This window comes from Rhamphochromis longiceps, linkage group LG3, assembly GCF_057381845.1.
Source record: "Rhamphochromis longiceps isolate RC_006_pf linkage group LG3, R_longiceps_female_GT1.1, whole genome shotgun sequence".
Lineage (NCBI taxonomy): Eukaryota > Metazoa > Chordata > Actinopteri > Cichliformes > Cichlidae > Rhamphochromis > Rhamphochromis longiceps.
In genome coordinates this window covers 39,985,779-40,087,595 of record NC_140559.1, presented here as the reverse complement: position 1 = coordinate 40,087,595, position 101,817 = coordinate 39,985,779, and the positions used below count along the sequence as shown (strand labels likewise).

At 40.6% G+C, this 101,817-nt stretch overlaps 2 protein-coding genes across 2 annotated transcripts; both read left to right on the top strand.

Moving 5' to 3' along the window:
- Positions 1-4,770: 4,770 nt before the first annotated feature.
- LOC146674649 (Fc receptor-like protein 5) lies at positions 4,771-79,694 on the top strand. The gene is made up of 24 exons (XM_085401104.1): positions 4,771-4,786; positions 4,888-5,127; positions 6,203-6,475; positions 11,111-11,377; positions 13,932-14,210; positions 14,319-14,579; positions 15,362-15,634; positions 18,354-18,620; positions 19,104-19,382; positions 19,498-19,773; positions 19,976-20,275; positions 20,677-20,934; positions 56,166-56,465; positions 56,966-57,226; positions 57,447-57,695; positions 57,872-57,979; positions 62,212-62,274; positions 62,373-62,432; positions 69,209-69,268; positions 75,243-75,305; positions 75,940-76,005; positions 76,349-76,377; positions 79,352-79,391; positions 79,642-79,694. Exons 1-24 carry the CDS (start codon positions 4,771-4,773, stop codon positions 79,692-79,694), a joined length of 4,341 nt encoding a protein of 1,446 aa, XP_085257230.1.
- Positions 79,695-81,670: 1,976 nt separating this feature from the next.
- Positions 81,671-91,865, top strand: LOC146674648 (basement membrane-specific heparan sulfate proteoglycan core protein-like). The gene is made up of 11 exons (XM_085401102.1): positions 81,671-81,770; positions 83,452-83,724; positions 83,862-84,054; positions 84,266-84,333; positions 86,877-87,149; positions 88,792-89,043; positions 90,703-90,819; positions 90,915-90,930; positions 91,010-91,101; positions 91,227-91,277; positions 91,738-91,865. The coding sequence occupies exons 1-11, from the start codon at positions 81,671-81,673 to the stop codon at positions 91,863-91,865; spliced, it is 1,563 nt and encodes a 520-aa protein (XP_085257228.1).
- Positions 91,866-101,817: the final 9,952 nt, after the last annotated feature.

Genomic DNA, 101,817 nt, shown 5'->3' with positions numbered 1-101,817 from the left:
GTGTCCTGGTCATGACTGGCAGGATAACTGAAAACTAGCATGTGTGGCCAAAGAGGGGTCACCAGGATCAACTCCTCGGTCTGGACCTGGTGAAGGAATAACTGGAGGAGGGGTATGGAGGGAAGGCACAGAGAAGAGCCTGTGGTGAGGAGTGCACCAAGTTGTCTGCAGGGAGAAGAACAGATGACAATGTGTCGATTCTCTGGGGGAAAAAACTTCTGCCCCTCTGAAGCGACTCCAGATCTGGTGGACCACCTCTGGATGGAGTCTCCACTCCTCTTGGATCGGGCTCCCCCTCAACATATTGTAATGTCCACTGTCACGTTCAATGGTCCTGGCACATAAACTGCTTTCAGTGAGTAGAACGGGGTGAGCCCACTGCCACAGTCTGGTAGCTATCGTGCAGAGGAGGGGAGACCCTCGGCCCCCTTACCTGTTGATGTAGGCTACTGTGACCATGATTTCTGTCTTGATGATAACTTGGTACCCTAACAGTCACGACAGAAACTGCTTGAGTGCCAGGATGACAGCTTGCAGCTCCAGCATATTTATGTCAGAGACGCCCAATGACTGATATAAGAGCTGTAGACTGTAGAGCCCTCAGCCTCAGGAGCTGACCCCACGAGTGAAGCCCAAATGGGTCTAGGCACACCCCGAAGGTCTGCTGTCGATTCGGGGTGAGGGACATGGAGGCTCTGATGGACTCCACAGTCATGCCCAGAAATTATGTGATGTGGGAAGGCTGCACATGACATGAGCAGAGCTACATGGCTGCAAAACTGTCCTTTAGTGCAGCAGAAGGATACGGCCCAATGCAGTGGGAGAAACTCTCACTCACTGGGTTAACAGCCAGTCAGCCACAGAGAGGACCCACTAGCCACGTGAACGCACTGACAGAGGTGCTCTTGGCTTCTTGGTCTTATGGGGTGCAGATACTCTCTCAGCACAATTTACCACACTGCTGGGTGTTATATACACTAGTGTATTCAGCTTTGCTGTAATGTTTTGATTCTGGGTCTCATCATGATGCACTTTGCTGGTGTTTTTGATTATTGATTTTGATGTTATGAAGATTAAGGGCACAACTTCACAAATCTGAATACAAACACACACACAAAGAAGAAAAAAGGAGGGTGATGATGTTTCAGATTAATATTAATTGACAGATGCCTCAGCGTGTAGACAAGAGTACATATGACATGTGAGTCTAGTGGTTCAGGTCACCCTTTAATTATTTTCTGACCCCCCTTTGTTCTTCTGTGCAGACTGTGATGACTGCATGTGTGGAAAAGACTGTTGTTGGTTTATTTTTATCTGCTGAAAATCTGATACCACAAAATTTCTGTCTGGGCCTCCAAGAAAAGAGGAAATGCAGCCTGTGGTTTCAGCCTGAAGTCTAACGTTTGTCTTCTTTAAAGTCAACACAGCACAGTGGAAATGTGCAGGTATGACAATGTGTGAAAACAGGTTAAAAGTAGCTTTATTGTGGTGATGACACATGCTGGACTAAAGGATAAATAAAGCATGTGGGCATCAAGAGAAACGGTGAAAAGCTTGTTTCTCACGCTCATGTCTTTAAGAGTCTCTGCATGGACGTGCTGTAAATGTTCATTTATCTCTGAGATAAATAAAATCATCCATCACTCTCTCTGTCCACAACATCATATACAGACATGTTTTTCTTCTTACTGCAACTTCCAAACAGGCCAGTTCCTCACAGTATAACACAAAACTCCAAAGTATAATCACTGCTTTGTAACCAGCAGAGGAGCCAGTAAATCATCTAAACCTACTGATACTAATGTGTCTGTTTGGCTGCTGTTACAGAAATGGTTCCTACACCTGTGATGATGACGTCAGTGTTTGACTCCAAACTGTCTGCTGGACTCTGCAGTATCACAGAGACTTCCTGTCTTCAAGCCTCATGACATATTGATATGTACTGAAACTTTTGCACTTATGTTAACATATAAACTGCAAATAACATAAAAACATGAAGTAACATCTTAATGTATTTTTCCTTTCCCACAGAAAAGTGGAGGGAAGGCGAAACACACCTGCTGTAAAACAATCTAAAACACTTCGATATCAACATGTTTGCGAGTGTGTGTAGATGATACTGCAACAAACCTTAATCAAAGGTTATCTTTGTAAGAAAGTGTTTGACAGAATAAGGATAGATGCTGTGTGTGCAGGCTTTAACTATTACTAATATTATAGACTGTATATTGAGAATGAGAAGTGAGAAACTGAGGTACACCTTATGCTCATATGGAGGGGACTACCCAATCACAAAGTTACCACACCTTAAAGCATTCACTGCTGTGTTGTCCTTTTGGACTCTAATGTGGGCGGAGCCTATAGTAGCTTTCATAGTGTGACAGATGAGGTCCAACTAGACAGGTTATGGAGAGACAGACAACCATTCATGTTCACATTCACACCTGCAGGCAATCACCTGAATCACCAGTTAACATAATAATATATGACTTTGGACTCTGGGGAGAAGTCAGATAGGTAGAGGGAGAAGATGCAAACTTCACACAAACAGCCCAGCTGGTGGATTCCAACAGGAAACTTTCTTGCTGTGAGGCAACAGTATGAACTACTGTATCTATGTGCCACCTTTCTATTTCTGGTTTAATGTCTGTGTAGGTTCTCAGTCATACAGCTCATGGTGGTCTAAGAAGTTTGGAAGGAAAGTGACTAAACTTCTTTACATTTCTGGAAGATGTGTCACCTCTCATCTAAGAGGCTCTTTGACTTCTAAAAATAAAACAGTAAAGAGTCTCAGGTATTTTAACCTCAGTGAGGGTTTTACTTCAAGTGGGTCAAAGACCCACAATTAATCACTACATCACTTGAGCCAAGCTGTGAAAAAAGGTGTGGGTCATTATAGACCTATAAGTTTTTGGAGTTAAAAAACACATTCATGAATCAAACCTAATCAGTGCTCTGTGTTTGGCTTATTTAGTGATTCAAAAATACAAAAGAGTGGCAGCACAAATAAAAGTTTACAGTTTGACTGTTGTTTTAGGTTCAGTGCTGCCATCTTGGATTGTTAACTCAGTCTGTGTGTCTGCTCAGACTTTCCAAGCGGTAAATGTGAGTTGTGTTGCACAAAAAAACTTTTCGACTGGTAACTCAGAATTTCCAACTTCTGTCTTATTCAAAAACTATCACCAGAGATTTGGGGTAAGAACACTTTGAGACCTTGCCTCCCCCCATCATGTAACCTACTGAGGTCACCTGAGGAAAGTACCATGGAGGGGTTGTGGCACAAGGAAGGGATCTCAAAACTACATTGTAGGTGACTGACAGCTGATGCCATAAGGCTCCACCTCTGGTCATTCACAGTGGACATAGATGTACTTTTTCACTCCTCTTTCAAACCGTCAGTATTTTCTGTTCAAAATGTGAACACTGGCACCTTCGTATGAGTGATATTTGATATGATATTGGAAGCAGATGAAACCAAATAAATATTTTGAGATCATTGTCTGTCCATAATCACGGAGAGTGAGTGAGTGTGGTGGCCAGAAACTGAAAACAACACACTTTGGGAATACAGCATTCATGTATGGCACAACAAAAGTCTGTGGATGTTCAGAAACATTTGCTGATAAGATGACTCGAGATAAAATATTTCAGCTTTATGATGACCACACAGGACACTGCACAAATCATATAAAAGAATAAAAATAAATAATAATAAAACATGACTATGAGCTGGTAAAATATGTCACCTGACCTGAAACAACAGAAGGTAAGAAGCAAACACAAGAAGCGAGCCTGCATGTTTGCAGTGGACAGGAAATGTGAATACGTCACATGACTGCTGTGGTCAAAGCTACAGGAGCTGTTTGAGGTTTGTATAAAAGGAAAGGAAGCACAGAGAGGCCACAGTCAGAAGAAACACTCTGCTCTTATCTGTATTAAATGCAGCTTCTCTTTTTATTATTGATGTAAAGTCAAAGTGTTTGAGATCAGCTGAGGATCAGAGTGCAGCAGGGCTGGATGTGAGGATGGGGCACTCTTTGCTCTGCATGACGGGGTTATTGTGTAAGTACATTTGTGACATTGTTTGAATGGCACTGATTAATGAAAGTGTTTCTCATGTGTGAGAATTAGAGTGTATCACTGGTTTGAAGTGTTTATGTGAGAGTTTGAACAAAGCATATTTGTGATGTTTATGAAAGTTACAGACAAATGTTGGCTGGTTCCTTGGTTCAGTTTAGTCTGGAGTATCGTGTTGGATACATCGCTGCTTGTTGCACTTGACTCATTGTTGTGTACAAGTTCATATATTCATGTTTTTTTAAACTTGTTACTAGATTATAGTTAATTTGCATAGAAATATTTTGATGAGCAGTAACTGCGTCATGTGAAAATTAATCTTTAAAAAATTACTTTAGTTGATCTTGATTTTGATTTTCTGTCAGTTTGATCCTGATGATGTTTAATCTTTACTTTAGTGCTCGGTTCTCTCTTCTACGTTAATGCTGAAGGTGAGAAATGGTTCTTTGTTTTCTTCACATTCATATAATATGTATAATTTTAATCTGATATTTTGTATTTCATGCACCATTTTAAATCACATTCTGTTTCTCTGTTTGTGCATCGTTTTATTTAAGATACTAAATGGGTTTATAAACAGTGAGTGAGTTAAATCCTGCAGCTCTGTGCAGTCACTCTGTGGTTTTACTCAGAATATTAATTAACTGCTTTAATTTGTTTCATAAAAACACATCTTATTATTTTCAAGTCCAAATGTCACCAGGATGCAGTAAATCTTTTGACTCTTAACAGCAGCAATAAAAATCAGTTCAGCTTCAAAATGACTTTATGCTTCCATCAATCTCTAACTTGATGTGTTTATGTGAACAGTTCCCAATAAGCCCACCGTGATCCTCGAACCATCCTGGCCTCAGATACACAGCAGTGAGACAGTCACTGTCAGATGTGAAGGAAGTCAGTCGCTGTTTGTATGGAGAGATGGCACATTAATCAGACCTCGAACATCTGAATACAGAATCAGCAGAGCTACTGAGTCTGACAGTGGAGGATACAGCTGCTGCACCATGACTCTTTCAGCCTGCAGTGACACCATCACACTGACTGTATCATGTAAGTTGGACACATTTCATTGAGTCATATTGTTCTTTGTTTTAGTTTAGTAACAAAATCAGAGAAAATCGTAACAAACATTAAACACAGATGTGATGATCTCAGTTTCTTCAGTACCTGCACATGTGTAGTTTCCACCACTGCAGCTCAGAATTATGACACAATTATTTTGTTTTTATAATTTATTTGAAGTTGTGGATCAAACATGATCAATAAATACAGAATGAGCAGAGCTGCTGTCTGACGATGGAAAATACAGATGCTGAAAAAAGAAAAGGCTGATCATCAACAGAGAAGAGTTCTGTTATCACATCACAGCCCTGGTTGGGGTCGGGGATAGCATACAGTATGAAAAACATCTGTGTGAATTATGAATGATAAATGCTGCTGACTGTGCACTGGTTATGCATCTTTATGCATATATATTTATGTGATCATGATCCTTAAAACAAACATTTACCGGTAAATAAAAAACAGATTAAAAAATCTGATAATAAGAGTGACCACAATCAACTGGCCTCAGATCAGCTAACAGTGTATAGTTCACCTGTCTCTGCATTTAGGAGTACAGTTTGGTGGCAGAGCATAAAAACAGTCTCACCTGATTCTTGATTCACTCTGATAAAGTTTTCATCATGTTATATACATCCAGCGTTAGCTCCTGGCTCTCTAGCTGGCTAACAGTTAGCTGAGATACCTGTGCTGTCCTCATGTGTGCTGCTGCCAGTTGTTGATTCTCATCAAATTTGCTTTGAAGTCACTTTTTTTTCTTGTGCTGTTTGTGCCTGTTTGCATCAAGTGTGATGATCACACTGAGATCAGGGACCGACCTACCTGAGAAACCTGAGATCTATTATTGAATTCCATCCATCTTCTTAACCCATCATCCAGGGTTGTGACCTATTAAGCACTTACTGAATTAAAAAAATACATAAATTGTAAATTAATAAAAAAAAATTGGATTTTTTTAAAATTACTATTGAGTTTTTATGTTGAAATCTTTATTTGTTATATAACAAAGTTTTTCCTGAAGCAACTGACAGTCTGATGTTTGTCTTTCCTGTAACATCAACAGCAAGTAAACCCAGAGCCACACTGACAGCACAAAGTTCAGTCATACCAGCAGGGGGCAGTGTGACACTGAGCTGCTCTGTGGAGGGCTCTGCTGGCTGGAAGTTTGACTGGTTCAGACGTGATTCAGAGTTTTCTGGATCTCAGAAAATAGGAGCTGGAACATCAGAGCACACGATCAGTATTTCAGAAGGAGGCATCTATTACTGCAGAGGAGGGAGAGGAGATCCAGTTTACTACACAGAGGACAGCAGTGACGTCACAGTTGTGGAGACTTGTGAGTTTTAAACTTTCTATTATTTAAGTTTGTCATGTGTTTCATACAAATGTAGATTTAAACATTGTGGCATCAACTCCAAAAAAAACCTGCATATTTATAGCTCATTAGCTGCTGTTAGTCTTTAAATTGTGTTTAATATTTGTATTAAATATTTTTGGCCTCTCTCTTTAAATGCTTCTTTATCCTAAACTGACTTTAAGTGGACATGAAAGACTGTGTATTAAGCCATAGAGCCATAAAAACAAACAAACAAACAAAAAAAATAAAGGTTAATCCTGAACATGTTGTCATCCGAGGTCATCAACAGCTCAGCTAACATCAAGTCAGATCAGGGTCGGTAACCCGCGGCTCTTCCGCCCCTCAGCTGTGGCTCCCGCAAACTTTGGGTGAAAAAATGAAAAATAAAAGTCCCACACAACATCCCCAACATCTGCAGGAGGAAGTTTACAGAGTGAGAAAAAGAAAAGTGTGTTTATAGCAGCAGCTACTGCAGCCAGAGAGAGTCTGACAGGCCCAGCTGTGAGCCACATGTTAGTATCCAGCTGTTCACTGTGTTCACCGCCTCCAGAGGAAGAAAGTGAGCTGCTGTAACCTTCCCACGCCTCTCTCCATCTCTGCACTTTGCCGTAAGTTGACCCAGAGCAGAAAGCTAGTTAGCAGCTACGAGCCAAACTCAGAACACTGAGCATCAGCCAGAGGTCTCCGTGGGTCAGAGCCGTGGATCTGGAGATAAACCTGCCATTCTGACACTCATGTCAACATGACAAAGTCTGCTTTCCATAAGGAGACAAATTTGTGTTGAAAGTGTTACAAATGTGCACGATATGATCAACAAGCAATGATTTGTGACTTGAAAGCAGCTCACATTTGTGGATCTGTGTGAAGCTGGCAGTTAAATTAGACTCAAAACCCCACGTGGGCACGAGACGTGATCTGTGCGTGTCAGGTGATTCGTCCACATGTATTTAAGCTGTTGTGAGCTGTGTATTATCACCAGATATGCTGTTATTGTGCAATAAATATCTTTATGTTTTCGACCCTGAGCTGATGTATTTTATACTCAGGGCTGCCCGTGGCTGCATGAAAACAACAGAAGATGATCGCTCATTGAAATGGACTGAAGACATAATTATATACAAAGAGTTTTCATGATTATTCTTCTTATTTTACAATTATTTGACCACAGCTACTTAGACCCCCGGAGAGCAGCCATTTTGGGTTTCTACCTTAGACCCCTGCGGAGTCATCATTTTGCGTTTCTACCTTTAAAAGCCGGAGAGCAGTCAAATGCTGGAAGTGGAAGCTAAATTGGCTAGTCATTCATATGTATATTAGGTTGTTACCTAGGAATTCTGGAGGGAGGGGAGTGGGGGTGAGTGATTGAGGGGATGGGGGAGTGGAGTGTTTCAGTTTGCCATCTTAGGGAGAAATCAACACACATGGGTGTAGGTCCTTTGTTGCTGACATTTATTGATAAAAACAGTACAAAAAACCAACCATTTGTACACATATGTACAAATAATAATAAAAAGTGAGTGAGTACATTTCAACATTTTCAGCAATCACTCACAATCCTGGCACTGCCATGGTATCTGTCGTCTGCATTTACCACATGTGTATCTGTAGCAGTGAACACATCGCACAGTGGCCTGATTTTTCTTGCATTTGTGTTTGACCTGACACGTGGCTCTTTTTCCAGGGCCAGGTGTGGAGGGTTGTGTCCGAAGCAACTGTTCTTTTCTTGCCTTCTTCGCAGCTACATGAGAGCGAGCCAACTCTGTTGCAAGCGCCACCAGGAAGTCCACCCGTCTTTCCTTCGTCCCGGTGCATGCTTGATACAGCACATGTGCATTCAGTGCTGCCATGTCAATCATGTTATAAAACACGGCAACTGGCCAGCGCCGTGTTCCTTTGCGGACAGTGTACTCCCGAACCATCTGGTCCATCACATCCACGCCACACTTTGTTTTGTTGTAAAGGGTGACAGTGTTTGGCTTTCTTTTGGTGGTGTTATCAGTCTGAACCACGCTGTGCATGCTGCTAAGAATATAGACTGTCTTCTTCCGTTTGGCCGCATACGCCGTCAGCGTGGCAGCAGAGGTTGAAAACACCTAAGAAATAAGATAAATTGTTATTTCCATAGCCCTTTTACACACAATGAAACACATAAACATAGAACCACAAAAGACCTGCAACATACCTGAGTGGTGAATTCATTGCGATCTGTCTGTCTAGTGGATTGAGGAATTTCCCTGCGAATCTTGTTGACTGTGCCGAGGATGGTGGTTTTCCGTCTAAGAAGTTTTTGTGCCAGTGAAAGCGATGTGAAAAAATTGTCCGTGGTAACATTTCTGCCCTTGTCTAGGAATGGTTCCATCAGCCTCATTACTACATTTTCAGAAAGTCTCTCCCCAGTGGGACGATTGGGGTCCTTGCCAAGATATGGGAAGACATTGCAAATGTACTTGGATTTTAGGTCGCAAGCCACCCAAAACTTGATCCCAAACTTGTCCGGTTTACTTGCAATATACTGCAGGAAACAGCACCGAGTCTTTGATGGGAAAAGCTGTTCATCAACGGTGATATGTAGACCAGGGTTGTAGCACGTGATGCAGTTGGTGACAAATGATCCCCACACACTGGAAATTGCAGCGAACTTATCAGTCTTTGCTCGATCACTGCGGGTGGACTTGTCATAAAAGCATAATCGCTTGCAGTGGCGCTAAGCGGGGTGTGACGGGTTGCAGTGTTATTTGTTATTTGTGGCATCAATCAGAGTACAAATGGTTGGTTTTTTGTACTGTTTTTGTACTGTTTTTATCAATATAAATTTTATCTGTTGCAAGCGCCACCAGGAAGTCCACCCGTCTTTCCTTCGTCCCGGTGCATGCTTGATACAGCACATGTGCATTCAGTGCTGCCATGTCAATCATGTTATAAAACACGGCAACTGGTCAGCGCCGTTGAGTGAGTGAGTGAGTGAATACATTTCAACATTTTCAGCATATGGCCGCATACGCCGTCAGCGTGGCAGCAGAGGTTGAAAACACCTAAGAAATAAGATAAATTGTTATTTCCAACAAATTCAAATTGTGAGCAATGGGAAGGTCAAACAAAATCACAAATGCATGCATAGATACTAATTATAATTCCAGTATCGCCTCCTCTGTATCAGAATAATGTCTGATCAATTGTGATCAAGGGTATATATATGATACAATCTCACTGCACTTAGCCTAATCCTTCATTGCCCTGAAGAATTCTGTGGTGTACGGACCTCCTCTCCAAGGAAAGAAAATGCAGAGGATACAGAGGAGGAGATACTGGAATTATAATTAGTATCTATGCATGCATTTGTGATTTTGTTTGACCTTCCCATTGCTCACAATTTGAATTTGTTCACACTGCAGATGAGGAGACTGCTTCTCCACCGAAAAAGAGAGCTTGTTTGGGGACTGAGACGGCACAGTGTGGCGTGAAGAACATGTGGGGACCTGTCTCCCTTTCACCCCAATAGAAGCGTACGCTGCAGATGGAGAGCCAACGGCTAAGGCCAAGGTCAGGTCAAACACAAATGCAAGAAAAATCAGGCCACTGTGCGATGTGTTCACTGCTACAGATACACATGTGGTAAATGCAGATGACAGATACCATGGCAGTGCCAGGATTGTGAGTGATTGCTGAAAATGTTGAAATGTACTCACTCACTTTTTATTATTATTTGTACATATGTGTACAAATGGTTGGTTTTTTGTACTGTTTTTATCAATAAATGTCAGCAACAAAGGACCTACACCCATGTGTGTTGATTTCTCCCTAAGATGGCAAACTGAAACACTCCACTCCCCCACCCCCTCAATCACTCACCCCCACTCCCCTCCCTCCAGAATTCCTAGGTAACAACCTAATATACATATGAATGACTAGCCAATTTAGCTTCCACTTCCAGCATTTGACTGCTCTCCGGCTTTTAAAGGTAGAACGGTAGAAGCCTGGCAATCCCAGTGTTTTAAGACATCTTGTATTGTATTAAGTATATTTATTATAATCTCTGAATTATGGACGATGAATTTTAAAGAAAGAAATCTGAAAAACAATCTGGACGTTAAAATTTGTCCCTCAATGATCAGCAGTTACTCAGGTTTGTGTCGACACATTTGTACAATAGTTTGTGTGAACTGGAGACCTGAAAAGTTTCACACAAATCACTGCACACATCTGTAAATCTTACTTTACGCTTGTGAATCATATTATACACAGTTGCACCACTTTCAAGGTAAATTTCTTGCCATAAAAACAAGGATATACTGTCCACCTTCACTCCCTGTCTCTGTAGCTGTAAGTGGTTCTTCAAAGGGAAAATGCAGCTGTTAGCTGTAATGTTAGGATTTGTAGATCACTTTATAAATGTGGAGTGTGTGGAGAAAAGGCTGTGTGAGTCAGATACACCGGTGGGCCACCACACATTAAATAAATGTAAACACTGATTTTTAAATCCAACTTCATTTAAAGTCAAAATGTCACCAGGATGCAGTAAATCTTTCTCCTCTGAACAACAGCAAAAAGAAAACCAGGCTTCAAAATGACTTCATGTTTCTATTTGTGTCTAACTGGATATTTTTCTGTGAACAGTTCCCAGTAAGCCCACTGTGACCCTGCAGCCATCCTGGACTCAGATATACAGCGGTGAGACAGTCACTGTCAGATGTGAGATTCAGGGAGGTGAAGGAGCTCAGTGGACGTATGAATGGAGAGCAGCCAAGTTAAACACACCTCCAACATCCAGTGAATACAGAATCATCAGAGCTACTGAGTCTGACAGTGGAGGATACAGCTGCCGGGGCAGAAGGGACTATTTCTTCTCAGAGTGGAGTGATATCATCACACTGACTGTATCATGTAAGATCTTTCATCCAGATTATTTCAAATTACTTATTGTGTTAATCTAACCTTTAATTGGGAAAATGAGTCATCTGCCTATTAAATAAAATCACAAATCAGATGTTAATTTATTTATTTTTTATTCTAGTAAACTTTCAAACATGATAACAGACAGTTTGTGTTTATATTACAAAACTGATCATTTAACCATTTGTGGACAGGCTGCAGTCTTCAGTGTCCATGAACAGCATCAACATGCTGGTTCAGACGTTTCTTCTCAGGGTAGAAATTCTTTCTTTTCTTCTTGTATAAAAATATTTTTAATGTTAGTTTTAATTCAAAATTAATGGTTAAAAACATGTAACACATGTGAACATCATAGAAAAAGCAAGTGAATGTTTCAGTTCAACAAGCGCTCCAGTCAGACATTAAACTTCAGTAACACTGTGCAGTCATGAAACTTTAATCTGAGTCAAACTGATTTAATCAGCATTAAATAAATCAATGAAATAAACATCACCCCACAGATACAACCTCAGTGAATTATGTCCAGTGTTCACTCAGTGTGGGTGTTAAACTGTGTGACTGGAGTCGTGCTTTGTGGCATCGAGAGCTCAAAACACTCCGTCAGCAACAAACTGAGTATGGATTAAAAAGGTACACTTAGTGACAGACAAACAGGGTATTTTAAAACTTTACTTATACTCGATACCACTATAATTACTGCTTGTGAATTGAAATGCATTCTGGGATACCTGGCTGCCTCACGTCCACAGTACCACCAGTTCATCGCAGTCGATTTTCTAGTATTGATCTGTGCTGACTTACTCTACATGGTAACCAATCAGATGTTAGACGAGCTGCAGTGGCAGCGTTAAACAAGACCCTCCACAGGTTGATCACATTTTGGCAAGTTTGGTCTCACGAGGAACACAAACTCCATCTTTAGCTGAATTAAACTCAAAGGACTCCTGTGTGGTTTTATTTTATTGGAGACTTCATTGGAGTCTGTCAGCCTCTCTGATTGTTCAGTTTTTCTCTGTAAATAAGGTGTTTACATTATTCAAAATTAAATTTAAGATCATAGAAAACTACCTGAACTTGATGTTGGAACCATGTCAGCGATGGTCACGGTGCTCGAACAATAACAGACACCATTCAGTGTAGTGTGACTTTAGACTATTATTAAAGGGAAAAGTAGAGGGGACACAAACAAACTGACCATGGATTAAACATGGATAAAGTACTTTGTATTTGTAACATTTGTCTTTGAATAGATGAAGAATAAATCAGAGGGAATCTGTTGTGTAGTTGTGCATGAAGACAGTCTAATGTGTCACATGCAGGTAAATGTTTTCTGTTTGGTGCTAGAAGCTAAATGACTGAGTGAATTGGGCTCGTTATTGGGCTCATCTCGGACGGGGATGAGTCTGCCTACAGGAGGGAGGTTGAACGTCTGGTGTCCTGGTGCAGCCACAACAACCTGGTGCTGAATGCCCAGAAGACAGTGGAGATTATTGTGGACTTCAGGAAGCACACAGCCCCACTCCCCCCCATCATCCTGACTGACACCCCCATCACCTCTGTGGACTCATTCCGCTTCCTGGGTACCACCATCACCCAGGACCTGAAGTGGGAGCCCACCATCACCTCCGTCATCAAGAAAGCCCAGCAGAGGATGTACTTCCTGAGGCAGCTGAAGAAATTCAACCTGCCAACACGGACGATGATGCAGTTCTACACTGCAATCATCGAGTCCATCCTCACCTCCTCCATCACCGTGTGGTACGCTGGAGCCACTATCAGGGACAAACAGAGACTGCAGCGTGTTGTGCGCTCTGCTGAGAAGGTGATTGGCTGCAGACTCCCATCTCTGCAGGACCTGTACACCTCCAGGACATTGCGGCGTGCAGCTCGGATCACAGCTGACCCTTCTCACCCTGGACACAGTCTGTTTGACCTGCTCCCCTCAGGCAGGAGGCTCCGGTCCATTCGCACCAGAACCTCTCGCCATAAGAACAGTTTCTTCCCCTCTGCTGTCGGACACATGAACAATAACCGTATGACTGTTCCCACCACTAACACATGACCCTACGCTGTGTCACTGCATCATTCCATGTTTGGCACTGATCACCACCTGCACTCATGTATATATCTTTCTACGTAGCACTTTTAATTCTTATTCTCATGTATATATCTCATGTATATCTCATGCACATATCTTTCTACGTAGCACTTTTAATTCTTATTCTTACTTTTATTTTTTCATGTCTATTTAAGCGCAATTTATGACAGTATGTTTGCACTGAAGCACCGCAGCAATTTCCTAATGTTGTAAACCTGCTCAACATTTGGCAATAAACCCCTTTCTGATTCTGATTCTGATTCTGATTCTGAATGTGTGAAGTTTGATCATTACTATTAAGCACTTACTGAAAAAAACAACAAATTGCATATTTCTAAAATGATTCTTGAATTTTTTACTTTCTCTTTAAAATCTTTATTTATTGTAACAAAGTTTTTCCTGAAACAACTGACAGTCTGATGTTTGTCTTTCCTGTAACTACAACAGCAAGTAAACCCAGAGCCACACTGACAGCACACAGTTCAGTCATACCAGCAGGGGGCAGTGTGACACTGAGCTGCTCTGTGGAGGGCTCTGCTGGCTGGAAGTTTGACTGGTTCAGACGTGATTCAGAGTTTTCTGGAGCTCAGAAAATAGGAGCTGGAACATCAGAGCACACGATCAGTATTTCAGAAGGAGGCATCTATTACTGCAGAGGAGGGAGAGGAGATCCAGTTTTCTCCACAGAGGACAGTGCTGCAGTTACAATTCAGAAACAAGGTGAGGGTGAAATTTTGTTGTGAAATAAAAAAAAAACAATGACTACATTAAAGTAACCATTTATAAATATAATTTTTTCAGTTTAATATTTGTTTTTATTTGTTTGTTGAACAGTTATGGCTGCTGTGAATCTGCAGCACAGCTGGTCTCAGATATTCACTGGTGAGACAATCACTCTCAGATGTGAGATTCAGGGAGGTGAAGGAAAGGTGTGGAAATATGAATGGACAGCACCCAACACAAACAGCCCTCCAACATCCAGTGAATACAGGATCAGCAGAGTTTCAGTGTCCCACAGTGGATACTACAGATGTCGGGGTAGCAGTGACTATCTCTTAACAGGATGGAGTGATGCCTTCAGACTGACAGTTTCATGTGAGTTGGACCATGATTCATGCTGACATTTAATGTTTTCATGTTTACATCTGTCTTAACAGGAAAACTCCAACAATGATCCAGCTGTCTGCAGGCAGCTCAGGACAACAGTTTTTCTCACTGTGCAAACAGAAAGGAGAGACACCATGGAGGCTCTTAAAATATCAGCAATGTAAAGAGGAATGTACAGAGATGACAGTTTGATAAGAGAATGATAAATCAGTGAAATCTTTAGTTTGTTAGACAGTCTAATGTGTCACATGCAGGTAGGGATGGGAATGGATAAGAATTTATTGATTCTCATTGGCTCCACTTTGAGAGTCGCCACCATCTCTAAGCAGAATATCAAAGACATTCATGCAGATTAGAGGCTGTGAGGTCAAATGTTTGTGCATGTTGGAGGTATTTCCCCTCTTTGTTGGGATCAGTGTTGGGATCATTTCTCAAAAATGTAAAGCAAAAAAGTTCTTACACAAAATCAGCACAAAGAGACCTTAAATCAGTTGTCATGGTGATTCTACAGTAGAAACATGAACAGGTAGAAATGGAGCTGCAGCCTGACTGCTCATCAGTTTGTTACGATGAAGTTCATCACTCTTGGTTATTGGCTAGCTTAGCATTAGCATGCTGTCCTTGCAGGTGCTTTAAAGAGCTCCAACAAAAACTACTTTGTTTCTGTTTGTAGATAAATTAATCAGTGAATGTTTAAAGTTTGATCAGTGCTGTAACAAGTTTATTCTTGAGGGTGATTTAATGTTTTACTTATTTTGTTTCTTCAACAGCAAGTAAACCCAGAGCCACACTGACAGCACAAAGTTCAGTCATACCAGCAGGGGGCAGTGTGACACTGAGCTGCTCTGTGGAGGGCTCTGCTGGCTGGAAGTTTGACTGGTTCAGACGTGATTCAGTCTCTTCTAAAGCTCAGCTCATGAGAGGAAATGAAGCAAACAGAGTTATTAGTGTCTCACAAGGAGGTCTGTACCACTGCAGAGGAGGGAGAGGAGATCCAGTTTACTACACAGAGGACAGCAGTGACGTCACTGTTACAGAAACTTGTGAGTTTAATTATTTTATTTCTACCACACTAAGAGGTCATTATGTAATGTGTGCTAACAACTTTATCTAATAGCTGTGAGTTTATTAACCCTCAGATAAGTTTTCTGCTCATTAAGATTACTTGGAGAGGTGGGAAAATAGAAACATTTATTCAACTTTGTTTTTGATTTAAGTCCACAATTGTGAGACTAAGGACTCACCCTCACAGAGAATGTGCTCTCCAAAAAACATCAACAAAACAATTCAGACCTTTAAAAAATGTGTTTCAGCTACAAAAGTTCAAATTCCAAAGAAAAATGAGATCTTGCAGTGAAAAGTTTCAGATTTTGTTTTAATAACAAACAACAAAACAATTGTTTCTTTGTTACAGTGTTGATGTAAATACCAGCCGTACCTGCAGGTGTAAACATGAGACTGTGCTGTAACTATGTAAACACTAGGGGTGCAACGATACACAAAATTCACGGTTCGGTTCGGTTCGATACTTTGGTGTCACGGTTCGATATTTTTTCGATACAAAAAAAAATGTTCATGCCTTTTTAATTTGTCATTTATTAAAATTATAAATATATATTTTAACTCAAAAGTAGAGTTTTTAAATTTAACCCTAACCCTTGTGCGTGTTTTTTATTTTGACAGCAAATGCGCACCTGTGGACCACTTATGTGCAGCCCTGGTTATTTAGCTCGTCATGTTGCAGCCACAGAAATTCTTTTGTCCATGAAACCATAAAGCTGCACTTTCTTTTTGCCTTATAGTCTGATTTGTCATAACTTCTCCGTTTTGTGGTAAGCTTTTCTTTGGCTGTCACTTCTTCACCCTGACCTGTCTTATTTGGCTCAGCAGAACTGAAATATATATCCTGCTGCTTATACACACGCACTCACATAAGCTCAGCGATGCTCTGCGCGATCAACCTTTCACATGTTTAAGCTTGCTGCGGGAGATTTCACTTGTCATGTTTGCATAGTAAGCTAACGATTGATAAGACGATGTCAGAGGAATTGGTGCGCAAATTATCATCACTCACCAATCAGTGCTGTCGCTCTCTATACACAGTTCGCGCGATTGCAAAGTGAAAGCAAAAAACAAGCGCAAATTCAAACGCGATTTCAATATGTCACATATTGACAGTGGCTCACCGATGCCAATGACATAATTACCCAGCTACATTTCCGAAAGAATGCAAAAGCATTGACATATATTTTTCCTTTCTACAATAGCCCGAGCCCTGTATCTGATTGAGGAATCACTCATCTTTGGAAAAGAGAGTTTATTACAGAGAAATGGCTCTTTCCAAAATAAAAGCTATACTATACGCTTCTTCTGGGCTATATTCTCAGCAGCATATTAAACATATCAGGTCCCCATAAGGAAAATCATGTGCTAACGGCTGTCTAAATGACTCGGGTAAAGTTTGTAGCATGCTTGTTGTTTTTGTCTGCTTCCACTTGTCTTTGCACTAGGATGATGTCGGCGTAAATGTGCAGTCATATTCGTTGTGTTCCCACTAGTGCTTTCAGGTTAATCTCGTTGAAATGACCTTAACGCCACAACACTGCAAATCTCCGTTAACGAGCTACCCCTGATCGCCCGTGCATGGGGCTGGACAGCGTCAACATGTTAACGAGCTAACTGCGCTAACACACTAGTTCCCACCCATGTAATTAAGCATTGCGTGGCACATCCAACATACTGTTTTACTTTAGTCCATGATGCGCTTACCTTCAGGGTCATACGTCACATGAAAACCAAAATAGTTCCAAACGCCAGATCTGAATGAGGGTGGGGGAGGTTCAATTTGCCATGTTGCAAGGAGAGCTTAACTTCTGTCTCGCTAGCTTGCCCTACGCTCTTCCTTTTGACGATGCTGTCTGTGTTGAGCGCTCAGTGGATCTGCGCTCGACAGTGCAGCCTAGGCGGAGTAGTCGAACACAGATTCACTGAGCGCTCAACACAGACAGCATCGTCAGAAGGAAAGTTGATAAAATAAATTACAAATTTTGTATTGTTCGATACATATGCGTACTGAACCGAAAGCACTGTATCGAACGGTTCAATATCGATACGAATATCGTTGCACCCCTAGTAAACACTGTATATGAGAGTTGTGTTGGATCTGATTGTTCAGTGGTCAGCATGGTGATGGCTGAGGGATCAAAGCTGTTCCTTAGTTTGTTAGTTCTTGTCTTTATGGCTCTGAAATGTCTGCCTGAAGGTAGACGTTCACACAGTGCATGACGTGGGTGAGATGGATCCTGAAGGATTTTCTTCGTGTTCCTGAGACTGCGGGAGCTGTGCAGTTCTTCAAGTGAGGGCAAAGGATGGCCGACTATCCTCTGGGTGACCTGTATAACCCTGTGGAGCTATTTCCTCTGTGCTACTGTGCAGCTGTGCTATACAGTTCTTCATGTAGCACAGTATGCTATCAAAAACCAGCTACAGGTCAGGGTGTTTGAGAATATCTCAGTGCATCCTGATGAAACAATCCTGCCTCTGGCCTGGTTTTGACTGTCTTTGTGCTGATTGTAGCAATTTTACTAAGTGGGATGTGGCCGTGATCAAAACAGTTATCAGTGGTCAGACTGGCCCGAGGTGTGGTTTAAACCTGTAGCCTGTTTGAGGTTGATTTTTTTTCACTCACGTTACTCTCATGTTTTAAACAGCAGAATTTTTATGTTTCTATTTGTCTCTAACTGGATATTTTTCTGTGAACAGTTCCCAGTAAGCCCACTGTGACCCTGCAGCCATCCTGGACTCAGATATACAGCGGTGAGACAGTCACTGTCAGATGTGAGATTCAGGGAGGTGAAGGAGCTCAGTGGACGTATGAATGGAGAGCAGCCAAGTTAAACACACCTCCAACATCCAATGAATACAGAATCATCAGAGCTACTGAGTCTGACAGTGGAGGATACAGCTGCCGGGGCAGAAGGGACTATTTCTTCTCAGAGTGGAGTGATATCATCACACTGACTGTATCATGTAAGATCTTTCATCCAGAGTATCTAAATAAGGAAAAAGCACTTCTTCTTTCTTACAGCTTTATAACTGTCTTTCATGTTGGTCAGTAAAATGTTTCGTTTTTATTCCAACAACAAAAACCTGAACAGCAGCTTTTTATTCACAGTGAAGAGAACAAAACATATGAGAGTAACTTCTCTGCTGTGCAGCTCTAATACATGAAAGATGAAATGCAGAACAAATGCTGAATCTGTCTCAGCTGCTCCACCACATCCACTAAGAAACATTAAATCCACTGATTGTTCCGCATGTGTGTTTTTAACTTAGAAATGCAGCAAATTAAATATGAAAGATTAGTGTTGTGTTTGTGTGATAGTTGTACAGTTTGTTGCAGCTTCACCATTAAAGTTATGTGATATTTATTATTTCCATATTTCCACCAAGTTATTTCAACTGGTTTGATTCAGTCATTGACTTTTGTTCTTTTTCTAAACTGAACTGCAGATAAACCAAAGGCCAAACTGAGAGCTGATAACACAGCTGTTCCAGTAGGGGGCAGTGTGACCCTGACCTGCTCTGTGAACCCATCATCATCATCTGGATGGAAATACTACTGGTACAGAGATGAGAAATCCTCTGAAGCCCTGACCACACAAGATGCAGTTTTCCACTCAAATGGACAAATCAGTGTCTCACAGGAAGGACTCTACAGGTGCAGAGGAGGAAGAGGAAACCCAGTTTACTACACAGAGGACAGCCAGTCAGTCAGGATTGGGAAAACTGGTCAGTTTAACATGAAGTCAGATAAATTCCTGATTAAGGAGGAAGATGAAGAACAAAAGGCATTAACATTTTTGACATTCATGTGTTTTTATTGTACTTTCTTGAACAGTAACAGCCTCAAACAGGCCTGTTGTGACTCTGTATCCAAACTGGTCTGAGATATACAGAGGAGAGACGATCACTGTCAGATGTGAGATCCATGGAGGAGACACTGAGTGGGATTATGAGTGGGAAACAAACAGCAGGATAAAAGCTCCAAATCAAAATGAACACAGGATTAGATCTGCTTCATCATCCAACAGTGGAAACTATCGCTGTAAGGGCCGAATGAAAAGTTCACAGCATGAAACAACAGAGTGGAGTGATTCAGTCACACTGACAGTTTCTGACAGTAAGTAGAGTCATAGTTCATTTAACCTGGAAATAGAAACAGTTTGTAAAAATGTGTTTTTATTAGTACATGTTGAGATATTTGACATGTTTAGATAGTCTCACTCTGAAAGTTCATCATAAATATTTGTGAGTCAACATTTTAGTGACATTGAATTCAGAGTTAAGAGACGAAAGATTGAGAGCAAATCTTTGTTGAACAGATGAACCCCGTCCTGTCCTCACTGTGTCTCCATCATGGCTGAGTCCTGGAGCCTCAGTAACTCTGAACTGTGAGGTTGAACATCCGTCTGCAGGATGGAGCTTCTACTGGTATAAAGCTGTTCCTGATCTATCAGAGGAATCCTCCAGTTATGAGCTGCTACCTGATGGCAGTGGGACTGCACAGGACTCCTACATCATTCATGGACAGACACACACAGCAGGATATGTGTGCAGAGCTGGAAGAGGAGACCCAGAGTATCACACTGATCACAGTCAACCAAAGTTTGTCTGGTCTGCAGGTCAGTTTGATTCTGTTTATCCTCTCAATAATCCAATTTTATTTCTTAACTTTTGTTCACCAATTTTTCACCAAAATTCAGCTCATTAAAATTCAATAATGACAATTAAATGTTTGTGTACATTGAATATTTCCAAATCTCTCTATGATCAAACTGAAATTCATTGTTTCTTTTTATTATTTTTGCACTTTCATAATGTGACAATATGAAAACAGCGCATATTACATTTTAAATGTTTTCTCTTTGCAATAAATATTTTTAATTTGGATGTTTAAACTCATTTTATTATTTATGCTTGTTATTTTTTTACATAAGATTTTGATAAACAAAGAATATTTTCACTGTGATATTTTGATCCCAACATCTGTGAGCTTTGTCTCTTCACTACATGTTGTTTCCAGATGTTCATTCAGCAGCGTCTCTCACAGTGAGTCCTGACAGAGTGCAACACTTCACCTCTGACTCTGTCTCACTGACCTGTGAGGGAAACTTCACTGAGTGGAGAGTGAGGAAGTTCTCTGAGGACGGCCGACTCTCTGACTGTAGGAGAATGACTGGATCCACATGTGACATCAACACATCAGAGTCAGATACTGCAGTGTACTGGTGTGAGTCTGGATCAGGAGAGTTCAGCAGTGCAGTCAACATCACTGTACAGAGTATGTTATTATACATTTACTTCTTGGATCTGAATGATTTAGATGTCACATGAACATTTGTCCCAGCTTTGCTGTATGTGAAGTCATTTCATGTGGGAAAAATAAAACACATACAGCAGTTTTTAAATATCCAAGATCAGATCTTCATGATGAACATTTGTACAATCTGTTCTTATAATTGTTTGTCAGCTTTTTCTCAAAGTGTGCACCAGCTGATGTGACTGAAACAATTGTGTGTGATTGTGTCACAGATGATGGTAATGGTCCTATCCTGGTGAGTCCTGTTCATCCTGTGACTGAGGGAGCTTCTGTTAGTCTGAGCTGCAGTTTGAGAACACAAAAAATACTTTCCAATGTGTTTTTCTATCACAATGACAAACTTCTTCAAAATGATCCCCGAGGGGAGCTGAAGATCTCTGCAGTGTCAAAGTCTGATGAAGGTTTCTACAAGTGTCAGTACTCAGGAAGAGAGTCAGCACAGAGCTGGATGTCAGTTAAAGGTGAGCAGGATCAAAACATCTGATGGATTTTGTAAATGAGTTTAATGACTGAGAAGGAACATTAGATTGTCTGATTTAAGTCTCAAAGTCACTTGGCTCTATTTTATAAATGCATTTATTTATAAGATTATAATTTATTAATAATTAATTTCTGTTTGTTGTTACAGTAACTGTGTCAGGAGCTGACAGCTCTTCATCTCCTGTGTGGTTGATTGTTGGACTGGTTTGTGGAGTCTCTCTCATTATTATTCTCCTGCTCTTGTTGTATCGCTGCAGACAGTCCAAGTGTAAGAGTCTCTTTTCTGTTATCTTTATTGTTGTTATTATTATTAGTAGTAGTATTAGTATTGATATTGACATTTCATTGAGTATCTGTCACGGTTAGTAAACTAAAACACAACTATCACAGAACCTAGAAAGTTATCCAAATAAAAAAAACTAGGAAACCAAATTTCTGCAAACCTTATTAAAACAAACTATGATGAAGGATTTGACAGTAAAGGAAGTTTGAGGCAGTCTATAAAACACAGGATAATGAGATGATGGGAAACAGGTGGGAACACAGTGATAACTAATGCCCCTTTTCCATTAGTACAGGGGTGGGCAACTCCAGGCCTCGAGGACCGGTGTCCCTGCAGGTTTTAGATGTGTTTAGATGTGTCCTTGAACCAACACAGCTGATTTAAAAATTAGGTCCTCAACATGTCCTGAAGTTCTCCAGAGGTAACGAACTAATAATGTGATTCAGATGTGTTGACCCAAGGTGAGATCTAAAACCTGCAGGACAACGGCCCTCGGGGCCTGGAATTGCCCACCCCTGCATTAGTACCTACTTGGATCAACTCACAACTATTCGAATCGTATTGATTGGTTTTCTATTACAATCAAGTACCACCTAATGTGTGTGGTCATCCTAATAGCAATGTGGCTGAGCATCCTGTGACGTAATTAGTATGCGTCACACACACTACAATGAAGGTGGATGTTGAGGCGATGATAAACCTGCTGCTCAATCTGTGAATTTTCGTCAGACTCTGGGACCACGATGTTGCTTTTGTAGCTGTTTTCCTCATTGCTGGGTTTCAAAAATGGCTGTTTTTATTTTCATCAACGTAATACTCTCATAAGTCATTGAGTGATGCCACTGAGCAGTCAATCAGTGGGTTGCAGGCTGTTGACGTCACATTTTGGGATCGCCTCGGATCGCCTGGAACTCTGGCTGAGTAAATACTGAAAAAGTACCTGGTAACAGGAACTATGACCAGGGCCCTGTTTCAGGAAGCCGGTTTAGTGGAAAAACTGAGTAAGTATACCCTGAGTTAACGAAAACTCTGGGTTTTCGGTTTCACAAAGCGAGTTCAGCTGCAGCCTGAGTGAGTCACTATGACGACACACTCCGTGAAGCTAACCTGCCCCCTAGCAGGTTTACTACAACTAACCCTGACTGTCTCCGCCCCTTTGTCGGAAACCTGACAGTAGGAAGTGTCGGACATGGCGTGCCACTTCCTTGAAGAGCCAGTAGATCGTGAAGCCCAAATTCTCCGCAGAGCTCTCCACCGGGAGAGAGTGATCAGAGCGCGTTTGGACATTTTATCATTTCCTGATGATTTTCTGTGCGAACGTTACCGTTTCTCAGCACAATCTATAATTTATTTGGATAACATCCTCAGGCCATATATTACGCATGTGACACATCGCGGACATGCTCTCAGTTCATTGCATATTATTTGTATTGCACTTCGGTTTCTTGCAAACGGGAGCTTTCTGTATAATATTGGTGACGCTGAGCACGTTTCCAAGGCTACCGTCTGTCGGGCAGTCAGGAATGTTACAGTTGCACTGAAACGTCTCCTGTACTCGTCTGTGGTGTTCCCCGGTCACAGACCCACAAGATTTATCAAAGAGGGATGCCACAAAATTGCAGGTATCAGGATGAACAAAACTTAATTTATGATGTGGTGATACTTGGACTACTACTTAAATTGCACATTTATTTTCAGGGTTACCAGGCGTGATTGGCTATACAGATGGCACTCACATTCCAATCATTGCTCCTTCAGTAAATGAAGGAGACTATGTGAACAGGAAGTCTTTCCACAGCATTAATGTACAGGTACATAGTTCCCTGTAGCATGTCAAACTAACAAATTATTTCATTATAGTAATGGATGCTAATTTGTGTTCTCTGCACTGTGAAGATCATATGTGATGCTGCCAACATTATCACAAATGTGGAAGCCAAGTGGCCAGGCTCTGTCCATGACTCACAAATATTCCGTGAATGTACACTGAGCACAAAATTTGGACATGGTGAGTTGAGAATACTGTAAAATATATAAAGACCAATTGCTTCAGGGACATTTGAACTGAAGTGTATCCTTCTGTCTTAGGAGAGTTCACTGGCTACTTGCTTGGTGATAGGGGGTATCCATGTTTACCCTATTTGCTTACCCCTTACCCTGACCCTGAACCGGGCCCACAGCAGCGATATAATCTGGCTAATTGCAGGACAAGAGCCAGAATTGAAATGACTATCGGAATGCTTAAGGCCCGGTTCCAGTGCCTGCAAAGACTCAGGGTCACCCCAGAAAGGGCATGTGACATTATTGTGGCATGTGTGATTCTTCACAACATTGCCACAATTAGAGGAGAACACTGTCCTTCTGAACCAAACATCAGCAGTGATCCAAACCATGAACATCCTGACCCTCCCACGGACATACAAGATGGAAGTGCAGTCAGAGACACCATATGTCACAATCATTTCTTTTGACCCATCACCTCAACATGTTGAAAGAAGAATAAACAGATTTTTTGTTCAACTGGCTTTATTGGTCGCCTGTGTTTCCTGTACACAAAGTATTAAAAGATGTAAACCTCATAAAGTGTCTCTGTTGCTTCCTCCTCTGTAACAGCTGTCAATGTTTCTTCATTATTTTCCTGTAGTAAAGAAATAAACAACATTGCTGTTCTACTGTAAACTCATATAATCTGTGGAGTATTACTCACAACTGCATGTTGGTCTGGCTCAACAGGAGGCTGCACCAGATGCAGTACACCATCACCATCAACTGATAGAATATGAGGTTTATACAGGTCACTTATAACTTACAAGGGACCAAATGGCAATTAACAAACATACCAAGCACCTTACACTTCATTGTCATTATGCTCTCAAAGACAACCAAGACTGAGGGAAGGCAAAATCAGTAGGAAAATAACTTCACTACAAAATAATTCATTATGGTAAAGAGTTTATCAAATGAATGAGTAGCACTGCAAAGGTGACTGTGAAGAAAGGATGTATGCACATCATGTATTATTTTGAATTTACCCCCTATGTAGGCACTTGTGTCTTGCGGGGTTATTGCCTCAGAGGATGTCCCCGCAGAGATGCCTTCGGCCACAGGGCGCCCACTGTTTTGGCTGAGGGCCAACTGCTCAGCCTCTGTGAGTGGTGGTGGTGGAGGACCCCCACCTGTTTTTCGGGCCTCCGCTTTTTTTCTGTTGGCTATAACGGGTCACATTTGAGCATACAGAGTAAGCAAATATGTACTTGTAATGTGCTCAGATAATTTCAATAAGTGCTTACAGAAAGAAAATTAATGTAGCCTCTAACTGCAATTAATTTACATGGGACAAACAGACCAAGCACTATGGCTCATAATACAATTACACCTTACCTGTTTGGACTATATTTTTATATTTCATTTTTACTTGCTGCCAGGCACGTTTGGGGCCTGTTGGGTTGCACCTGCGCTCACACCACATCACAAAATAAAATGTATAAAATAACAAATAAAATAACATATGATAAAATAACGTGTTAAATGGGTGGAAATCCCTCGATCAATGTTTAAATTAACACTCACGCATTGACTCTGTCGGCTATGTTTTGCCATGCATGCTTTTGCAGCTGTGGCTGTGTTACTTTTTTCCGCGGAATTTGCATGTTATCGGCATATGCTGCCATCAGAATTTCGGCCTCAAGCGCTGTGAAATACATTGACCGCGCCTTCTTTCCCTCCGTCTCCATGGTGACTCGCTTAATCTGTGCTCCGCTTATCAGGGCTTTATGTATCCTCGTCCGCGCGCTTCACTTGGGGTTAAAGCAACTCCGCGTTGACTGAACTAATTGTTATCAGCCTTTCTGAAACGGAATATTCCGAGTTGGACAGTTCGGGGTTACTCAACCGTGAGTGTCGTTTTTCACTCTGAGTTTTCCAAACCGGCTTCCTGAAACAGGGCCCAGGGCCCTATTTCAAGAAGCCGGTTTAGAAAACTCAGAGTGAAAAACGACACTCACGGTTGAGTAACCCCGAACTGTCCAACTCGGAATATTCCGTTTCAGAAAGGCTGATAACAATTAGTTCAGTCAACGCGGAGTTGCTTTAACCCCAAGTTAAGTGCGCGCACGAGGATACATAAAGCCCTGATTAGTGGAGCACAGATTAAGCGAGTCACCATGGAGACAGAGGGAAAGAAGGCGCGGTCAATGTATTTTACAGCGCTTGAGGCCGAAATTCTGATGGCAGCATATGCCGATAACATGCAAATTTTGCGGAAAAAAAGTAACACAGCCTCAGCTGCAAAAGAAAGGGAGCATGCATGGCAAAACATAGCCGACAGAGTCAATGCGTGAGTGTTAATTTAAACATTGATCTAGGGATTTCCACCCATTTAACACGTTATTTTATTATATTTTATTTTATTTTTTATTTTATACATTTCATTTTGTGATGTGAGCGCAGGTGCAACCCAACAGGCCCCAAACGTTCCTGGCAGCAAGTAAAAATGAAATATAAAAATATAGTCCAAACAGGTAAGGTGTAATTGTATTATGAGCCATAGTGCTTGCCTGTTTGTCCGATGTAAATCAATTGCAGTTAGAGGCTACATTAATTTTCTTTCTGTAAGCACTTATTGAAATTATCTGAGCACATTACAAGTACATATTTGCTTACTCTGTATGCTCAAATGTGACCCGTTATAGCCACTAGAAAAAAAGCGGAGGCCCGAAAAACAGGTGGGGGTCCTCCACCACCACCACTCACAGAGGCTGAGCAGTTGGCTTCCACATTTGTGATAATGTTGGCAGCATCACATATGATCTTCACAGTGCAGAGAACACAAATTAGCATCCATTACTATAATGAAATAATTTGTTAGTTTGAAATGCTACAGGGAACTATGTACCTGTACATTAATGCTGTGGAAAGACTTCCTGTTCACATAGTCTCCTTCATTTACTGAAGGAGCAATGATTGGAATGTGAGTGCCATCTATACAGCCAATCACGCCTGGGAACCCTGAAAATAAATGTAAAATTTAAGTAGTAGTTCAAATATCACCACATCATGAATTAAGTTTCGTTCATACTGATACCTGCAATTTTGTGGAATCCCTCTTTGATAAATCTTGTGGGTCTGTGACCGGGGAACACCACAAACGAGTACAGGAGACGTTTCAGTGCAACTGTAACATTCCTGACTGCCCGACAGACGGTAGCCTTGGAAACGTGCTCAGCGTCACCAATATTATACAGAAAGCTCCCGTTTGCAAAAAACGAAGTGCAATACAAATAATATGTACAGAACTGAGAGGATGTACGCGATGTGTCACATGAGCAATATTAGGCCTGAGGATGTTATTCAAATAAATTATAGATTGTGCTGAAAAACGGTAACGTTCGCACAGACAATCATCAGGAAATGATAAAATGTCCGAACGCGCTCTAATCACTCTCTCCCGGCGGAGAGCTCTGCGGAGAATTTGGGCTTCAACATCTACTGGCTCTTCAAGGAAGGGACACGCCATGTCTGACACTTCCTACAGTCAGGTTTCCGACACAGAGGCGGAGAACGTCAGGGTTAGTTGAAGTAAACCTGCTAGGGGGCAGGTTAGCTTCACGGAGTGTGTCGTCATAGTAACTCACTCAGAATTAATCTAAACTCGCTTTGTGAAACCGAAAACCCAGAGTTTTCGTTAACTCAGGGTATACTTACTCAGAGTTTGCACTAAACCGGCTTCCTGAAACAGGGCCCTGATGGAAAACCCTGAAAACCATGGTGAAAACAGGATTTTACAACCTGATTGTATCTTTAACTCAACTGAAAGAATCCACAAATGTTGTTGTTTATATCAGAACAACACAAACAGTAACACCATGATGGGTTCATGCTCTGAAAATATCTGATAGTCCTGTTGTTGACTTAAACACAACTAATGAAACTCTGTAAAAGGTTTTTCTGTTTTTTCATTTATCTTTGAAAAATGTGTCATGTTGGTTTTCATGTGTGAGCCACTGAAACACTGGTGCAGGACATCATGTGAAAAGCACAGAGCAGCTAGAGATGAAACAGTCTTTTAATTTAAGGAAACTGGCACCATGTCATTGGTTTACAATTGTGTAACTAAAATATGAACATTTTAGGTGCAGATAAACCCCCAGATGTCATTTACTCTAATATTGAACTGGAAAACTTTGGAAATAAGTGTGAGTACACAAAACATATACAATGTAGAAAAAAAGCCTGGAAAGTTTTTGAAACGTTTAAAAATGTATTAAATGTTTTTCTTTTGTGGATTCGATCATCTTCACAGGGAAGCATCATAAACCAGAGCAGAGTGCTGTTTACACTAATGTGAAGACAGGAGCTGCAGGTACAGTCACAACAGTCTCATTCAGTGTTTGTACTTGAACGTGTCATCACATCATTATATTGCAGGTAATTATAGGTCAACATGGAGTTTAGTTATTCACTTACTAATCAGTGTTTCAGCTTTGCTGAATCACAGCATCCACAGATTCTGACCCAGACCTCAATCACAAAACACACACATGCAAAGCTGAAGTGTCACAGGCAACAAATGATTTTTACTTAGATTTCTTTCACTGTAGTTGTAAAAAGTTTAAATTCATGTGTATCCAACATGTTTGTATCATATCTGTGCTGAACAAATGTGTGCTGAGCTCTGACGTCTCTTTTAGAGGACAGTCTGATGTATGCTGAGGTCAAACAGCCCAAAAAAGAAAAAGCCAAGAAAAACAAAGGTGAGCAAAGTCTGCCATCATCTCCACTGAATATTGTTCAACATGTTTATCTGCTCTTAAAATGTAAAGCTGTTTATATTAATATTTGTATTCAGGTATTAATTACCTGGATTAATAAAATCTATCATATTCTTTTATCTTTGCATTAGTGGACACTGTCAAGTTTCCTCCTGGTTAATGATATTATTGCTTTCAATGATCTTCTCTTCATTCACAGGAACATCAAGTCCTGCAGCTGATGCAGCAGTTTATTCTGAAGTCACATCAGGAAGCTCTCTCAGTAATTCTGCTGCCATGCAGGCTGATTTATTCTTCACATTATTAAATGTCTTCAGCTCATAATATCTTTACATGTTGGAAATCACTTTGTCTTTTTGTGCTTGTCTTACAGGTCAGTGAGGACAGCTGTAGCAGCAAAGCCAAGAAGAAGCTTTTTATGAAGCCACTCTTGCTCCTCTGCTGCCCAAATATCAGACATGCTCAGCTTTATGTACAGTTACAATATTACATCATAATATCATATAGAGTTAGTACTCTCTTATAGCATAAAAGCATACTATGTTCTATATAATCAGCTGTTTTTATATTCTTAAAGCTTTCTGTATATAAAACTTAACTGAATGTTTCCTGTTTCAACATCAGTGAGAACAAAGTGGGAAATATGTGATCTTTAGTAGCTGATAACTAGAGTTAAAGTCTGCAGTGTTACATTAAAAAGTACTGTTATGGGCACCAACACATACTTTTACTATATTTGTTAAAAAATCTACATTATTTAAAAAAAATGATCTGATCAGTACTGTATGAATTTGAATGTAATGAATGTATTTCTTGATTTCTTTTCTTTTTTGTTTTGTTTTGGGTTTTTTTTTTTTTTGCTTTATCTTAAACATTTTTATTCATTTCATGCATTTATAGTTAGAAGTTTGTCCCTGCCAAATGAACTAAATGAATCAATAACATTCAAACTGATGGTGTGTCATTTACCTGTACCTGTTCCATTGTGTTTAACATTAAATAAAGAAGTCAGCAGTTTTTTTGTAAGTTTCTCCACATGGTGCAACACTTAATTCAGATAGTGTAGGAAGCTACAGAACTGGAAGATCAGATTTATGTTCATAAATCAAATGAATCCATTAAGAGACATGTATGGGCAGAACTTTGTGCCATCAGAAACTGAATTTGAATAAGTTAAATTAGAATTTGAATTGCTCAACTTGAATAAAAGCTTCTAAAACTGAACTATATTTTTAACATTTAAAACAGATTTGAAGGATGGGTCGGGCATATCCTTCGTGGCCCAACCTATCCCAAAATTCATAGCGCGGCCCAGCCAATTCCAGTTTCCAAGAATGGCGGCAGCTACTTAGTTTTAATATTACTCTTATTAATCTTTCTGGGTCACAAAATAAACTTTTAAGATCTTTTCAGGCGAGAATGTAGCTGTGTGCACTTCAAATATCTACTCTGTTTATCAAGACATCACATATTGGCAAAAGTGCTTTTTGTTACCCACCAGCTCGATAGCTAGCCGGGGTTTCAAGGCTCACAAGAGCCGGCGAGAACATCGAACTCCCCGGCACATCATTTTCAGATCCCCGCGGTCTTTGGCTACTCAGGTTAAACATGATTTAAGTCACTTAGATGACTTAAAAAATATATTTTTGCTTTTCTCAGTGTTTTATTTGTTCCTGAGTAAATCATTTTGGCTGAGATTAAAGTTATAGTTTTTACACAGCTGAATACAGTAAATGTCACACAAAACTGATTAAAAAGTGTGAGATGGTAGAATTTACTCCAGTGTCCTGTTATATTTTAGATAGCAAGGAGCAGACGGCTGAGTTTATTATTAAACTTTACTGAGACAATCTGCAAATTTCATTAAAGTTTAATAAACTATCATCTTGTCTTTATTTTTAGTTAGCACAAATCTTAAACACTTAAAGCTGTAAGCTAATAATAATTATATAAGAGCAGATGCATGCTGGTGCAAAAAGCTGCACGTTTTACGTCCAATGGATGCATGATCTGATTAGTCAACTATCAAAATAGGCATTTGTGGCAGCCTTAGTCTGAAGTCATAAAACAAGAATTGTGTATATTTTTTGATGGGTGTATTTTAAAACTGGAAACATGACGATAGAGAACAACCTCTTTGTTCTTCTGAGCGGCCTGTCGTCCTTACACGTGTGTAACAAACTGTCTATTCTGCTGTTTGTCTTTTTATCAGAGGAAACTGAAAACTCTCATGATTTCTGGCTGTGCCTGTGGGTTGAGCCACAAATCTTCTGTTCAGCAGGTTTGATGTTTTCAGCAAACTTCACACAGCAGAGGAAACAAGGAATTCAAAGAGCACCGTGGGAATTTCATAAGCAGCTGTTTTCCTGATTGTTGATTTGTGATTTGCTCATTTAGTCCTTCTGTGTTCAGCTTGTTTGCTACCTGATGTGTTACTACAATATTTTAAGTTATTTATTGCAAGTATTCATTATCAAAAATACATTAAGTCATCATTTAAGGACGTTTTGTGTAATACTTTAGTACAAAATATAATCACTGGGTTGTGTTTGGAGTTGGTTGCCAACAGAGGGAGTCATTTTATTATGACTTCATCTGCTTGGCTGGATGTTAAATATTAGAAGATAAAAGTTGAAGACTTTGACTTCAGAGTCTATTATTTGCCATGTCATGTTGCAATAAATAAATACAATAAAACTGTGTCTGTAAATAACAAAGTGTGATGAGCCTTAAGAGTGAATGAGGATGAATTATTTCTTCTGAGTAGCCTTCAGTGCTGTCGTCACTTGGTGGAAATGATTTTAGTATCACACTCTGTGTTAGTTAGTACACATTTGTAGCATATGTTGCTGGTTGTATGCTTTTATTTTGAAAAGTAGTTTTGTTACTTACTAACCTCATCCTCCGAACGCAATGAGGTAAACTTAAACTTAGAGCAAAGAGGACATAAAGGAAGTCGTGGCAGGAGGCCGTGGAGCAGTTTCTTTGGAACCAGTGTCAGACCTGGAGGAGGAGCCAGACCCAGTAACAGGTGATATACAACTGATAGACGACGGAGTAAATATTTACCATATTATTGCGATTTATTTAAGGCTGTTGTCACCATATGCAGAGTATTCTCTTGCACTGCTAGTTTGCTCTGTGTGATTTTATTTTCATTGCCTGGCTTGTTTTTATTGTTTTATTTGGGAAGAGTTTATCTTTTAGTTGGCTTTAAAATACAGGAATTTACTGTAAATAAATAGAATTGTATTAACTACTACTCTGTATGCCTTTACTGCCACCCCTTTAAGCTGCTCTAGTCTTCTGTATCTCTTTTTACACCTACATGTGTATAAATGACTGTTGGTGGTTACTTTCTATCCTCTCAGAGGCTTTTTTTTATCCACTGAAAGGCCTCGTGGTTTGTGACCACCTAGAAAAGAGGAAATGCAGCCTGTGGTTTCAGCCTGAAGTCTTCTGTGTTACAGATGTGCTGTTTTATGTTATCAGCTCATAGCAGAGAATTAACAGGGAATTCACACAAAGGTCACAGTGGGAATTTCACTTTGTTCTCTGTGTGCATGACACATGTTTATATGTGCTCCCTGTACCTGAATAACAGTAATAATTATTACTGGTACATTTAAGTATGGATGACAGTGTGTGACAGCAGATTAAAAATGGTGTTACTGCAGTGATGACACATGCTAAACTAAAGGGAAAAAAATGACGTGCTGTGAAACCATGAAAATAAATTTCTCACACTGCCTTCATACAGCTGCCTCCAACTGTCACCACAAAACAGGCGTTTCAAAACTTTTGCTCCAGGTTTTTGGCATTTTTAGGTTCATCTTAAAGTATCACGTCTACCCTGTGAATGTTAATAACTGTTAATAAGTTCACTACATCACCACCATCACTCCTATTAATGGAGCCCACTCATCCCCAGACTCTGAATCCTCTATGGAAGGCTTTTCAATCAGATCTTTGAAGTATTCCTTCTACTGCTTACAATATCCTTGGTTGACATCAACAGTGCTCCAGGTGTAGAGGAGACCGGGGATAGTTGTAACGTGGGTCAGTTGTAACACTTCCAATTTCTCCAATCAGGGCTAAGTTTCAAATGATGTGACTCATCCTGTGCATGCCCAACTCAGTTCTGCTATCACATGTGAAAAATCAGCACATTTTGTCAAACACAGACAATTTAACACGAAAAAAAGCAATTTGTATGCCAAAAAGTAAGTTTTTCTACTTTATTTCAATTTCTAATAGCATTATCTGCTTTGCAGTTAAACTCATCAAACTTAAATTATGTTATTTGTATGTCTATGGGGATATATTCTGTGTAGGTCTTTAGTGCTAATGTTTTAGCCGTTGGCTGTAATGTTAGCTAGTTCATGGCTATAGGAGTCAGTCAGTTGTAACAGCAACAGTCTGAGTTAGTTGTAACAATAATGCAGATGTTACAACTTACCGCACTATTACTTTAACTTATATTAAACAAGTTGGGGCAACGACATCAGCAGAGAGAGGTTCACTGGTTGCTTTTGTATATGCGGTTAATGCTATTGGCAACACAATTCCTCCACTGTTTGTGTTCCCACACATACATTATGCAGACCACTGTGTCAGAGATGGACCAGTAGGAAGTACTGGTAGTGGAAATAAATCAGGATGGGTGCAAGAAACAGATTTCCTCATCTTTCTGAAGCACTTTGAAAACCACAGCAAGGTAAGCCATGATAAAAAGTAATGGAATTGCGATGCTGGTGAACAACTACATTTTTTCAGCTTCATTGTTATGTTCAAAATTGGTGCAAGAGTTGTAGGTTATAATGCCCACTGAGCCAATGAGGCCAAACTCAAGGAAGACCAACCAAAATGAATGAAATATTCAGTTGCAGAAAATTCCATAATTTGTCTTTTTTGGGGGGGTTGGAATATGTTCAAAAGCTAGATTTCTGCATTCTGTCACACACACACACAGCTACATAAATGGATGTAAGTGCATTCATGTGTTGAATAAACAAAGATTACATGTTAATGTTTTGTTAGTACCCTTATTTCATTGTGTTACATTTCACCCCAGGATATGTTACAACTAACCCAGACTATGGGGTTAATTGTAACATTTCACTCTTTGTGTTTGAGACCATACCATGCAATGGGTAATTGTGCTGCAGAGAAAATAGCTGCACTATTTAATAGCCGAGATATGTAAATACTTTGCATTACATTTTGAATCCACTACCTTAAAAGAGCTCCAATTTACAGACTGAAATGTCAAAAATGTTACAACTATCCCCGGTCTCCCCTACTATAAACTTTTTACTCTCCTACCACAACTGAGTTTTAGTTTCAGCTGCAGCCAGGGTTGCAGTATGCTTGGCCTGCCTGTACCTGTCAGCCTCCTCCGAGGTCCCACAAGCTAATAAAGCCTGAGAGTTTGACGTCTTCAAATTGATCGCTGTCTTTACCTCTTAAGTCTACCATCTGGAATACCACTACGACAGGCACCAACAACCTTGCAGCAGCAGCTCTGTGCAGCTGCCTCAGTAATAGAGCAGAAGAACACGATGCAGTCAGATCCCCAGCCTCCTTCAGAATCCTGATCCAACTCACCACCAGGTGGCGATCATCTCAGCTTCTTGCTTCATCTGAGAGTCCAGAACATAGGGCTGCAGATCTGATCACATGATTACAAAAGTGATCATCCTTCGATCTAGGGTGTCCTGGTGACATGTGCTCCTCAGGATCAAAGTTGGTGTTCATTATGGTCAAACTGTGATTAGCACATTAGTCTAATAACAAAACATCGGACAGGTTCAGCTGATGCAGAAGGTGAGATGATTCTCACATTATGGACATGTGGCAAAAAGCAAAAAGCTGGTCCGGTGCTGATTTTTGCTGTCAGCTGTTACCCGTTTAGCTCTGGGGCAATGATGCATCAGATTCATGTATCCTTGAAGTCAACCCACCATGTGTCATTACACAAGGGAGGCACTTAAAGTCGAGCAAGGTGGACCAGAGAATAGGGCTGTACCTGACTTACTTCTACTTAAAAAAAAACAATATTTATTTATTTATTTTTGTTTTGCTTTATTTTCTTTCTGATACAGCTTACCGTGGTTGTGCCAAGTAGATTTCATCACAAAGTTTTGAAGACATCCCACAATCAGAGCATTTGGGTGTTCATAAGGCTTACAGTTATATTCAGAACTATTTCCTTTGGCCTTGACTGAAGAAAGGTGTATCTGATAACATTACAACATGTCACATGTGTCAACCAGGCTAAAAAGCTGTCTCCTATTCCAGGGATTTAAACGTTGTTGTCACGATGCGGACTCAGGCGCAGACCAGGGAAGGGAAAGGTCCGGGAAAGAGCTGCACAAAAAATCTTCAGTAAGAGATGAACTGACGGAAACAACTCACAGATTCCGATTTTCAGGCTACTGAGCAACTGACGCTGATAGCTCAACGATCCAGCGACGAGTAGCACAGTGCTGCCTATTTAAGTAGGGCTCGGGATTACGAAGATAGGCAGCAGGTGTGGAAATGGCAGGTGCGTGGACCAGGGGCAGGAGCCTGTAATGTGCACCCCCTCCAGTAGGAGAGAGAGACAGAAAGAGAAAAACAACAAAAACACATGTTGCCTAATACGTATCAGCTGGTGAGGCACAGGGACCATGACAGTTCTGCTGTCCATGCTGTCCATGTGCCCATTTCCACAGTGTGGAAAGAATGATGGTTTTTTGAAAAAGGGAAATGTGTAAAAAAAAACCTTTCATGTTCCACCTGTGCTGCTCCATCTGCTGCTCTGTGAGTTCCACCTGTTGACATCCTTTTGGGAACTCTGCCATTGATCAGTATCCATTGCTGCCAACTACGTAGAGGCTTATGTAGTTCCTGGGGTTGGTTGGGTTCTGTCATCATGAAGTTCATTAAAAAATGTTTCATGAATATTTGCTCTGACTGAACTTTTGAAGGCTGGACCAGTGTGAAGTTTGTCTCATTTTAAGCTTTAGATGATAAAACTTTCCTGTTCTATTCTGTTTTCTCTTCTGGGCCCTGTTTCAGGAAGCCGGTTTAGTGGAAAAACTGAGTAAGTATACCCTGAGTTAACGAAAACTCTGGGTTTTCGGTTTCACAAAGCGAGTTCAGCTGCAGCCTGAGTGAGTCACTATGACGACACACTCCGTGAAGCTAACCTGCCCCCTAGCAGGTTTACTACAACTAACCCTGACTGTCTCCGCCCCTTTGTCGGAAACCTGACAGTAGGAAGTGTCGGACATGGCGTGCCACTTCCTTGAAGAGCCAGTAGATCGTGAAGCCCAAATTCTCCGCAGAGCTCTCCGCCGGGAGAGAGTGATCAGAGCGCGTTTGGACATTTTATCATTTCCTGATGATTTTCTGTGCGAACGTTACCGTTTCTCAGCACAATCTATAATTTATTTGGATAACATCCTCAGGCCATATATTACGCATGTGACACATCGCGGACATGCTCTCAGTTCATTGCATATTATTTGTATTGCACTTCGGTTTCTTGCAAACGGGAGCTTTCTGTATAATATTGGTGACGCTGAGCACGTTTCCAAGGCTACCGTCTGTCGGGCAGTCAGGAATGTTACAGTTGCACTGAAACGTCTCCTGTACTCGTCTGTGGTGTTCCCCGGTCACAGACCCACAAGATTTATCAAAGAGGGATGCCACAAAATTGCAGGTATCAGGATGACCAAAACTTAATGTATGATGTGGTGATACTTGGACTACTACTTAAATTGCACATTTATTTTCAGGGTTCCCAGGCGTGATTGGCTGTACAGATGGCACTCACATTCCAATCATTGCTCCTTCAGTAAATGAAGGAGACTATGTGAACAGGAAGTCTTTCCACAGCATTAATGTACAGGTACATAGTTCCCTGTAGCATGTCAAACTAACAAATTATTTCATTATAGTAATGGATGCTAATTTGTGTTCTCTGCACTGTGAAGATCATATGTGATGCTGCCAACATTATCACAAATGTGGAAGCCAAGTGGCCAGGCTCTGTCCATGACTCACAAATATTCCGTGAATGTACACTGAGCACAAAATTTGGACATGGTGAGTTGAGAATACTGTAAAATATATAAAGACCAATTGCTTCAGGGACATTTGAACTGAAGTGTACCCTTCTGTCTTAGGAGAGTTCACTGGCTACTTGCTTGGTGATAGGGGGTATCCATGTTTACCCTATTTGCTTACCCCTTACCCTGACCCTGAACCGGGCCCACAGCAGCGATATAATCTGGCTAATTGCAGGACAAGAGCCAGAATTGAAATGACTATCGGAATGCTTAAGGCCCGGTTCCAGTGCCTGCAAAGACTCAGGGTCACCCCAGAAAGGGCATGTGACATTATTGTGGCATGTGTGATTCTTCACAACATTGCCACAATTAGAGGAGAACACTGTCCTTCTGAACCAAACATCAGCAGTGATCCAAACCATGAACATCCTGACCCTCCCACGGACATACAAGATGGAAGAGCAGTCAGAGACACCATATGTCACAATCATTTCTTTTGACCCATCACCTCAACATGTTGAAAGAAGAATAAACAGATTTTTTGTTCAACTGGCTTTATTGGTCGCCTGTATTTCCTGTACACAAAGTATTAAAAGATGTAAACCTCATAAAGTGTCTCTGTTGCTTCCTCCTCTGTAACAGCTGTCAATGTTTCTTCATTATTTTCCTGTAGTAAAGAAATAGACAACATTGCTGTTCTACTGTAAACTCATATAATCTGTGGAGTATTACTCACAACTGCATGTTGGTCTGGCTCAACAGGAGGCTGCACCAGATGCAGTACACCATCACCATCAACTGATAGAATATGAGGTTTATACAGGTCACTTATAACTTACAAGGGACCAAATGGCAATTAACAAACATACCAAGCACCTTACACTTCATTGTCATTATGCTCTCAAAGACAACCAAGGCTGAGGGAAGGCAAAATCAGTCGGAAAATAACTTCACTACAAAATAATTCATTATGGTAAAGAGTTTATCAAATGAATGAGTAGCACTGCAAAGGTGACTGTGAAGAAAGGATGTATGCACATCATGTATTATTTTGAATTTACCCCTTATGTAGGCACTTGTGTCTTGCGGGGTTATTGCCTCAGAGGATGTCCCCGCAGAGATGCCTTCAGCCACAGGGCGCCCACTGTTTTGGCTGAGGGCCAACTGCTCAGCCTCTGTGAGTGGTGGTGGTGGAGGACCCCCACCTGTTTTTCGGGCCTCCGCTTTTTTCTGTTGGCTATAACGGGCCACATTTGAGCATACAGAGTAAGCAAATATGTACTTGTAATGTGCTCAGATAATTTCAATAAGTGCTTACAGAAAGAAAATTAATGTAGCCTCTAACTGCAATTGATTTACATGGGACAAACAGACCAAGCACTATGGCTCATAATACAATTACACCTTACCTGTTTGGACTATATTTTTATATTTCATTTTTACTTGCTGCCAGGCACGTTTGGGGCCTGTTGGGTTGCACCTGCGCTCACATCACATCACAAAATAAAATGTATAAAATAACAAATAAAATAACATATGATAAAATAACGTGTTAAATGGGTGGAAATCCCTCGATCAATGTTTAAATTAACACTCACGCATTGACTCTGTCGGCTATGTTTTGCCATGCATGCTTTTGCAGCTGTGGCTGTGTTACTTTTTTCCGCGGAATTTGCATGTTATCGGCATATACTGCCATCAGAATTTCGGCCTCAAGCGCTGTGAAATACATTGACCGCGCCTTCTTTCCCTCCGTCTCCATGGTGACTCGCTTAATCTGTGCTCCGCTTATCAGGGCTTTATGTATCCTCGTCCGCGCGCTTCACTTGGGGTTAAAGCAACTCCGCGTTGACTGAACTAATTGTTATCAGCCTTTCTGAAACGGAATATTCCGAGTTGGACAGTTCGGGGTTACTCAACCGTGAGTGTCGTTTTTCACTCTGAGTTTTCCAAACCGGCTTCCTGAAACAGGGCCCTGGTCCTAGAAGCACAATATTTGAAAGTGGAATCAGCTCTGTTTCACCAAACTTGTGATACTTGTATTTTCAAACTGAACTTCAGCCCACCTGTGTTACCTTCATGGCCCACGAGGGGGCCCTGACCCACACTTTGGGAATTACTGGAGCTGACAAGGTGGTAACTCAGAATACAGTAGTTTATTTGTAAAACATGTATGAAAATAACATGTTTGTCAGCATCAGTGGTGTGAAGCATGTGTGGCAGAGCTGAGAGAGATTCTCTGTTTGTTTCAATACAATGTGATGGTAAAATAATGTTTGCCTGCTGGCTTTCACAGAGGTGTTATATCTGTCACTGTGAGTCATCACTGAGCTGCCGAGCTCGCTTCAGTAACACAATGATGACTTAACTATCTTTTTCTTCTGCTGCAGAATTAAAATGAGGAAGAACAATTTAAGCTAAATATGTGTGTTGCCTTCCAGAAAACATGTTTTATCTCTGACAGCTGGCAGCAGATAGAGCAAAATGCAAAATTTTAAAAACTCAGTTTTTTGTCTTTGCTGGTTGTCATCTCTTGTAGGAATGAATTTTTATTGATTATCCACTTCCTCTTTCCTCTCTCAGTTATGTTAAAAGCATCTTGCTAAATATGTAATATGTTATGTATGTCTATGTATGTCATATATGTGGGCATATGGCAGCACAGTGGTTAGCACTGTTGCCTCACAGTAAGAAGATCCTGACTTCAATTCCACCATCAGGCCGGGGTCTTTCTGTGTGGAGTTTGCATGTTTTCCCCATGTTTGTGTGGGCTCTCCCCAGGTTCTCTGGCTCCCTCCCACAGTCTAAAGACATGCATTCTGTGGTTAATTGAAAAATCTAAATTGCCCATTTAGATTGTGAATGTGCGACTGGCTGTCTGTCTGTGTGTGTTACCCCTGCAACAGACTGGTGACCTGTTCAGGGTGTTCCCCACCTGGGATAGGCTCCATCACCCCCTGCGACCCTGAAAAGGATAAGCGGAAGCGAATGGATGGACACATGTATTTAGTTACCAAGTATATTTTAGATTGTACAAGATGTGCATTCAGATTATTTTTTTAAAGTTTCACAGTGTGATATTATATATATGGCCAAAAGTATTCACTCACATCCAGATCACTGAATTCAGCTGTTCCAGCTTCTTAAATTCTAAAACCAAATGGTGGAGTCCTGGGTATTTACACCCTAATGCAGGTTGTTGCTTAACAGGGTCGTTGGCCCACTATTAATCATGTGACTCAAGGTGTGAAAAAAGGCGTGGATCACTATCGCCAGAGGTTTTGGGTAAACCATAAAATTGTGTGACCTTGCCTCAGAATTTCATGTGAGCTATCGTCACCTAATGCAAGATGTGCCTGGGCATATGGGAAGGGATCTCAAAACTAGATTGTAGGTGGCAGATGGTTGGTGTCATAAGCCATCCTCTCTGTTCAAAGATGGTCGTTCACGGTGACATAGATGTCCTGTTTCAAACGATCTGTCTCGTCTGTCCAAAATGTGAAGACTGGCATCCTCATTGGCATCGTTCATCTGACCTTGAAGTGCAGACGACGATCTGAGGCCGACATCTTATTAAACCCTATGGTTTAAGAATGGGATATCACTCATGTTTATATGTGTGTAAAAGCAGACAAGTGACTACTTTTGGTATCAGAGGCTATGTCTACACTTTGACCTGTTGTTATTTCTGTCTGCTGTTTATTTACTTTCCGGCTCTTTGAAAGGTCGCGTCAAAATGGACTAACAATGAGGTGGAGTTGTTGCTGCGAATAACACAAAAGTACAAAATTGCAAAAGCAAGTGAGAATTAAAGAATTTGAAGAAAAGGGAAGACACAAAGGACAACTGTCTGCCTTTCCTGGACTGCGCTGTGCACATTGAAGAGAACGGCAACCTCAACATCGAAGTTTACCGGAAGCCCACACACACGGACCAGTACCTCCTCTTTGACTCCCATCACCCTCTGGAACACAAACTTAGAGTAATCAGGACCCTACACCACCGGGCAGAACGTGTTCCCTCTAAGCCTGAAGGGAAAAAGAAGGAACACACACATGTAAAGGAAGCACTCAAAATGTGCGGCTATCCTAAATGGGCGTTCTTAAAGTCAGCAAAGAGGCACAGAAAAGAAGACCAGACACCAGCGAGGGAGGATAAGAAGGACAGACGCAACAACATTGTCATCCCCTATGTAGCCGGTGTATCAGAGAAACTCAGGAGAGTTTTCTCCAAGCATGACATCCCAGTGTATTTCAGACCCAGCAACACGCTCAGACAGAAACTGGTTCACCCGAAAGACAAAACGCCAAAACACAAACTTAACAATGTGGTGTATGCTGTACAGTGCAGCGAGGAATGCTCAGACCTCTACATTGGAGAGACCAAACAGCCACTTCACAAGCGCATGGCACAACACAGAAGAGCCACCTCCACAGGACAAGACTCAGCAGTCCATCTGCATCTTAAGGATAAAGGACACTCTTTCGAGGATGCCAATGTTCACATTTTGGACAGACAGGACAGATGGTTTGAAAGAGGAGTGAAAGAAGCCATCTATGTCCACTGTGAGCGACCATCTTTGAACAGAGGCGGTGGTTTACGACACCAACTCTCTGCCATCTATAATCCAGTTTTGAGATCCCTTCCCAGACGCCTTAACGCCCACTCACATCCTGGGCCATCTGACCTCAGGAATTCGCATGATAAGGTGGGGCCAGGTTTCACAATGAACACACCCGAAACTCTGGCTGATTGGGACCCACGCCCAGTTTCCCACCTTGGCTCAGGCGATTAGAGGATCATCAGGGGGTCCTTTTGTCCCTCTGTGGGGGGTCACTCCCACTAGGTTTATATCTGGGACTCTCCACCATTTGACGTTAGAACTGAAGAAGCTTCTCGGATGAGAGGTGAAACGTCTTCAAGCAACTTAAAGAAGTCCAGACGCTTTTCTTTGCAAGCTCCTTTGACTACGATGACCTGGATGACTGAGAACCTTCACAGACAATTTGAAGAAAAGCTATCTGGAGCATGTACAAACAGATATTAATCTTTAATAGGGCTGTCAAAACTGAGAGCAAACAAAATGCCCTCCGCTAGCTTAGTTTAATTGATCACATGACAGCATCACTGTCATGGTCCTGGGTCGTTGACCCAGCGTTTTGTTTTGTGATTATTTCCCTCTGTCTAGTTATTCTGTGTCCTCCCCCCTTGTGTCCGGTTCGGGTTCTAGATTTCCTGTTTTGTTCTGAAAGTCTGTGTCTGTTGTCATTGTGTTCAGCTTGTGTCCTCCAGTCATCATGTGTATTCAGATCAGCTGTTCTTCCCTCCTGTCTGCGATTACCTGATTACCTTGTGTGTGTATATTTAGTGGGTGTCGGTCTGTGTTTGTGGTCGGCTCGTCTGCGTTCATCCATGTATCACTGCGTTAATCTACATTCATCTGCGTTCTATGGTGTTCCTGTCTCTGCGTCTCTCTGTCCCGCACCCCTTTGTATGGTCCCAGGTTTGTCACTTAGTTTCTCCCAGTTTAGGTTTCCGTTTGTAATTACTCGTGCTTCATTGCCTGTTTTTGCCACTACCACCCTGTAAATAAAACGTCACTCGTATCATCAGTTTGCTGCATTTTGGGTCCTCCTTTTCCTCCACACCACACGGCTCCCTCCGCCAGCCGTGACAATCACATGACTAAAACGCGTCATCGTTTTAAAAAGTCTCAGTTTACGTCGACCGCACTGTGCCGCGAAAACCGCGTTTTTCAAATTTATCCACTTTGGAGAGTGTTTTCAATTTTTCTTGACCAAAAAGGCCATCTCAGTGTGGACGGAAGGCCAAAAGTGAGAGAAAAAGTTGTTTTTGTGTTCCATCCCCATCCAGGAGAGCATCCTTGACGGCGTTTTCAGCCAAGGAAATCTGAGCTTTTTGAAAACGCTCTCCAAAGCGGATACATTTAAAAATATAGTTTTCGCGTCGCAGTGTGATAGCTTTTGTTCAAATTCTTTAATTCTCACTTGCTCTTGCAACTTTGTACTTTTGTGTTACTCGCAGCAGCAACAGCTCCACCTCATTATTAGTCCATTTAAAAAACTCTGTGCTTTTCCTCTGTGCTGGGCCTCAGTTTGCCGCGACGTTTCAAAGAGCTGGAAAGTAAATAAGTGGGAGACAGAAATGTCTTGCTTTTCACGCATGCGCAGTACTGGAACGTAAGTGTTTTTGGCCGTTTCAGTGTAGATGAACAACTCAGTGAAAACGCATGAAAACAATAGTGTGGACGCGGAGCGTTTTCAGACGAAAACACAGTTTTAAAATTTATCCAGGCTAGTGTGGACGTAGCCTTAGTGTGGGCATGGCCAAAGTGAATTTACTGTCTGCTCACACATTAGCTCTAGTGAGTATGTGGCAGCTATTACACCTCTTTATGTGTAAACGGGGAACAGGAAGTTCAGTCAAATAAAACTGTTTAACACAATAAAGCAATGCATGGTTGTTGCTGTGCTTTGTATAACTGCTCAGTCTGCATCATTCACTCAAGTTACTGTTGCTACAGGACTTAAAACCAAAGTTAAACATCAACTTTTACAATAAATTATCTTTAATTAATGTAACAGTGCTGGAGTCATTGGGATGGCTGTAGCTGAGGAGGCAGAGCAGCTAGAATCTTCTAATTATCAGAAAGGTTGAGTTTCAGTTCCTTCAAGTCAGAACAACTTTGGGTTTAGTAACAGAACAGGTTTGAATAGAAAACAAAAATGGAACCACACAAGAAACAAGCTAATCTGTTCTGAATATACAGGAACTGCTGCAGTCGAAGATACAACTGCTGTTTGAGCTCAGTGTGAAAAGGAAGGAAGCAGAAAGAGTCAGAAGAAGAAGTTACACTCGTATCTATATAAATAACAACATCTCTTTCTTCTGCTTAATTTTTAGTACAAAGTAAAACAGTTAAAGCAGCAGAGCTGGATGTGAGGATGAGACGCTCTTTGCTCTGCGTGCTGGAGTTATTCTGTAAGTACATCACGGACTTTCTCTGTTTGCATGTTACTGATTAAAGAAACTATTTAAATATCACGAGGAGGTGAAACAGTTTGTCTAAGAATGTGATTGGTGCTGACTTGGCTCATTTTAACATTGTGTGGGATACACTGCTGTTTTACATTTAAAGTCTATAGTTTATGAGCTCAGAAACTGATTTGAGGATGAACATCAACTGAAAATGCACATTTTTCAAAGAGTTGGATGATGTTTCAATCTTGATTTTAGGGCTCAGCACACTCTTCTATGGAAATTCTGAAGGTAAGATTTTTTTTCTTTTCTTCCTGTTTATAAAATCTGAACAGTATCGATCTGTATCTGTCATGATCCTGGGTTTTGGACCAAGCATTTCAGTTTTGGACTCTCAGCATCTGTTTGATATTCTCTGTTTCACTTGGTTTGTTGTAGTTTTTCAGTTTTTAGTTTTTCTAATATTAAACTTATTCTTAAATTATGTTTTCATTCATATTCTGTGTGTATAGTTATCTTTTCAGTTATCCTTCAAGCTTGTTTCCCATCCTCCTGTGTTCCCTGAGTCTAGTCTGTGTTTCTGTTAGATCTCCTGTGCTTAGTCAGACTTGTCTTCATGTTTGTTTACCTTTTGTCTGGGTCAAGTTTGTGTCTTAGTCTCTGCTTCAGTGTTTATGCTTCCTGTTTTATTTTGACAGTCCCTTGTCCCGTGTCTTGTTTTCAGGTGTTTCTTCCCTCTGTCTTGTCTCCCTGATTTAGTTCCCTGATTACTACATGTTAGAGCCAATCTAAAGAAAATATTAGTTTAGTTTAGTTTAATGTGTTGGGTAAGAAAACATTAGATCACATGTGTGGTAGCAGGTTAGAATGAGCCAGGATGGCAATGGAAATGTGGACTGAAGCAGCAAATCGTTTGTTTGTATGTACGAGTCAGAAATAAATCTGAACATCTCACATTAAGAAGTGGAAAAATTATGTTTTCAAAGCTTGGTAGAGAAATTCGCCACTACAGTACATGTGTGTACTTCAGCCTTTGTCGTGATTTGTCTCATAGTTATTTTCCCTGTTTGTTCTGTATTTCTTGGTTAGTATCCGAGTTTTTTGCACTCAGCCCTCTCTGGGTTTTCGGTTTTCATGTGAAGTTTCATCAGTAAAGCTGTTTTGAGTTTAGTTCTGCTTCCACTGAACTAACTGTGGTTAGAAATGGCTGTTATTCTAAAACAATTCATGATTTATTTATTTTTTGTAAAACTCATTGAGTAAAAGCTTAAAGTCTGCACTTCAGTCACATTAATTATTTGATTTGCAATTGACTGTGGTGGTGAACAGATGCAGAACTACAAATCTAGTAAAACATAATGGCCTTTTTAAAATTCTCACTAAACCTGCAGTGACAATAGTTCTCTTGTTTTGGGGGGATTTTTTTTTTTTTTTTTTTTTTTTTGTATTTCTAACTTACAGTACATGACAAGCCCGTACTAACAGCAGACAGTACAACTATACCAGCAGGGGGCAGTGTGACACTGACCTGTGATGTGAAGGAATCTGCTGACTTAAAATATGAGTGGTTCAGACAAACGTCATCTGAAGAAAAGTCCATAATAACTGGTGAATCGGGCAGAACGATCTCTGTGTCTGAAGGAGGCACGTACACCTGCAGGGCTGAAGGGGAAATTATCATCATTACAGAAAGTGACTCAGTCACAATTAAGAAAACTGGTGAGTTTAAACATTTCACTTGAACTAAAAAAAAATTATGTTATTATTATTATTATTGTTTTTGTTGTATTTGAGGTATTTTTAAAGACAAATCAGCATTTATTCACATAATTATGATAAAACCTGCTGCTGGAAACAACTTTTTGTATTATCTTTTTTTTGTTCCCTGTTTTGTTGTTGTTTCTTTTTTTAACAATATTTGTTGAACAGTCTTGGCTGCTGTGAAACTGCAGCCCATGTGAGTTTATCTACAATTCAAACTGAAGTTTCCTGTTTTCATTTATACGTCTGTTTAAACAGGACATCAAGAAAACAATTATCTTCCCACCAACAGTTAAAACCCTCTAAAACCTCTAACAATGATCCAGCTGTTTCCAGGCAGCTTACTATTTTATATTTGGTGTTTTTGGCCAATTGTTTGTTGTTGTTGTTTATTAAAATATTTGTAAAATCAGTAACCTGAAAGTTGCAAGACCCTTTACCCTTTGTTTTATTAAAGCTATCAAACCACATTTCACATTGAGCAGGTGGCGCAAAGAAAAAAGATCATTCAGGTTCATATTTTTATGAAAGAAATTGTTTTGTTTTTCAGTTTGGTTTTGACTGTTGGAAAATACATTTGTTGACATCTTTTACAACACTGAGACTTTGTATTTTGAGAGTTTAACAGAGTTGTTATGAAACAGCAGATAAATGAGCACGCAATGAAAAAGATCATTCATGTAAACTAAGGTTGGGCGAGTATTTATCGACCATCGACGACAGGCTGAGGCTGACACTGGTCGTTTTTACAAGAGCGATTTATTTATCTGCCCATGAGTAAGTTTGCTAATAATGTTGGTTAAAGCTAAGAGAAGCAGTCAACAGGAGAAAAAAATAACAGGGCTGTTTTAACAGCATCTTCTTCCAGCTGTAAGCAAATACACTCACATCAGTGTGCCCAAATGCAGCAGCCACTTTGTATTTTTTTGCCAACTAGTTCCTCTATGTTTAGACTTCTTCTGTGTCCTAAATGCACAAATCAGTCCGTGCATGATTAGTTGCTCGGCCCATCAAAAAGTCACCTGTGTGTATTTATCGCCTATTGTTACTTACTGGACTGATGAATGTTGGTTGGAAAAATATATGGCTGAAAAAGCCATTAAATAAATTTCCCATTTTTTCTTCATTCTCATCAAACATGCATTGACGTTAATTTTCTTGGTTTATCGTATGTCCGACTTACAGTACATGACAAGCCCGTACTAACAGCAGACAGCACAACCATACCAGCAGGGGGCAGTGTGACACTGACCTGTGATGTGAAGGAATCTGCTGACTTAAAATATGAGTGGTTCAGACAAACGTCATCTGAAGAAAAGTCCATAATAACTGGTGAATCGGGCAGAACGATCTCTGTGTCTGAAGGAGGCACGTACACCTGCAGGGCTGAAGGGAAAATTATCATCATTACAGAAAGTGACTCAGTCACAATTAAGAAAACTGGTGAGTTTAAACATTTCACTTGAACTCAAACATTTTTTCTGTTATTTTTATTATTGTTTGTGTTGTTGTTGTTGTTTATTAAAATTTTTGTAAAATCAGTAACCTGATAATCAAACTTATGGGAGAGGAGACCCCTTGAACATCAATAAGCGTGATGAGAACTATTGATAACAAAACAAAGAATCTTTGGAAAAAAATTATCTGAGGAGAATAAATTTATTTTAGTCTGACCCCAGTCCCATCCGCTAACGTGGGGGAGGTGGGGTTTATGACGTATATACTGCAGCCAGACACCAGGGGGCGATAGAGACGTTTTTGCTTAATTTTTGGGGAGCTGTCATGTCGTCCATCTTTTATACAGTCATTGGGTGGGACATGACAACACCGCCACCTGCAGGAAGATTTTCTCTCTGTATGGTACCTTGTGTTCTGATACCTGACAACTTTCTTCTTGAGAACTGAGACCTGACAATTTTTTGTCTGATACCTGGCACCTTTTTTCTTGAGACCTGACAATGTCCTAAAATGTACACCGTAGAGCAGGTGGCGCAAAGAAAAAAGATCATTCATGTAAACTAAGTGTCACGGTTCTGGGTCCGTTGGACCCAGTATTTTGAGTTTATCATGTTTGGTTTATTTTTGCATTATGGATTGTTTTCTGATGTTCTGGTGCTTTGTTTATTATTATCATTATGGATCTGTTTCTGTTATTCTTGGTGAGGGATCAGTTCTTAGGTTTTGGGTTCTCATGTGTATTGCAGTTTCTGTTCAGTGTCTAGTCTGTCTCTCAGTGTCATGTCTGCATCTGGTTTAGTACTTCTTGTTTCCTGTCTTATTGTGAAAGTCTTTGTCTTAGGTTAGTGTGTGCAGCTTAGCTCCCCCGTCTCGTTAGCCCTGATCTCCCCCAGCTGTGTCTCCCTTCTGTAGCCTATTCCCTCATTACTACCCTGTGTATTTAAGCCCTGTGTTTTCCCATATGCAGTGTTGCGTCGTACCCTCAGATTATGCCTGTGTGTTCCTGTTCTCCGGTTTCAGTGGTCACTTCATGTTTTGTTTTCATACCAGCAATAAAGCTGAGGTTTTTGGGTTTCACGTTAGTGTCTGAGTTCTGCGTTTGGATCCTCCTCTCCGCCTGCCCGCACACAGAGCCCTGACACTAAGGTTGGGCGAGTATTTATCGACCATCGACGACAGGCTGAGGCTGACACTGGTCGTTTTTACAAGAACGATTTATTTATCTCCCCATGAGTAAGTTTGCTAATAATGTTGGTTAAAGCTAAGAGAAGCAGTCAACAGGAGAAAAAAATAACAGGGCTGTTTTAACAGCATTTTCTTCCAGCTGCAAGCAAATACACTCTCGTCAGAGTGCCCAAATGCAGCAGCCACTTTGTATTTTTTTGCCAACTAGTTCCTTCATGTTTAGACTTCTTCTGTGTTCTAAATGCACAAATCAGTCCGTGCATGATTAGTTGCTCGGCCCATCAAAAAGTCACCTGTGTGTATTTATCGCCTATTGTTACTTACTGGACTGATGAATGTTGGTTGGAAAAATATATGGCTGAAAAAGCCATTAAATAAATTTCCCCTTTTTTCTTCATTCTCATCAAACATGCATTGACGTTAATTTTCTTGGTTTGTCATATGTCCGACTTACAGTACATGACAAGCCCGTACTAACAGCAGACAGTACGACTATACCAGCAGGGGGCAGTGTGACACTGACCTGTGATGTGAAGGAATCTGCTGACTTACAATATGAGTGGTTCAGACAAACGTCATCTGAAGAAAAGTCCATAATAACTGGTGAATCAGGCAGAACGATCTGTGTCTGAAGGAGGCACGTACACCTGCAGGGCTGAAGGGAAAATTATCATCATTACAGAAAGTGACTCAGTCACAATTAAGAAAACTGGTGAGTTTAAACATTTCACTTGAACTCAAAAAAAATTCTGTTATTATTATTATTATTGTTTTTGTTGTATTTGAGGTATCTTTAAAGACAAATCAGCATTTATTCACATAATTATGATAAAACCTGCTGCTGAAAACAACTTTTTGTATTTTTTTTTTTTTAACAATATTTGTTTGTTGAACAGTTCTGGCTGCTGTGAAACTGCATCCCAGCTGGTCTCAGATATTCACTGGTGAGACAATCACTCTCAGATGTGGGATTCAGGGAGGTGAAGGAAAGGTGTGGAAATATGAATGGACAGCACCCAACACAAACAGCCCTCCAACATCCAGTGAATACAGGACCAGCAGAGTTTCAGTGTCCCACAGTGGAGACTACAGATGTCGGGGTAGCAGTGACTATCTCTTAACAGGATGGAGTGATGCCTTCAGACTGACAGTTTCATGTGAGTTGGACCATGATTCATGCTGACATTTAATGTTTTCATCTGTCTACTACTCATTGGTGTTCATTCAAAACCGAACTGGTATTTGAAGTTTAAATATTTATTCTGTTGTTAATTAATTAATTTTCTTATTGTTATTTTCCCTGAACTAAATGATAACATGATGTATGTTTTCCTGTTTCTTCAACAGCAAGTAAACCCAGAGCCACACTGACAGCACAACGTTCAGTCATACCAGCAGGGGGCAGTGTGACACTGAGCTGCTCTGTGGAGGGCTCTGCTGGCTGGAAGTTTGACTGGTTCAGACGTGATTCAGTCTCTTCTAAAGCTCAGCTCATGAGAGGAAATGAAGGAAAAACAGTTATTCATGTCTCACAAGGAGGTCTGTACCACTGCAGAGGAGGGAGAGGAGATCCAGTTTACTACACAGAGGACAGCAGTGACGTCACAGTTAGAAAAACTCGTGAGTTTAAGCACCCCATTTAGAGTAAAAAATGAAGTCTAAAGTTTAAAACCCAGACTCATTATGAGATAGTTCCGTCTTATTATCATGATTGCAGATTTTTAATGCAAAATAATTATTTTTAAAATAAAATACTTAAAAATCTCTGTTACTGAAAACAAATCAAGAGTAATCAGCGATGATAATAATGTTATTGATCTGAACAGGAAATTTTATATAACTCTCAAGGCTGCAACAGCAGTGGTGTGGAAGGTGAGAGAAAGGACCGAAGAGCAGGCACTGAAAATGACTTATTGGGAGAGAGCTGTATTTACAGTCGTGAGATACAAACAGAAGCAGTGCAGGGACAAAAGAAATGCCTAAACTGGGAAAACTAAAAATCATACAAAATGGCCTGCATGTACTCAGTCCCTAAGGACCCCAAAGCGCTTTACACGACATTCAGTCATGCACCCATTCACACACAGGTGACGGCAAGCTACATTGTAGCCACAGCCACCCTGGGGCGCACTGACAGAGGCGAGGCTGCCGGACACTGGCGCCACCGGGCCCTCTGACCACCACCAGTAGGCAAACATGGGGTTAGTATCTTGATATTTGGCATGCAGCCAGCCTGGGATCGAACCACCGACCTTCTGGTTAGTGACTGCCATCTGAGCTACAGCCACCCCATACAAAGAAACAAAAAACCTGGGACATAAACCCAGTACATGACACATAAAGACCTGAGATATGGAACAGGGAGCCTGGAATGCAGAAAGACAGGTGGGATAACAGACACACAAACCAGCAAGAAACAGAGGAAAACACTGATCTTAAATACACAGGCACTAATGAGGGAGTGAGAAACAGGAAGGAAGCACAGCTGGGAATAATTAGAGATAATGAGGCAAGAGGAAAGCAAAACTAGACACACTGCACACAGGACGGGCTATCAAAAAAACCAAAAAACATGTAGCATGACATTCATAAAGATGCAGAATAGACACTGAGACATGAAACACAGGGAAGACGTAGAGACAGAGAAACAAGACAAGCATTTAACACATGGAGACAAAAGGAAAACAAGGATACAGAACAAAACCTTCACTAGAGACATGACAGCAAGAACACAGCGAACGGCAAAGAACAGAACAGGAAACCAGAAACTATAAATACGAAAAATCCCAGAAAACAATAATTCAAAGAATATATCCATCCATCTCCATCCGCTTTATCCGAGGCCGGGTCACGGGGGCAGCAGCCTAAGCAAAGAGGCCCAGACCTCCCTCTCCCCAGCCACCTCCTCCAGCTTATCCGGGGGAATACCAAGGCGTTCCCAGGCCAGCCGAGAGATATAATCTCTCCAGCGTGTCCTGGGTCTGCCCCGGGGCCTCCTCCCGGTGGGACATGCCTGGAACACCTCACCCAGGAGGTGCCCAGGGGGCATCCTTGTCAGATGCCCGAACCACCCCAGCTGGCTCCTTTCGATGTGGAGCAGCAGCTGCTCTACTCTGAGCCCCTACCGGATGGCCGAACTTCTCACCCTATCTCTAAGGGAGAGGCCAGCCACCCTTCGGAGGAAGCTCATTTCCGCCGCTTGTATCCGCGATCTCGTTCTTTCGGTCACTACCCACAGCTCGTGGCCATAGGTGAGGGTAGGGACGTAGATCGACCGGTAAATTGAGAGCTTCGCTTTTACACTCAGCTCCCTCTTCACCACGACGGACCGGTGCAGCGTCTGCATTACTGCAGCTGCAGCCCCAATCCGCCTGTCGATCTCCGGCTCCCTTCTCCCATCACTCGCGAACAAGACCCCGAGATACTTGAACTCCTCCACTTGGGGCAGGAACTCATCCCCGACCCGGAGTGGGGACTCCACCCTTTTCCGGCTGAGAACCATGGCCTCAGATTTGGAGGTGCTGATCCTCATTCCCGCTGCTTCACACTCGGCTGCGAACCGTTCCAGTGCGAGCTGGAGGCCCTCACCCGATGAAGCCAACAGAACCACATCATCCGCAAAAATCAGAGATGAGATTCTGAGGCCACCAAAGCGAAAGCCCTCCGCCACTTGGCTGCGCCTAGAAATCCTGTCCATAAAAATTATGAACAGAACCGGAGACAAAGGGCAGCCCTGGCGGAGCCCATCACCCACCGGGAACGAGTCCGACTTATTTCCGGCAATGTGAACCAAGCTCTTGCAATGGTTGTATAGGGATCGAATGGCCCGTAGCAATGGGCCAGACACCCCATACTCCCGCAACACCTCCCACAGGACACCCCGAGGGACACGGTCGAATGCCTTCTCCAAGTCCACAAAACACATGTAGACTGGTTGGGCAAACTCCCATGCACCCTCAAGTATCCTGGAGAGGATAAAGAGCTGGTCCAGTGTTCTGCGACCAGGACGAAAACCGCATTGTTCCTCCTGTATCCGAGGTTCGACTAACAGACGAACTCTCCTTTCCAGCACCCTGGCATAGACTTTCCCAGGGAGGCTGAGGCTGAATATAACGTAAACCAAAAAACAAACAGTGGGTCACCAGAGCCAGGGCTGTGACAACAGCACATTTATTTCAGGTTGCCAAATCTGCTTTCTTTAAGATTTAAAATTTAATATAGTTTAAACTTTGACGTTGACATGTTTTCATAGAAGTCATTTTGCTTTGACATTTCCAATCAGCTCACAGAGAAACCAACACACACACAGTCAACTACAGCTTATCAAAATGTCAAAGTACTCGAGCACTACGGCTGCAACTATTCATCGAGTAATTCTCATAAAACGATTATAAAAAAGCTTTCAGTTTTTTGCTTTGATGCTTCGTTTAACAAACAGCTCTGTAGAGTTCAGTCGTCACCATGTGAACTCGAGTGTTTCACCCACATTTGCATCTATAAATAGACCTGCAATAGAAACATATTAAGAAGCACGCCTGTTGATAAAAAGTATGACAACACTGAACGCATGCAGACCCAGTTTTCCAACAAAAACACTCATAAAAAACAGCAGCAGTGATGATGATGCTGACACAGTTTAACATGCAGTCAGTCTGCACACATGGAGCAAAGAGGTGGAGCTGTTCCAGAGACGGTGAGCTCAAGCTGAGTGAAAGAAAATGTGTTTCTAGTGTGTAAAACAGGAGCGCTGTCCCTGTCTTCACCATTAAAACCTTTCCTGGGAAAAAGCTCAGAAGTCCTTCATCACCTGATCAATAAACTCTGACTTGAGGAAAAGTGAACTTTTTAGCTGCTCCATCCACGGCTGTTTATTTTGCACAGTGTTACGAGTTCAAAAATTGGGGATGGATACAAGAGGAAAAACCACAATAACAACACTGGTCCGGCCGGGTTAAGTCAAACGATGATTTTAATGATCACACACGTGGGAGATGGACACTGTATGCAGACAGCCTCAGATCTCATCACAAAAAACATAGTTTTGTGAAATCTGGGTATTAGAACGCCCCTTCATGCGTAATGACAGGTGTAATACAATCAATGTTGACAGTTTTATTTAACACAGAAAATAACATTGTCTCCTTCCCGAGGGCAGATGAACTGTTAACTTGCCTGGTGTCATGTTTAAATCAGGCAGCTCACAGAAGGCTCACGGCAGCTCTCCAACATTTTATACCAGTGATAACTGCAACAAGAAGGGAGGAGTCTAAAGGGGGGCGTGGGCTGTACCATGACCATATTTATACCAAGGCTTTCATTACATTATTTTTCCAATTTAAAATAAAGTAATACAAAATATTAATACAAATGCTTTAATATTTACAATTATAAATATAAAGGTTTTTTGCAGTAAAACTCAGACACTGACCTGGGGCTGTTAGGTTGGACACTGCATTATTAACATCTGCATCATCAGAACCTCGTTTACATCAATGCAAGAATTTGCCTGAAAGGACAGAGTAAACCTCATTACACTGACTTTTTATCATTGCAACCAACACGTAGTCTGCACACTGAAATTAATTCTAACACTAATCATTCAAATAATTATGATAATAAGCTGCTGCTGGAAACAGTGATGTCTTTGTTTTTCTCAGTTCGTAACAGGATCACAGTGAAACTGCAGCACAGCTGGTCTCAGATATTCACTGGTGAGACAATCACTCTCAGATGTGAGATTCAGGGAGGTGAAGGAAAGGTGTGGAAATATGAATGGACAGCACCCAACACAAACAGCCCTCCAACATCCAGTGAATACAGGATCAGCACAGTTTCAGTGTCCCACAGTGGAGACTACAGATGTCGGGGTAGCAGTGACTATCTCTTAACAGGATGGAGTGATGCCTTCAGACTGACAGTTTCATGTGAGTTGGACCATGATTCATAGTGACATTTAATGTTTTCATGTTTACATTTGTCTACTACTTATTGGTGTTCATTCAAAACTGAACTGGTATTTGAAGTTTTAATATTTATTTTCTTATTAATTAATTAATTTTCTTATTGTTATTTTCCCTGAACTAAATGATAACATGATGTATGTTTTCCTGTTTCTTCAACAGCAAGTAAACCCAGAGCCACACTGACAGCACAACGTTCAATCATACCAGCAGGGGGCAGTGTGACACTGAGCTGCTCTGTGGAGGGCTCTGCTGGCTGGAAGTTTGACTGGTTCAGACGTGATTCAGTCTCTTCTAAAGCTCAGCTCATGAGAGGAAATGAAGCAAACAGAGTTATTAGTGACTCACAAGGAGGTCTGTACCACTGCAGAGGAGGGAGAGGAGATCCAGTTTACTACACAGAGGACAGCAGTGACGTCACAGTTACAGAAACTCGTGAGATAAATAATTTTATTTCTGCCAAACTGAGAGATGTCATTTTGTGTTCTGTGCTAACAATTTCATTCAACAACTGTGAGTTTAATAACCCTGAAATGAGAGACACCTCCTGACAAATATAAGAATTTATTCCATCTAATTTTTTTATCTTCATGTTTCTATTTGTCTCTAACTGGATATTTTCCTGTGAACAGTTCCCAGTAAGCCCACTGTGACCCTGCAGCCATCCTGGACTCAGATATACAGCGGTGAGACAGTCACTGTCAGATGTGAGATTCAGGGAGGTGAAGGAGCTCAGTGGACGTATGAATGGAGAGCAGCCAAGTTAAACACACCTCCAACATCCAATGAATACAGAATCATCAGAGCTACTGAGTCTGACAGTGGAGGATACAGCTGCCGGGGCAGGAGGGACTATTTCTTCTCAGAGTGGAGTGATATCATCACACTGACTGTGTCATGTAAGATCTTTCATCCAGAGTATCTAAATAAGGAAAAAGCACTTCTTCTTTCTTACAGTTTTATAACTGTCTTTAATGTTGGTCAGTAAAATGTTTAGTTTTTATTCCAACAACAAAAACCTGAACAGCAGCTTTTTATTCACAGTGAAGAGAACAAAACATATGAGAGTAACTTCTCTGCTGTGCAGCTCTAATACATGAAAGATGAAATGCAGAACAAATGCTGGATCTGTCTCAGCTGCTCCACCACATCCACTAAGAAACATTAAATCCACTGATTGTTCCTCATGTGTGTTTTTAACTTAGAAATGCAGCAAATTAAATATGAAAGATTAGTGTTGTGTTTGTGTGATAGTTGTACAGTTTGTTGCAGCTTCACCATTAAAGTTATCTGATATTTATTATTTCCATATTTCCACCAAGTTATTTCAACTGGTTTGATTCAGTCATTGACTTTTGTTCTTTTTCTAAACTGAACTGCAGATAAACCAAAGGCCAAACTGAGAGCTGATAACACAACTGTTCCAGTAGGGGGCAGTGTGACCCTGACCTGCTCTATGAACCCATCATCATCATCTGGATGGAAATACTACTGGTACAGAGATGAGAAATCCTCTGAAGCCCTGACCACACAAGATGCAGTTTTCCACTCAAATGGACAAATCAGTGTCTCACAGGAAGGACTCTACAGGTGCAGAGGAGGAAGAGGAAACCCAGTTTACTACACAGAGGACAGCCAGTCAGTCAGGATTAGGAAAACTGGTGAGTTCAAAGTTAATGAACCCCAAATCACTACCTGATGAAAAGTATCTGATGGAAATTGACCCCTTTTGTCATTCATTTGTTCATTTCCTGAATACAGTCCCAATCAGACCTGTTGTGACTCTGTATCCAAACTGGTCTGAGATATACAGAGGAGAGACGATCACTGTCAGATGTGAGATCCATGGAGGAGACACTGAGTGGGATTATGAGTGGGAAACAAACAGCATGATAAAAGCTCCAAATCAAAATGAATACAGGATTAGATCTGCTTCATCATCCAACAGTGGAAACTATCGCTGTAAGGGCAGAGTGAAAAGTTCACAGCATAAAACAACAGAGTGGAGTGATTCAGTCACACTGAAAGTTTCTGACAGTAAGTAGAGTCATAGTTCATTTAACCTGGAAATAGAAACAGTTTGTAAAAATGTGTTTTTATTAGTACATGTTGAGATATTTGACATGTTTAGATAGTCTCACTCTTAAAGTTCATCATAAATATTTGTGAGTCAACATTTTAGTGACATTGAATTCAGAGTTAAGAGACGAAAGATTGAGAGAAAATCTTTGTTGAACAGATGAACCCCGTCCTGTCCTCACTGTGTCTCCATCATGGCTGAGTCCTGGAGCCTCAGTAACTCTGAACTGTGAGGTTGAACATCCGTCTGCAGGATGGAGCTTCTACTGGTATAAAGCTGTTCCTGATCTATCAGAGAAATCCTCCAGTTATGAGCTGCTACCTGATGGCAGTGGGACTGCACAGGACTCCTACATCATTCATGGACAGACACACACAGCAGGATATGTGTGCAGAGCTGGAAGAGGAGACCCAGAGTATCACACTGATCACAGTCAACCAAAGTTTGTCTGGTCTGCAGGTCAGCTTGTTTCTATTGTAACCAGTGCAGCTGTTGTTTACCTCCAAAGGAGAATTGAATCTTTTCATTTCTGATTGTGATTAAAGTCTTTATTTAAAACTTGTTTAATGTTTAGCTCAGTGAAATAAGTAGGCGACCCTATATGCCGTATGGCTAGGCAGCAGTCCGACCTGTGTCCCTTTGCTTCTTGTCTTCCCATTTCACTCTCCCTGCTTTCCTGTCTCTCTACACTGTCACTATCAAAAAAAAGTAAGAAGCTTTGTGTTTATTAATTGAAATTATTTTCACTTAGATAAAAGTGCATGTACAGATAAAACAGCCAAAAATACGAAATTTTAAAAAGAAAAGATAAAGAAAGAATGCTAACTAGTTAACGGCTCTGACAAATATGAGAAAAACCCTGACAGATAAGGAGATAGGTAATTGTTGCCATTAAAAAAAAAAAAAAAAAAAATCCTAACATCTGTGAGCTTTGTCTCTTCACTGCATGTTGTTTCCAGATGTTCATTCAGCAGCGTCTCTCACAGTGAGTCCTGACAGAGTGCAACACTTCACCTCTGACTCTGTCTCACTGACCTGTGAGGGAAACTTCACTGAGTGGAGAGTGAGGAAGTTCTCTGAGGACGGCCGACTGTACTCTGACTGTAGGAGAATGACTGGATCCACATGTGACATCAACACATCAAAGTCAGATACTGCAGTGTACTGGTGTGAGTCTGGATCAGGAGAGTTCAGCAGTGCAGTCAACATCACTGTACAGAGTATGTTATTATACATTTACTACTTGGATTTGAATCATTTAGGTGTCACATGAACATTTGTCCCAGTAATTATGTGGTAAAAACACACAGGTTTGAATATACAAGATCAGATCTTCATGATGAACATTTGTACAATCTGTTCTTATTATTGTTTGTCAGCTTTTTCTCAAAGTGTGCACCAGCTGATGTGACTGGAACAATATTTGTGATTGTGTCACAGATGATGGTCATGTTCCTATCCTGGTGAGTCCTGTTCATCCTGTGACTGAGGGAGCTTCTGTTAGTCTGAGCTGCAGTTTGAGAACACAAAAAATACTTTCCAATGTGTTTTTCTATCACAATGACAAACTTCTTCAAAATGATCCCCGAGGGGAGCTGAAGATCTCTGCGGTGTCAAAGTCTGATGAAGGTTTCTACAAGTGTCAGTACTCAGGAAGAGAGTCAGCACAGAGCTGGATGTCAGTTAAAGGTGAGCAGGATCAAAACATGTGATGGAGTTTTCTAAACACGTCTGATGACTGAGAATGAACATTAGATTGTCTGATTTAATTCTTAAAGTCACTTGGTTCTATTTTATAAATGTATTTATTCATAAGATTATAATTTATTAATTAATTTCTGTTTTTTTTTACGTGACTGTGTCAGGAGCTGACAGCTCTTCATCTCCTGTGTGGTTGATTGTTGGACTGGTTTGTGGAGTCTCTCTCATTATTATTCTCCTGCTCTTGTTGTATCGCTGCAGACAGTCCAAGTGTAAGAGCCTCTTTTCTGTTTTTATTATTATAATTATTATTATTAGTAGTAGTAGTAGTCATAGTATTAGTAGTAGTAGTATTGATATTGACATTTCATTGAGTATTTGTCACAGTTAGTAAACTAAAACACAACTTTATCACAGAACTTAGATATTTATCCAAACAAAACAAAAACAAAAACTAAGAAACCAAATTTCTACAAATCTTATTAAAACAAACTATGATGAAGGATGTGATAGTAAAGGAAGATTGAGGCAGTCTATAAAACATAGGATAATGAGATGATGGGAAACAGGTGGGAACACAGTGATAACTAATGCTTCTTTTCCATTAGTACCTACTCGGATCAACTCACAACTATTCGAATCGTATTGATTGGTTTTCTATTACAATCAAGTATAGGGATGGGTATCGTTTAGGTTTTATCCGATACCGGTGCCAAATCGGTACTTTTGAAACGGTGCCGGTGCTCAAACGGTGCTCAAACCGGTGCTTAAAGAATGGAGAACACAAAATTGGTCCAAAAACCTCTCATGTTCAGCTGTTTTTTGTAAAAAGAAAACAATGTTAGCCTTTTCTGCAGCTATGGGGCATATATGGTATCACTCTTGGCTGGAAGCAGTGCTTAAACAATGGAAAAAACACAAACTTTGTCCTAAACCTCTCATGTTTAACTGTTTTCCACTTTTTCTTTGGTCATTTTAGCCTTTTTGGCCAGGGTGAAGGGAGCATCTGCCATCAAACAAGAAGACAGCTGCATATAGCTATGATGATGTTTGCTAGTTCACCTTACATGCATTAATGTAATAACGTGGTTAGCCTACTCAACGTAAATTACACACGAACAACATTAAGCTACTCACGCAGAGAAGAATGGCTGCTGCTGCATCATCATCCTCATCATTTCTGCTACACTGGCAGGGCTACGGGCCAGGACTCTCCTCTTCGTGTTTTTGGGGGATGTTGCATAACAGGCAACCCACCCGCAGTAGGTGTGCCCGGTGTAAGGTCTTGCAGCAAGCTATCAAATACGGCGCATTTCTGGGCTTTTAAAAAAAACGCTATGCGTCGCCAGGTGTTTCATCGGATTTGAGGTGTTACCTCCTTTGACAGTATCACAGTATCACCTTAAAGCACTTGTTGCAGGCTGCTGAGTTTGCATATTTTGCTGTGAAGTACAGCCAGACTTTTGACCGCTTCGCCTTGAACATTTTTAATCTGTAGCTCTGCTCTAAAAGAACGTACGTACCTGGGCCCGCCTACTATCCTTGGAAAGGTAAAATGATTGGCTAGATGTGTATCACAGCTCAGGAAAAAAAAAAGCACCGAAATAAAACACCGAAATGTGCGCTGCTTTTCGGTCTGGTTACTACCATTTATGTCAGAACAGGTGCCATCAATGCACCGGACACCGGTACCCATCCCTAATCAAGTACCACCTAATGTGTGTGGTCGTCCTAATAGCAACGTGGCTGAGCATCCTATGACGTAATTAGTATGCGTCGCACACACTACAATGAAGGTGGACGTTGAGGCGATGATAAACCTGCTGCTCAGTCTGCGAATTTTCATCAGACTCTGGGACCATGATGTTGCTTTTGCAGCTGTTTTCCTCATTGTTGGGTTTCAAAAATGGCTCTTTTTTATTTTCATCAACGTAATACTCTCATACAGTGGGGCAAAAAAGTATTTAGTCAGCCACCAATTGTGCAAGTTCCCCCACCTAAAATGATGACAGAGGTCAGTAATTTGCACCAGAGGTACACTTCAACTGTGAGAGACAGAATGTGAAAAAAAAATCCATGAATCCACATGGTAGGATTTGTAAAGAATTTATTCGTAAATCAGGGTGGAAAATAAGTATTTGGTCAATAACAAAAATACAACTCAATACTTTGTAACATAACCTTTGTTGGCAATAACAGAGGTCAAACGTTTACTATAGGTCTTTACCAGGTTTGCACACACAGTAGCTGGTATTTTGGCCCATTCCTCCATGCAGATCTTCTTGAGAGCAGTGATGTTTTGGGGCTGTCGCCGAGCAACACGGACTTTCAACTCCCGCCACAGATTTTCTATGGGGTTGAGGTCTGGAGACTGGCTAGGCCACTCCAGGACTTTCAAATGCTTCTTACGGAGCCACTCCTTTGTTGCCCGGGCGGTGTGTTTTGGATCTTTGTCATGTTGGAAGACCCAGCCTCGTTTCATCTTCAAAGTTCTCACTGATGGAAGGAGGTTTTGGCTCAAAATCTCACGATACATGGCCCCATTCATTCTGTCCTTAACACGGATCAGTCGTCCTGTCCCCTTGGCAGAAAAACAGCCCCATAGCATGATGTTTCCACCCCCATGCTTCACAGTAGGTATGGTGTTCTTGGGATGCAACTCAGTATTCTTCTTCCTCCAAACACGACGAGTTGAGTTTATACCAAAAAGTTCTACTTTGGTTTCATCTGACCACATGACATTCTCCCAATCCTCTGCTGTATCATCCATGTGCTCTCTGGCAAACTTCAGACGGGCCTGGACATGCACTGGCTTCAGCAGCGGAACACGTCTGGCACTGCGGGATTTGATTCCCTGCCGTTGTAGTGTGTTACTGATGGTGACCTTTGTTACTTTGGTCCCAGCTCTCTGCAGGTCATTCACCAGGTCCCCCCGTGTGGTTCTGGGATCTTTGCTCACCGTTCTCATGATCATTTTGACCCCACGGGATGAGATCTTGCATGGAGCCCCAGATCGAGGGAGATTATCAGTGGTCTTGTATGTCTTCCATTTTCTGATGATTGCTCCCACAGTTGATTTTTTCACACCAAGCTGCTTGCCTATTGTAGATTCACTCTTCCCAGTCTGGTGCAGGTCTACAATACTTTTCCTGGTGTCCTTCGAAAGCTCTTTGGTCTTGGCCATGGCGGAGTTTGGAGTCTGACTGTTTGAGGCTGTGGACAGGTGTCTTTTATACAGATGATGAGTTCAAACAGGTGCCATTCATACAGGTAACGAGTGGGGGACAGAAAAGCTTCTTACAGAAGACGTTACAGGTCTGTGAGAGCCAGAGATTTTCCTTGTTTGAGGTGACCAAATACTTATTTTCCACCCTGATTTACGAATAAATTCTTTACAAATCCTACCATGTGAATTCATGGATTTTTTTTTTCACATTCTGTCTCTCACAGTTGAAGTGTACCTCTGGTGCAAATTACTGACCTCTGTCATCATTTTAGGTGGGGGAACTTGCACAATCGGTGGCTGACTAAATACTTTTTTGCCCCACTGTAAGTCATCAAGTGATGCCACTGACCAGCCAATCAGTGGGATGCAGGCTGATGACGTCATATTTTGGGATCGCCTCGGATTGCTTGGAACTCCGGCTGAGTAAATACTGAAAAAGTATCTGGTAACAGGAACTATGACCTGATGGAAAACCCTGAAAACCATGGTGACCTGACCTGAGTAGTTACTAATGGAAAAGAGGTTAACAGAATGACTATGGGGGATGTAAAACTAGACACACGATACAGACGAAAACAGAGACCAAAATAAAACAGGAAATGACTGACACTGAGACCTCGAGTAAGACACACGAGCTTGACGCAGACAGTAGACAAAACATGAAAACCAAAGAGAAAGAACAGAGTGAGAACACAAGGGGATAAACAACCTCTCATTAACCAAATAGACAGATAACTGTAATGTAAACATAACATCATACGAGAAAACGAGAATGTCAACAATACAAAATACAGAACTATGAAACTAAGAATGATCGAAAACTAGAAAACCAGAGAAACCAAAACATCAAAACCATTCAGGGACCTTGAAGGAAGCACAGGCAGGAAGTTACCTGCTACACATTGTTACCTGTTGCACCTCCAACGGTTACATCATGGTAGCTGAAGGGTCATCAGCTGGGAGCCACCCTTCATTGATGTTTTACTCCATTAATCATGGAACATCTTGTGGTGGTGGAGCAACGGGTGGAGGTCTCCCTACTGTCCCCACAGCTGACCCTAGGACACTTGTCTTCCCCACATCTGGTCTTTCCCGATCTCCATTAACCTTTACATGACGTAGGTTCAGTTTGTCCTCAGCAGTTTTTTGAAGAACATTTATCAAAATTCAGTTGGACAAACATCTAAATAACCAACTGACTACATGCACAAAAGAATTTAAGGTAACTGGTACGCTGTCATTGGTTTACAATTGTGTAACAAAAATATGACATTTTAGGTGCAGATAAACCCCGAGATGTCATTTACTCTAATATTGAACTGGAAAACTTTGGAAATAAGTGTGAGTACACAAAACATATAAAATGTAGAAAAAATGTTTTTGAAATGTTTAAAAACGTATTAATTATTTTTCTCTTGTGGATTCGATCATCTTAACAGGGAAGCATCATAAACCAGAGCAGAGTGCTGTTTATGCTAATGTGAAGACAGGAGCTGCAGGTACAGTCACAACAGTCTCATTCAGTGTTTGTACTTGAATGTGTATATACAGGGTGGGCCATTTATATGGATACACCGTAATAAAACGGGAATGGTTGGTGATATTAAAGTCCTGTTTGTGGCACATTAGTATATGTGAGGGGGCAAACTCCTCAAGATGGGTGGTGACCATGGTGGCCATTTAGAAGTCGGCCATCTTGGATACAACTTTTGTTTTTTCAATAGGAAGAGGGCCATGTGACACATCAGACTTATTGGTAATGTCACAAGAAAAACAATGGTGTGCTTGGTTTCAACGTAACTTTATTCTGTCATGAGTTATTTACAAGTTTCTGACCACTTTTAAAATGTGTTCAATGTGCTGCCCATTGTGTTGGATTGTCAATGCAACCCTCTTCTCTCACTCTTCACACACTAATAGCAACACCGCAGGAGAAATGCCAGCACAGGCATCCAGTATCGTAGTTTCAGGTGCTGCACATCTCGTATCTTCACACCATAGACAATTGCCTTCAGATGACCCAAAAGATAAAAGTCTAAGGGGGTCAGATCGGGAGACCTTGGGGGCCATTCAACTGGCCCACGACGACCAATCCACTTTCCAGGAAACTGTTCATCTAGGAATGCTCGGACCTGGCACCCATAATTTGGTGGTGCACGATCTTGCTGGAAAAACTCAGGGAACGTGCCAGCTTCAGTGCATAAAGAGGGAAACACATCATCATGTAGCAATTTCAAATATCCAGTGGCCTTGAGGTTTCCCTTGATGAAGAAGGACCCACTATCGTTGTACCCCATATACCACACCATCACTTTTGTTGTTCCAACAGTCTTGGAGGGATCCATCCAATTTGGCTTAGTGTCAGACCAATAGCGGTGGTTTTGTTTGTTAACTTCACCATTCACATAAAAGTTTGCCTCATCACTGAACAAAATCGTCTGCGTGAACTGAGGGTACCTGGAGTTTGTAAGTGTGGCATTTGTGAGTAGCTAATATCCGCCGAAGGGATGTTCGACTAATGCCACTCTCCAGTGACATGCGGCGAGTGCTACGCTGTGGGCTCTTGCTGAATGAAGCTAGGACAGCCACTGATGTTTCTTCATTAGTGACAGTTTTCTTGCATCCACATTTTGGCAAATCCAACACTGAACCAGTTTCACAAAACTGAGCAAGCAGTTTGCTAACTGTAGCATGGGAGATGGGTGGTCTCGTAGGGTGTCGCATTGAAATCTGCTGCAATGACCCGGTTACTGCGTTCACCAGATATCAACACAATTTCGATCCGCTCCTCACGTGTTAACCTCCTCGACATGTCAATGGCTGTGAACAAAGAGAAACTTGTAAATAACTCATGAAAGAATAAAGTTACGTTGAAACCAAGCACACCATTGTTTTTCTTGTGACATTACCAATAAGTCTGATGTGTCACATGGCCCTCTTCCTATTGAAAAAACAAAAGTTGCATCCAAGATGGCCGACTTCTAAATGGCCACCATGGTCACCACCCATCTTGAGGAGTTTGCCCCCTCACATATACTAATGTGCCACAAACAGGACTTTAATATCACCAACCATTCCCGTTTTATTACGGTGTATCCATATAAATGGCCCACCCTGTATATATGTGTATATATATATGTATGTGTGTGTGTGTGTGTGTGTGTGTGTGTGTGTGTGTGTATATATGTGTATATATATGTATATATGTACAGTGGGGCAAAAAAGTATTTAGTCAGCCACCGATTGTGCAAGTTCCCCCACTTAAAATGATGACAGAGGTCAGGAATTTGCACCAGAGGTACACTTCAACTGTGAGAGACAGAATGTGAAAAAAAAAAATCCATGAATCCACATGGTAGGATTTGTAAAGAATTTATTCGTAAATCAGGGTGGAAAATAAGTATTTGGTCACCTCAAACAAGGAAAATCTCTGGCTCTCACAGACCTGTAACGTCTTCTGTAAGAAGCTTTTCTGTCCCCCACGCGTTACCTGTATGAATGGCACCTGTTTGAACTCATCATCTGTATAAAAGACACCTGTCCACAGCCTCAAACAGTCAGACTCCAAACTCCGCCATGGCCAAGACCAAAGAGCTTTCGAAGGACACCAGGAAAAGTATTGTAGACCTTCACCAGACTGGGAAGAGTGAATCTACAATAGGCAAGCAGCTTGGTGTGAAAAAATCAACTGTGGGAGCAATCATCAGAAAATGGAAGACATACAAGACCACTGATAATCTCCCTCGATCTGGGGCTCCATGCAAGATCTCATCCCGTGGGGTCAAAATGATCATGAGAACTGTGAGCAAAGATCCCAGAACCACCAGGGGGGACCTGGTGAATGACCTGCAGAGAGCTGGGACCAAAGTAACAAAGGTCACCATCAGTAACACACTACAACGGCAGGGAATCAAATCCCGCAGTGCCAGACGTGTTCCGCTGCTGAAGCCAGTGCATGTCCAGGCCCGTCTGAAGTTTGCCAGAGAGCACATGGATGATACAGCAGAGGACTGGGAGAATGTCATGTGGTCAGATGAAACCAAAGTAGAACTTTTTGGTATAAACTCAACTCGTCGTGTTTGGAGGAAGAAGAATACGGAGTTGCATCCCAAGAACACCATACCTACTGTGAAGCATGGGGGTGGAAACATCATGCTATGGGGCTGTTTTTCTGCCAAGGGGACAGGACGACTGATCCGTGTTAAGGACAGAATGAATGGGGCCATGTATCGTGAGATTTTGAGCCAAAACCTCCTTCCATCAGTGAGAACTTTGAAGATGAAACGAGGCTGGGTCTTCCAACATGACAAAGATCCAAAACACACCGCCCGGGCAACAAAGGAGTGGCTCCGTAAGAAGCATTTGAAAGTCCTGGAGTGGCCAAGCCAGTCTCCAGACCTCAACCCCATAGAAAATCTGTGGCGGGAGTTGAAAGTCCGTGTTGCTCGGCGACAGCCCCAAAACATCACTGCTCTCGAGAAGATCTGCATGGAGGAATGGGCCAAAATACCAGCTACTGTGTGTGCAAACCTGGTAAAGACCTATAGTAAACGTTTGACCTCTGTTATTGCCAACAAAGGTTATGTTACAAAGTATTGAGTTGTATTTTTGTTATTGACCAAATACTTATTTTCCACCCTAATTTACGAATAAATTCTTTACAAATCCTACCATGTGGATTCATGGATTTTTTTTTTTTCACATTCTGTCTCTCACAGTTGAAGTGTACCTCTGGAGCAAATTACTGACCTCTGTCATCATTTTAGGTGGGGGAACTTGCACAATTGGTGGCTGACTAAATACTTTTTTGCCCCACTGTATGTATTAGGGGTGCAACAATACACAAAATTCACGGTTCGGTTCGATACTTTGGTGTCACGGTTTGATATCTTTTCGATACAAAAAAAAATGTTCATGCCTTTTTAATTTGTCATTTATTAAAATTATAAATATATATTTTAACTAAAAAGTACAGTTTTTAAATTTAATGTTGCTGAAACAAAAAAGTAATAAAAATAAATAAATGTATCTCAGGGCTCGCAAAATTTCAAAATCCCTGGTAGCCCTTCGGGCAGGGACTCTTCAGTTTTTGGTAGCCCAAAATAAATTTAAGTAGTCCGAATGAAAAAGAGAGCAATTTTTTGATTGGTGTTTGGTTTCCTGCTTTGTTCCCTTTACAATATTATACATTAAAGTATAATATTGTATAATTATATAATATTAACTTATCTTGTGTGCGTTTTTTATTTTGACTGCGAATGCGCACCTGCGGACCACTTATGTGCAGCCCTGGTTATATAGCTTGTCATATTGCAGCCACAGAAATTCTTTTGTCCATGAAACCATAAAGATGCACTTTCTTTTTGCCTTAAAGTCTGATTTGTCATAAATTTTCCGTTTTGCGGTAAGCTTTTCTTTGGCTGTCACTTCTTCACCCTGACCTGTCTTATTTGGCTCAGCAGAACTAAAATATATATCCTGCTGCTTTTACACACGCACTCACATAACGCTCAGCGATTCTCTGCGTGATCAACCTCTCACATGTTTAATCTTGCTGCGGGAGATTTCACTTGTCATGTTTGCGTAGTAAGCTAACGATTAATAAGACGATGTCAGAGGAATTGGTGCACAAATTATCGTCACTCACCAATCAGTGCTGTCGCTCTCTATACACAGTTCGTGCGATTGCAAAGTGAAAGCAAAAAACAAGCGCAAATTCAAACGCGATTTCAATATGTCACATATTGACAGTGGCTCACTGATGCCAATGACATAATTACCCAGCTACATTTCCGAAAGAATGCAAAAGCATTGACATATATTTTTCCTTCCTATGATAGCCCGACTGGAAAAATTGCTAGCCCCGGGACGTCGGGCTAGCGATTTTGCGAGCCCTATATCTGATTGAGGAATCACTCATCTTTGGAAAAGAGAGTTTATTACAGAGAAATGGCTCTTTCCAAAATAAAAGCTATACTATACGCTTCTTCTGGGCTATATTCAACATATCAGGACCCCATAAGGAGAATCACGTGCTAACGGCTGTCTAAATGACTCGGGTAAAGTTTGTAGCATGCCTGCTTGTTGTTTTTGTCTGCTTCCACTTGTCTTTTGCCTGGGGCTGGATGGCCAACACGTTAACGAGCTAACTGCGATAACACACTAGTTCCCACCCCATGTAATTGAGCATTGCGTGGCACATCCAACATACTGTTTTACTTTAGTCCATGACGCGCTTACCTTCAGGGTCATACGTCACATGAAGACCAAAATAGTTCCAAACGCCACATCTGAATGAGGGTGGGGGAGGTTCAATTTGCCATGTTGCAAGGAGAGCTTAACTTCTGTCTCGCTAGCTTGCCCTGCGCTCAGTGAATCTGCGTTCGACTACTCCGCCTAGGCTGCACTCGACAGTGCAGCCTAGGCGGAGTAGTCGAACGCAGATTCACTGAGCGCTCAACACAGACAGCATCGTCAGAAGGAAAGTTGATAAAAGAAATAAAAAATTTTGTATTGTTCGATACATATGCGCACCGAACCGAAAGCACTGTATCGAACGGTTCAATATCGATACGAGTATCGTTGCACCCTTAGTATATATATATGTGTGTATGTATGTCTGTCTGTCTGTCTGTCTGTCTGTCTGTCTGTCTGTCTGTCTGTCTGGGGAGTGCAGAATTATTAGGCAAGTTGTATTTTTGAGGAATAATTTTATTATTGAACAACAACCATGTTCTCAATGAACCCAAAAAACTCATTAATATCAAAGCTGAATGTTTTTGGAAGTAGTTTTTAGTTTGTTTTTAGTTTTAGCTATTTTAGGGGGATATCTGTGTGTGCAGGTGACTATTACTGTGCATAATTATTAGGCAACTTAACAAAAAACAAATATATACCCATTTCAATTATTTATTTTTACCAGTGAAACCAATATAACATCTCCACGTTCACAAATATACATTTCTGACATTCAAAAACAAAACAAAAACAAATCAGCGACCAATATAGCCACCTTTCTTTGCAAGGACACTCAAAAGCCTGCCATCCATGGATTCTGTCAGTGTTTTGATCGGTTCACCATCAACATTGCGTGCAGCAGCAACCACAGCCTCCCAGACACTGTTCAGAGAGGTGTACTGTTTTCCCTCCTTGTAAATCTCACATTTGATGATGGACCACAGGTTCTCAATGGGGTTCAGATCAGGTGAACAAGAAGGCCATGTCATTAGTTTTTCTTCTTTTATACCCTTTCTTGCCAGCCACGCTGTGGAGTACTTGGACGCGTGTGATGGAGCATTGTCCTGCATGAAAATCATGTTTTTCTTGAAGGATGCAGACTTCTTCCTGTACCACTGCTTGAAGGTGTCTTCTAGGAACTGGCAGTAGGACTGGGAGTTGAGCTTGACTCCATCCTCAACCCGAAAAGGACCCACAAGCTCATCTTTGATGATACCAGCCCAAACCAGTACTCCACCTCCACCTTGCTGGCGTCTGAGTCGGACTGGAGCTCTCTGGCCTTTACCAATCCAGCCACGGGCCCATCCATCTGGCCCATCAAGACTCACTCTCATTTCATCAGTCCATAAAACCTTAGAAAAACCAGTCTTCAGATATTTCTTGGCCCAGTCTTGACGTTTCAGCTTGTGTGTCTTGTTCAGTGGTGGTCGTCTTTCAGCCTTTCTTACCTTGGCCATGTCTCTGAGTATTGCACACCTTGTGCTTTTGGGCACTCCAGTGATGTTGCAGCTCTGAAATATGGCCAAACTGGTGGCAAGTGGCATCTTGGCAGCTGCACGCTTGACTTTTCTCAGTTCATGGGCAGTTATTTTGCGCCTTGGTTTTTCCACACGCTTCTTGCGACCCTGTTGACTATTTTGAATGAAACGCTTGATTGTTCGATGATCACGCTTCAGAAGCTTTGCAATTTTGAGACTGCTGCATCCCTCTGCAAGATATCTCACTATTTTTGACTTTTCTGAGCCTGTCAAGTCCTTCTTTTGACCCATTTTGCCAAAGGAAAGGACGTTGCCTAATAATTATGCACACCTGATATAGGGTGTTGATGTCATTAGACCACACCCCTTCTCATTACAGAGATGCACATCACCTAATATGCTTAATTGGTAGTAGGCTTTCGAGCCTATACAGCTTGGAGTAAGACAACATGCATGAAGAGGATGGTGTGGACAAAATACTCATTTGCCTAATAATTCTGCACTCCCTGTATATATATATAAATTTTTTTTTTCCTTTGTGGATTTCATTATCGTGACAGGGAGGCTTCATAGAGCGGAGGAGAGTGCCATTTACTCTGATGTAAAGATGGGAGCTGCAGGTAAGGTCACAACAGTCTCATCCAGTTATCCGGTCATTGCGTGTAATAGTACTGATCACTAGAGTTGAATCTTGCGCACATGTGGAAATTCATATCCAAAAAAAAAGAAGTCTACTTTTAGAAATGGTTTCCAGCTGTTTCTTAGAGATATTCCCCCATATTTTTGGGGTTTTGTTTTGTTTTGTTAGTTTGCGTGTTTTAGGGGAGACCAGGTATGGTTGTAACACATTTTGCTCCAGCACCCATAACACAATTAATTTTTGTGCTAGAGGTCACAAACCTTTACACAAATTACCCATTTTTTCCCTATAAATGTCAACCATTCAAAGCCCTGCAAGAATACCACAGACCTTGTGTGTTAATGTTAAATACATGGTGTTCCTTTGTTATCACCTACTCCACAATCAGGGTGGGTTGTAACACATGCTGGGGAGAAGTGTAAGTCGACACCAGAGAATGTGCTTCAAAAAAGTGATGTATTGGAATAAAATAACAGTTTTTGTCTCTATTTCTCTGTGACTGACCATAACTCAAACACACCCTGGCATGTGCAGCTGTGTACATTAGTTTAGTAGAGCAAACTTTCATAATACGACAGACACTTAGTAAAAAGTTAGTACAATGCAAGTCTGTGTGGTGGAGTGTGGTCTGAGCATGAGAGGAGAAGAGGCAACTGCACAGAAAAGACACATAATAACTCCAGCTTTGTGTCTTTTTAATTTCAGCTAAGGTATGGAACAAATCGCTTCCTTTTCAGCTCAATACTAAACTGGTAATATTTTCTCTGAATACGGGACGAAACTCCGTCATACTAGCTAGTACACAGTACGAGTTATTGTAACCAGAGATGGGCAGTAACGCGTTACTTGTAACGCGTGCGTTACTTGTAACGTGTTACTGTAATCTGATTACTTTTTTCAAGTAACGAGTAAAGTAAGGGATTACTATTGCAAAAACGGTAATTAGATTACCATTACTTTCCCGTAGGAACGCTGCGTTACTGCGTTACTAAAACCGTGATTTTTTTGCGAGAATGTCTCATGACAGTGACGTAAGCGAGTGCGCCGTTAGTGACAACAGCTGTGTGCAGATCAACAATGGATCATATATCGAGTGCGGGAGAGAGTATGAGCGTGCAGCGTTTAAAGCGTGGAAGCACTGACCTTACTTTGAGTTTGATTCCATAAAAAGTGACAAAAACATTAGCGTCCATCGTGCGTGGGAAGAAAACGTCTTTTTACAGCGAAAAAACCCCCTAAACTTCCGAGTAAGCACCGAGTGCGCAACAACGTAATGGGAAATTCACAGAGAAACTCGCGGATTCTTCAACTGACCGCGGCACACCTGCACCAGGGTAAACCTCCGCCTACCCCAGTCCTGCTTTACAGGTGAAAATAGAGCAACAGGACCGCTGAGTCTTTGACTTTATTTATTTTCTGCTGTGTTTTACTTGCATCTATTTGAAAGAGTGAGTGTAAACACAAAAAATATTTTATTTTATGTGCTGGAATGTGTAGAAAATAGGTTTAAATGTTAAACTAATTTATTCAAGTCAGAGAATGTTGCATATAATTAAATTTTTGCTTGATGCATAAAGTTAAAAGATTAAAACTGATCGAACAAGTTTTAAAAAGAGACTTTTCCATTTGATAACAAACTAAAAACCAGCAACAAACAACTTAAACATAAACAATTACAAAGAAAGAACAATACAGTATCCACATCTGAACCAAAGAGTAAAACAGTGAAATGTGGATTATTAAATATTAGGTCTTTCTCCTCCAAGTCTCTGTTAGTACATGACTTAATAATTGATCAACAAATTGATTTACTCTGCCTTACAGAAACCTGGTTGCAGCAGGATGATTATGTTAGTTTAAATGAATCAACACCCCCGAGTCATTCTAACTACCAGAAATCTCGAAGCACAGGCCGAGGGGGCGGTGTGGCAGCAATTTTTCACACCAGCCTATTAATTAATGAAAGACCAAGACAGACTTTTAATTCATTTGAAAGCCTGATGCTTAACATTGTCCACCCCAGCTGTAAAAATTTAGAAACCAGTCTTACTTGTTATCATCTATCGTCCACCTGGGCCTTACACAGAGTTTCTGTCTGATTTCTCAGACTTTTTATCTGATTTAGTTCTGAGCTCAGATAAAATAATTATTGTGGGTGATTTTAACATCCATGTAGATGCTAAAAATGACAGCCTCAACATGGCATTTAATCTGTTATTAGACTCAATTGGCTTTTCTCAAAATGTAAAAGAACCCACCCACCACTTTAATCACACTCTAGATCTTGTTTTAACATATGGCATAGAAACTGAACATTTAACAGTGTTTCCTGAAAACCCTCTCCTGTCTGATCATTTCCTGATAACATTTACTTTTACAATAATTGATTACACAGCGGTGAAGAGTAGACTTTATCAAAGTAGATGTCTTTCTGAAAGTGCTGTAACTAAGTTTAAGAATATAATCCACCCGCTATTATCATCTTCAATGCCCTGTACCAACATAGAGCAGAGCAGCTATCTGAACGCTACCCCAACAGAGGTCGATTATCTTGTAAATAATTTCACCTCCTCACTGCGTACGACTCTGGATACTGTAGCTCCAGTGAAAACTAAGGTCTCTAATCAGAAGTATTTGACTCCGTGGTATAATTCTCAAACACGTACCCTAAAGCAGATGACTCGTAATCTGGAGAGAAAATGGCGTGTCACAAATTTAGAGGATCATCATTTAGCCTGGAGAAATAGTTTGCCGCTTTATAAGAAAGCCCTCCGCAAAGCCAGAAGATCTTACTATTCATCACTGATTGAAGAAAATAAGAACAACCCCAGGTTTCTCTTCAGTACTGTAGCCAGGCTGACAAAAAGTCAGAGCTCTTTTGAGCCAACAATCCCTTTAACGTTAACTAGTAATGACTTCATGAACTTCTTCACAAATAAAATTTTTATCATTAGAGAAAAAATTACCAGTAATCATCCCACAGATGTAATATTATCTACAGCTACTCTTAGTACCATTGATGTTAAGTTAGACTCTTTTTCTCTAATTGATCTTCCTGAGTTAACTTCAATAATTACTTCCTCCAAGCCATCAACGTGTCTTTTAGACCCCATTCCTACAAAACTGCTCAAAGAAGTCCTGCCATTAATTAATTCTTCGATCTTAAATATGATCAACCTATCTCTAATGATCGGCTATGTACCACAGGCCTTCAAGCTAGCTGTAGTTAAACCGTTACTCAAAAAGCCATCTCTAGACCCAGCAGTCTTAGCTAATTATAGGCCAATCTCCAACCTTCCTTTCATATCAAAAATCCTTGAAAGAGTAGTTGTCAAACAGCTAACAGATCATCTGCAGAGGAATAGTTTATTTGAAGAGTTTCAGTCAGGTTTCAGAGCTCATCACAGCACAGAAACAGCTTTAGTGAAGGTTACAAATGATCTTCTTATGGCCTCTGACAGTGGACTCATCTCTGTGCTTGTCCTGCTAGACCTTAGTGCAGCATTCGATACTGTCGACCATAATATCCTATTAGAGCGATTAGAACATGCTGTAGGTATTACAGGTACTGCACTGCAGTGGTTTGTATCATATCTATCTAATAGACTCCAGTTTGTGCATGTAAATGGAGAGTCCTCTTCACACACTGAGGTTAATTATGGAGTTCCACAGGGTTCAGTGCTAGGACCAATTCTGTTTACATTATACATGCTTCCCTTAGGCAGTATCATTAGAAGACATAGCATACATTTTCACTGCTATGCAGATGACACCCAGCTCTATCTGTCCATGAAGCCAGATAACACACACCAATTAGTTAAACTGCAGGAATGTCTTAAAGACATAAAGACCTGGATGGCCGCTAACTTTCTGCTTCTTAATTCAGATAAAACTGAGGTTATTGTACTCGGCCCTGAAAAGCTTAGAAATATGGTATCTAAGCAGATTCTTACTCTGGATGGCATTACCTTGGCCTCCAGTAACGCTGTGAGGAACCTTGGAGTCATTTTTGACCAGGACATGTCCTTCAACGCACATATTAAACAAATATGTAAGACTGCGTTCTTCCATTTGTGCAACATCTCTAAAATTAGAAATATCCTGTCTCAGAGTGACGCTGAAAAACTAATTCATGCATTTATTACTTCCAGGCTGGACTACTGTAATTCATTATTATCAGGATGTCCAAAAAACTCGCTGAAAAGCCTTCAGCTAATCCAAAATGCTGCAGCAAGAGTCCTGACAGGGACTAGAAAGAGAGAGCAGATTTCTCCTGTTTTGGCTTCCCTTCATTGGCTTCCTGTTAAATCCAGAATTGAATTCAAAATCCTGCTCCTCACATACAAGGTCTTAAATAATCAGGCCCCATCTTATCTTAATGACCTTGTAGTACCATATCACCCTATTAGAGCACTTCGCTCTCGCTCTGCAGGCCTACTTGTTGTTCCTAGAGTATTTAAAAGTAGAATGGGAGGGAGAGCCTTCAGTTTTCAGGCCCCTCTTCTGTGGAACCAGCTTCCAGTTTGGATTCAGGAGACAGACACTATCTCTACTTTTAAGATTAGGCTTAAAACTTTCCTTTTTGCTAAAGCATATAGTTAGGGCTGGACCAGGTGACCCTGAATCCTCCCTTAGTTATGCTGCAATAGACATAGGCTGCCGGGGGATTCCCATGATGCATTGAGTTTTTCCTTTCCAGTCACCTTTCTCACTCACTATGTATTAACAGACCTCTCTGCATTGAATCATATCTGTTATTAACCTGTGTCTCTCTTCCACAGCATGTCTTTTATCCTGTCTTCCTTCTCTCACCCCAACCAATCACAGCAGATGGCCGCCCCTCCCTGAGCCTGGTTCTGCCGGAGGTTTCTTCCTGTTAAAAGGGAGTTTTTCCTTCCCACTGTTGCCAAAGTGCTTGCTCATAGGGGGTCATATGATTGTTGGGTTTTTCTCTGTATCTATGAAGCGCCTTGAGGCGACTTATGTTGTGATTTGGCGCTATATAAATAAAATTGAATTGAATTGAATTGAATTACATTTTGTATGATGGATTATGTAGAAAAAGTAGAAATGGGCTGAAAGATCTATCACTTTATCACCTCTTCAGGTTGTAAATCGTGTTTTTAAAAAGTAACTAAGTAACTAAGTAATTAATTACTTTTGAAAATAAGTAATCAGTAAAGTAACGGGATTACTTTTTGGGGGAAATAATCAGTAATTAGTTACTGATTACTTTTTTCAAGTAACTTGACCAACACTGATTGTAACTGACTGTAAAAAGTAAGCATAATGAAAATAAACTACACCTGAACTTGGTTTACATCTGACCCAGATAGACTGCAGGTCATAACTTCTTACCTGAAGTTCAGTTCACCTGACACTGGGACCGGTGGCCGCCTCCGGTCTCTCCTCCTCCTGCCTCCCATTTCCCTCATCCACCTGCTGGCCTCTGTGGAAGCTCCACCATAGCCACCACCAAACAACTGACTTATTTTTACACATCTGCCAGCATCTGATTATACCATTAAAAAAAAAAAAAAAAACAACAAAATTTGCTACAAATTTGGTGCTACAAAAAACAAAACAAAAAAACTTTTGTATGTCACAACCAGTTTGTTCTCAATAAAATCTGCATACACTTGCAACCATGACAAGCACCATGTGAAATCAGGGATGGAAGTGGGTAAAAACTGAAATCATCATGTGACTCCTATCTCATCCCTGAGATAGATAGGATGAGATTAGTGGCGTTACAACTCTCCCCATGTTACAACCATACCCAGAACTTATCTATATCTTTAAATATAAAACACATTGTATGTCTTTTGTCTAAGACAGCTAAGCATACATAAAGACAACAGTTGATTTTCATTTCAGTTTCAGTCAACCTCTTGTCCCTTCAGTGAATAGCTACATATCATATTTCTGCTGAATAAATATCACTTCTCTTTTAGAGGACAGTCTGATGTATGCTGAGATCAACCACCACAAAAAACTAAAAGCCAAGAAAAACAAAGGTGAGCAAAGTCTGCCATCATCTCCACTGAGTATTGTTCAGTCTGTTTCTTATCTTAAAGATGTAAATCTTCCTATGTTACAATTTCTATTCACAGTTTACATAATTTAATAAAAGCTTCTTTTTTTTTTTAAATCTTTTTTAATTGATATAATTTGTTTTTATATGAATTGTTCGTCTAAGTACAATTACATTGATTTTTTTTTTTAAGTATAAAATATATCTTATAGATTACTGTTGTAGCAGTGTAGCAGTAGCAGTGCATAAATAATCACATTAGGAAGCACTTTTATTAGTAGTAATAGTAATAATAAGATGAAGACGAAGAATCAATTCCATTCTCTGTTTCAGCACAAGTAAAATCAGGTGCATTCATATCTAATGACTAATCATTTTTTAAATTTAATTTGTTTTAATTATTAATTTATTTTATATTTCAAGGCTTCTGTATAAAACTTTGATTTGATTTCTCTTCCATGCAGCAAAAAAAGCCCATGTTTTTTTTTCTTTGTTTGTTTTTTTTTCTATTTATTTATTTTTTGTGCTGTTTTATTTTCTAATTTTTGGACAAAACAGTTATTGATTTTAATTATGTGAATAGGAAGAAATTTAAATAATTGTCTTTCTACTTACAGGAAAATCAAGTCCTGAATCAACCAATGAAGCAGTTTACTCCGAAGTCAAATTAAAAAGAGCTCTAGGTAATATGAAAATATAATTATTAAATCTAAATCTAACTATATCCTCACTTAACATTTTTTGCATAAAACGTTGAAGGCAAAAGTTAGATATGTCATCTTTAGTATTTGAGCTTTAAAGTTAAGATTTTGCACATTTTTGCAAAGATATATGTAAAAAATGTGTAATATTTAGGTACCGCTGTGTCCAAGCTACTTACACTTTCTTTCTTCACTTGTGAGATTATCTTCAGACCGTTGTAAATTTCTTATATTTTACCTCCATCCACCTTTTTCTGTTGATCCATCAGCTGTATGTGATATTTGTGTTGCACAAATGTATGCTGAGATCTCATATCTCTCTTAGAGGACAGTCCAATGTATGCTCAGGGCCCTGTTTCAGGAAGCCGGTTTAGAAAACTCAGAGTGAAAAACGATACGCAGGGTTGAGTAACCCCGAACTGTCCAACTCGGAATATTCGGTTTCAGAAAGGCTGATAACAATTAGTTCAATCAACGCGGAGTTGCGTCAACCCCAAGTTAAGCGCGCGGACGAGGATACATAAAGCCCTGATAAGCGGAGCACAGATTAAGCGAGTCACCATGGAGACGGAGGGAAAGAGGGCGCGGTCAATGTATTTCACAGCGCTTGAGGCCGAAATTCTGATGGCAGTATATGCCGATAACATGCAAATTCCGCGGAAAAAAGTAACACAGCCACAGCTGCAAAAGAAAGGGAGCATGCATGGCAAAACATAGCCGACAGAGTCAATGCCTGAGTGTTAATATAAACATTGATCGAGGGATTTCCACCCATTTAACACGTTATTTTATTTGTTATTTTATACATTTTATTTTGTGACGTGATGTGAGCGCAGGTGCAACCCAACAGGCCCCAAACGTTCCTGGCAGCAAGTAAAAATGAAATATAAAAATATAGTCCAAACAGGTAAGGTGTAATTGTATTATAAGCCATAGTGCTTGGTCTGTTTGTCCGATGTAAATCAATTGCAGTTAGAGGCTACATTAATTTTCTTTCTGTAAGCACTTATTGAAATTATCTGAGCACATTACAAGTACATATTTGCTTACTCTGTATGCTCAAATGTGACCCGTTATAGCCAACAGAAAAAAAGCGGAGGCCCGAAAAACAGGTGGGGGTCCTCCACCACCACCACTCACAGAGGCTGAGCAGTTGGCCCTCAGCCAAAACAGTGGGCGCCCTGTGGCCGAAGGCATCTCTGTGGGGACATCCTCTGAGTCAATAACCCCGCAAGACACAAGTGCCTACATAGGGGGTAAATCCAAAATAATACATGATGTGCATACATCCTTTCTTCACAGTCACCTTTGCAGTGCTGCTCATTCATTTGATAAACTCTTTACCATAATGGATTATTTTGTAGTGAAGTTATTTTCCTACTGATTTTGCCTTCCCTCAGTCTTGGCTGTCTTTGAGAGCATAATGACAATGAAGTGTAAGGTGCTTGGTATGTTTGTTAATTGCCATTTGGTCCCTTGTAAGTTATAAGTGACCTGTATAAACCTCATATTCTATCAGTTGATGGTGGTGGTGTACTGCATCTGGTGCAGCCTCCTGTTGAGCCAGACCAACATGCAGTTGTGAGTAATACTCCACAGATTATATGAGTTTACAGTAGAACAGCAATGTTGTTTATTTCTTTACTACAGGAAAATAATGAAGAAACATTGACAGCTGTTACAGAGGAGGAAGCAACAGAGACACTTTATGAGGTTTACATCTTTTAATACTTTGTGTACAGGAAATACAGGCGACCAATAAAGCCAGTTGAACAAAAAATCTGTTTATTCTTCTTTCAACATGTTGAGGTGATGGGTCAAAAGAAATGATTGTGACATATGGTGTCTCTGACTGCTCTTCCATCTTGTATGTCCGTGGGAGGGTCAGGATGTTCATGGTTTGGATCACTGCTGATGTTTGGTTCAGAAGGACAGTGTTCTCCTCTAATTGTGGCAATGTTGTGAAGAATCACACATGCCACAATAATGTCACATGCCCTTTCTGGGGTGACCCTGAGTCTTTGCAGGCACTGGAACCGGGCCTTAAGCATTCCGATAGTCATTTCAATTCTGGCTCTTGCCCTGCAATTAGCCAGATTATATCGCTGCTGTGGGCCCGGTTCAGGGTCAGGGTAAGGGGTAAGCAAATAGGGTAAACATGGATACCCCCTATCACCAAGCAAGTAGCCAGTGAACTCTCCTAAGACAGAAGGATACACTTCAGTTCAAATGTCCCTGAAGCAATTGGTCTTTATATATTTTAAAGTATTCTCAACTCACCATGTCCAAATTTTGTGCTCAGTGTACATTCACGGAATATTTGTGAGTCATGGACAGAGCCTGGCCACTTGGCTTCCACATTTGTGATAATGTTGGCAGCATCATATATGATCTTCACAGTGCAGAGAACACAAATTAGCATCCATTACTATGATGAAATAATTTGTTAGTTTGAAATGCTACAGGGAACTATGTACCTGTACATTAATGCTGTGGAAAGACTTCCTGTTCACATAGTCTCCTTCATTTACTGAAGGAGCAATGATTGGAATGTGAGTGCCATCTGTACAGCCAATCACGCCTGGGAACCGTGAGAATAAATGTAAAATTTAAGTAGTAGTTCAAATATCACCACATCATAAATTAAGTTTTGGTCATCCTGCTACCTGCAATTTTGTGGAATCCCTCTTTGATAAATCTTGTGGGTCTATGACCGGGGAACACCACAAACGTGTACAGGAGACGTTTCAGTGCAACTGTAACATTCCTGACTGCCCGACAGACGGTAGCCTTGGAAACGTGCTCAGCGTCACCAATATTATACAGAAAGCTCCCGTTTGCAAAAAACCGAAGTGCAATACAAATAATATGTAATGAACTGAGAGCATGTCCGCGATGTGTCACATGCGTAATATATGGCCTGAGGATGTTATCCAAATAAATTATAGATTGTGCTGAGAAACGGTGACGTTCACACAGAAAATCATCAGGAAATGATAAAATGTCCAAACGCGCTCTGATCACTCTCTCCCGGCGGAGAGCCCTGCGGAGAATTTGGGCTTCACGATCTACTGGCTCTTCAAGGAAGGGGCACGCCATGTCCGACACTTCCTACTGTCAGGTTTCCGACAAAGGGGCGGAGACAGTCAGGGTTAGTTGTAGTAAACCTGCTAGGGGGCAGGTTAGCTTCACGGAGTGTGTCGTCATAGTGACTCACTGAGGCTTCATCTGAACTCGCTTTCTGAAACCGAAAACCCAGAGTTTTCGTTAACTCAGGGTATACTTACTCAGTTTTTCCACTAAACCGGCTTCCTGAAACAGGGCCCAGGTCAACTGCCAGGATAAAGGAAATACTAAGACAAACAAGGGTGAGTAAAGCCTGCAATCATTTACAGTGATGACATGGATAATTTATTATAATGATTTATGATTAAATTTAAAAATGTAAATCTGTTTGTTTGTGTGTGTGTGCATTTTTGTTTATATCACTAATAAAAACAGTGATAAAGAAAACTTTCTTAACCTGTGGTTTAAGAAAATTATTGTTGTTTTTGTTGTTGTTGTTGTTGTTGTTATGAGACTACACAAGTCTTTTAAGTAAACTTCTCTCCATTACAGGAAAATCAAGTCTTGTGTCAGCTGATGAAGCAATTTACTCTGAAGTCAAATGAGGGAGCACTCTAGGTATTTATGCTGACATGATGGAGTATGATGTGATGATTTATTCTTGTTCTTTAGCTCATAATATTGTTTCAAATTGGAAATCTTGTTGTCTTTTTTGCTTTACAGATCAGTGAGGAGAGCTGTAACAGCAACCCCAAAATGAAGCTTTTTATGAAGCCACTGTTGCTCCTCTGCTACCCAAGTGTCATACACACCCAATAAGTATAAGAGTTATAGGTCATCATCATTATGAAATACAATATCTGTATTAATAACTGTAGACATATTGCTGTATTTTAGCACACAAAAGTACAAACTGGTGTGCTTCTGTTTAGTTTCATGCTCTCTCTATTCACTCAGTGATAATAACAGCATGACTTACAGTCAGCTTTTTCAGTGTTACGTATGGTTTATTAATGTTTGGGCAATAAACACGGTATACTTTTGTATGCAATAATCTTCTATATTATTAAAAGAAGACTGATATAATATGATATATATCTGATTGTATTTGTGCAAAATACTAATGAACCTGTTGATGTCAATTATGGAATAATTTGCTTTTTCTCCATGAAAATATGCGTTCATATTATAATATGTGTGTCTGTGGTTGTGTGTGTGTGTGTCTGAGAGAGAGAGATACATACATATAAACATACAGAATGTGAGATGCTGTGTTTGCTCCAGTTCAGTGTGGTGGCAAGGCCCAAAAATAATATCTGCCCGGGGCTTTTCACAGAGTCATGAAAGACCTTATCTTCATCTCTTTGACTACAGAACTAAAATGACAAAGAACAATCTAAGCTGAATGTGTACAAGCTTATGGAAAACATATTTTAGCTCTGACAGCTGGTAGACAGAGAGCATAGACACAGAACAACTGTCTGTGACTCACCGGCTGAAGAAGTGGAAGAGTGAGAAACTGAAATGTCCAATCTATGTTCTTTTTGGAGTCCGGAGAATTGCTGGGAGCAGAAAGGCAGAAACAGAGTTGTCCCCAGGAGGGACAAACCAGGATTCAGGGACAGGAACAGAAAAACAGCACAACATGACACTCAGTCTGGGCCTGTATAGGACCTCATATGGGTATTCTGTAATTAGTGTTGCCAACTGTCCCATTTCAGCTGGCACATCCCATATAATGAGCAAAATTGGTTTGTCCCTTATTCTACCAAATATCATGAAAATTGATGGTTACCCGCAATGTCACACACTATGCCCAGCTTGTTGTGCACTGTGCTTCTGGCACGCCACAGTGTCCCTTATTTAATATTTAAAAGTTGGCAACCCTATCTGTAATTGACATATCATTTACATATCCACGTAGGCTGCCCTACATCAAATGACCAGCATATCTCTGTACTTCCAAATGAGCTGTTAAAGGGGTCTTTGTGTGATCTGTCCTTGGTGAAGCAAATGGACGAAAAGATTTGACACATTGACAGAGCTTTTCTCCACCACTGCAGCACCAATGTAGAAAGATGTCCTGGTCCACCACTTCTCCTCTGCTCAGGCTTAGCCTTTCACCAGCCCCTCACTCTTCATCCTCCATGCTCACCATTTCTTCTTCTCTGCCAGTACTTGCATCTCGCACGATGAAGAAGCTCTTGATGCTGAAGTAGTAGTTACCAGCCCAAGACCTGCAGCATGTCTGGGGAGCTCACCTTTGCCCATTTTTCTGGAAATTCCTGACTCAATGTTGGCCAGCTCTTCTGGCTTGATGATACCAAGCCGTTCATTGGTGGTTCTGCACCTAGTTAGTCTGAGTCATCTGCAACCATAACTCTTCGAGCTCCCTCTTCCAGGTAGAAGCTCCCACCTATGTTGCACAGGATAATTGCTAATCTGTGAGCCCTGTGCAGCTCAAGCTTTAGAAACCCAGGCTACCAGAGCCTCCTGAGCAGCTCCAGCTTCCCGAGTCATCTCTGAAGCCTTCAGTGCTGCTCTAGTCACCAGTCATCCCATACAAACAGAATCAGAGCCCATGGGCCCTGAGCAACCGGGACCAGACGCCATGGATTTTTTGCCACCGAGTTCCAAGGGCCTCTGTGTTCCTGCGCTGCTACAGTTGACCTCCAACCAAGGTACCTAAGGTTCATTGTTCTGGTCCCAGTCCCTTCCAACATCTTCATCAAGATGATAGAGAATTATGTGTGGGATCACATTTTTTTATATTTAAAATTAAATGTCTATCTATCATTAGCACACAGCAAAATCTCCAGTGTTAAATTAACACTAGAGATTGTCTATATGGGTCCACACCTCTGAGTGTTAAATACAACACTGTTGAGTGTTAAATTAACACTTTTGACAGTGTTATATGTTTAAAAGTAACCTAGTCAGTTTTGAAGATTAACAATGGCTAACATTGAGCAGTGCTGATTTTCTAACACTGGAAAATAACTCAAAATGTTAGAAATATTCCAGGCGGGACAGGCTTCATTGACAGACACCTAAATAGAGAGAGTTACAGAAATCAAGATGTGATGAAATGAAGGCATGGATAACGGTTTCCAGATCTTTAGATGACAAGATAGTTTTGAGGATAGAAATGCTCCTGAGCTGGAAGAAACTGCCAACAACAACTCAATTTATTTGTTTGTACAGCTTGAAGCTAGATCCCTCAAGAGTTTTAACATGGGGATGTAGATTAGCTGATCGTGGGCCCAAGTCATTTCTTGTGAGACTAACAGAGGCTTGTTTGCCAAAAATTGTAATATCACTTTTGTCATGGTTTAGCTTGAGAAAGTTCAAAGACATCCAGCAATTTATGTCACTAAGACAATCTGAAACTTTCTGCAATGTGCTATCAATGCCTGGTTTTAGGGAGAGATAGGACTGTGTATCATCTGCATAACAAAGAAAATCAAAAATGAGAGACGAGGACAGGTGGAGGAAGTGAAGAAAGGTATGAAGAGGTGGACAAGATCTTTAAAATGCACAGAAGGATTTAGCTGTTATTCTGCACCTCCATTGCTGGAGTGGATATATAGAGCTGGGGAAAACAAGATGGTTGTTGCCTGTTGTTGCAGTAATTCCAGAATCAGACTCTTGTATGTGAAAATAATAGCAGTCCTATTGTGCTTGGTTAGCCTGTACCTGACAGGTACCAATAAATGAAGGGGAGTGCAACTCTGGCAATCGCTTAATTACAAACTCAGGTGTGGTAGAAGTTTGGTTCCATGTCACAAAACCTTTGGTTGACAAATGACCATGTGACTCAGGAAGGAAAGCAGTGCAACCATGGAAATATGGCACACTTAGTTCAGGATACAGTTGGGTATAGAAGTAATACTTTAAAGAAATCCTCAATCACACTGGCATTAACCACAAGGTGGTTCAGATATCCTGTGAACCTCCTCAGTGAGGTGTTCCAGGCATGTCCTACCGAAGGTAGCCCCAGAGCAATCCCAGGACATATTGAGAATAGATTGGATATCCATACCAGGGTGATTTGTGACATTCAGGTCTCTCTTGAAAAAAAGAAATCTCTAATCTCAATGATGCTTTTACCTGCATGAATAAAAAAACAATGAATAACTGGGGACTCTGCCAGATGCTCCCAGCACAAATTACCTATATGGCTGACTGATATCACATAAAACTCTACTGCATTAGAATATAAGTTATTAAGGAAAACTTAAAAGCTTCAGTCCATAATAGCTCACAAACCAGATAATGTTTTTATAAATTTCTATAACCAATGTATTGCCGAAGCAAGTCATATCTTTGTGTTTTACTTGTTTTATATTTTACTTTAAACAGCCAGTAAACCTCAGGCCTTAATAACAGCACATGAGGGAGTTATACCAGCAGGGGGCAGTGTGACACTGAGCTGCTCTGTGGAGGGCTCTGCTGGCTGGAAGTTTGACTGGTTCAGACGTGATTCACAGTTTTCTGTGGCTCAGAAAATAGGAGCTGGAACATCAGAGCACACGATCAGTATTTCAGAAGGAGGCATCTATTACTGCAGAGGAGGGAGAGGAGATCCAGTTTTCTTCACAGAGGACAGCGTTCCAGTTAAAATTAAGAAACGGGGTGAGTGTTACATTTTGGAATAACAAATATTAATCACTGACATCAAAGTAACACTTCATAAACCTTTTACCTGTTAACTTCTTTTCTCTTTTTATATTTGTGTTTTTCTTCACATTGTGTTTGTTTTTTGGGAACAGTCCTGTATGTTGTAAAGTCGCAACACCGTTGGGCTCAGATGTTCATTGGTGAGACAATCATCCTTCAATGTGAGATCCAAGGAGGGGAAGCCAAGGAGATGACATATGAATGGAAATCACCAAACCCAAACATCCCTGAAACATCCAGTGAATACAGGATCAGCAGAGTTTCAGTGTCCCACAGTGGAGACTACAAATAAGATAAGATAAGATAAGATAGAACTTTATTAATCCCTCGGGTGGGTTCCTCTGGGAAATTCGATTTCCAAAAAAAGCACAGCACCGACAGAAGTTACAGAGTTATACACACACACATATATATAAATACAGAGACAATATAAATAAAATATACGAAGGGGATAAATAGAATAAATAGGAATAAAAATAAAAATACAAGTGAATTGCAAATGTCGGGGTAGCAGTGACTATCTCTTAGCAAAATGGAGTGACCCCTTCACACTGATTGTCTTGTGTGAGTTGAACTGTCTAGCATTCATAAAAAAAAATAGATTTAATGTACACATGTGAAAGACAGGAAAGGGAGACCTATAATATTATTTCTCAAAAGGGAATGTACAGTGTTAAGAAATCAGTAAAATCTTTTGATAATTTTAGTCAGTCTATGTGTGCCTCTACGTCACGTAGCTAAAACACTGAGGGGATGTTTAGATTGCACCGAGTCTGAATACCGAGCCTGAGGCAGTGGTGGTGACGGTGATGGTAAAGGGACCTAATGACTTTCACCCCATTCAAATTTATAATCCCTTTAATAAAATACTGTAACATCCTAACATACTTGGAAACAACAGCAAATTGTCATGTAAAAAAGCTACAGTCATTAAAGTATATGTACAGCAGCAAAAATAACTGGTCAGAGTAAACACTGGGGTATTTGACTACACACCTTCCCCATACAATTTAAAAGCTGAGAATTGGTTTGCACTGGGATTCATCTGTTTATGTTCAGTTTCCCACTTTCCAAAATTATGACTTTCCAGAAAAAAGTATTCTTAACAACAGCACTAAAAAAACAAAACAAAACAAAAACCAGCTTTATAATGATTCCATGTGTCTATCATGTTCTTAATTAGATTTTTTTTTTTTTATATGAGCAAAGGTCATTTTTTACTCTGCAAAGATACATGACGCTGTAAAGTGGTGAGATGTAATATATATAATAAACTCCAAAAACAGTTTGAAAAAACAGGTTCAGTAAAAGGACTAGATGTTACAGTCCCAGATAATGCATTGCTTTAAATGAAGAAAATCTTGAGGAATGGCTGTTATGAGAAAAGGCAGCCCAGAAACTTAACCAGCGGCACTCATCGTTATCCCTCAACTTTCGGTCTTTTACCCGGCCGTTTAGCCTGCCGTTGCGCCTGTCCTCTGATCCCAATCTCTCTAAGCAGTTTTGCTGTTGTACTGGCAACAAAGCCCCTGCACCCCACTTCCACTGGGCACACCTTGATCTTCCGGCCTCTGTACTTTGAGCTTCTTAAGCTCAAAAGCTTCCTCAATTGCTTCCTCCCATGGTACCATCAGCTCAATGACGTACGCAAGTTTTTGGGAGTTAGACCAAAGGACGAGGTCTGGTCGCAGAGCAGTTGTTACGATCTCAGTGGGGAAAATTAGCCTCTGATCCAAGTCCACGTGCATCTGCCAGTCCCTGGCAACCTTCAGTGGGCCCATGTCTGGGGTTGAGGGACTTGGCCTCAGCTTGTCTCCCTCCCGGACAAATGCTGATGAAAACTGACGCTCCTATTGGTTTGTGAAAGGTTGAGCTTTGATGGATTTTCTTTTATACTCAACTTTCTTGGCTAGACAACTGAGGACCTGGTTGTGTCTCCATGTGTATCTGCCCTGAGTAAGGCTAGTCCTACAACCAACCAAGATGTGCTTGAGTGTGGCTGGGATTGTACACAGGGGGCCGGATGGGTCCTTTCCAAACCACAGCTGCAGATTTATTGGGGAAGGTAGCACATCGTGTGTTGCTCAGATGGTCAAAGGAGCTTGCAAAGAAAAGCGTCTGGACTTCTTTAAGTTACTTGAAGACGTTTCACCTCTCATCTGAGAAGCTTCTTCAGTTCTAAGGTCAAATGGTGGAGAGTCCCAGATATAAACCTAGTGGGAGTATCCCCCCACAGAGGGACAAAAGGACCCCCTGATGATCCTCTAATCGCCTGAGCCAAGGTGTGAAACTTGGTGTGGGTCCCAATCAGCCAGAGTTTCGGGTGTGTTCATTGTGAAACCTGGCCCCACCTTATCATGCGAATTCCTGAGGTCAGCTGGCCCAGGATGTGAGTGGGCGTTAAGGCGTCTGGGAAGGGATCTCAAAACTGGATTATAGATGGCAGAGAGTTGGTGTCGTAAACCCCCGCCTCTGTTCAAAGATGGTCGCTCACAGTGGACATAGATGGCTTCTCTCACTCCTCTTTCAAACCATCTGTCCTCTCTGTCCAAAATGTGAACATTGGCATCCTCGAAAGAGTGTCCTTTATCCTTAAGATGCAGATGGACTGCTGAGTCTTGTCCTGTGGAGGTGGCTCTTCTGTGTTGTGCCATGCGCTTGTGAAGTGGCTGTTTGGTCTCTCCAATGTAGAGGTCTGGGCATTCCTCGCTGCACTGTACAGCATACACCACATTGCTCAGATGATGAAACTCCCCAGATTTCACTCCATAAGAGTTTCCTCTTTTTGACACTCTCCCACTTGCTAAGGTGGGAGCAGTGCCTCTCACCATGGGGTCCCAGGAGTCTGTGAGTGACATCTCAAGCCTCACTTTGGCACATTTAAACTCCTCTACCAGGCCAGGGATAGGCAATGACAGTATCCTGTTGCTATAGAGTCCAAAGCTGATGAGGCATTTGGGAAGTCCGAGCCACTTCTTAACGTAGGAGCTCACTACAATTTAAATGACTGACTGAATGTATAAAGTGTGATTGTTTTCATAACAAAATTCTTGTTAAAGAAAATTGACATCAATCTACTGTTTTTTCTCTTTCTGTATCTTCAACAGCAAATAAACCCAGAGCCACACTGACAGCACAAAGTTCAATCATACCAGCAGGGGGCAGTGTGACACTGAGCTGCTCTGTGGAGGGCTCTGCTGGCTGGAAGTTTGACTGGTTCAGACATGATTCAGTCTCTTCTAAAGCTCAGCTCATGAGAGGAAATGAAGCAAACAGAGTTATTAGTGTCTCACAAGGAGGTCTGTACCACTGCAGAGGAGGGAGAGGAGATCCAGTTTACTACACAGAGGACAGCAGTGAATTCATTGTGGAGGAAACCTGTGAGTTTAACTGTTATAGTATTTCTGACAAGGCACAGTGACTCATTGTATTTGTGATCTGCGCTGTTTGTCTCTCATTCTATTCTTTAATACTTTCAAAGCCAATTGAATGTATTTCCATTATATTTTGATTCTATCTTGTTGTTCAGTCTTCCAGTTTGTTTATTAACTAGCTAGTTGTTTCCAAACCAGTACACTCATATGTTTGAAATAACAGAATCTATCAGTTATATGTTTTATTTTTGATAAAGATAAGGTGATGATAAATGGCTAATAGTAAACTCAAAAAGTTAAAAAACACATAACAGATGGCTGTGATGAGAATAATGGTCAGGGTATGTTCGAGGGAGGAACCCTGAGGAAGGAATACATTTAAAACTCAGAATACTGGGACACCTGACCGGATACCATGACACAAAGTCACAAAGTGCTAAGGTGGAGTGTATAAAAGGAAACCAGTAACTGCAGATCTCCAAACCTCCTCCTCTCCTCACCCGTGAAATAGACCCCAAGATACTTAATCTCCTCTACTTGGGGCAGCAACTTATCCCTGACCTGGAGTGGGCATGCCACCCTTTTCCAGCTGAGGACCTCAAGCCTCAGACTTGGAGGTGCTGATTCTTATTTCTGCCACTTTAAACTCAGCTGAACAGCCCAACATGACTCCTTCCTCTGCCTGATGGCTCCCTTCATCTCTGGTGCCCACCAGTTGTTTCGGGGGTTACCACCACTACAGGCACCAACCACCTTGCAGCCGGAGCTCAGTGCAGCAGCCTCAGCAATGGAGGTGCTTAAAATGGTCCATTCAGACTTAATGTCCGCAGTCTCCCTCAGAATGCTGTCAAAGTAAGTAACAGTACACCACTCGGGTTCAGGTCAGGCAGGCCATTGTTCCCAATCAAACCCCTCCAGGTCTCAGTGTAGTTTCCCACATGAGTGTTGAAGTCTCCCAGTAGACGACAGAGTCCCCAGGTGGAGTACTCTTAAGCAAGCCACCCATGGATTTCAACAAGGGCAGGTACTGTTGTTCAGTGCATAACTGCAGATCACAGTCAGGACCCTTTCCCCAACCTGAAGGTGCAGAGAACAAACCATCGGTTTGCCAGGAATCTGTCTGCCACGGTTTATGCCATTGACTGCCACCAAGCACACACTGCAGTCGCCCTTTTGCCCGCCTCCTGTGGATGGCAGGTCTACAGGCGGGTGGTCCCATGTCCTTTTTTTGGGCTGCGCCCAGCTGGGCCCCATGGGCTAAGGCCCAGCAAGTAGGTGCTCAACTTGTGCACCCTCCCCAGGTCTGTCTCCAGGGCATCAGCCTGGCGACATCTCCATGGTGTACCTTGTATCTTGCCTTGTGGTAGCTGGGATAGAAATTTAGCCCCCCTATGACCTTGATAAGGATAAGTAATTAGCAAATATTTTTATTTAAATTGTACATGTTATCACTTTAAACATTTTGATAGGTTTTCTATCTTATACTGTGAATAAAATTTGCATTTATGAGATTTGCATGTCCTGCATCGATGTTATGGATTACATGTATAATAATTAACAATATTGGCATTCTTTTCCATTAAGATGTAATAAAGTAACCATCTTTTTTCCACCTTAATGCTTTACTTGTGTTTTCCAAACTGACCAGCACAAACTGAAAAACCTCGGGCCTCACTGGGGGGCAGCGTGACCCTGAACTGCTCTGTGAACGACTCTGCAGGATGGAGATATTACTGGTTCAGACGTACCTCAGAGTCTTCTGCAGCCCAGAGAATAACAAACGGAACATCATCCCACACTTTCAGTGTCGCAGAAGGAGGCATCTATCACTGCAGAGGAGGAAGAGGAGACCCAGTTTTCTTCACAGAGGACAGTGCTGCAGTCACAATTGAGACAAATGGTAAGTGTTGTATTTTGTTCAGATATAAAACAAATTAAATCCACAATTAACATCAAATTAACAGCTGACAAAACTTTCTTTGCTATTGATTCATTCATTATTCATTATTTTTGTCCCATGTCTTAAACTACTTGGTTAAGGCAGAGTCAAAAGAAGGGATGTATGTGTATATATATATATATATATATATATATATATATATATATATATATATATATATATATATATTCTCAAAACCTGGGGAGCCAAAATGAGAATCTGTTATATTTTGTTGTACAATAGATCTGAATTACTTTTGTTTCAATTTACAGCAAAATCCTGACAGGAATAGAACACCAGATACAACTTTTCTGTTTATCGCTCACAAAAGATGAATATAGGTACCAGCAACAAAAGAAATAAGTAATAAATAAAAGTAATCTGTTAACAAAACAATATTTAGATGCCAGCAGCTCATACTGCTGATGAAGGGGCTGATTCTTCTTTATTTATCTATTACTATCGCTCAACATTTTAATACATCAACAATAGCCAGGTCCTGCTACATGTGGGTTTGGAGTCAATTTGGCATCTCACAGCTTTTATTTATTTATTTATTTTGGTATGGTGTACGCACACAAAACCATGCTATGACCGTCTGGTGTGGTGAAACACATTAACCAACTCAGGGTTCATACCTCAAAGCCAATGACGGCTGTCTCTGCAGCGTTTTTCATATGTGTGGCTCCAGGTCCTTGCATGCTACTGCATTTCCTCAACCTCCTGGTTGTGAATATTTTTGCCCAGCCATGAAAAATATCAAGCAACAAAAGCTAACTCAGGCATCTAATATAAATTCCTAATTTAATAAATCATTTTATATATTTTCAAAAAAATTGTAAAAATTAAAATTCAGTTTTATTTATACAGCATCAAATCACAACAACAGTTGCCACAAGGTGCTTCATATTGTAAGGTAAAGACGCTACAATAATACAAAGAAAACAGAGGAAAACCCAATAATCATATGACCCTTTATGAGCAAGTGCTTCAGCAAATGTGAGAAGGAAAAACTCCTTTTTAACAGTAAGAAACATCTAGCATCTAGCCCCGTGCGTGGGGGTGCACGGCGTCAACGCGTTAGCGCAGTTAGCTCGTTGACGCGTTAGCGCCATCCAGCCCCACGCATGGGGCGATCCGCTCTAATGGAATGATATGGTACTATAAGGTCCTTAAGATAAGATGGGGCCTGATTATTTAAGACCTTGTATGTGAGGAGCAAGATTTTGAATTCAATTCAGAATTTAACAGGAAGCCAATGAAGGGAAGCCAATAATATAGGAGAAATATGTTCTCTCTTTCTAGTCCCTGTCAGTAATCTAGTCCCTAGATTGCTGCTCTTGCTGCAGCAATTTGGATTAACTGAAGACTTTTCAGGGAGTTTTAAGGACATCCTGCTTGGATTTATGTTCATATTTCTTTAATTTACCAACTTACTCTTACTCAGTAGTATTTATCACATTTCTTGTCTTTAAAAGATACATGTAGTTTGACTTCTTCATTTTAGTCTGACTTTAGCTGTAATCTATGCTTTTCTGTCACTGACCACTCAGAGTTTGTGCTCTCTACATCCAAAATGTTATTCCATCGTTTATGTTGTTTTATATTTTATAATTTAAGGTTTCAGATGTGAAAGCCACTCGTTTCTTGTGCCTTTCATCATTGGACTTGTTTTTGGAAGTTTACTCACTGTTCCCGTGTTGTTGTGCTGTATATGCTGCCACACAAGGATAAGAGGTGAGACTACCACATATTTATATTAGACTGAAGGGTTTATACATTCTGGTGCTTTAAAGGGATTACAGTATGCATTTCTTTCCCTTTTTTGACAGATCGCTGTAGAAACAGGTTTGTACAGTACTGTTTCTGTTCTTTTTAAGCATGACAATGTTACACATGAGTTTTACATTTACACGACATGTTTTAGGTTCATGCAGTCTCCAAACATCAATCAATCCTCTGCTGCACCCCAAACTCCTAACCAAAGTGACACTCAGATTTACTCCTCTCTTCTCCACGGTCAGCGCTAAAAATGATAACTTTTGTAACTATTAAAAGTCATTTAGCACTAAAGATACAGACATACAAAAACAAACAAAAGAAAACTAATTTTACTTTATTTCTTGTATTTTACTCTCCTGTAGGTGATCTTTCTGTCTATGAATCGATCAGAAACTCTGGAATCACTCGAAGTGGTACAGTATAAACTTTAATAGACTTCTTAGAGGTTAACGGTGTAGAGAGACCAGCACATGAATACATTAATGTAGCATCTACTATTATTCTTGATAAGAGAAGTAAGTACATAAAATAAAATATATAATTATTTTATTTTTATTTTTTTTACTTTTCATCAGCAGTGTCAGAGGAAACAGAGTGTATGGGTTAGTACATGTACTAATACCATCACCTTTATATGGAAATGTGACACTACAGAGAGCTTTGACCACAATAATGTGAATCCCAGTCAATGATGCTATAAAATGATACTTAGAGAAAAAGATATCGTTTTACTGTTAAAGCTACAGAGCTTTGGATACATGTGTCCTAAATCTGACGAAGCCTTTATTCTGAAATTGAAATAGGAACTGATGACAAGTAAAATATGTGTGCATGCTTTGGATGTCAGTGCTCTTATATCGTTCTCCCTTGCAGACTTTCATTCGCGTCACCCACATCCTCCCAATCTCCACCTCACTAACACCTCAGTCAGAGCTCCATCCAAGCCTCAGTCTTCATCTTCACCACCACCAGAGTTTAGACTCCAGGGGAAACTCTCCTAAGTCCTATCACTGTTTGGATTCTGTTCTGTCATGATGGGTCATTGAAGTTGAATTGCCAAAGGCATTAATTCATTTCTCAATCTTAATAAATTATGTTCAATTCCTCCAAGTTATACTTCTTATTGAACTAATAGAGTCTACCTTTGTATTAGTCCATATTATTTTTATTTTTGTTGAATGTAGTTTGTATATTAAATAGGGTGAGAACATATATATATGCATGTATAGAAATGTGTGTTGTGATGTTTACTTCATTAGATGCTGTAAATTTTAAGTATGATGCTGATTTCACATCAGACCACTTAGAGTAGCACAAGGTTTCCTTTTTGCCTTTATCTGATGGTCTGTTTTACTTCTTTGATTACTTGTTACTTACTGGTTACTTTAATAAATCTAACAAAGAAACCTGGTTATATGTACATAAGTGTGTTTCAGATTTCCATAAGACATGATCTCCTTTCAAGCTTCTGATTGGTCAACATGGTTTTAGGGCAATGTCAGACAATATTTTCACGGACCTGCAATTAAGGTGTCGCCGATAAATACAACAAAATAAAATGATACGACCAAGACAAAAACTGTGGCATTTTGTAAATATAATAATAAACATGAATTCACTGTGTAATTGTGTAACTTTATCAGCAGCATCCTCCTGAAATGTGCCAACTACATTTAGAGTAACATCCTTCTCTCTGCCCCTTGAGGCTCTCTGGTCACTATGGTAACACATAAACATTTCTTTCAAAATAAGACACACAACTACAACATGGGAAAAGACCCAGGGAAGCCGAGTTAATGATAAAAACACTGAAAACTATACATTTCACACCTGAGCCTCAACTCTCAAGGCCCGGTACCAAACGACTCACAGACCGGTACCGGTCCGAGGCCCGGGGGTTGAGGACCACTGTTTTAGGGAACTATTGAAATACATCAGATGCATCTTAGTCTCTCATTTCTCTTCTTCTCTCAAGCTTTGTCAAGATGCACAGAGCAGGTAAAAGGGGCAGAGGTCATGCATGCAAATGTTTAATAGAATTTAGTGCGAAAAAAAGTTTCCCAGTAACACTTTTGGTGTGATCTGAAGCCATGGAAATAAAGTGAAGGTGTACCGTCACAGAGAGAGACTGTATAATTGAGGCATTAGTTGCATTTTGGTTTGACATGTTCTTGACAGCTCAGCTAATTTTTTTTCAGGCTATACTAGATTTTATTTTTTTTGTTAAGATGAAAAAACACCAGTAGACACCAGACCTTGTAAACTGAATTTAATATGTGATAGAACCTTTCAAAACTTATTGTAAGCAGCAATATACTGCTTGTGTTTCCTGTAGGTATTGGGGGGAAAAAGCAATGTGCAGAGACTTCATTTACTTATCATGATAGACTAAGATTATATTATATTATATTATATTATATTATATTATATTATATCCTACAACCTATTTTACAGTGCTAGTCACATATTCATGGATAATGACCAAATATGAACAGTTCTGTAGGAGTAAACATGCAATTAATTTGATATTATATGAGTGTGTGTTTGTTATTTGTCACAGCTAATAGGCTAATAAGTGAACTGAATCATCAGTGCACTTTATGGGGGAGTTTTGTGGTGGTAGACAAGGAACAGTAGACTGCAGTTGTGGTAGATGTGGCTACCCAGCAGACAGCAACAGTAGGAAGAAGGAGCACGAGAAAACAGAGAAATACCCCGGCATGAAGGAGCAACTGGAGTAGATGTGGAATATAAAGTCGAAAGTAGTCTCAGCAGCAATAGGAGCAACAGGTGCTATAACTCCGAAACATACAATACAAAATATATGTATGTTTATATGTGTATAGATATATATATATATATTATTATTATTATTTACTTTTATGTTAATTATATGCAACAAAAATCTTATCTCCAGGCACAGACATCTGCTGGTCTGTTATTGCAGGGGGGAGGAGGCATAGGCACAACTCGAATCTCATGTCTGTGCAAAATCCTATTGTCAAACTGAGCTCACTTAGAGTTACTGGTGAAAATAAATAAATAAATAAACACATGTTTTTAGAGGATTTTGCTTTGCTTAAGATCAACCATCTAAAGGGTCATTTCCTGTGTTTAGTGTCACAGCAAACCTTAAAAAACCACCACAAAGTGAACGGCGCATCACCCACACCCACACACTGTGAGGGGGTTGGGGACACAGATGGCTATTTGATGACCATAACCATATCAAGTAAATTGCTGCATGAGCTGACATCAGTACAAAGCAAAAGAAGAAAAAATGTACAGTTTAGAGAGCTGTTTAAAGTAAGTAAGAGTAAGATCATATGCGTATGTGTTTTTTTTGTTTTGTTTTTTTTAACATAAACTCTCTGTGCTTTGTAGCTTTTAACATATTGTTAAGTTCAAATTTGACCGATTTTTGACCTGTTAAAATTTAGATATATTGAGGTTGTTCCAGGTCACATTTGACCCATATTAATAAAAAATTTAGATCGACCAAATCGGGGAAAATGATAGTTTAGACAATCTTAGAGAGTGAGGGGATGTATGAAGAATGGAGAAGAAAAGGGTGATGTGCATAGCTCTGACACCTCCACAAGGATACGGTTGATGAGCCACCATAAAGAAATGGAAAAGAGTTGTTGAAGCTAGGCTAGGATTGCAGCAAGAGTGAAAAGGCCAGATGGTAGAGGGACCTATATTGCATTGTTGATAGATGCAAAACATTCTTGACAATTATATTCTATTCAAATCTGCAATGAAATACAGTGATACATTTTCACCATGAAGCAACTTTAAGCAAGAATAACACAACATCAAACTGTAATGATGGCATTACAGAATTAAGTATTTGTTCTTTTAAGCAGCCTACATGTGTGTAAAATACTGTTGGTGGTTACTGACTATTCTCCCACGGGCTTATTTTTATCACTGTAAGGCCTCACGATGTCTGTTTGGGCCACCTAGTAAAGAGGAAATGCAGCCTGTGGTTTCAGCCTGAAGTCTTCTGTGTAGCAGATGTCTTGTTTTCTGTTATCAGCTCACAGAAGAGAGTTAACAAGGAATGATGACAAGAGTACAGTGAGAAGAATTTGACTTTGTTCTGTTTGTGTTTGACAAATGCTCATATGATCTGCCTATATTGAAATAATAGTAATCATTTTCACCGGTACATTTAAGTATGCATGACACAGTGTGAAAACAGATAGAAAGTCAATGTCCTGCTGTCTGGGCTTCCTCTGATTATAGGGGAAGCAAACACTCCCTCTGCCGGCCACTTATAGGCCAGCTTTGGTCCAGTTCACTCTTAAAGTGTTTTATACAATGAAGCAGTATCTGATTTATTGCTTTGCTTTCATTCGAATATTATTCCATTACTGTAACAGCAGTAAAAGGTGACACCAAGATTTTACCCAAGGAATTTACAAAAAGCTGGTATATATATCTATATATATATATATAGATATATATAGATATATAGATATATATGCTTTTTTGTAGTTTCTAAAATATATTTAAAATCTATTGTTCTGGTTCAGCACTGATGATTTTGAGCACTGTTGAAAAAGCTGTTGATGGCACGTACGGTCCTTGAGTGTATATTCAAGTAGCTCTACATACAAAGTCTTTAGTTTCAGTTCAACCACACAATGAGTCATTTCCTGTGTTTGGGGTCAAACATAAAAATCCATCACAAAATGAGAACATTAACAGATCTATGTAGAGGTCAAAGGAGCCATTTCACTATTGTATATTTTAAACACATTTGAGCTAAAAGTAAAATAGATATGTATGTTTTTATGTAGCCTGAAGGAAACATTTGAACTTAATTCCTCTAATAAATAATTAAAAGAAAAACCAAATTAATTTAAAAAAAACAATTTACATAAAGTACAGAGTCTAAAGTAGAAACTCAGGCCAACAAAACACTTATAATCCTTCATAAGTTAGAGTTAGAAATTCTGTGATCAGTGAAAAATCAAACAAACAAACAAACATTATCCCATTTGTATAAAGATGCAAAATATGTATTTTGTGAAACTGTAGCAGGCTATGATGAATTGCAACATTTATTTTATTCTGCACTTCTACTGTGTTGTATTATATTTTTAAGATTTGTGGCTAAGGAGATTATCATTGTCATCATTGTTATTATTATCATCTCAGCACTGCTGTTTCTGATACATTATGTCTGCAGAATGTGTCTGAGGACTAGATAGATTTGCATGGCGATTGACTAACATTTATGTAGCTTTGGGCTTCAGAATGTTTATTTAGTATCCTTATTTCAGTTACTCTTGCGCCATCTTGTGTCAGTACAGAACGTGACATCACTGGGTGCTTGCTGCTAATACATTAGTTTATGTTAGTTAACTAATAACAGAACCAATAACTCGGTGCAATATGAGCAAACTAAAAATCTGTTTAAGGGGATCACTGTCGCTGTCCCTGCCTGCAACAATGAATTTTATGTTAAGAAACTAAGGATATACTGTCCACTTTAACTCACTGTCTCTTAAGGTCCTTTGTGATTTGTCTGGCCTGTTAAGCCCCAAAGGGGTTTCGGAGCTTCCTGCTCGAAAATGAAATGCCCAAAATTAATTGACTATTTCTCTGCAATTACAAACCCTGAGTATACAATCTTGGTATCACAATAAAGCTAACACTTGTGAAAATTAATCAGAGGTGTAAATATTGTAACAGATATTACTGTGTCAAAGTTACTGAGACTGGAAGACAGAAAAAGTAAGTAGACTTTTTTCCTCTCCTAATTTATTTCTTTATTTTTTTTTAGCATATAACTCTTTTAAATTATGCTTCAGTTGAGATTTTATTCCAGAAATTCAGTAACCAACATGTAAACATCATCTGTGCAAAGATTTAGGTTTCTAAACTGAAACAGTGAAAAATTACAGCGCTGTCAATACATAAATATCCAGTCGTACAAAGATGTCCAATTTTGGCACACATTGGACACCATATTGAATTTTTTAGATATTAAAGAGCAGAAATGATTTAATTTTATTAACAGGCCTAAAACTGCATGTTTTTGAATATTTTTGAAGAATGAACCACACATTCACATAGCAATGGGCCTTTTGTGCTGTGCGCATGGAGCGTTTAATTGGCCTCTGAGGGGCTGTAACTTTGGTTTCTTTTGTCCAATGTGAATGATTGACACCTCTTTTTAATTGTTTGAGCCAATAGAATCACAGTAATGATGCCCATTCGGGTCACTGCAACCAATCAGAAGTTGCAAGGCCAAACCGCACATGGGCCCAAATTTACTGCATGTGACGTCTGCCCAGTCACGTGTCTGTAGCTGGATTTAAAATGTTTTTGAGAGAACTGGCTCTGATGCGGCTAGTCAGCCGTGGTAACTGCTGATAATCACGGGGCTATTGGCTACCTACGAAAATAACGGAGATAATCGGGATGGTAAGTCAATTCCTGTCTTGACGTCTGTTTTCAAACTATTGCTGAAATAGATGCTCCCGCTAAGTTCTTCTTCAGTACGGAGACGAAAAATGGACAAAAGCACCTTATTCACTGTATTCAATCTGAGGATGGAAAAGAGCTGGAGATTATTTTTCAAAGCTGCATTTTAGTGAGTTTAGAGAAGATTCCGTGTCAACTGAAGAGTTTCTTAATAACTTGCCCGAGGTTTCAGAGCAAAGAAGAAAGGAGGATTGGAAATGCTTGCTGGCAGAGTTGCTGTCAAGTGCCAGACTGGAGACAACAGATTCTGAGTCACGCTTACAGAAGGCCTTCAAAATACAGGGAAGCAGAGCCAGTTGTTTATACCGAAATCTGCAAAATTGGATATAAACCAAATATAAATGTGAGGGGTAAGCGGTCGAAGTTCTCTTAGTCAAACTGATGGAGTGTTTTTATCATATGATACATGTTTAATGCACTAATGGAAGAACATGCGACACCATTCTGTCAGATGCCTTTGCTGGTTGGGGTCAGTGATGAATCAGATGAGGAGGATTCAAGACTGAGCCGAGAGATAAGTTGGAGCCCCTAATGCTGTGTGCCTTTGTTTGGTTGGTGTGTTCTCCTGAGGGGACAGGCTGACGGTCTGTATGACCCAGTAACTGACCAAAGGAGGCAGACAGCTGAATTAGCACCGACTTGAGCACAGGACTCCACTTGAGGTAACGCAGAAAGCTGGAAAGGCTGAGTATCACACTGGATGGGAAGCTGTGCAAGCTGAACAAAGCGCCTGTTCTTTTGATTCACACATAAAATACGTTTGAAAGGATGGATTTGTTAGGATTAAAATGATTAAATACATTTGTTTTTTATGATTTCTATATACACATTACTATGTACTCATTAAAGAGTCGGAAGCTTCATTCAGCTCTATGACTGAATTGAATTTTTGAGATTGACATGTAGAGTGCAGAGGGTTTTGCAACATGCTTACACATCATACTAGTTAGCAGTCTTGTCTAAAGTCGAGGTGGTAGCCAGGGGAGAGGAATGTTATTTTCATCTGGATCTAATGTTTTCAGTGGGAGAAACATTTGGTCATTCATCCAAGTGGCGTCTTCAGTCTCAGCTGACACCAGGTTTCCCTAAATTATAAACAGTACATGTGCATAATGCCTGAAACCAGCCCACTGAATGAACAATGGGCTTTAAGGTCAGTTCCTTGATCGTTAATATGCAAATTGACATGACCATTGATCAACAATCACTGATCAAAGACCATTGATCAGTGGCTATCAGTACCATTCACAGAGAGTCGGAGAATGGCTGCAATCACAGCATTGTAAGATGGTGAGAGGAAGGTCTTTGCATCCTTGCTTGTGCTGTTGCACCTGCAACCCAGCCCTGGATAAGTGGAAGAGGCTGGATGGATGCGTGGATTAAGGAATAATAAATTCATCTACTTGGCTGGGTGTTAAATATTTCCCACACCTCTGATGGTAAGTGATAAAGACTTTGACTTCAGAATGTATTATTTGCATCATGGCATGTTACCATGTGATAAGTCTATTAAGTGAAGCATTATTTTGACAGAGTATCACTGAATCCTTACAGAATGGTTATGATTGGACTGTGTGAGCACCAACATCACTGTACAGAGTTTGTTTGTACCTCTTCACTGCAGTTTGATTCATCAAGAGAAAGTATCGACCCATCTGTGACATTAAAAGGTGGCCACGAGTATAAAATGAAGGCGAGTGTATTAGAGGAGGTAAAACATATTTTCAATGTCTGTGAGAAACTGAGGGCTCATGATTGAATCTAAGTGTATAAACAAGCTTTTGCACAACAATTTTTGTTGAGAGGGGGCTGAACACATACATACAGGCAATATGGAGATATTTTTTTGTCACTGGTGTAATGCAAAGAATGGTTAGTAGGAGGCAGTGTGGTTCATAACTGAAGCTCTTCTTCAGAGTTTGTCTTCTTTGAACTACACCCTTTCTGGGCTTCCTTCCTTTTAAACTTAAGTCAGCAGCTACAAGCTACACTCAGCTGTACACCGCAAACATATCAGCTTTTTTCTTGTTCAGACGTTTAAAATAAAACCATATCCTATTATGCTTCTGTAACTATTTTCAGATTTTGCCCAGTGTTCTTAAAACCACTGTGCCTGTCATGTGTGCTGTGGATTCAATAGTATGTGGATAAATATACTGTAAAGGCTTGCACAGTACAGTTCATCCTCTAAGTCTGCATGTAACCGGCTATGTTTTGGCTGTATGGCTATATCTTCTGATCAGATATATTTAATTACACAGTCTAAAGGCAGCATTTTAACCCTTGTGTGGTGTTCATATTTTTGTTACTCAGCCAGTGTTCACGGGTCTGGTGGACCCGCTAGAGTTTTGGCTTTCTAAATTAACACTATCAAACAATTTTATGTTAAATTACTCAACAGATGTTTACTTCATCCCAATTACAAGCCATATGAACAGCAAACATGGTTAATTTTTTCCCTTTACCTTTGTTAGATCACATTTATGAATTAATGTGCTTCTCGTTTTTTTGTTTTTGTTTTTGTTTTTTTTCATAAAATGTTATAAAAAATTAATCAGTTATAATCAAGTGGAGTGAGTGGAAAGACACAACACATTTACATGTGAAGCAATATGTTTCACAACTAAATGGGATCAGCTGCTCATCAATTGTGACATTATGCCCAGGGTTGTAAAACAGGGGGAGGTGGTGCACACACTTATCCCACACTGTCCTGATGGCAGCTAGCTTGTCTCTCTGCCGTCGAGCTAGTCTGTCATCTCTGTTATCAAAACGGATAATCCTGGAAATTTTGTGGAAGTTTTCCAGAGACATTGATGCACGGAAAGGTTCTTGCCAGTTTCTGCATCCCACAGGGATTCTGTGGATTCCCCTTTGGACCTGAAAACTCCTGCAAGGATAAGAACCCCAAAGTAGGCCATTGGAGTTCTTAGATGAATTTGGTCTATCTCCTTCCACTTCTCTCCAAAAACACACCTTCCTTCTAGATTATTGCAATCCAGAATAATTTTCTGGATTGAATCTGGAATGAAAATCTCAAATGAAGACTTGATGTCCTGCACATGAGTACCTGTCAGCCATGTTGGCCCTGGCTTATCACAGTAACAGCTCTGCAGGGTGGCTCATTTCTTGGGCAAGAAGACCATTCAATTTCACCAGTTATTGACATCCATATTTCTTCACTTGCTGTCTGGTGGGCTTGTTCTGGTCCTGAGCTGGCTGCAGATGGGGTACTCGTCTTCGTTTTGTTACTAAATGGTGCTCATCCTCTTCTTCAAAGTCACTGTCAGACTCTGAATTTTCAGAAATGTGAAATATTCTGAAACCTCTTTGTCAACATCATCATCCGAAGCTCCTGTCTCTTCCAATTGGATGGCCCTCGCAGAAGATAATCTTTTGCCATCTTGATCAGTTGTGATAAAGAACCACACTGGCAAAGTCTTATTTATAGTATTATGCCCCTAATTTGCAGGTGGGACAGGGTATGAGAAAATAAAATTTGGATCCCTCAAGAAAGAGGGTAAAATGTGTGGGAATGAAAGAGCAGACGGTGTTGATAGTTGAATTTTCAACAATGTTGCAACTTTGTGCGCCAGCAGGAGGGGAAGAAAACACTATCAGCAGCACCAGAAAGGAGGAAGACAGAGTGTGGGAACACAGGACCTACACTTTCAACACTTTTACTAGACCTGGGTCCAGTGGACCCGAACACCTTGTATGTAATGTAAATGCGTGGGGGGAGGTACAGTATGAGGTCATTGAAAATTAGTTCGGATTTATGTTCTTCACAGAAAATAAGCCAAAGCCAATGAATTTCAGGTTGAAAAAATAATTCATTGTTTAATTTTTCTTTTGAAAAAAACTGAAAACGGGTCTCACAGACCCGAACACCATACAAGGGTTAATAACTGCATACAAAATAAATTGATTTGAGGATGGAGGCCCTAGATTAGACACTCTCAAGCTATTGACATTCAGTGGTGTGTTGCTGTTTTGACAACACAAAATCACATGCATTCATGGGAAACCTGCAGCAGCAACACAACAGACAGCAGCGACAAACACTATGACATAATCTGAGACAAAATTAGCGTGCAAACTCAGCGATGGGTGGCTATTTGTAAAAATACAAATAGGTGCTGGCAGGCCAAACAAGGTTAAACAGCACATAAGATTTCACGTTCGGATATGTACAGCAGGAGAGTTTCAGGTCCGCCATCTGCAGGTGCGGGATGACATCGAGATCCGCAACACAAAGCCTGAGGTTAGCTTTGTGGCCTGCCTGATCAGCACTGTGCTTCAAACTGAAAGCAGTTTCTATCAGTCGTTTGGAGAATTGTATTATTTATTCTTTTTCTGCTGCTGTGTTGATACACAGAGTGAGAGGATGAGACTTGATCTTGTTTCATAACATGTTTAATAAACAGAGCACAAAACAATGGAATAAAATTA

Excerpts from the sequence above, each read along its gene's own strand:
- LOC146674649 (XM_085401104.1), top strand. Across the intron at positions 20,935-56,165 it reads AGTCAACATCACTGTACAGA|ATGAACCCCGTCCTGTCCTC; the intron begins GTATGTTATTAT and ends TTTGTTGAACAG. Across the intron at positions 76,378-79,351 it reads CAATGTATGCTCAGGGCCCT|GTCAACTGCCAGGATAAAGG; the intron begins GTTTCAGGAAGC and ends AACAGGGCCCAG.
- LOC146674648 (XM_085401102.1), top strand. The coding sequence starts at position 81,671 with ATGGGCCCTGAGCAACCGGGACCAGACGCCATGGATTTTTTGCCACCG. Across the intron at positions 81,771-83,451 it reads ACAGTTGACCTCCAACCAAG|CCAGTAAACCTCAGGCCTTA; the intron begins GTACCTAAGGTT and ends TACTTTAAACAG. Across the intron at positions 84,055-84,265 it reads GTGTCCCACAGTGGAGACTA|CAAATGTCGGGGTAGCAGTG; the intron begins CAAATAAGATAA and ends ACAAGTGAATTG.